This window comes from Aedes albopictus, chromosome 1, assembly GCF_035046485.1.
Source record: "Aedes albopictus strain Foshan chromosome 1, AalbF5, whole genome shotgun sequence".
Classification (NCBI taxonomy): Eukaryota; Metazoa; Arthropoda; class Insecta; order Diptera; family Culicidae; genus Aedes; species Aedes albopictus.
The window spans coordinates 129849910-129987851 of NC_085136.1; the positions used below are offsets into that span (position 1 = coordinate 129849910).

At 41.1% G+C, this 137942-nt stretch overlaps 3 protein-coding genes across 6 annotated transcripts; 1 reads left to right on the forward strand and 2 right to left on the reverse strand.

Moving 5' to 3' along the window:
* Positions 1–886: 886 nt before the first annotated feature.
* On the reverse strand, positions 887–92837 carry LOC109403566 (lysophosphatidylcholine acyltransferase). Of its 3 annotated transcripts, none has more exons than XM_029861565.2 (10): positions 92657–92835; positions 91551–92488; positions 51216–51361; positions 35316–35533; positions 14301–14568; positions 13972–14235; positions 13751–13904; positions 13575–13682; positions 1771–1906; positions 887–1697 (listed from the first exon to the last, which is right to left on the reverse strand). In XM_029861565.2, the coding sequence occupies exons 2-10, from the start codon at positions 91779–91781 to the stop codon at positions 1609–1611; spliced, it is 1614 nt and encodes a 537-aa protein (XP_029717425.1). In that variant the 5' UTR covers positions 91782–92488; positions 92657–92835; the 3' UTR covers positions 887–1608. The 3 variants fall into 3 exon arrangements, with proteins under 3 accessions (XP_029717425.1, XP_029717426.1, XP_029717427.1); XM_029861566.2 differs by having other exon boundaries at positions 92548–92835; XM_029861567.2 differs by lacking the exon at positions 35316–35533 and adding an exon at positions 23238–23443 and having other exon boundaries at positions 91551–92837.
* Positions 92838–103477: 10640 nt separating this feature from the next.
* Positions 103478–107146, forward strand: LOC134285651 (uncharacterized). Of its 2 annotated transcripts, XM_062846842.1 has the most exons (5): positions 103478–104170; positions 104232–104344; positions 104405–104671; positions 104725–104809; positions 105414–105551. In XM_062846842.1, exons 1-5 carry the CDS (start codon positions 104092–104094, stop codon positions 105416–105418), a joined length of 549 nt encoding a protein of 182 aa, XP_062702826.1. In that variant the 5' UTR covers positions 103478–104091; the 3' UTR covers positions 105419–105551. The 2 variants fall into 2 exon arrangements, with proteins under 2 accessions (XP_062702826.1, XP_062702822.1); XM_062846838.1 differs by having other exon boundaries at positions 104725–107146.
* Positions 107147–110776: 3630 nt separating this feature from the next.
* LOC109422970 (head-specific guanylate cyclase) lies at positions 110777–122085 on the reverse strand. Its single transcript, XM_019697870.3, has 6 exons — positions 121928–122085; positions 121524–121702; positions 121264–121337; positions 121055–121137; positions 111450–112789; positions 110777–111394 (listed from the first exon to the last, which is right to left on the reverse strand). The coding sequence occupies exons 2-6, from the start codon at positions 121689–121691 to the stop codon at positions 111014–111016; spliced, it is 2046 nt and encodes a 681-aa protein (XP_019553415.3). The 5' UTR covers positions 121692–121702; positions 121928–122085; the 3' UTR covers positions 110777–111013.
* Positions 122086–137942: the final 15857 nt, after the last annotated feature.

The following is a 137942-nucleotide window of genomic DNA, read 5'->3' on the forward strand; positions in this document are numbered from 1 at the left end:
CTTGTAAGGACTTGGCCAGGTGTGTGGAGCTGAGTGGGTCTATGACATTGTAGATAGTAGCGACATCAGCAATGTCAATGGATATATGCAACGTTGCAACTCCATCCAAAATTTGTGTAAGTATCCTTGCTATAGCATGCTATGCTACGGACCACGCGAATCTCTCAAGAACCGAAAGTGTGAGAACGGGATATTATTTTCGGGGCCTTAAGGAGGTCCCAGATACTTTCGGGGGTTCTCAGGAGGTCCCAAAAGGCCTCAAAGGCGTTCCAGGGAGTCTCCGTGTCATTTCAGGGTTCTCAGGTAGTTCCAGGGGGTCGCATGGTAATTTCTGGAAGTTTCAGAGGATCTCAGGAGCGCTTCAGGCTTTTTTTAGGGAGTTTGAGGGAGATCTTAAGAGGCCTCATGGGCGCTTAACGGCTTAACTTCAAACGCAGAATCACAGACGTCTCACTCTACTCACTTCCCATCGTTTCTCTTTTTAACGGATTATTCAAATATTCCGTAGCTCGCAAATCGCTCGCTCATGGCGCTTGCATCGCTTTTGCTCCTGTTTGACATTTGCGCACTACCGCCATCTACTCAGTGGATTTGCGAACCACAGCATTGGACGATTATGTTTTCGAGACGATGATTTTTATCGCATTTTGTTCCAAGTGATAAATTTGTTTATCTGTGGCAGAATCTAAAAACATTCAAAGCCTGAATACGAATATTCAACACACAAGTGAAATCAGTGTTGCTGTACGTCTGTAAAACCTGGTGTGTATCAATTGAAAACATTAAACGATTGCAGTCCTTCCTATGAACAGCTTTAACACAGCATGAGTATTCTAGTTGTTGGATTTCGGATACGAATGAAGACAAGAACAAAACACTCTCCACACCTGCTTTACTTCTCCATCGACAACATCGCGATCTCTAACCACTTTATTCTGGAACATAAATACACGTCACATAAACCAGTCCAGTCCAGTTTGCTATCCTGAATAGCACTCTTACGCTCTAAGCTGTTGTGTATACTGCTTTGTATTTCATTATAGACATGGATTTATCGTGTCAAAAGCTATTGAAAGACAGTTTACATTAGACACAAATCGATATTCCGAGTTACACAAGTCACACCGCACAGCTTCTCCAATAATTGTTGATACAAATATCAGCGATTCCAAATATCCTTAGTATTCTTTTTATTCTGTGGCTTACTCTCCGTAAAATACATGTCTCGCGTACAGAGATATCTTTAACTAAAAGATCATTTAAGGGTAGCGTTCAGTCATTTTGCCCTAACGTGGTATATGTAATGGATGCATCCACATCGAGAGTAACATAAAATCTAGCAAAATATAACTGGACTTAATACCACATGGCGACTACCATTACGTCTATTGCATGACGAACACAATAAATAATAAATAGCTCTCTATGAGGAGTTAAGTAGACTTCCGACGATCTCCAGTTTCCATATCACTTAATGTGCTTGCTGCTTCTACTGCTACTGCTGCTGCTGTTGCTGGTGTTCAACAAAGGATATGTTAAAATAAAAATAAAGATCTTATCAACGACGGGGGATGGTTCCAGCAATTACAAACTTATCGAGCGCACGGATTAGTTTAGCCTCAGGTTGTTGGGGTCGTTATTTTTCTGGAGCTTCTTCTGGATCGCTGGGTATTTGTCCAGCACTTTGGAGAATTGATCTGGAAAGAAACTCTGAGGATTAGAAACAGAACAACGAGCTTTCTCTGTAGTTCGTATGGAAAATAGTTTTACCGAATGAAATTTCGCCCAAATTTTCACTGTCCGCCGTCACGAAGATGGCGTCGGCTTCCTGCGGACTGATCTTCACTAGGTACTTCAGTGTGTTGAAGAACGCCTGTCGGGAGACCTTACCACGGTCACCGTGAAGCTGGAAAACGGAAGGAATGATATTACGTAAATTAAGTAATCATAGGTAGGTCAGATTGTAAGTTGTTTAGTATTTTGTCGCCAATGGAGATGACTCGATACAATTTCATTCAATTTCACGATACAACATGAATTCAAACTATTTCCATATTGTCGAAAATGATTAAAATATAGAATTGGCAGTCCAGAAATTGGTTCGATGTTTCAACATGCAGAATTGGATGACAAGACTCCCTTTTGAGAGCATCCACAAATACTTTAGTAATTTCACTATTTCGTGCAGCTTTTAATGATATCCAAAGACATAGTGTTGAAAGTACGCTCTATATCTAGAAAACATCGAAGTAAATGAGTATACAACCCTCTTTCAAGCATTGCTGTTTATATGCCCGATGATGAAATCTTCGTGATCCGGATAGTGGACTGATCGACAACACTTCTCTGCAAGGGTCCACTTTTACTTCACACTTTTCTCCAATCTGAGCTGCACATGCATGGAAATAAAGACATTCCATTTGATTGCACTCCAACATGCTAAATCTTCAGATTAAATCTTGCAAGAGCTACTTCTGGCTGATATTCATCACTCTTCCTTCCCCGTCGTTCTACCCCGAACAACCAAGGAAAATCTGCTCATCATCTCCGTTGGTCATTTTGAACTCCGTTGCCAAGTATCTTCAATCTTCAAGAATGTTCCAGCAATAATCGCATCATCCACGTACACGACCAAGTACACGGTGTCTTGCCCAACATTCTTCCAGTACTGGGACTCGCAGACTGACTCAATTTGCTCTCCTAGCGGGAGCCTAAATCGGGAGCCAAACATTGCAGATTGAGGTTATGTTCAACCAATGTGATCGATTAGGAAGTATAGTAATATATTGAAATTAATTAAATAACGTGACCTTTCCGACGGCAACCATTCACGGAACACCGCATTGCAACCCACGTCCACTTATTCTAACAAAAGAAGTCGGTACAAAAGCTGTGTAAATCGTGAATAAGCGAAAAAGCACTGTAGGAAACATCTGAATTATCCTCGAATGTAATCAAACTTTGTCGAAGTCATGTGTACATATTCAGGCTTGAACATGGTTTACCTCTTTTGAGAGAGTGTAGAAAGAAATATTTGGAGAAAAGAGAAACCCGAATGACAGATGTGACCAACGCAACTTAACACATGAAACGTGTTTCAAGATTTGCTTGAAAACAAAAAGGGGTCGAGTCCGCGTCACTCAGTTCCAGTAAAGACATGAGCCATTGACCCTTTGCGTAAAACCTAGTCGTACGATGATGCCGTCGAACCGACCATTCCAAATCTTCGTAGCTTCGTTCGCGAGCAGTTCGTTGTAACCTTGGTCCTGTTTCAGAAAGCTTTTACAGCTGGTGCTTCAGCCCACGGCTCAACAGTATCGTCCTCCCAAAAGGTTCTGTGAACTCTTCTCTGGTGTCGCAGTATGCCGAGTTTTGAAGTTTTTCACTACTCCACAAAGATCCCCTTTCCCCACTTGACGGACTTCGGTTCACCAGAAAAGCTGAAGTCTGAACCGCCTGGCTCCAAAACTACTTACTTGCATTTAACGAAGTCCATGCTGAGGTTGTCCCCCGGCATGGTTTCGATGGCCGTCACCCTCTTTGAAAACGCTGGCCCTAACGCGAGCAATAGGTTGCAAACGATATCCCGTCCTCGAACCGCTGGCGCTTCAGATGCATGCGACTAGCGATGCTTCTCCTCCCGTCAAAATCCCGTCGTACGCTGTCTAAATCCTCCTGGGAGTCTACTTCTCCTGAACGTATTCAAGCTGGCTATCACAGCGCTGATTTTGGAGATTGGCAGCGCTTTTCACTTTTGGTCTTGTCTACTTCGCTTCTCCTGTAACTTTTGTTCCTACTCTTCTGCTACGTGTCCCGGTTTATCATGCACCTCATCTACTTCTTCCATCTTTTACTGCACAATACGAACAGTTCGTTATGTTGGTCATGTGTTGGTCTCTTGGTTGATCTACATGTGTACAGGTGCTGCTGGAACTGGCGTGAGGACCTCCCAGGCCATGTAGTTGCTGTCGTGTCGAACATGTAGACCAACACATGTAGGTATCAAGATACCTCACATTGGCTACAAAATAACTTTACTCCAGCGCCGAGCCGTATTTGGTTTTTGGCGATCGATGTTCCTCTAGTGTAGCAGGGTTCCCAAGTTTTCTTCAACCGCGTCCAACCGGTGCATTTGCGGCCGTCCACGAAGCCGCCGACCTCTACCAGGTTCCTACGTCTACGTCTTGTGATCGGAGTGGGTTACTGACAAAATTAGCGTCTTATACAGAGCGAATTTCGTTGTGCAATTATGGAACCTAAGCTGCTTACGTATTTCTTGAAAGACCCTACCCTCTGCTGTAATATGCCTCACTTTACGGGATACGTCATTGTCATATATCACATTACTTGTGTTCCAAGATAAACAAATCCTTCAACAACTCCTCAACTCAGTACAAACAGCCCCAAGGCCTGCCTGTCTCTACTCGCAATCATGAAATTCATCTTGGTGGAGGTAAGCCTATCCAAGTTCTCTCCGTCTTCAGAGGAGTAAATTCCTCCACTGTGCCACTTCCGATGTCGATGAGATCAATATCGTCCGCAAATCCGAGAAGCAAGTGCGGCGATCATGTGTGCTAACAGTACCAGTCCTCAGCACGCCAGATATCTTACTCGCTTCTTCTAGGTATGAGGTACATGCTTCGTTCTTCTGCTTTAGGGCTCAATGTTCGCATTGGAACTTGGCCTGCCTCTCTTAAACTTAGCGTTCTTTTGAGCACTTCCACAGTTATTAATTGAAGGGCTTTCTTTGCCTGCTATTTGCTTGAATTTGTACAGTGTGTGGCAAATACAATGATACGCTATGCCCAGGGAGTCGAGAAAATTTTCCCGACCGGAACGGGAATCGAACTTGCCGTCTCCGGATTGGCGATCCATAGCCTTAACCACTAGGTTAACTGGATTCCCCAGATAGATGCTTCGTCTGCGATCCGAATACTTGGTTTTGATCCATCCAGCATTGCGCGTATCAGCCCAATTTGTTTCACCGGAAAACCATGTACTGACATTATCTGTCGACTGCCATAGCTCATTTCTTTGAACTTAATCGTATGCTGCTTTAAGATTAATAAACAAATGGTGAGTCTCCAAGTTCCAAGTTTTTTTTTCCTAGACAAAATCAAGCTATGAACTCAGCAAAAAATGCTGTGAACTAAAAGGCAAATTGCCAACTAAAACACAATTTCAGGATGACTAATAAACCCAAACCAATAGGGTAAAAGCTCCCTTAGTGGAGGTAGTACCAATAGTGGTGGTAATGCCAATTTAGCACTATTTCGAACAAAAAGCTTGCAAATGACATTTTTAATAGATGCATCATAACTAATTAATAACATTGATTAAGTTTTGTGTTCAGGATTTGCCGAAAAACCTATTTTAAACAATTATTTTCCTTAAATTTTTTGCTCCTTTGCACCTATAGTGGTGGTAGTGTTCCTATAGTGGTGGATCCCATAAGAACCCAATGGGATGCGCCACTATAGGAACCAATGGTAAATTTTACCTCCATAATAAGAACCGTGTACCTATAGTTGGTGCAAGTGATTTATTAGCAAAAACTTAAATAAACAATGTTTTATACATTTTTCCTAGCAAATTTAAGTGAAAAACTACCGATTAACGTTTTCAGACTTTTTATTTTGTGGTATTATCAATTTTATTCAATTATTTTTCTACAACGAGCTACTAGTAGCACCACTATTGGTACATTTACCCTACATAACCTTGTCATCTTGTTATCGGAAGATGTTATCCATCCGGATAACAGGGCACATTTATGTTACGTGTTGTTTTGCGTCAAGTTGTAATGTCTTTTATTTAAACATTTGTAAGGTTCTATGTGTTGTCCCAAGTAACACAGAAAACATCTTTGAAAAAAATGTTTGAGAAAGATGTTATAGTACAGTACTATAATCGTATTTGAATACATCTTGTGTTGAAATCGTGTTTTATTTATGTTTGGCAAAAACAAGTTTGTACACAGTCTAATCAACCTCATCACAAGTTAGAATGACGTAAATTTAACGTTGATAACACAAGATTTTGTATCAATATCTGCTTCAATTAAAGATGATTTGTAAAACATTAACAGCACATAGTTAAAACCTTTGCTCCCAAATGTGTTACTAAAACGTTATTTTCAAGTATTAATTACGTAATTTCTTTATCTTTTCACAGTCTCTTCTTGAACGTCACTGTCTTGATCATTAAATATCTTTTACACAAAAAATACCCAGAAATTATACTATAATAGCATGCAACATTTACATTTTTTAGCTTTACCATTTACTGAACAGGTAAACAGAAGTATTGAAATACTGTTTACAACGGTTGGCGACTGTGGAAACCACTCTAGGCGAAGAAGAAAGCCACCACTTTTTACTTCACCACAATGTCAGTTCTACTATCACCTGATAATCACTTCAGATACTTACTGGCGGCTCAAAATCACAGAAAAGCCACTAAATTAACCCCACGAAATATTAATAATCAATTTACTGATACTGGCTTCGCAAATTAAACACTGAGTTTGTTATTGTTATACTAATTTCAGGCTGACCATCCGTCCCGTATTTAACGGGACAACAACATTTTCAAACACTCGTCACTTGAGCATAGTTAACGTCTTTGACTCAACTATTCGTTCTTTCTAGCTGAAATAGCATTATTAACAACATGCAGTTCTGTTTTTGGACATTGATTTGCTTTTTGTTGAGTTTCCGAAATGTGTCCCGTATTTAAACGGGACAAATCTGGTCAGCCTAACTAATGTTCAAAATAGGTATCCAAAACTAAAATCGCATCCATGTATACTATATGCAAATGGTTGTTTAAAATACGTTGCAATGATGTTTTTGCCTTTCTCGTACACTAAGTGTACTGGAAAAACTATATGTTCACTCCAAAAATGCCTTTTCGATAGAAGGCCCGGAGGGTCGAGTCACATATACCAATCAACTCAGCTCGACGAATTGAGGTGATGTCTGTGTGTATGTATGTGTGTGTGTATGTGTGTATGTGTGTGTACAAAAAAACTCACATCACTTTTTGGCAGTAAACCTGAACCGATTATAATGACCGACGGTTCATTCGACGGGCAATCTGGTCCCATTGTTTCCTATTGAAAATGGTTTGGATCGGTCCAGCCGTTCCGGTGTTATGGCCATTTAGGTGTTCCATACCGGTACCATAGGAAGGGGCCAGATATGAAAATGCATTTAACACATGCATGCGACACATCAAACCACGGGATTTTCGATAACCTGATGAACGGTAAGCAGGAAAATAGTCTCAGACCATATCTGAACCAGTAGTATTCCGGAACCGGTTCCGGGTGTCCCGCCAAGTGTCCAAATATAAAAGTGAGCCAAACCCATGCATGCGACACATCAAATAGCAGCTTTTTCGATAACCTGATGAACAGTGAGCAGGAAAATAGCCTGTGATCAAGCAGAGATTACTGGTAGTGTTCCGGAACCGGTTCCGGGTGCCCCGCCGGAAGTGGCCAAATATAAAATTGAACCAAACCCATGCATGCGACACATCAAATCGCGGCTCTTTGGATAACCTGATGAACGGTTAGCAATAAAATGAATTCAGACTATATTTATTTAGGAAAACCAGTAGTATTCCGGAACCGGTTCCGTGTGTCCCGCTGGAAGTGGCCAAATGTAGATGGGCACCAAACCCATGCGTGCGACACATTAAATAGCAGCTTTTTCGATAACCTGAAGAACAGTAAGCATGAGAATAGCATTAGATCACAGCAGAGACTACCGGTAGTGTTCCGAAACCGGTTCCGGATGCCCCGCCGGAAATGGCCAAATATAAAAGTGAACCAAACCTTAGACCAAACCAAATGCATGCGACACATCAAATAACGGCTTTTTCGATAACTTGGTGAACGGTAAGCAGGAAAGTAGCCTTAGATCACAGCGAGACTACCGGTAGTGCTCTGGAACCAGTTCCGAATGTCCCTCCAGAACCCATGCATGCGACACATCAAATCGCGGCTCTTTAGATAACCTGATGAACGGATAGCAAGAACATGGTTTTAGACCATATTTGGTACAACCAGCAGTATTCCGGAACCGGTTCCGGTTGTTGCTGGAAATGCATATGAGAGCCAAACCCATGCATGCGACATATTGAATCGCGGCTATTTTGATAACCTAATGAACGGTTTGCAGGAACACAGCCTTTGATCACATCAGAAAATACCGGTAGTGTTCCAGAACCTGTTTTGTATGTTCCGCCAGAATGACCAAAATGTAAAATGAATCAAACCCATGCATGCACATCAATTTTCGGCTTTTCAAAAAACCTGTTGAACAGTTAGCAAGAAACTAGTCTCAGACCATAAGTATTTAAAACAATAGGTACAGTCTTGGAACCGGTTCCAGGTATCTCATAGGAAGTGGTGAAAACAGCGATAAATATCACAGCGTAACAAAAATTACCTTTTGGTCTGTCTCAAGAGCAAACTTATGTGTCTCTGACAGATTTTGGGCCGCTGAATCCGAATCCGGGCTCAGATTTGCTCCAACACGTCACAATTTTGAGCTATACCTCAATTTATAGGGCAAAATACGTGATTTTTGGCTTTTTTGACTGCAAGTTATTAAGCATGGAAATATTTTTCTAATCAATCAAAAGGTTTATTGGTCAAGTTACATCTAAATTAACGACTCATGCAAAATATTGCGTTTTACCAAATCGAATTTGATAGTTTTAAGCGATTTATGTTAGGTACGATATTTCCCATACAAGTCACCCTCCAAAAGTTGCATGCAAGTTTTCATACTAACATAAAATGCTTAAATCTATCGAATTTGATTAAGTAAAACGAAATATTTTGCATGAGTCGTTAATTTAGATGTTAATTGACCAATTAACCTTTTAATTGTTTAAAAAAATATTTCCATGCTTAATGGCTTGCAGTCAAAAAAGCCCAAAATCGCATATTTTGCCCTATAAATTGAGGTATAGCTCAAAATTGTGACGTGTTGGAGCAAATCTGAGCCCGGATTTGGATTCAGCGGCCCAAAATCCTTCGGAGACACATAAGTTTGCTCTTGAGACAAAAAAATGTTGCGCTGTGTATGTGTAAGAGAACACATTTTTCTAATTCCTGTTTAAATCGCATCAACCTCGAACAAAATTTTTCAATCCCCTTTTGCGTCTAAAATTACTGCGCAAAATTTTGATCCGACTGGTTGCTCCTCGCGCTCTGTGATATGGTTTAAATTTGAATTGGATTCAGTATGAAAAATTTCACTTGCTTCAATTTTTTTGGTCAAATTTTATGAATCTAGTAACCAGTAAAGTGTGCAGGAAAAAGTTTATCAAAGACTGTAAAGTGATTTTTTGTTGCGAAATAAACTATATTTTAGCTTGTTATAAAGTCTTAGTATTGATCGGCCTCCAGTAAAAGTAAAGGTGGTCACGCAGTCAACTAAGAGGTCTGATATTTTTCAACTGTCCATACATTTACCATAACGTTGGAAATATAGGGAAATATGTGCCATCAATAAGTTTCCCAACCATGATGGCTTGGATAAAATTCTTGCTTTTATAAATAAAGTATTCACAGGATTCAGGGTGCTTACGTCGACGGAAAGATCATGAGTACATATTCGACGAGAAAGGCACTATCACCACTAGGTGGATTAATCCGGGTTTTTCAATGTATTTTTGAAGGTATTCGAGAAACATGTTATTCAGATGTCCATAAGATGTAATTTGAACGTATTTCTAATATTTTGAAATTTTCTTTATCAGGACAGATGAATTACAGTGCCCGTTAAAAAGTTTCACACTGATACTTCAGCTGTTGATTTATCTACATTTTTTTCTTCCAATAATTATTTATCTGTGACAATGACTATTAAACATTGATTGAAATAATATAATTTCCTTATCATTAATTGATAAAAATTCTACATTCTACAAGTACATCATACTTTTTATGAGCCATGCCCAAATAGCACCATAATAGGTGACATATTTATTCACACAGCGTGAGTTTGGTAAATTATGATTTCTCTGCAAGTAAAAAGTAAGTATTTACGATGTTTGTAGAAAACATATTCAATACTAGTTTTATGTTATAAGAATGTATTGAAAAACATCTTTGGTAACATCGAAGATGTTTTATAAGCCGCTATTTTTTGCGCTTTTTCGGTGATATAAGTGTACGAAAATACGTAGTAATGAAATTTATTCTTCACTGTTAAGTGGAACTGCATGCAGAGCAAGACTCAAGCTAGGATGGTGGCTACCTACATACATACATATAAGTGTACGAAAATACGTTTCCTATATTTGGAACAAAACATTGGTGTTAGTATGGATCATGTATTATTTACATTATTATAACAAGTTGTGTTACTTGGGGTGATATGTTAATCCTTTATAATCATTAATTTTCTTTTATTTTTGTAACAAAGTTCGACTGGAATCTCATGCTTTTCAACAGGCTTGCTGTTAGCTCCTTAAAGACCTTTCTAACTTCATCCACTGTTTCCTTACCGAACATTGCATATAACGGATAAAGGCGCAGTTTTGCGCCGCGCGCCATTTACAGTTGTGTAAAACCTCCGCATATCATTCCTGTCCATGCTTTCTTGCATTTCAGCAATTACACTCTCTTCGTGCTGCTATTTTTTACGGCGGTGGATTCGTTTCTGTTTTGCACTTGCTTCCCTGTACCACTCCTTGTTGAGCCGGATGCCGGCTACTAGCGACTGTTTCGGCTTCGGCTCATATATGTAAACTTTGACTATGTAGCACCCATCCTAACAGAGTTATCGAGTTTCCACAACGGGAAATAACGATTTTATGCACAAACGATACATAGTGTTTATTCAGTTAGACACTGATTGAATGAAATGTCACACACCAAACAGTGCTTAGATGGGGCAATAGGTAACAGTGATGAACTTGAAGAAATCTTACATGGTGGAATCTTTGGAAGAATACCCTGAGAAATTACTGAAAAAATCCGCTGAAGAATTTCTGGAAATATCACCTGTTGAACTCTTTAGCGATTCCCGAAAGAATCCGCTAAGGAACTCGTGGAGGAATTCTGGAAAAGCACACGAGATTCATTATGGATATGAAAGATTGCTTAGAGAAATCCCAAAAAGTATCTCTTGAACGAATTCCTGAAGGCCATCATCGATAAATTCCTGTAAGGATATTTGGCGGGATTTTTAGAGGAACATCATGGAAACATCTATAGGGATGCCTGATATCCATTGTAACCGTTGGTTTCAAGAAAAGGCATTGACTCTGCCAAGTGCAACATTCACGGTTACCTCCTTCTGACGCACCTTGTTCATAAGGGATAACTATGCATTTTTCGAAATTGTTAATTTCGAAAAATGCATGACTCTCGACATGGAATATAGAGGGCTATTTAATCAAGCCAGACTCCGATGCCTACCAGTCATCCTAGCTTTGCCAATTCTTGCTTTCTGGCTGAAGACTTCAAGATAGGTAGAAGTTCGCGGCGCGATTAACTCGCAACTCGAAGTTGTTAGTGGAGATATTCAAAACGTTGAAACGTTAATTTAAAAGAAAGTTTTAAGTGTATCGTATTTGCTAGAGGTTATTGTGTGGAGAAGCATAGAAACACGATTCTCGTGGATTGTGGGACACGGATTACTATGGAAAAAGGCTAACATTGGTCTTTTTCTGTGTATTTGCGATTTTCTGTAAGGAAGACCGATTCTACGCTGGACAAACGTCAAATCGGACCACTCGAAGATCAAAAACACCCCTGAGCCAGCGATCAACCCTGCTTGTACTCCGTTGGGGACAATTGCAGAAGAGGGATTACGCCAATAGTCCAAGTTACAATCGGTACTTCCTGGAGTCGCCACCATCCGGACTGGATCGAATTCTCGGATTCGAAAAATCAGCAAGTGGTCATTGTGGACGTCATTGTCGGACGCCATTGATCGACGCCCGCCCCGGCTAATTGTCGATGGAGGTTCCGCCTATTCCCCGCTTCCACGTTGGGCCGCCGGACCGTGCTTCCGCCGATACCCTAGGTCTACAGTTCCTGAACAGATCCGTGAAGTCCCCATCCCGGAACAGACCGTAAGTCGCGTTGGTTAGTTTTTCTATATTTAAGCATGCCACAGCAGCTGTAAACATATGTGTACATAACGTGATCACGTAGAGGCAGGTTAGTTAGGTCAAAGTTCATGAATAAATTCCCTTTATGTTTGTAGTTGCCTTGTTACCAAAATCTCGCCTTCTCTTTTAGACAAAGAATTAAGTTTTGCTTAATTTACACACTTTCAGGTACATCACGCCCTTTTCCGATTTAAATTTTCCAAAAGCTGAAGTTTCCCACCCCTCCCTCTTGAAATCTTTCCGAGGTTAGAAAAAGTAAGGTTAGTTTGACTGATTGATTTCAGTGGTGGATAAACCCCTTTGCATTCACGCAATTCATTTTGAGTTTTATGCTGCTTTCGATCTTGGAGAATCTGAAGGTTCTGAGATTGTAAACAAGATTGCATAACGATCCTGGGAGCTTTCCTAGTCTCGTTTGGAGCAAGGGAAGCGTTACAAGGAGTTACACCATTGAGGAGCTTTAGAAGGCATTTTTGAAGAGACCAAATCAGAGAAGTCGCTGAATGCATCTCTGATCGATTTCCAGTAATAATCCATGATCAAATTTCCGGAGATTATATCCCAAAGAAAATCCCTCTTAGGAGTATCTTTGGGAATCACTGATGTTCATGGGAGAATTTTTGGTGGAATTCCTGGGGAGCTGCACTCTGGAAAACTCTTCGTAGCAATAGGATTCACTTCATATTCGAGTGATTCAGGTACGATTCACTTCATGAGCAACTTTGCTGAAGACACAAACCTTTGATTTTATCAAGATCGCCACCTAGCGGCAGAATCACGAGCCAAACTTCTTGCCTTCACGATGCCAAAGACCTTCTGAACAACTTTGCTGAACACTTGAACTTTCTCTCTTATCGGGATCGCGAGATAAAGTTGCTTGAAAAGGCTCATTTTTACATGCTCCTAGCGGTATCTAGCGGCAGAATTGCGAATCAAACTGCTTGTGTTTATAATGTCAACGACATTCTGAAAAACTTTGCCGAAGACATGAACATCAACGCCACATCAACATCAACGACCTTCTGGACAACTTATTGTATACTCAATATTGACAATAGTCAACAGTGTTGTATACTCAATTCCTGGATAAAGAATATCCGAAGAAATCACTGAAGGAATCTATGCAAGAGTACCCTGAGATATTCCTGAAAAAAAAAACATCTAAAGAATTCCTGGAAATGTTACCTGAAAAAAATATTGAAGGAATGTGCTCAGGAATTCAGAAAGAATTTTCTAAGGATTTTGTAGGATCATTGTAGATTAAAAATGGATATGAAGGAATACTTAGAGAAATCTTAGGAAGAATCTTTGGAGGAATTCTTAGACGAATTCTCAAAGGCATTCCCGGGAAATTATTGAGGAACCTCTGGGAGAAATACTGGAGGTATCTTTGGAGAATCACACCTAATATTCAACTTATTTTAAGCGCTTACCTGGAACAATGCTCGGACATAGTTCATTTTTGGCGAATATAACGTGATTAGGAACAGGGATAGCAACAGGTACTCTCTGAAATCGATCACGTCCATTCCGCGATCAGGCTAAAATACAAGTTGAAAGATTACATCCGGCAACCACTTCGAGTCGAAACGTTCGAAGAAAAACAAACCTTAACAAATATTCGAAAGAGTTTCTTTGTCGATTCACTGTTCACCGGTACGTTCAAGCGTTTGGAAAACTCCTCTATCGTCAGGAAGCTGTTCTCATCCGTCAATCGGGGCCCTTCTGCCACCAGTTGTTGCTCGATGTTGAATTTGTTCATGCTGAAAATGATTGCTCAACTCACACCAGATCTAATGACCGACATGCTAGAGGTGTTACTTCACTTACCCCAACTCCTTCCGCAGCTTCTCGATATCGGCGCTGAACGACGGATATGGCATGCCGATATTTTTGACGAACGTCATCATCTTGCAGTCGTCGAACGTGTAATCGGAAATGGGAATTCCCAGCTCGCGGGCCATCAGATTGCGTACGTTGCGTGCGTACAGTTTCGGGTCCTTCTTTTCCTCCTCGTTCGGATGGTACACGGGCAGAAATTCGATCTCGCAGTATGTGTGGAACTGCGTCAGCGTTCGCCACAGCAGTTGAAGTCTGTGTAATGGAATGTGATTTAGAGCTATTGTGAGTTACATGCAGAATATAAAGAAGAAACTTACGCATCCGGTCCCTCCCAGGTCCACGTGACGGTGTCGACTTTGTTCGGATATCGCACCAGAACCGGTTGAATCGGAACGCCCGGGTAGAAGGCACCCGGCTTGAATTGAATCAACGACGTCCGGTTGGTGCAGGTTCCCTCCGGGAAGATCAAAATTTGGGGCCAGTCTTCCTTGGAGTTGGCACGTTCGATGATCTCCTTGATGGTGGTTTGTCGCGAGTTGGGGTCCTCACGACACACGTAGATGGGCTGGGCGTAGTCGATCAGCTCTGGGAAGTTTCGGTTTTGGGAGGGTTTTGCAAGGATGAAGTTTAAGAAAGAAATCAATCAGAAAACTAGTCAAAACGTTCAAAAGTCATGAAAATACACAGAATCTAGCGGGCAATTTTAGCGATACTATGAAGACTTCTTTTGTAATACACAACCAATAAGTTTTCTTGAAAACTATGTACCTAAACATAAACTGAATATTTCTCAATTCTCAAGATGAGCCAAACTTTCAACGTAATGACTTTGAGGTAAATCTAGGTTGTACGGTACGACACGCACTTGCCACCCTTAGGCACTTTGGCCTATGCGTACTTTTCGGCTTACTACCCCAGGTCGGGTCCCCATACCTAAGTAATGGCGTGGCGACACTAGCCAGAAGCTTGCGGTTACTGACATCAGTAGGTCAGCTTTGGGCTGCAAAACGGTGAGTCGATAAGGAGAGCGTCCAATATAGCTCTGGTCCTCACAAGTTCCTCATGCTTCCACGGGTCAAGCGATGACAAAGACCGCCAGCTAAGAGTTGTGTGCTTAGCTGGTAGTGCAGCCTGGGCGCTGTTGTCCTTCTGACTTCAGCTAGATTGAGGAGGTACGATCCGAGTGTCTGTTCACCAAGGAGGTGCCGCTCAAACAGCGTCTGTTCTGGCATCCAGCGGCTGAGTAAGAAACGCTGCACCACGCCCAGCTAGATCCAAGGTGATAGCCCCATCAGCGTGGTCGTCCCAGTGTTGGTTGGGATGTTAAACAGAACTGGCACGATGGCCCTCCGGCTAGACAGGAGTGTTGGCGTAGGCCCAATAAGCCACCCGTAAAAATCCCCATTGCGAATAACATAGGAGAAAATACGACTCGATACAATCGGCAAAGACCCACGCGACGAAATAAGGACTACGATTGGAAACTTGAAATATGGAATTGCAAGTCACTAGGTTTCGTAGGATGTGACAGGATAATCTACGACGAACTACATCCCCGCAACTTCGACATCATCGTGGTGTTGCAGGAACTTAGTTGAACAGAAAGTGTGGAATAGTGGGCATCGAGCAGGTACCTGCTACCAGAGCTGTGGCACCATCAATAAACTGGGAACAGGATTTATAGTGTTGGGAAAGATGCGACAACGTAAAGCCTGTATCCGCAATAATCGGGACACAGAAGTATGGCTGTAGCTCTGTAATGAATCGGTAAAATTGGCAAAATAATTGACTGAGAACTCTTTGGTGTATGTTTATTATTTGTGCCAAATTTCATAAAAATCGATGCATTACTTTTAACTGTGGATGAAAAACAAACAGATGTGGTTTTAAGCATTTTGTACAATCATGACCAATTTGCATTCGCATAGTAGATGGTTCTTTTACGTTACAGTTCAAAGTTCTGTGATGATAATTATGAAATTTCGTTAGCAGTTATGATACTTATAGAGACACTTTCTTGCAAAATTTCATAAACTTTTATCGATTGGTTCGAAAGCTACTGGTGTTGATAAGGGTGAGTGTTAGTGAAAATTTTTCGTGTTTTTCATGTGCGATGTTTGCCTATTCATAACTTTTGAATTTCTCTACCAATTTTCATGAAATTTTCACAGAAGGTAGTTGATTATGTGTATATTATGTCGGCAAAATATGATGATTATTGGTAAAGTACTTTCAATAGTACAACCGATACAATAGAGGGTACTGACTAATTGCAGTCTGAGGGGCTAAAATCACGTTCAGTCCCAATACATGTTTCGATAATAAAATAGTTGATAGTGCATCGATTTTTTTGAAATTTTGCCCATGCAACAAATGTAGATTGAAAGGTTTGTGTTGAAAATTTCAGCCATTTCCTTTGACGAATTCAAAAGTTGCAGCGCTGAAGGGGCTGTACAAAATTCAATGGCGCACATTCTACTCTTTCATTGCTACAACAAAAAGTACTGCACCGATTCACATGAAATTTTGTAGGTGAGATGAACACATCTTAAGATTTTATTAGGTCAAAATTGCGCAATTTTAATGTATCTATTACAGAGTTACAGCTGTATTTCTGTGTCCCGATTATTGCGGATACAGGCTTTATGATCGGATGGCAGCCGATCAACGCAAGGATGTGCATGTTGAGAGTTAAGGGCCGTTTCTTCAACTACAGCATCATTAACGTCCCACACGAAGGGAGACCTGATGACGAGAAAGAAGCGTTCTACGCACAGTAGGGCAAACATACGATGGTTGCTCGCCGCGTGACGTGAAAATCGTTGTCGGCGACATGAACGCGCAGGTAGGAAGGAAGGAAATGTACAGACCGGTAAGCGGGCGAAACAGCCTGCACGCCGTATCGAATGATAACGGCCAGCGATGCGTAAACTTTGGAGCCTCCCGTGGTATGGTAGTCCGAAGCACCTTCTTCCCCCGCAAAGATATCCACAAAGCCACCTGGAGATCACCCGACCATCAAACTGAAAACCAAATCGACCGCGTTCTAATCGACGGTAAATTCTTCTCGGATATAACTAATGTCTGCACATACCGCAGTGTGAATATAGATTCGGATCACTACTTAGTCGCTGTATGCATACGCTCAAAACTTTCGACAGTTATCACCACGCGTCGAAGTCAAACGCCGCGGCTCAACATCGAGCTGCGTAACGTAGAAATGGCTCAAGACTACGCGCAGCAGTTAGCAGTGGCCCTACCAACGGAATAGCAGTTTGGCGCAGCTACACTTGAAGATGGCTGGAGGGACATCCGATCCACCATAGGTAGTACCTCGGTTACAGCACTAGGCTTCGCGACTCCGAATCACAGAAATGACAGGTACGACGGCGAATGTGAACAATTGACAAACGAGAAGAATGCAGCATGGGCGAGAATGCTGCAACACCGTACGAGAGCGGATGAGGCACGTTACAGACAGGCGCGGAACAGGCAGAACTCAGTCTTCCGGATGAAGAAGCGCCAGCAGGAAGAACGAGATAGCGAAACGATGGAAGAGCTGTACCGCGCTAAGGACACACGGAAGTTCTACAAGATGTTGAACCGCTCACGTAGAGGCTTTGTGGCACAAGCCAACATGTGCAGAGATAATCAAGGAAATCTTCTCACGAGCGAGCGTGAGGTCTTCGAGGGGTGGCGGCAGCATTACGATGATCACCTCAATGCACTAAGGGCCAGAATCGCAATCTAGTGGAACAAAATTAATTACTCCAAAACGAAGCTTTTCCGACACATGGTATTTCCGACAAAGTTGCTTGACATCAGCAGGGGCATCTATTGCTAAGAACGTAGTAGTTCGCAACTCGTCCGCATAGGTGGCGCCACCATCTAACTTCTTTGTTTTACGTCCTAGAGACTTGGCACCTTCGGCAAAGTTGTTCATTTTGGCAAAATAAACAACACTTTCTCAGACGTCAAAATTCCACAGCCTACTGTTTTCGAGTTATTTTAAAAATAAAATACATTCAATGAAAAACCAGTTTTTAAGCTTATTTTGACATTTTTACTAGAAACCATGTGAGTTTAAATTTTTTCCCAATGCAAATATGTCAAACCAAACACATTCTATGGAAATATATTCAATATTATCATTAAAAAATTTAAATTAAAATACAAATTCGAAAAAATAGTGTGAATTTCAAGCCTTAATATCTCACAAAGCGCAAAAAATCGCAACTTCAAATTTTCAGCAAATACGAAGCAATACTAGGTGAACATACTGTCAAAAATTTGGAGCGGTATTTTTTGGTGTTTTTGAGATAATAGCTTTTTAGTAACACCATAAATATAAGTAGTGCCAGCGTGTAACTTTTTACTGTTACACATTAGAGAGTTTATGTCTTCGAGAAAGTTGTTCATTTTGACTAAATAAACAACTGTTTCTTAAACGTCAAAATTCCACGGCCTACTGTTTTCGAGTTATTGTGTATTAACTAGATTTTATTGATAAAATTTGTCAATAAAACACATTTTGATGCAATAGTATGAACTATTTTTTATTGTTTTTGATTTTACGATACATAGTAGGTCATGAAAATGTCAGTTTCGTGGAGCTCCAGTTTCACAATCTCTAGAGATTGATCATCGCCCTTTCCATCCAGGAACAAATCCACGAGCTCTCAGCAAGATATTTCGCGCTCTAAAATTTAAAATGATTGACAAAAAAGGTTAAGCTTAAAACATTTGGAAAATAACATGCAAAAAATTTAAAGTTACCTTGAGCCATGCTGACAATAGTATACTGACATTTTCATGACCTACTATGTATCGTAAAAATTAAATCAATAAAAAATAGTTGATATTATTGCATCAAAATGTGTTTTATTGAAAAATTTTATCAATAAAATCTAGTTTATATACAATAATTCGAAAACAGTAGGCTGTGGAATTTTGACGTCTAAGAAACAGTTGTTTAGTTAGTCAAAATGAACAACTTTCTCGAAGACATAAACTTTCTAATGTGTAACAGTAAAAAGTTACACGTTGGCACTACTTATATTTATGGTGTTACTAAAAAGCTTTTATCTCAAAAACACCAAAAAATACCTCTCCAAATTTTTGACAGTATGTTCACCTAGTATTGCTTCGTATTTGCTGAAAATTTGAAGTTGCGATTTTTTGCGCTTTGTGAGATATTAAGGCTTGAAATTCACACTATTTTTTCGAATTTGTATTTTAATTTAAATTTTTTATTATCATTGAATATATTTCCATAGAATGTGTTTGGTTTGACATATTTGCATTGAGAAAAAAATTAAACTCACATGGTTTCTAGTAAAAATGTCAAAATAAGCTTAAAAACTGGTTTTTCATTGAATGTATTTTATTTTTAAAATAACTCGAAAACAGTAGGCTGTGGAATTTTGACGTCTGAGAGAGTGTTGTTTATTTTGCCAAAATGAACAACTTTGCCGAAGGTGCCAAGTCTCTAGGACGTAAAACAAAGAAGTTAGATGGTGGCGCCACCTATGCGGACGATTTGCGAACTACTACGTTCTTAGCAATAGATGCCCCTGCTGATGTCAAGCAACTTTGTCGAAGATACCATGTGCCGGAAATGCTTCGTTTTGGAGTAATTAATTTTGTTCCGCTAGATTGCGATTCTGGCCCTTAGTGCAATGGCAACGTTGCAAGCACCGAAAGTGGGGTGGTAACAGAAATACATGCGCATGACAAAAGATTTCCAGCCCCTAACTTTCAAGAGATTGAGGATGGGGTTGGCCGGTTGAAAAACAACAAAGCCGGAAAACCGCAGGAGCAGATCAACCACCAAGCGAGCTTCTAAAATACGGTGGAGAAGCACTGATGAGAGCACTTCACTGAGTCATTGCCAAGATTTGAGAGGAGGATGTATTACCGGAGGAATGGATGAAAGGTTTCGTTGGTCCCATCTACAGAAAGGGCGACAAGTTGGATTGCGGGTACTATCGCGCGATAACATTACTGAGCGCTGCCTACTAGATACTCTCTCATTTTATGCAGCCGTCTACTACCAATTGCAAGAGAGTTCGTGGGGCAATATCAGGCTGGAGTGAACGCGCCACAACGGACCAGATGTTCGCCATCCGCTAGGTGTTGCAGAAATGTCGCGAATACAACGTGCCCACACATCACTTGTTCATCGATTTAAAATCGGCGTATGATACAATCGATAGACACCAGCTATGGCAGATTATGCACGTATACGGAATCCCGGATAAACTGATACGATTGAACAAGGCGATGATGAATAGAGTGATGTGCGTAGTTCGAGTATCAGCGACACTCTCGAGTCCCTTAGAATCTCGCAGAGGGTTACGACAAGGTGATGGTCTTTCGTGCTTGTTGTTCAACATTGATATAGAGGGTGTAATAAGGAGAGCGGGGATAAACAGGAGTGGAACGATTTCACGAAGTCCGTTCAGGTGCTTGGTTTCGCTGATGATATTAATATTATAGTTCGGAAATTTGAGACAATGTGGAACGTACATCCGACTAAAGAGTGAAGCCAGGCGAATTGGATTAGTTGTTAATGTGTCGAAGACAAAGTACATGATGGCAAAGGGCTCCATAGAAGAATCACCGCGCCCGCCACTCCTGATTTCTATCGACGGTGATGAAATCGAGGTGGTTGAAGAATTCGTATACTTGAGCTCACCGGTGACCGCTGACAAGGACACCAGCAGAGAAATTCTGAGACACATTGTGGCAGGAAATCGAGCTTACTTTGGACTCCGCAGAACTATACGATCGAACAAAGTTTGCCTTGACACGAAGTTAACTATCTACAAAACGTTGATTAGACCGGTAGTCTTCTATAGACACGAAGCGTGGACTCTACGTACAGAGGATCAACTCGCCCTTGAAGTTTTCGAACGGAAGGTGTTATAGGAGCTATTACACCTCCTGCCTTGGTCATCTCGATCCTAAAAGCATCACCCTAGGAGTTCGTATAAGCACTCTGACAGATAATCTCTTAGCAGGCCTCTTTGGTTTCCCTTATCTCGGTATTTAGTGCAATTTCGGCAGATCACAACAGCTACAAAAGGTTTCGATGACCTTTTCGATCACGAAGCCCTCGTAGGATGTAGATACTAACTACTGGACTGGGCATTTCACTGTTGTCCATCTCGCTGCCATTTTGGACCCATCCACGAACCATTTGCCGTTATTGGTGGATACTCGGTATGGATCCGATGAGCTAGCGATATCCGTCCCCCACTAGAGACTTCCTGACGCTGTAATTGCTAAGCTGAGTGGTTCAGATTCAGCTGTGTTACTGGCACTGTGACTTGTCAGCTGAGGAGGCTCTTTTGAAGGCTGGGCGTAGGCACTATGAGCCTCCTGCCGGGTGCTTGTTGTTCGTGGATTTTCCGGAACAAATCAAGCACATGGGAGGGTTTGTGCAACCTTGAGCAACCTTATGGCCTTCACCTTTACACCATCTACAGCGCTTGAACCTGTCAGGGCCTTTAAAGTCCCACAATTTGTGTTCCGGTTCAAAACACTTGAAGCAAACCTCCGGTAGCTGAACCGACACACATTTGTAGCAGTGTTGGTAAAAACTCAAATTCTCAGATCTCATGGATGAGTTGTTTCACGCGCGATTCTTGACTCGCCAAATTCACCGCCGAAAAAATCTTGCATGAGTTGACTCGCTATTCCACTCTTGCTTTATTTCTCGGTGTTCGTATTATTTACATTAAAGTTTTTAGGATTATATAATAGAACAAAAACAAATCTAGCGTATAATAACATTGAATGCCGTTCAAATTGATTTGAATTCGTCTTACAAGCGAACTAGATTTCGGCGCTTGACTCGTGAGAGCGAGATTTTGCATTAAAAATTTTAAATATTTAAATTTAATATAATAAAATATAATATTTAATATTGAGCGCGCGAAAATGATTTAGAATCGCGCGCGCACCCTTGAACGAAAGTACACAGCGAATGAGTAACTTGCGAAAAGACAAAGAATTTTTCACTCATATTTGCGTACGACTGGATCAGCACAAAAAAAAGTGCTGATCCGGTGTTACACAAATTTGCGTAAAATTTCACACAAGTTTGCATGAAATCTTTTGTCTTTTCCATCGCTGCGTGAAAGTTACTCCTTGCTCTGTGTACATCGATCTTTCCGTGCGAGTTTGCTGACGCAGGAGCGGTTCATAAGTTTGCTTTGAGAATGATTTTACCAACACTGATTTGTAGGCTACACCCTTGCGGGTTTTGTCGCGTTTGAGCTCGAAGATCATTTCGCTTGTACAAGTACCTACGTTGAATACTGGATACACTGACTCAAAGATCCACGAGCTTCGAATCGTTCCTCATCGCCTTTAGAACTCCTAAGTAATTAGAGTTGTCCTTCTAGATGACGAGCGCGTCACCGCTTGACACCTATCCTTCTGCCGCGCCGTTCAGTGGCTCGCCGACATTACTGCCCCTTACCTGACGGCTGCCTCACACGCTTCTGCGATTGCTTGTCGTAGGCAATCGCGTCTAGCGTACTCTTCAGGCTACCCGCGATTACGAAGGCCTCTGTCTGGGTAGACTTTAGACCTTTCAGCTTCACGGCCTCTACTGTTGCCGCAGTTGCCATATCATGATCCTGCTTGGCCACCATCGTGGACTTACGAAGTCCCAACAAGGCCTGCTTGATATCGTTACCAATGTTCGATTTCGAGCACACAAAGTCCAGGATGAAGTGAAATTCAGTCAAGCTTTTGCGCAGCTACCTCCACTACAGAAAGCCCATCTCTGTTCATGTTGCTGACCCTCATAAAGCACGCTCAATCTATGATCTCTCCCAAAACGAATGGGAGGATATGGGTTTCCTGTGCTGGGACTTCGCGCACTGCTACCTTCCTCAGGGTTTTGCTCTTCTTAGGAGACCGAGACTGTTTTTATAATAGATTTAAGATTAATGATTATGACGCTTCTTACCTATTTAAATTGAAATTAAACAATGTCCCACAATTTTAATCATTAGGAAATCTTCTATTATTTCAACAAACCCATTATGATATATAATTCACATTTTCCTGTAAAATAATGTTACAAACCTAGCATCTCTTCCTAAATGATTTCTACGTACAATATGACATACATACGGCGGAGCAAAACACTCACGTCTACCACAGAGAGGGGATGCGACGACGGCATGGTTCACTACACAGTTCAATCCCAACATTAAACCCCCGACTCGTACACTTACTTCCCAGGTTGGCGTCCGCGTTCCGCACGAGCGGGCTCGTCAGTCCAGTCAGGTAGATGATGACGGCGTCCAGAAAGGAGCTGTGCGGCGATACCACTAGGACCGGGGCCTCCGCCCGGGTGGCCTTCCGGCCCCGTATTCCGATGCCGAGTCCCGCAAAGGAGTACATCGCAATCGCGCACTGGCTCAGCAGTCGTTTCATGTGTCTGTGTGTTTGTTTTTACGTTGTTGAGGTGATGGTTGTTGTCCGTCCAGTCCGGGCGTCCCGTGTGGTCCAGGATGAAGGTTTATGGTTTGTTGGTATGTTTTGTCATTTATTTTACATTTTTTTTGATCGTGATGCATGATTTGGTTTCGAGGTTAATTTCGATTTCGGTAGGATGGAAAATTAGAAAGATAAAAAAGAATAATAAGAATGAAAATGATTGCATATAGAGACGAATGGACAACAGTTGTCATGGTTTGTAGGAAGAAGGCCAATTTTGTCATAGAAAAATGGAAAAAAAATCCGAAGCAGGAGATACGGCAGAAAGCTGCTGCGTAAAACAGCGGGGGTTTATGTACAAGTCGGAATCGCTATACGGGAGAACTGAAACTAGGAAAAATGCCGACAATATTTACGTGACGGAAAAGCGATGCAACGAAATCGGAAGTTTGCAACGGAAGAGTAAAAACATATATGCACCTAGTAATAACATAATAAGGTACACAGAGCACACGTGTATGCCAATCGTAATACGTAGGAGTAACCTGGAATGCACTGAGCGAAACAAAAATAGTACCACTTTGTTATTCTATTTTTTGTTAACTAATGAGTACACCGCAATGACGAATAAGAATGTGGTTTGTTTTGTGGCTCTGAGTTACGGAATTGTTTTAAAATTAAATGTCTCATGCAGACAATATCACACTATTATGTATTTTTCTCCTTAATCTGATGAATTTATTTATATGCTGTTGTATGCTTGAATACAGTTTCACCCAGATGTAGTAAAACTATTACTCATCGAATGACAGTTCACTGAGTCCACAAACTGCCTCAGTTCCATGTTTTACCATTTTTTTTTTCAACAACTTTAACAAAATGACCAGAATATGCAAAACACTAGATGATATTGAAAAAAAAATTCGCACATGGCATAGATTTACTTTACGTTTCAGTCCTAAGTACCCATGGTGCTGAAAACGCCGAATTAAAAGATTTCCATCCTTGGCCCACCATCGCAGGTCCCGACCCCAGGTCAAATTTCTGTCGGCTGCATTTATTTCCTTATTGAGGCTGCGCCGCCATGGGCCTCCAGATCTGTCTCTGTTGCGATGTTCTTCTGGGTTCCAATTTAACGCTTGCTTGCAGATTTCGTTCTCGCCCCTGCGTAGAGTATGGCCGACCCAACTTCACTTGCACCAATTATGCAGACATTTATTAATGAAGACTTGCAGCCATTGATTGTTCTTCTATGATACACACTAGGTTTCACTGGCTTGCAGAACAGATTTCACGTTTGAGTTGAAAATCTGGATTTTTGTGTGTCGAATAATCTGACTGTGTTTCCATACATTTCTTAAACTCGCAAAACCATCCCTTAACTTTCTGATCCGTTAACTTATGCCGGTCTTGGTGCCGCCATTTGGCTATCAAGATATTGGATGCTTTCGATATTCTCTACTGCTTGCCAAGTCACCATAAAACTGGAAAGATTGATCGTGCTTACATCCAACGGTTCAGTCTTGTTGACGTTGATGGTAAGACTTCCCGTCGATGACCGATCGACAAGATCATCGTTTGATCAATCTTACTCTGAAGATTAGAACGCTTAAGCTAAGAGAGCAACGTCATTAGTCAGTTCGAAGTCATTAGATGCTCCATGGCTATAGGCTGTCACAGCAACTCACGGTTCTCGACCATTCGTAACTACCAGGATCTCCTCAATTACGATGAGGAATAGTAGCGGTTGTTCGATAACAGCGGAGATTCAGTGGATGTGGTCTTCACTTTCTTTTCCCGATCTATATGTAAATAGCCCGATAGCTGCCGAGGGTAAATGTGCAGTGACTCTGCAGTATCTTCTCCTACTCATTATAAGCCGATCCAGAACCTCTTGAGATGATATAGCCCGTTGAGTGCATGACGATTTTCTGTACGCTTTCTCGGTTGTTATTGTAGATGGGGTGCTTATACGGCGGATGATTTAATAGCGTTTAGTGACGTCGTTGATGGCAGCGTTCATCAGCCACAACCGCGGAAACACACAAGATTGGCACGAACATCCTGCCCTCCGCAGAAATAACCATTTCTGGACTCCTTTGGATTGATGATGGGGACAACTTGTAGATATCTAAGGCACGGTACACAAATCACGTAACGCTAAAATCGGTTATTTCAGACCCCCTCCCTCCCCTTTGTAACGCTTTCTGTATGGAAATATAAAAACTTTTGTATGGATCGTAACACTAAGCTGGACCCCCCCCTCCCCCTATAGCGTTACGTAATTTGTGTACGATGCCTAAAGAGAAATACCCGGTAGGCTTGTTCTACATGGGAAATGGGAATGGACAAGTCCTCATCTGGGCCCTTTGGATAGAGAGCCTTGTATGAATAAGTGGCCGTCTTCTTCGTCAACCTCGGAGGTGGGAACTTTTGTAGCAATACGTTGGTTGGTGCGTTCCTCGAGGTGTTGATAGGATTCGAACATGAAATGAGTAAGACCCGGAAGCCTGATACGAAAGGGTGATTGAACTTGGAATGGTCCTTACCTGGACCCTTCGGTTTATGGGCCTTGAATTATATTCTTCTACGTAGATCAGCTTTCTGAAAACAAGGTGTCCAGGACGCTTGGTTGAGCAGATTGTGAAGACGTTTCGTTGGTAGAGGAATATTCTTGGCTACGGGGCGGGTAAGCCGGCCGGAGCCGGTCTGCAACGTAACGACGCGGACGACACCGTCTCTTCCGGGATGGAGCTCATGGATTCGAGCTAAAGGCCAACGCATTGGCGGTTGATTTTCATCCACGATGACAACTACTTGATTCTCTTGCAGTTCGGGGAGCAGGATAAACCTATCGATACGCAATTCGTTCAAGCGGGGCAGTTCGGAGCAGTATTCGATCCAGCGGCGTTACATTTCCTCGGGCAGTTCTGTATCCCAATCGTTCAATTTGTTATTCTCGTTCTTCAGACCCCAGAGTGAAAACCTTGACAACGAGTACTACAGGGCCTACCAGACCGAGTAGGTCGAACAACTTAGCGATGCTGGATAGGGAACGGCGTATCGTGACTACAGTGTTTGTATCAACCTTGGTATCAACGGAGGCTTCGGGGACGACTTACTTCAACTGATCCGAGCCGTGCTCCCAATGCAGGCCCAGAGTTTTGATGGACTGGTTCTGGCCAAAGTCCACCGACGGTTCTATGGCTCGGTTGGCTGGAGAAATGCTTGCGAGTACTGCCGGAGAGTTGCTCGCCCATTTTCGGAGTTGCATGCCAGCTGAGTTCAACATGGCATCCATTTGCTCGTGGAGTTCGATGGCTTCGGCGACAGTACTTGCTCTAGATAAAAGATCATCAACGTAAAAATCTTCGCTAGCCGCCTGAGTTGGAGTTGGATAATTCGCGCCCTCGTCAAGAGCGATCTGTTTTAGTACTCTGATAGCAAGATACGGGGCTGAAGCGGTCCCATAGGTTACAGTCTTTAATCTCAAGGTTTGGATCGGATCTGTCTGAAATCGGCGCCAGAAGATAAGATGAAATCGGAGGAATCCACTAGCGCTCTTGCACGAAGCATCGAAGACTACGCGTAACTTGGTGGTGGTGCTATCTTTTTAATCACTGGATGATGCGGAATACAGTAAGCGGGTCCAGACAGTGCTTCCATATTTTCAATTCGCTCCATGTGGCCCAACTCATCGTACTCATCCATAAACTTCGTGTATTCGTCGGCTAAATTCTTATCTCGTCAGGTCTCGTCCTAGTCGGTTCAGTCGATCAAGCGAAAACGATGAAATGCAGTGCAATTATTGCGTTCTACCTTCCTCAGAACGTCTTCCTTGAACGGTACGCGCACCATGCACCGTTTGTCTTTACCGCGAAGAGTTATTTCGGAGAAGAACTTCTCGCAATAGGCTTCTGATGCAGAAGGAACAACTCGAAGCAACTCGATTGCAATGAGCTGATTGCAGAATGATTGCAGTGAGCGGATGTTATCGCCTCATATTCTTGAAAGCAATCGAATACTTGAGTTTTTATGACGGAAAAATCGTCTATAAAGGACACAAGATACCGGATCCATGCCACGCCGGAGGATCTATGGGTCACACACATCCGAGTGTATTCGCGCTTAAGGAGAGCTCGTACGCTCCCGACAGCCATTGAACGAATCTCTGCGCTGCTTACCTTTGACATAAGTTTCACAAAAATCGTTCTTCTTCATCTTCACTTCAATTCCAGTGACCATTTCATACTTCAACAGATTTTCTATGGCTTGACTTGGGTGACCCAGACGACGGTAATACAAGGAAATCACCTCGGTTGCTCACAGGTTGGCTTGGTGTGTATCATCAGCGATCAATTCTAGCTCGTCCAAATTTCAGTTCAGGAATGCCTTTGCAACCACTTGACCGTTGTTATTCATTGCAGCTTTGTTTGCACCATTTAACCTTTTAAACAGTCGCTCAATACCGCATTCGAAAGACCTCTTCACTGACAGCAAGTTCTCACGCAGATCCGGTAGATACACGACATTCTTCATCCCAAAACGCACTCCTTTCTGCGTAAATCCTCGTATCTCAAATTCATATTCTTCGATAAACGATACGCCATCCTTAGCTACGTCCACGACAAACGGTCTTCCCAGTTTCTTGAGGTCTTGAACATGATCCTTGTTGTTGACTAAGTGATCACTGCAACCAGAATCCACTCGTGACACGATCTTGTTGGATTTTTTCACAGGTCTTGGTCTCTTTACCATGAACAAACTTCGCTTCATGCGCCGAGTTGCCTCCACCTTAATCTTTCCGATTTCGACAATCCTTTTACAAGAGTCCAACTGATGGCACTTGTCTGTGAACTTCTTGATCTTCCTGTTCCTCCCTCCGACGAATGTTCAGACGCTTCATTTTTTCGGCCAGCTACCTTCGCTTCACTTTCTCCAGAGTGGGATCTTCTTCGTTCATGTTCTTGAACGTGGTAACGAGAGGATCTGTCTGTCTGAGCTCTCCTGGCAACTGAGCGCCAGCCTTTTTCAACTGCCGAACCAATTCATAAAACGCAAGGAAGTGACTTCTCATCGATGATTCTTCTCGCCAGGGATGGGATCATTCATTTGCAAAGAGTTACATTCACTTGATACTATCTCGGTTCAGAAGCATTCTATCAAAAAACAATGTATGGATGAATTGAACCTTGTAGTTTTATCTGAAAGTTTTCCGAAAAGCATTAGGGTCGCACACGCATACCAAATTCGTGAACGAGCTATAAAGGGGCAACGGCAAAAGGTTATTGAAACCATAACAAATTGCAAATGCTCAATAGAAAATCAAAAAGCGCTCCATAATGAATGAACATATGTTCCATGAAAATGTGCAATGTTACTGGAAAAACTTGTAATTAGAAGGCACGAAATGTTGCTAACTGACAAATTGAGAGATGAAATTTGTGAAAAAAATCGCGTTCTGGTGGGATTCGGACCCACGACTCCGTATTCGCTAGACCGGCGCTTTAACCAACTAAGCCACAGAACAGGTAATAGTTCTGCGGAATAGAAAGCCAAACTGACTCCGAAGCCGCACCGTGAACACTCCTATTTCACAAACTCATCTCTCTTTTCGGCTTAGATGCCAATCCACAACACACTCCTGTTTGTGCCCACTAACGACAAGTGCGAGCGAGTTATTGATATGAAGCCGAGACTTACTCTCGCACTCCGCATACCTAGCCACCAGGCAGTTTGTTTTGCTGGTGTCTAATTAGTATGCGTCGAGAGCTCGGCACGGTCGGACGCTCGGACGACCGAACTGCGCCATGTGACGCAAGCAAGGGTACAATGATACATATTGCCCATTTACTGGCATTTTACCAGGTTTGCTGGTATGTCTTAAACATACTGGAAAATCTTGTAATTAGAAGGCACGAAATGTTGCTAATTGACAAATTGAGAGATGAAATTTGTGAAAAAAATCGCGTTCTGGTGGGATTCGGATCCACGACTCCGTATTCGCTAGGCCGGCGCTTTAAACAGGAGTGTGTTGTGGATTGGCATCTAAGCCGAAAAGAGAGATGAGTTTGTGAAATAGGAGTGTTCACGGTGCGGCTTCGGAGTCAGTTTAGCTTTCTATTCCGCAGAACCATTACCTGTTCTGTGGCTTAGTTGGTTAAAGCGCCGGTCCAGCGAATACGGAGTCGTGGGTCCAAATCCCACCAGAACGCGATTTTTTTCACAAATTTCATCTCTCAATTTGTCAATTAGCAACATTTCGTGCCTTCTAATTACAAGTTTTTCCAGTATGTTTAAGACATACCAGCAAACCTGGTAAAATGCCAGTAAATGGGCAATATGTATCATTGTGCAATGTTACCCATAAATAATTGAAAACGTTTCATACTTTATGAAAAATGAACCGGTAAAACATGAAATTTTCTCATTAAAAGTGAAATTTTGCACCAATAAATAATACTGAAATGTTCCATAATAAAATACAAATGCTCCATAGAAAAATGCAATCGCTCCATAAAAAAAAACAAAATTGTACCCATAGAAAATTGAATATTGCTCCATAGAAAAATTAAATTTCACCATAAAAAAATGAAATTGCACCATAGAAAATAGACAACTGCTCCACAAGTATTATCAAACTGCACCACATAAAATACAATTTACTCCATAACAAATTGAAAATTCTCCATGACTTCAAACATTTACACCACTAAAGCAGTGCAATGTAAAGCAATTCAGCCCTGTCGAACTAAATTATGAGAATATGCTACCTATGGAGGATTTTCAATTTTTCATGGAGCAATTCATATTTTCTATGGTGCAGTTTGATAATACTTATGAAGAATTCATCTATATGGTGCAATTTCATTTTTCATGGAGCAAATTAATTTTTCTATGGAGCAATATTCAATTTTCTATGGGTACATTTTTAATTTTCTATGGAGCATTTGCATTTTTCTATGGAGCATTTGTATTTTATTATGGAGCATTTCAGTATTATTTATTGGTGCAAAATTTTACTTTTAATGAGAAAATTTTATGTTTTACCGGTTCATTTTTCATAAAGTATGGAACGTTTTCAATTATTTATAAGTAGCATTGCACATTTTCATGGAACATATGTTCATTCTTTATGGAGCGCTTTTTGATTTTCTATGGAGCGTTTCTATTTGTTTATGGGTGCAATAAATAGGCTGCCAAAGGCAACTCTCCACGCGGTGAATGTAAATTACATTCACGCCGTGGAGAGTTGCGTTTGCTGCCTTCTGTTGACTTTAGTATTGACGCTACGCTAGTACAATGTTCAACAACAGGTACATCTTTTTCATGCGCTTCCGGTACTTCCGCATCTTCCATGTGCAACTTCATTCTGAACGGCCAGTTCGCGAAATTGTCGATTGTCCGTAATTCTCCTTCAATGAGGTGTCCATAACCTTAACGAACAAGTACTTATCTTACCGATCAGACTAAGGCCTGAGTGAACTCTGCTGTACATAGTAGCCGTCTCCATTCCACTCGGTCCATGGCTGTTTATCTCCAGTTCCGCACTCTGCGTAGGGTCCGCAGATCGTGCGGACGTCTTCTTGTACCGGTCGGATGACTCTCGAGAACCATTTTAATCGGGTTGCTATCCGACATCCTAATGACGTGACCCGCCCACTGTAGCCTCCCGATTTTCACGGTTTGGACAATGGTTGGTCTCTCAGCAGCTGATGCAGTTCGTGGTTCATTCGCCTTCTCTAATTTCCGTCTTCCATCTGCACTCCGCCGTAGATGGTACGCAACACCTTCCGTTCGAAAACTCCAAGGGTCCTCTACACGTAGAGTGCATGCTTCGTGCCAAAAAAGGACTACCGGTCTAATCAGCGTTTTGTGCTAACTTCTTGTGACGGCGATATTTGTTCGTTCGTAGAGTTCTGCGGAGTCCAAAATAAGCTCGATTTCCTGCCACAATGCGTCTCTGAATTTGTCTGCTGGTGTCGTTGTCGGCGGTTACCATCATGTACTTTGTTCGACACATAAATGACTAATCCGATTAGCCTGGCTTCATTCTTTAGTCGGATGTACGTTTCTGCCATCGTCTCAAATTTGCGAGATATAATATAAATATCATCAGCGAAACCAAGCAGCTGAATAGACTTTGCGAAAATCGTTCCACTCGTGTTTATCCTGGCTCTCCTTATTACATATACCCTTTTGAGCAATGTTGAACAGTAAGCACGAAAGACTATGACCTCGCCGTAACTCTTCGCGAGATTTGAAAGGGCTCGATAGTGTCTCGAAGTGATACTCGAACTACGCACATCGATGAACAAGTGATGTGTGGGCACGTTGTATTCGCGGCATTTCTGCAACACCTGGCGGATGGCGAACATCTGGTCCTTTGTAACGAACAAGTAATTAGTCAGTAGGTTTTTTTGGACTATGGGAAAACAGCTTGAAAAAAGAAATCGTCTATACTTGATGAGGACTTGTTTGGGAGTAATCAACAGGTTGCTAACGATCGCCAACTAGGGATACCCACGGGTATCATCGATTACAGTTAATAACTGACCAGATGTGTCTTTCTTGGACATCGTAGTATTCATCTTAGTCCAACGTAGGCGACGTGAGATATTATAGAGAGGACAAGTGTCGCCGGTATTTGCAGCTTTCTCGCCTTCGTCGACTTAAGAGAAGCTTTTCTGTCCTGTCTACATGAGCGTTTAACTTCCCTTACGAGGGCGAATAACGCTGACGGGTTACGGCATTGGCTCCTCGTGTTTTTGCTCGTCTTTGGAGCTTTGGCGTTTCTTCACTTCTATATCATTCTTCAGGTGTCATCTGTGATCCACTGTTTTCTTTAATGCGTAGCACTTAGGCCACTCTTAACTTTTGACGCCTCACAAGATACTCCCAACTAAGAATCTTCTACCGGGATCACGCTACTGTTTACTTTTCGCGTCAAACAACACACTGCACTCCCGGCAAGGAATGTTGTGAGTCTAGTTGCGCTCAGGTCAATGTTTACTTTTAGCATGAAACAGCACACTACATAAATCTTTTGAGTTTAGCCGCGCTCAGGCCAATATTTACTTTTAGCGTCGAACAACATACTCCCAGCAAGAAATCCTTTGAATCTAGCCGCGCTCACGTCACTGTTTCTATTTTGCGTCGAACATTCACTCCCAGAAATGAATCTTGCCACACTCACGCTACTGTTTACTTTTCGCATCGAACAAAACACTACCTGTAATGAATCTTTTGAATCTAGCCGTGCCCACGGCACTGTTTACTTTTACTTTTTCGTATTTCCACGGAAACATAAAAAATACCTATAAAATAATATTTTGGATATTAAATACAGGGTGTTAGGTTCCTGAGTGCAAACTTTTTAAAGGGTGATAGAGGACCATAAATGGTGAAAAAAATTGTTCTACGCATATGGTCAAATCTCAACCGTTACGTAGTTATTGAACTCCCCATGTTTTTGACTCTTATTGCCTTAACTGGTTATAACTTTAAAATGGTCAAACTTATCGCACTTTTTTACCCCTTATTCGAAAGATTAATGAATTTTCTATCAAATGGCATCTTTGAACCGATCGGTTTAGTTAAATAACTAAGTTTTCTAGATCAAATAGCCTAAAAGTTGTGTGTTTTAATTTGTTTTTGTCAATTATCTTTGAGAAATGCGTAATAATTTAAAATTCTTTCTTTGGGAAAGTTGTGATCCTTGTTTCACTCTACAGTTCGTTCTTTGACATCAAACTTCTATCTCTTATCGTTTTCTTGCAATTTCGATTTAAACGTCGCATTTCAGATCAGAAATTTGCAATCGTCATGGTTAGCACTTTTTTGCGCACTGTGCTGCACATTTAAATCAAAATTGCAAGAAAACGATAAGAGTTAGAAGTTTGGCGTCTAAGAACAAATTGTAGAGTGAAACAGGGGCCACAACTTTCCCAAAGAAAGAATTTTAATTTATTACGCATGTTTTAAAGATAATGGACATAAACAAATAAAAACACACTATTTTTAGCTATTTTGCCCTAGAAAACTTAGTTATTTAGCTAAACCAATCGGTTCAAAGATGCCATTTGATAGAAAATTCAATAATCTTTCGAATAAGGGTAAAAAAACTGCGATAAGTTAAACCATTTTAAAGTTATAGCCAGTTAAGGTAATTAGAGTCAAAAACATGGGGAGTCCAATAACTACGTAACGGTTGAGATTTGACCATATGCGTAGAACAATTTTTTACACCATTTATGGTCCTCTATCATTCTTTAAAAAGTTTGCACTCATGAACCTAACACCCTGTATACCTGTGATGTCACACACCCATTCCTGAATTGCCTGTTCAGCACTTTTTTGCCGAAAATAAAACAGCAGAACTATTTCGGTAGCTTCAGTAATCGATTTTACTGAGGCTCAGACACCAACTGTCAAAACCGGGTGCAAAAGGTAAACAATGTATAGTATCGCTGTATTCATTTCGTTAAAAAATACCGAACACGATATTCCAAATTAAGTGTGTAGTATTATTTTTAATGGATCTGTGTTTAAATAATTGTGCTCTTACTTAGAAACAAACCATTTTAGACATAGACCTGTGACATAACTGATTCTAATGCGCACTTCAACTACGGCGAGGTTATGCACAATAAAGTGGTGACATTTTTGTTTCGCTCAATGTCCATAATAATGCTTCGTAATTTGCAACTGAGTTTGCAGGCGAAACGGTAAACTGCCGAAGAGGAATACTGAAGTTAGGTAAGTAAAGAAATAGCAAAACAAAAAGGAAATAAATTACAACGACTGTCGGAATGTTAGTGCAATGCAGGTCCAACTGTAAGGCAGTGGGGTGGTTTGGTCGTTCTGATGAAGAAATATTTCGCGTCGTTTCTCTGAAATGTAGGTATCATATGATGTTATGTTGCAGTGGCACTGCTTCCTCCTGCTCCGATAGTATAAGTAAAAATCATGAGTGTCAGACGAACCAGCCAAGGGCTGAAAGTCTCTTTAATAAAGATATTAATTAATCATGAGTGTCTCCAGTTGGAATTGTTTTTCGTTTTAGTCGTTTAGTGTAACCCTTGTCGCAGTTAGTGTACGTGTACTACATATTACATGCATCGTGTAACTCGTCTCTACTTAAATTTGCCATTCAAAGTCAGTCACCATTAGGTCCGTCCGAAGGTAGTATCAACATAAATAAACGCAACTAAAAAACGTACCACAAAATTAGTAACTCTAACGACCGTTTAAAATCTGTTTGTATGTACACATGATGATCACCGCGATCTAATGATCTCAAATTGCGTGGTCAAACTAGGCAGCCTATCATATACCCTCGTAAAATACATATCATGCACCATGCAATTTTGAAAGTGATTATTTGGAACTGCCAAAATGTTTCCTCAAAATGATGAAGGAGCACATATTTAGGAATAATAATTTGTTCGAAATATTGTTATCATTTTTGTATGAAAGATGTCAAACTTTTCTATGAAACAATTTTTGTGTTCATTTTTTATCAATTCAATGTTTTTACGTTACCATTGTACTAGTTATAGATTCATGAAGCATTTTAAAAGTTGTAAGAAATATTTAGGCCTTGAAAATTTCAAACACTTTCTAATTTGTGATGGTGCATGTTAGTTTTCTACTTGTCGCAAAACTTGAAACGCAATTAAAATATATACAGTTGGTGCGTATACCGTAACGATCAACATGTCCGTATCACTAATACCGCACGATTACACACTCCATTTCGTTTTCGATCAACCTAAAATCGCCCGCAAGATCTCTGCATATTTTTGTGTATGATCTAAATTTCCCACGTCACGACGACATGGATAGAAACCTCCGGTGGATGGGTAACCTACTTCCGAAGAACGGGAGCGACGCGGTTTCGTACTTGGCCACCACCGCCGACGGCCCAAACAGGACCACACAGAGCGAGTCGTAGAAGGCCGTGTGTGGCGCCACGCAGATCACCGGGGCGTCCTTCGGCGAGGCCCGTTCGCCCTTCATCCGGATCAGGTTGAATGAACCGAACAGGAACAGTGCCCGCATCACTATCGCGGTTATGTGGCGTAGCTCTCTAGAAAAAGGAAATATGGCCATAGGCGAGCGGGAGATATAGCGATAACAGTTGTGTGTGTGGGTGGAAGTTTGGGAACTACTGAGAGATGTGATTTGAGTAAAATTAGCCTAAAATTTCAATATTATGAGAAAAATGGGCTTATAATCTATATGGTTCGGGCAATCCTAAAACTACTAACGTGTTTGAAATTATCTATAATTATTGATATCTATTGATTCAATTTATCCAAAAATAAACCGGATTGATTTCTATGCTACTTGGTGTATAGCTTCATTTTATGTGGTCTGATAAAATTCAATAAACTTTTCAATATTCAATTATCTAATCTCAATAAAAATGGTGTTTCAAGATAACTGTGTCATTGGATGCAATCGGTTAAATGATTTGTTTCACTTCAAGTTTTCTGGAAGTATTTCACAGGGTTTGTGTTTAAATCACTCTAAAGATTATTTGTGCAAATTAATGTAATTTTATTTCTTTGGTTATTTTTCCATGTTTTTTTAACTCTACACATTGTGTTTGGGAATTTCTGTATAAAAATCATTTATGATTTTTTACGGATTACTTACTAGAACACTTCCAGCTTTCTAAAATAAATCAATCATATTTTTTTCTTAAAGTTCCCCTAGAAATCCATATTTTTTAAATTTTATTCTATGTTAAGTATGTTTAAGTATGTTAAGTGTGTTCTACTTAAGGTACTTTTGATTGATTAATTCAGGACTTCCTTTCGCGACTTATTTAAAAAATCATTCAGGGATTCCTCCAAGACATCTTGGAAATCTTCCAGCTATTTCTTCTGGGATTCAGAAATTTTTCCAAAAATTCCTTCAAAGAATCTTTTAGGTAGTCCTTTTGAAACACTTATATGTAGGAAACTTCCCTGCAGTTTATTTTATGAGTTCCGTGAATGAACTCCTGAAGAATTCCCAGAAGAATTTCCTGGAGACTCCCAGGGCAAGCATTTGAAAGATCCCAGTAGGGACTACAGGAGCACTGAAGCACTCTTAGAAAAAATTCCAGTTAGATTTCCCCCTGGAAGGAACTCTTGGAGAATCCCTGGATCTCCTCGATGATTCCCTAAAGAAACAACTGGATGATCTCCGAAAAAACTCTTAAGAAATTCCTGGAAGCAACTTTTTGAGGCATCCCGGAAGAGATTTTGGAAGACTCCCAGGAGGATTTTCTAAAATATTCCCAAAAAGATCTCCCAAAGGAACTTCAGAGGGAGCTTCTGACGGATTCGCAGAAAGAACTCCTGGAGTACTCCTACTTAGAAGCAACTCCAAAAAGTTACCCAGAACTGGAGGTTACACAGAATAAGGTTATGACGAATTAAAAAAAATCCATTGGAGGATTCCTGGAAAGAACTATTAGAGCAATCTCTATCTCGGAAGGACCATATGGAAGATTTTCAGGAGGATATCCTGAGAAACTGCTGGAGGACACCTAGAAGGGACTTCTCCCACAGGGATTCCTCGAGGAAATCCCACAGGGATTCCCCGAGGAAATCCCACAGGGATTCCCCGAGGAAATCCCACAGGGATTCCCCGAGGAAATCTCACAGGGATTCCCCGAGGAAATCCCACAGTAATTCCCCGAGGAAATCCTACAGGGATTCCCCGAGGAAATCCTACAGGGATTCCCCGAGGAAATCCTACAGGGATTCCCCGAGGAAATCCTACAGGGATTCCCCGAGGAAATCCTACAGGGATTCCCCGAGAAAATCCCACAGGAATTTCCCCGAGGAAATCCCACAGGAATTTCCCCGAGGAAATCCCACAGGGATTCCCCGGAAAAATCCTACAGGGATTCCCCGAGGAAATCCCACAGGAATTTCCCCGAGGAAATCCCACAGAGATTCCCCGAGGAAATCCCACAGTAATTCCCCGAGGAAATCCTACAGGGATTCCCCGAGGAAATCCTACAGGGATTCCCCGAGGAAATCCTACAGGGATTCCCCGAGGAAATCCTACAGGGATTCCCCGAGGAAATCCCACAGGAATTTCCCCGAGGAAATCCCACAGGAATTTTCCCGAGGAAATCCCACAGGGATTCCCCGGAAAAATCCTACAGGGATTCCCCGAGGAAATCCCACAGGAATTTCCCCGAGGAAATCCCACAGGGATTCCCCGAGGAAATCCCACAGGAATTTCCCCGAGGAAATCCCACAGGGATTCCCCGAGGAAATCCCACAGGGATTCCCCGAGGAAATCCCACAGGGATTCCCCGAGGAAATCCCACAGGGATTCCCCGAGGAAGTCCCACAGGAATTCCCCGAGGAAATCCCACAGGAATTCCCCAAGGAAATCCCGCAGGGATTCCCCAAGGAAATCCCACAGGGATTCCCCAAGGAAATCCCGCAGGGATTCCCCAAGGAAATCCCGCAGGGATTCCCCAAGGAAATCCCGCAGGGATTCCCCTTAGAAAACCCCGCAGGCATTCCCCATAGAAAATCCCACAGGGATTCCCCATAGAAAATCCCGCATGGATTCCCCAAGGAAATCCCGCAGGGATTGCCCAAGGAAATCCCGCAGGGATTCCCCAAGGAAACCCCGCAGGGATTCCCCACGGAAATCCCACAGGGATTCCTCGAGAAAACCCCGCAGGGATTCCCAGAGGAAATCCTGCAAGGATTCCACGAGGAAATCCCACAGGGATTCTCCACGAAAATCCCGTAGGGATTCCCCACGGAAATCCCGTAGGGGTTCCCCACGGAAATCCCGTAGGGATTCCCCACGGAAATCCCGTAGGGATTCCCCACGGAAATCCCGTAGGGATTCCCCACGGAAATCCCGTAGGGATTCCCCACGGAAATTCCGTAGGGATTCCCCACGGAAATCCTGTAAGGATTCGCCACGGAAATCCCGTAGGGATTCGCCACGGAAATCCCATAGGAATTCGCCACGGAAATCTCGTAGGGATTCCCCGAGGATATATCAGAGGGATTCCCCGCCGAAATCCCACAGGGATTCTACGAAGAAATCCCACAGGGATTCCACGAAGAAATCCCGCAGGGATTCCCCGAGGTAACCCCGCAGGGATTCCCCAAGGAAATCCCGCAGGGATTCCCCAAGGAAATCCCGCAGGAATTCCTCAAGGAAATCCGGCAGGGAATCTCCATGGAAATCTTGCAGGGATTCCCCAAGGAAATCCCACAGGGACTCCCCAAGGAAATCCCGCATGGATTCAGCAAGCAAATCCCACAGGGATTCCCCAAAGAAAATTCCTCGAGAAAACCCTGAAACCCTCAAAGAAACTTCCTCAGAGAAATCAGTAAAAAACAAATTTTCTGGTAAATTTTCCAAGCATTTTTAATGAAATCTTCTACGTATTCTTCAAATAAATCTCCCAAAGAAGAAACTTTAGTGATTCCTCGAGGAGCTTCTCTAAGTATTTCCAAAAAAAATCCTCAAGGATTTCATACGGAAATGCTCCATCTAGTATTTACAAGAATCGTCGAAGTCTTGCAGAGATTCCTCAAAGAAATCTACACGAAATTTACCAAGAGAATCTTCAATGGATTCCACAATGAAATCTTTCACTAATCCCTCAAGAAGTTTCTTGCTTGAGGAAGTCTTCTAAAGACTTAACCAAAAATTCGTCTCTGAAATTCTTCAAGTAAATGCCTCGGGGATTCCTTGAGGAATTCTCCGGAAATTCTTCAATAGAATCCTCTGGGAATTATGCAGAGGAGTCCTTCGAAAACTCCTTAAACGAACCCCTTCCCATCATCATGGGTGGAAAAATAATAATGTTCCTTAGCATAAGAAATCTTACATACATACTTCATTTAAATATATGTAATACATCGCACTTCCAATCCAATGACACAGTTATCCTTGTTCTATTATATTCTACCTATCTGAAATGTGAGAACCCTTAACTGCTATAAGTGACTATATTTTGGATATTTATCACTATGGTGTTTCAGACACAGTAATTCATAAAAATTAAAATAAAACAATTGTAAAGTAAGGTGTTTATAAAAAGTAATAAAAATCTACGAGAAAAAGAAGTATACAAAGTAATCACAAAACCAAGCATGACAAAATCAAGTGTTAGTGAACAGGACCCCCTATTAATAAAAACCTATTAGTAGTCGAAACCAAGCGAACAAACCAAAGCATTCCGATTTCAAAGGAATAGGAAATAATAAAGCTTTATCATTTTAGACTATCAACCGAAAGAGAGAGAGAAAGCGTTATAAATTGCATCCAGGAAAAAAGAAGTAACCGCGCAAAGTTATAAAAGCGTAACAAAAGGGCACACCTGATTGATGACTGCAGCTCAAATCTATGTGGTTCGATTGAACGAAAGATACAGATTACTCTTTGTTGAGCGAATTGTCTTCTGTGCTGAAAGATAAAGAAAAATGCATCCAGGAATAGCGTCGATAAGCGGATCTTGGTGTATGCCTGCTGCGTCCTTGCCATCGTCACTTTCGTTATCAACATTGTATGCACAAGCACGGCAATACACGGCGGCGCAGATTAGCCTTACCTATGGTTCAAAAGCACCAATGCACTTGAACGGATTAACCACGGTGTGGTGGTGCCACGGCGAAAGTGTGACCGATTCAGAGCCATGAATGGAGTCAATCACAGCACAAAGCGGGTACCTACAATTAAGGCGCTTATCAGTAGAACTGCCAGCCAGTCTTTCACGGGAAAGCTTATCGCCACATAGATGAATTTACTGCACACCTTGCCTAATCGCGCTAAGTCGGCAGCACACTTTTGCGCTAATCAAATTATGACGTGGCTCTGCGATTTCAGTCAGACCGGTCGTCGACCTTTGGACCGTGGTCGAATCTAATGTGCTGGTGTAGGGTGTCCCAAAATTTGACGTTATCAGAAAGCTTGAGGATTTACCAACAAAAAACATGACTTGAGATTTTGAGAAACATTTAGGGGATGCACTAACACTAGTTTACAAAATAAAACGAAAGTCGTGAACTTCTGTCAACGACCAAAATTTTTGAAACATAACTTCTGATTTAGAAACCGTGCTTCAAAAAATTTAAAGTAGAACAGTTTTTGAGTTTTAGCTCAATATCGAGCTTTACAACTTTTTAAAATATGGAATTTAATAAAATTCAAATATCTTGCGTTTTGTTCAACCAATTTTAAACTTTTTCCATAAATTTAAAGATGAATATAATACCACTCGATCATCTGAATACAGGTTTTGCGTCAGATTGGTAACAATCTCCTTAAATTTTAGCAAAATTTCCAAAAATATATGAAGAAATGTATTTTTTTTCAATAAGAAAAAAAAACAATTTAAAAATTTCTCAAAGTTTTTTTGACATATTTTATCTTTTTTGTTTCAAATTTCTCGACAAAGTCGTCCAAAAACCACTTTTAGAGCTTCCGAAATGAGAATGTTGCTACGTCACTCCGTTCAAAAGATATTCATGATTTTCTAGAAAAAAATAGGCACTTTTCAAGTATTTTTCACTTGAGTTACAAAAATAACACCCCTCTAATTTTTTGATATGTTTTATAACAGCATTTCTTCTTTTGAATGCGGGCAAAAGATATTTTTTATGCTTGCCCCAACCCGTCATAACCCCTTTTTAAAAAACTATGATTTTTTTAAGAAAAATGCCTGTAACTTTTGAACCAAAAGAGATAACGATCTCATCTCAGCACACGAAACGACGCGTCTTCAAATGCTCTACAAGTGTTTCTTGGGCGACTTTGATGAAAAATCTAAAATGAAAAAGTTAACGCCAGAAAACTGGTTTTTCTTGAACCACCCTAAGCTTATTCAGAAAAATACCTCTAGATTGGTCAATTTTAAAGCTATATAAAAAGTGTCTTCAGCAAACTCACTCAAAATTGATAGATCTACAACTTTTCCGAAGAATGTATATAGTTATTCTTGCAAATAAAAAAGTTTTGTTCCCAATTTCTTTGAAAATATGGACCACTCTAATTTTCATGTATATTGAAAAGAGGGCCATATTTTTAGAAACAACTTTGTAGAAGACCAAATTTATCTAGAAAATCATTTGAAGGCGCTGAATACACCTTTTCTCGTAAATCTGGTTCGTGGACCATTGTGCAGCGTGAAACGCTGATTAACCCTAAAAGGGATACCTTCATGGCCTCAGTTTCGTCACCTCGCTGAGTGTGTTCCATCAAAGACGAGCTCTGAAAGGCGCCTGGGGTCCAATGGACCCCAGGTATCCCTTTTAGGGTTAAATATGTATTATCTTGATTAAACTTCGCGATCACCAAGGCAATCTTTGATAATTTCATTCAAAATTTCAAAGTTGTTTATTCTGTTTGGTGAGTCCCCTTATTATTTTCTATGACGGCTACATTTGAAATTGACTTTCAGAGGTAGTCCCGGCGTAATTTGGAGAAACTTCGATTGCAAGTACGCGTCTTCTGCTACGCCTTGCCAACTGCTAACCACTCAGCCTAAATTCTTGGTCGTCCTCCAACCAATTGGGTTTAAAATTTTGGATTTTTTTTTGATTTTATACGAAAGAGCACCTTTTTCTGAGCCACCATGATTTTTTTTTTCATATTTTTGAACTTTATTTTGGTACCTAAAATCAATTTCAAAGAGATTTTTTGAACTTACCTGTTGACAGCTGGTCAACTGCTTTACAGTTTCGCCCAGTACAAAATGTGACGAGGGGTGATTCGACAAATCGCTCCCATACAAACTTCAAACTGATTTTTAAGTATGTTCCCGGGCACCAAAATTCATAAAAAATGGATTTGATTTGATCATTGGTATTTCGTCTAGTTTTCAAATTAGGTTGTTGTCCTCAGCATTAGTGGTAGCAACTATACCCATACGAAATAATCTATAAAATTCAGATTGGGTGAAGTACGGACTCATTTTATTTTGATCTTTAAAATTGCTGAAATTGCCGCTGTACCTGTTTTAATGATTTGTGTTTTGTCAAAAAGCAAGGCTGCGTTATATCTCAGTTTAATCTATCATTATCTTTTCCAAAACTTGATTATATCCCTATTGTGGAAAATTTTAACCAAAATTGGCTTTATATAATTATTATTATTGGCTCTTTATTATGGGGATTTTCAGCCCGAGGCTGGTTCATCCCCGACGGGCTTTATATAATGTATTAATGCCTTTTTCATAGATTTAAGCACATTTTGACTAAACTTAAAAGTCAACGTTTTAGACTTCTGTAGCTTGAGCAACTTATCGAAAATTATTCCAGCGTGCCGGAACTAACAAACTTTAGATACATCTAAGGCTTATAAAAAAAAGTAGCAAAAGACTTTATTCAAAACCATATGCTATATTTGATCAGTGTTATATGACCTTTCAACAAATACATTTACTTTGAAAATTTGAATTACAGATGTGAAATTAATTCACGTTATATGGTGTATCCGAACTTATTGAACACCCTGTAGAAAGTAATCACGGAAGAAATCTTTCGAAATGCTCCGGGAGAAATCTCTAATCTCGGAAGAAGCATTTGTAGGAATCCCGGAACGATTACATGATGGAACGCCTAACGGAATTTCTGAAAGAAACCATAAGGAATCCAAGCACATATCCCTAAAGGAATCCCAGGAACCATTCCATGACAGAATACTGGAGCAGTCCCTGAAGGAAACTCAAGAGAAGCCCTTGAGAGAATCTTGGAAGAATCCTTGAACAAATACCAGAAAAATCTACATTGGAATTTAGAATAAAATTTACAAAAAAACTCCCGAAAGATTTTTTGGAAAAATCACTATAGGAATCTCAAAAGGGTTCCAAAAAAACCTCGAGAGAAATCCCAAGAGAAATCCGTAAAGAATAAATAAAGAATTCACGAGAGAAATATCTGAAGGAATCTCTGGAGGAAATTTATGAAAAAGTCTGGGAAAAAACTCCAAAAAATGTTGAGTAAACCCGGAGAGGATCTCAGAAGAAATCCCTTTGAATGTCCAGGAAGAATTCCGGAAGAAAGCTCTAAAAGAATTATGGACCAGAAAAATTCCCTGAAGGAATCATTGAGGGAATCTTCATTGTAATATCGAGAAGAACGCCTGAAAGAGTACCGAGAGAAAACCCGGGGGAAATATTGAAGAAAATGCTGAGTAAACCCTGGAGTATCCTGGAAGGGTCCCGGGAGAGATCTTTAAAAGAATTCTGGAGGAATCCCTGAAGGAATGCCAGAGAAGTTCCATGAATCCTTAAATAAACTGATGTAAGAATCCCGGAACAAATCTACAAAAGAATATTTAAAGAAAATCAGAAGCATCAATGAAGAAATATTGGATAGAGTTCCAAGAAGAATCCCGGGGTAAATTGCTGCAGGAATTTCGGGAAACAATGTTGGATCTAAATAAACAAATGAAAATCCCGGAAGGAATCTTTGATGGAATCTGTAGAGTAATCTCTGCGAAAATCCTGGAATAATCCCCAAAGGATTCTTTGAAAGAATGTCGGTAGGAATCCCGGTAGAAATCCTCAAAGGGATCCCGGGAGAAATCAATGACAGAATGTCGGAAGGAATCCCGGGAAAAATCTCTAAGGAAATCCCGGAAAGAGTCCTTGAAAGATTCCCTATGAGAAACCCGGGAAATTCAATTTAGGATTCCCAAGAGGAATTCCTGAAGAAGGAATTCCGCGAGAAATCAATGGAGTTATCCCGTAAAGAATCCCTGAAGAAATCTTTGAAACAATCCGTGAAAAAAAAACAGAAGAAATCCCGAGAGGAATTAAACAAAAATTCCCGGAAGGAATACCCAATGAAATTCCAGGATAAAATCCTGAATGAATCCTTGACGGAAACCTGTAAATATTGCTGAAGGAATCCCGGAAAGAATCCCTAAATAAATCTAGTGGAGAATCTTTTACGGAATTCCGGTAAAAATGCAAAAAAAATCCTTTAAAAATCCTGAGCAAAATGAAGAAATCCCTGGAGGAATTTTTGATGGAAACCCGGTAGATATTTTTAATGAAATCTCGGGAGAAATACCTGGAATCCCTGGGTGAAGCCCGGTAGTGATTAGGGTGGCCCACACTTATATGAAAAACAAAAAAATCGAAAAATGCCAAGTCTTACCTCCTAATTCAGTTGTTTCAGACTCCCAGAAGCTACGTTCAAAATTTGAGCAAAATCGGTTGAGCCTAAGGGGGCGCTCAAAACGCTTGAATATGGGAAGGATGAGATGTGTGTGGTCGTGGTGTACGTTCAGATATAAGCAAATTTCTTGCGATTTCGCAAAACCAGTTACCTAGTTCAGGCATTAAGGGGACGATATAACATGCTGGATTCTCGAAGATGTCGGCCTCGCACCCTGGTGAAGCTAACGAACTCCAAAGAAAGCAAACAGTTGCGTGAAAAAAGCTGTGTGTAAAGAGATTTGAACTTCTATCTAGAAATTTAAGATTCGGGTATCTGGTATAAATCTGGTACACCTTCAAGAAGAATCTTACAATTTCTAAAACGGTATTGAAAATAAAGTAAAGAATGGGCATTTTAATACATCAGAAAACGCAAAAAAGATGCCTTAAAATTGGGTGAGCCGAGAACGAAGTTTCTTATTCCAGCTTTAAGGCAACTCCAGCGGTTTTTCTTTCAAGAATAATGTAGCAACTTCTGATCAGATAGTATAAATACAGGGGTTTAGTTTTTTTTAATAACTTCAAGAATTCGTCATAGAATAATTCCCATATTTCTACGTGTTTCTTCGGAAAACGTCCCGGCCAAGATGTTTATAAGGAAGGTGTTAGCGTATAAGCAGTAAGTGGATGCGGGGAGTACGGCACACTGCGGGGGGATGGAGGTGACAGCCGGCCAGTTTGTTTATGCTGCAGAACGCTACAGAAGCGTTGCTGCGCCGCATCGGCAACAACATTCTCAACACGGATAACCAATGTTAACATATTTCCATGGCACTCATAAAATGAGTAATACTCCCCCAGGTTTAAAATTTGCTCGTGCTCCCGCATTTTTGTTAATTATGAATACGGTGATTTCTTAACCAAAAGAGATTGCTTTGCCGAAAATATTGCAAAATATTTGCTTGAGTGGGTGTACGAGCTAATTTGCAATCCGTGTAAGTAGGAAACACTCGATGAGTGTCATGGAGTTTGTCCGATTTTAGTGCTGAGAAAGTTAAGCGTGCATGGTTTTTGTGGGGTTGCTACGTTGCTAGGGCTGAAAGTTTTTGTTCGTCATCTCACTAGTGAAAAAAATTGAATACAAACTTGCCAGCTGTCGTTAGGTTTTCCAATATGGCGGATGGTGGAATCTGACATATTGGATTACCTTCCTTTTACTTACCTTGGTCCCGGCAGTTGCTTATTGGTGTTCCACCGGACGTTCATTCAAAAACTGTCCCAGAATTTCTTCCAAAGTTTCTGCAGGACTTCCTTTGCTATTTTCTCCAAGAGCTCAAACGATAAATCTTCTACGATTAGATACAGAAGCTTCTTTAAATTTGTTGTTTAATTTCTTCGAATTTCTCCAAAAGTTCTGTTTGGTATTTTTCTACAAGTTCTTCAAGGTATTTCTCAGGGAATTTATCCAATTGTTACTTCTGATATACCTTCCATTGGAAATTCTACTGAAAATGCTTTTGGAATTCCATTTATCTAGAAACTCCTGCGGTTTTTTCTCCAACAATATCAGTATCTAAGAATTCCTCCAGAAGTTCCAAAACAAATACATATTAATTAAAAGCTGCTCAAAAAATTTCCTCTGGAAAATCCTTTGGGAATACCACCTTAAGGCTCAATTGAGAATTGCAAATGTTCCAGAAATAAGAAGCACTTTTTCACAGAATGATCCACAAATCGAAGAAAACAAGAATGTCCGACTGTTTATTTAGTCAATTGACAATCGGACACGCTGGTTTTGTTCGCTTTTTCGTCACTCTGGAGAAAAGTGCTTTTTCAGTTTTGGATACTATGCGATTCTCATTTGAGCCTTAAGAAGGGACATTTAGATTAACCGTTATGTGTCCGACAAATTTTTTGCCTTTTTCTACACCGTGCTTTTCAAATGGGCGCTGGATACCTGTCGGCCACATAAGGGTTAATATGTATCGCATTGTCTCAAAGGGATGCCACATAATTTTTTTCTAATCTGTATCACTTTTTAAGAAAATCTGTATCCCTTTCATAATGCGGGTGAAAATAATGTATCGTAATGTTGGAATTAATAGAATAATTTTCCATAAGGCATAAATGTGATAAGCCATGGCATAAATATAACGCGTCAGAATCTCGTTTCAAATTTGTGCAAAATTAGAACGGGGTCGTATGTCAGTTTTTAAACTTGAAAGGAACGTTGTTCGAATTTGAGTAATAAGTGGTGCATTCTCGATCCAGCTTTCGTTCCCCGAAAAATGTAAATCCAAAAAAAAAGTGACTTCCACCGTCCATTAACCAGAGATATACAATGTTTTCGTTAGATGTTTTTTGTGATTCAAAATAAAGGTTCGAAGCTGTGCTATTCCAGGAGAGGACACCGCCAGAGACTTAAGTTGCATGGTTTCCATGGCTAGCCCGAAAACAGATGAAATCGTTTCTTGTTTTATTATGTTACTCTCAGCAATGAGTATTTTGTATGCTCGGGAAAGGGATCGTCATATTTTTTCTTCTCATTTCAGAGAGCGAGCACTGACGCTTAAACTTAGACTTTTGAGCCAGGACACAAGGCGGAAATTCTTATGTCCCATACAAGCATACAAAGCTTCAATGGAGTGACATGAACTTTCTTAGCAACGTCACTCCTAACGTTTTTGCTTCACATCCATAACACATACTATACGGAGCGGTTAAAGAGACTTCGCCCTTCTACGGTTTTGTTATGAAATTAATATTAAATGGCGCTGCATAGTAAGCCTGGCCGCTTCAATGCTTGTACTACATCTCTGATGTGCTGCAAGCAGTGATTATGACAAGTAAATTGATAGAAGTAGTCGAAATGGAATATTCTGCAACATAATTGCTCGAGATGTCCTAAAAGTAATAATTCAAAGTTGAAGTCATAGTAAGTTTGTTTCTAGCACTCTCAAGGTCATCCCAAGAGAATTGTAAAATGTATGTTAAAAAAACTAGATCTGAAACATCTCTTCTGGAGATGCCCTTAGTTATCATTTAGAGCGCAAAAGTCCAAGCATAACTCTAGTTGTGCATTGGGGTCATTATTACCCCCAAACATGCACTATGTCAGCGGGGTGAACTTCAGCTAATGCTCGAAGAGGGTTAATTCAAATGTACATTTTCGGGACACCCTAATGCGGTGTCAACCAAAACTTGGGAATCCTAAAACTGGCAGAACAAGTTTGTGGACCTTGAAATTGGCGAAATAAAATTTTATCAGATCGCCACCCAACTAATACCTCTGCTCTACCTATGACATAATCGAAAATCGCCACCCAGTATGTTAATAGACGGCTCCTCCTAATTTCCAAGTCAAATGAGGAAAGAGAATCGAAAGAAGCAAAAAAAAACGTTTTATTGACTGCTATGTCACACACCCAGCGCTAGCGATGGTGGTGACGATGAACGAAACGCTAATCGAAAAAGAGTTGTGTCAAGTTCAACCTTTGGTCAACGATCTGACGACCACGCACGCTTTTCTGTTTATATTAAAGCCACCCCCGGGAGGAGCGCGACGGGTAACGACGCGAAATTTGCACCAACCAAACGACGCTGCTTTACTTATCGTTGTTATCATCGTGTTCGTATTTAGCATTTTTTGACTAGCTCAGTGTTAGTTTCAGAGAGTTTGTTGAGCAGCGCACCGCACACTAATTCTCTTAAAATTCTAACATTTGCGCTCACAAGGTGGATTAGAGAAGAGAGAAGCGTTGATAAAATAAAAAGCTTTAATATAAAAAAAACTAAAGAAATTTTGAATAAGTTTTTCACGTTGGAAAGTTTGAGAATATCATCCGTTAAAAATCGAAAGAACAAACTTTTTGAGTAATTGAGATCAAGACACACGTGGTGTAGTGGTAACACTCCTGTCTAGTGAGTAGGAGTCGTGAGTTCGAGGATCACCGAGAATAAGAGGAGCTTTTTTCGCAAATTCCCTTTTAATTAGTTGTTTTTTCACTCACGCCAGTTTTTTTTATAAAGTCTAGTTATAGTTATAGTCTAGTCTAGTTGTTCATTTTAGTGACAAAGTATCTTAGCGTGTTAGCTTACTGTGTATTCAACTCGCGAACGAGCCCATCTTCCACCATACACGAGCCGAGCGAGATCACGCCACGCCACGCCACACATGGCATGCAGTGTCAATTACGTTGCTTTGCTGTGCTATGTATGTACAGTGTACACATAGAGAGGTATGTTTATAGCTTCTGCTAGTAGCTTGAACTAAGTTGCTTACGCTGCCGCCGCCGCAGCCGTTCGTAATAGCCGCACAGCAGTAGACGGAACGGTTCAAAAGGATTGTTATGCGCATTTTCTAATTTCTTTCATTTGCAAATCAGCGGCGAATGCTCGCGATGATGAGGATGAGTCATATCTAGAAAGAGCTTAGCGCTTGATGCATGCTTTCAGGAAGAGTTTACTTAGCATTTGCGAGTTACAAGAGGGTATCCAAATTATTATTCTACATCAACTTTAGATTTTTTCTACAGATTGTAGAATTCTTGAAGGCATCCTTCTGAAATATCACAAAGAAAGCTTTATGCGTTTGTTTTGAAATTCTTCCAGGCATTTCTCAAGATTTTCCTCCAGATATTCTTCTAGAATTCTAAATTTTTCTAGAATTTCTTCCGGTTTTTCCTTCTGGAATTTCTCTAAGAATTCTTCCAGGATTCTCTCCAGAAATTCTTCCATGAAATCATCCGAAAGTTCATCTAGGAACACCTGTGGGATTCCTGTAGGAGTTCCTTCGGAGATTTATCTAGGAACTCTTCGGAGATTTCTGTAAGAACTCCTCTGGAGATTCCTCTAGAAACTTCTCCGGGGATTCCTCTATGATCTTCTTCAGAGATTCTTCTAGGAACTCCTCGGAGGTTCCTCAATGGATTTCTCCGGAGATTCCTCTGGGATCTCTTCCAGAGATTCATCTGGGAACTCTTCCGGAGATTCCTGTAGGAATCCTGCGAAGATTCCTGTAGAAACTCCTCCGGAGATTTGTCTTGGAACTCTTCGGAGATTTCTCTAGGAATCCCTCCGGAGATTTCTCTAGGAATCCCTCCGGAGATACCTCTAGGAATTTCTCCAGAGATTCCTCTAGAAATTCCTCCGGAGATTTCTCTACGCATTCCAGAGGTTCCTCTAGGAATTCGTCCGAAGATTTCTCTAGGAATTCCTCTGGAGATTTCTCTAGGATGTCCTCCGGAGTTTCCTCTAGATTTTTTTTCCCGGAGATTTCTCTAGGAATCCCTCCGTAGATTCCTCTAGGAATCCTTCTGGAGATTCCTCTGGGAATCCCTCCGGAAATTCCTCTAGGAATCCCTCTGGAAATTCCTCTAGGAATCCCTCCGGAGATTCCTCTAGGAATCCCTCCGTAGATTCCTCTGGGAATCCTTCCGGAGATTTCTCTAGGATGTCCTCCAGAGTTTCCTCTAGAATTGTTTTTCCGGAGATTCCTCTAGGAATCCCTCCGTAGATTCCTTTAGGAATCCCTCCGAAGATTCCTCTAGAAATCCCTCCGGAAATTCGTCTAGGAATCTCTCCGGAAATTTCTCTAGGAATCCCTCTGGAGATTCCTCTAGGAATCCCTCCGGAGATTCCTCTAGGAATCCCTCCGGAGATTCCTCTAGGAATCCCTTCGGAGATTCCTCTAGGAATTCCTCCGGGATTCGTCTAGGAATTCCTCCGGGATTCGTCTAGGAATTCCTCCGGGATTCGTCTAGAAATTCCTCCTCGATTCCTCCGGGGACCTCTATAGTATTAGAAAGCACATAATGCACTTTCAAGAATAACAAGAACCATTTACCTCAAAATAAGCACTTAACCTGCTCCGTTTCACGGTTCTGATCTTGACATTGACTTTGCATCCATCCAATTGCAATGCTTCAGAAGAATGTACCTCACCGCACGATAACCAACCGGCACAATGCCAAGCAATTAGGCAGACGAGCCGCAACATTGCAATGCAGTGCAGTGGGTCAATATGGCAAACCATATCAATCCACATATGTATGCCGGATTGCAGTCCAGGTTCCGCATCGAACCGCTTTGAAAACGTGAAGAACCACAATGTTCAGCTTGTGGAGTCGTTATTGTTGGTCGGTTGATTGGAGCTTGTTAGTAAACATACGAAAGGACGCGTGGCGTCGCGTCGAAGCAGCAATTGACACGCGATAACATACAACTGGTACAACTCGGGAGTGTTGGATGCAACGCAACGTTTGTGTGAATGTTGTTGATGTTGATATGTAATCTAATCGACTCTTATTGAATGGTGCAACCGAAGCGGGTGTCGAATGACCCGGAGGTTCAGCTCCAGAAGACTAATTGTTTTTGCAACAATCCATTTGAAAAAATAAAGATTCGAACAATGTTTTCGAAGAGAATTTGAGCTGCAGTCATTATCATTATTAAGAAGCGAAGGTTAAGTAGATTAAATACAAGATAGAATACTAGTCAGTTATAATGTTAGTAATAAAAAGAAAGAACAATAAATAAGAAGACTACTGTCAAACTGAAAGGTAAAAAGGTATGTTGGTTCACGCTAATCTAAATGGCTCTCAGTGTGCAACCAGTCACTCACCGCCTCCATCCGGAGAGAGGTTTTGTCCTTAGCTCTTCGCGGGTTAATCCATAAAGTCCTATAGTTGCTAACGTCCACGCTATCACCAGGCAGACTAGAATGAGTATCACCCGAAATGGCAATAGGAATACTGTCAGGAATGCAGTCTGCGGAAGAGAAGGAAAAATATCTTGTTATACTAGTTTCTTTTGGATTTACAAAACAATAAAATAAATAAACATTTGAAAAATATGGGACTTTAGTGCTTTGCAAAATTTTAATAAAGATTCGCTAATAGATAGTACAATGCCTATGTCCGTATAATAGTCCCATATTTGATGGGTTTCCTATTAATATTTTTTTTTGCTAGGTTTCTAGCTGCACTCTGAATAGAGTTGAAACCTCTACACTAGACCCGAAGATAGAAAAGAGTACGTAATCTTTCAGAAGCAGTTTGCCAGCCGTACGCGGAAAATGATATCCATTAAGACACTGTTGCCTACTGACTCAGAAAGTTACGATAGAAGGTTGGAAAATTTTCAATTGGTCTGTCAGTCAGTCAGGATTTGCCTATGTAGTGTTATGGTCACACGGTTTGTGTTTGTCGTCTTGTTCGATTTTGTAGTATGGTTCAATGTGTTTTTCTTCTCGTTAAGTCAGTTGTCGTATGTTTGTTTTTTTTTTCATCGTATCAATCAAACCCTGTATGTTAAAATATAGTCGATCCTGTGACAAATTGTTTTCTTGATTTCGCTAATCGTTTTCTGCTTCTCTGTGTTCATCTCTTGTGTCCTTAAATTGTCATCGGTCCAAAACCCACAGAAACATGCAACTGAGCTTCTGATATTTTTCTGTTGGTGTCAAAATACCATCTAAGAGATAAACAAAAATACGTCAAGTTGGTCAGTTGATTGCAATAAAATTTTAAAATAATAAAGGTTGCTTGTCAACTATTATGTATTCGTCTCCCTACAAATACTATGAAAAATGTTCAATTTCGTTCAATTGTTCTATCGGTCCTACCTAGATAAACCATGTCATTTTCTCAAGCGTAGCTGGAAATGTCAACCTAGTCATACACAAGTAACGTTGTTCAGTTAATAAAAAGCAGTCAGTTTTTGTCCAAAATGTCACGTCGAACGCATTGACGTCAACAATGCGTTTAAGTGTTCGCACGTTAGCTTCGAATCTATCAGCACAATTAAGTGCTGCAAATCTCCTTCCCACTATTGATTCTTCGGTCGATTTTAATTGCTTTATTTAAAGAAAATATGACCAACTAACATTGTTTGTGCGCGCGCGGGAAACGGATCGTTTCGGACACCGTAGAAAAAAGTTCTGTTTCACTCCGAACTTCACTTTATTCCGGTACTTAACTTTAACACGAACGTACTCAGTACAATTGCACTCAACTAAAACACTTTATTGCGGACTATAACGAGTGACGACTCTATTTCCCGGCGGTTCAATAGTAACTAACTTGTATTTGCCTATATACAGTATCATCTGCCTGATGAGACACTCTGATTCTCCTAACAGGCCTTTTCTCTCCTACCACATCTCTTATCAAGCTCATAGCGAAATAGGTGTACAAAACTCATACGGTAGATAAGGAACACTACAGTTTGTGGATCACGTTTGATCTTCGCTTCGCTCACCAATGCTCTCTTCATTAACCCTCGCTTGACCATGCCGGCCGCCTTGAAATCTTAGAGATTTCAAAAACTACCTACTCCTGCTCTGATTACTGCATATTATATACTATATTGGTTTGTTTTGTATACGAATTCAATTGTTTCTTCTCTGATCACTGCCAGTCGCCGTGTTGACCGTGTTATATACTTCTGCTGCTGCTACTGCTGCTGTCGGGCGTATTGTTCTGTTGCTGCTTCGGCGATTGGAAATGGATTGACCTTGACCCTTATTCGTTGGTAAACATTGGACTGCTGCTGTTGATGCTGTTCGACGTGGATGGGAACTGGACTTCATGATGGACTTGGGATGGATTTGCTCTGGACCTGGATGCTGGATCTTTCTCGCTGCTGTGCTTCATCTGGCTTAACTGGGATCTTCTTCGTTCCAGGGCTGTGGACTTCACGACTGCGGGCTTCGACTCGATGCAGATACGATTACAGTTGGACTTCTGGCTGGTTTTCATACTCGGTTTCTCTCCTTGGTGGTGGTTCGTCTTCGTTGATGAATAGACGAGGCCCCTGTGGCCGCCGTCGATGGTGCTATAAATCAAATGAACGGGTGCTTTTTCAAACTGAATTACTGTACAAAACAAGGACTTGCCTGGAACGGAGGCCAGTTGGCCTCCGCGGCGCCACCAGGCGCTGATGATACCCCTACACGTCACGATGGTGATTGTCGATACTTGCTGGCGAGTTACTCATGTGCTGACGGAACATCAAAGTGCCGAGACCGCTGTTCGAGTTGGCCATACTCGTTGACGATCTCTTCGTTGGTTCCTGGAGGATGAATAGCGCTCTTCTACCTCCGCTGCGGGCTCGCGTACTTGTACCTCAAATAGCCAAGCGTGGAATAGTGTTTAGCAGGGTTTCTGATAGTGCAGTCTAGGACTGCCACGGTAACTGACTTCACGGACAAATTCTGACAATGCTGAACCTGGTTCAGACCGACTGCTACATGCACCGTTCATGCAAAACCACCACCAGAACAAAACAGATTACCTCGATAATTGGAGAGACCGGATCGAATAGTGACTGACTTCCATCGTTTCTTGGACTGGAAACGAGGACGGAATGTGGCTACGAATGAAAAATGAGCCGATTAACTTTTTGAAAATCAATAAAATACTTAACTTAACTGGTCTGCGGAGGTCTTTCGACCTCCGCCGGTGGAGGAGTCCTAGTTCTCCCCTGCTGACGATTGGAAATTGTCGCTGATTGGAAGGATGCAGACCTTCGATATTGCTCGTTTGAAGCTGCCATCCTTCGTTCGGACAGTCACTACCCGAATGTTTCCGTCTGCTCCAGTGTGTACCTCGGTTATTCGACCCAGAAGCCAACTCAACGGTGGCTGATTCTCGTCCTTCAGCACCACCATCGTTCCGACCTTCACGTTGTCTCGCTTCTTGGTCCACTTCGTGCGGTTATGCAGGTTCGACAAATATTGAGTGGACCATTTCCTCCACAAAAGTTGCACAAAATGCTGCACGGTTTGCCATGCAGACAATCGGTTTTCCGGTAAGCCATCAAGGTTCGGCTCCGGAATCGCTGCCAACGGACGTTGGATGAGGAAATGACCCGGTGTTAGAGCCTCGTAGTCACTGGGGTCGTTGCTAACCGGAGTGAGCGGGCGAGAGTTTAGAACTGCCTCAATCTGCGTGAGCAGTGTCTGGAACTCGTCGTACTGCAGGGTTCTTGCCCCGATGGTTCGTTTCAACAGTGTTTTGAAGGACTTCACTGCGCTCTCCCACAATCCTCCGAAGTTTGGGGAGCGGGCGGGGATGAAACGAAACTCTATATTGTCGTTCGCTGTTTCTCTGACCACGGTGTTCTGGAACTGCTGGTCGATGAAGAGCTTCTTCAGTTCTGCCAACTCTCGATTGGCCCCGATGAAATTTCTGCCGTTGTCACACATGATGAGAGACGGTCTTCCGCGTCGTGACGTGAAACGTCTGAGGGAAGCTAGGAATGCCTGAGACGTTTGATCAGCTACCAATTCCAGGTGGGCTGCCTTCGTTACCAGGCAGACGAAAACGACGACAAAGCATTTCACGGGACGGGCAGAACGCTGAGGATATTTCATTTGGAATGGTCCACACAGATCAATGCCGACGCGTTGGAAGGGACTACAAGGTGTAACCCTCTCTGACGGAAGATCCGCCATCAGTTGCTCGTGAATCTTCGGTTTGACACGGAAGCAGCGAACACAGTCGTGGATAACCTTTCGAGCTACATTGCGAGCATTTGTCGGCCAGTATTTTCCACGAACAGACGACACTAGTAGTTGTTGGCCCGCGTGGAACAGATTCTGATGGTATTCAGCCATGACGAGCGTGGTGAACGGATGACGATGATCAATGACATATGGGTGTTTCCGGCCTGCAGGAACCTTGGCGTTCCGCAACCGGCCGCCGACGCAAATAATGCCATCTACCATCTCGGGATTCAGTGAAGCGATACGGGAGGAATCTTGAACCGTTCGACCACGTGACAATTCGACGTATTCTTGCGGAAAGGATTCTTTCTGGGCGAGGCAAACTAGCAAACGAAGCGCTGCGTCACGTTCGGCGAGAGTAAGATGACCTTGCTTGCGACGCTCCCGATTTGTGGCTCTCGCATTGAAGCAGAACCGTTGCAGGAAGGCTACCAGCGTCACAAGATCTGTTAGTGATGACCGACGACTGAAGATTTCGCTAGGCTCCGCGCTGGGCAACAGTGCCGAAACAGCTCCCTTTTCCTCCAGAATCGACGGCTGAAGTTGACTTGTGTCCGGTTCAGAATTTGGCCAGTTTGCTCGGTCTTGGAGTAGCCAGTGAGGTCCATGCCACCAGAGGGACTCGTACTGTAGCTGTGGGGGTGCCATGCCCCGAGAAATGATGTCTGCTGGGTTCTCTGTTCCGGGAACGTGATTCCAGGTCCCGGCCTTGGTGACGTGCTGGATCTCCGATACACGGTTGCTGACGAATTCTTTCCATCTGGAGGGAACTGATGCCAGCCAGTATTTCACAATCGTCGAATCTGTCCAGAAATGCGATTCCACGGTCATGTGGATGCTGTCGATAACCTTCTCGTAGAGATGTGCGAGTAACAGTGCCGAGGAAAGCTCGAGTCGTGGAGTGGAGAGTGACTTCTTCTTCTTCTTGAGATTCTCTAGTGGAGCAACTCGAGATTTCGCTGTAAGCAACCGTACGTCTACGGTACCATCATTTGCAACGGTTCGGATATAAATGCACGCGCCGTATGCCTTTCGTGAAGCATCACAGAACCCATGTAGTTCTATGGATTCCAGTGACTTTGTGACTCCAATCCAACGTGGAACCGTGATTCCGTCCAAGCCGATCATGTTTCTGCGGTACTCTAGCCATCTTTCCTTCAACTCTTCGCTTAATGGAGTGTCCCAGCTGCATTCACGCTCCCAGAGCTCCTGTACGAACAGCTTTGCTTGAACGATGGCTGGACCGATCAATCCCAACGGATCGAACAAGCGGGAGATATCCGACAAAACTGTCCGCTTGGTTACAGCATCTGACTCGTTCCACTTCGGAGTGCTGAAGCGGTAAGCATCTGTTCGTGGTTCCCACTGTAGTCCTAGCGTTTTCACAGTGGAATCACTTGAATCTAGCGTGAGAATGGTTCGATCATCGCGAAGATGCTCCGGAACGTGGCGTAATATTTCCTCGCTGTTGGAATTCCACTTCCTTAACGTAAAACCGCCAGACTGCATCAAATCCACCATTTCTTCGACAAACTGCTTTCCTTCATCTATCTCGTCGACTCCTGACAGCATGTCATCGACGTAGAAGTCTTCCTTCAGAACGGCTGCTGCCATGGGATGGGATTCCTTTTCCTCCTCTGCTAATTGCACCAGACACCTAGTAGCGAGATATGGTGCGGACGCTGTTCCATACGTCACTGTCGCCAACTCGAACGTTCGAATTTCTTGGTCGGTGTTGCCCTTCCACACGATCCTCTGCAGCTTTCGATCGGGACCAGAAACAGCTATCATGCGATACATTTTCGCCACATCCGCAACGACAGCAAAACGATGAAGACGGAATCGGAGATTTATGTTGATTAGCTCATCCTGCACTACCGGGCCGACCATCAATGCCTCGTTGAGCGATACTCCTGTTGAGGTCTTGCACGAAGCGTCAAACACCACTCGTAGTTTGGTTGTTGTGCTCTCTGGCTTCAGCACCGCATGATGAGGCATGTAGTATACAACTCCTTCACAGTCCTCAGAAACCTCCACCATGTGACCCATATCCAGGTATTCTTGGATGAAGTCGGAGTATTGAGTTCGCAATTCCGGGTTCACAGACAAACGCCGCTCCAAGCAGTTCAGTCGTCGAATGGCAATGGATCTTGATTCGCCTAGTCTCTCGACGAGATAATCTTTCTTCGGTAGTGTAACGATGATTCGCCCAGTTTCGTCGCGCACTGTCGTCTTCGCAAAAATCTCCTCGCAAGCAGATTCTTCCACGGAATGATTGCTGACCGTACGACAGGTTTCAATCTCCCAGAATCTAGTTAGCTGGTCTTGCAACTCCGTTGTAGAACAAACGTTGACTACGGAAAGTGGTTCGTTGATTGGGATATCCGGAACTCGGCCAGAAACGATCCAGCCGAAAACAGTGTTCTGCAGAGTAGGTCCATTCTCCGTCGCTTTCAGCCGTCCATCGGCCAACAAGTCCAGGTAGTACTCCGCCCCGATTATCACATCCACCGGCCCAGATTCGTAGAAGTCTGGATCCGCCATGAACGTCGACTCAGGAAGTTTCCATTCCGATGGGTTGAAACTGGAGGTCGGCAGCGAAACAGTCAGTTTCGGCAAGACGAAAAACTGCATCTCTTCTTCGAACGGAGAAATCATTCGCGACCTTGGAGAAACTTCTGCGCTCACTCGCTTAGTAGACACACTCTGTGCAGACCCAATGCCTTGCACTGATAAGAATGTGGGGGAGACTCGAAACTTGAGCTTGTTCGAGAACTCCCTAGTCATGAGACAATGTTGGGAGCAAGAATCCAACAAAGCTCGAGCAAGCATAATGTTTCCAAAACGGTCTTTGACTCGTACGAGTGCCGTTGACAAAAGAATGTTGTGGGTAGGTGTTTTGGGTAGTGCAACGTAGTTGTGGCTTGTGTTGGGTTGACTTGTGCTTGGCTGTGGTCTATTGATTTGTGAGTTGGCAGTGTGTGTGGGTGCATTGTTTGACTGAGTGTGTGCTTGTTGGTTCGGTTGCTGTGGGTTTGATTGTGGTTGACGTTGTTGTGGGCTGGCTTCTTGATTTCTCGTCTGAGCGGGTGGAACGGAGGATCTTACCGGGGTGAAGTGCAGCATGGTGTGGTGTTTCTGCCGGCAGTGGTGACAGACACCTTTGTCGCACGTCCTAGAGAAATGACCAGGATGCAGGCAGTTCCGACACAGCTTGCTCTTCATCACCGCTTCGTTGCGCTCCGTGACCTTCATTTTCTGGAACTTGGTACAGTGAAATGGAGAATGCCAAGACTCGCCACAAAATGGACATTTGTTGGACATCTTCACCACAGCGTGGCACACAGCAATCTTCGACTGGCGTTGATCGGAACTGGTAGACTTCGACGGAGTTATTGACTGCAGGACGGAACACTGATTGCGAAGGAAAGTTACCAAATCCTGGTATTTCGGCACGTTTTTGGAATTATGGTGCGCTTCCCATAAACGCAACGTCGCTGTATCCATCCGGGCGCAAAGCATGTAGGCGAGAATAGTACTCCACTGGGCTGTTTGCTCGCCTACCTTGTCCAACATCTGCAAGTTCTTTTCGAACTCGCTGACGAGGTGATTCAATCCGTCGTACGACTCCTTCTTGAGTGGCTCCAGTGAAAACAGTGCATCCAAATACGCCTTAACAATCAGCTTCTTGTTTTCATAGCGTTCCTGGAGAACCTTCCATGCAACCTCATAGTTGGCAGCCGAGAGCTCGATGGTGTTGATTTCCTTTAGAGCATCTCCCGTAAGCGACGTCCTCAGGTAGGTAAATTTATCCATCGGATTCAACTGCCCGTTTTGATGGATTAGGCTGCGGAAAGTATCACGGAACATCACCCACTCTCCTAGTTTTCCACTAAACACAGGTAAACTGATTTCCGGCAACTTCACCTTGGAATGAGTAGTGGCTTGCTCAGCTGGGGTCCCACCGCTGCGCTGGGGTGGATCCTTCGGTGGAAGCAGTTTCAACAGGGCAACTTTCAACTTGCAGTAGCGGTTTTCGAAGTTTTCGGCGGCAAGAAAATTCTGTTGTTCACGGTTAGTTGCATCCTTCTCAGCAGGATCGATGTCGTCTCCATCGTCCTCTTCATCTTCCATCAGCAACTCAATCTTCTCGCGTAGCACGAAAAACTCCACATACACTTCTTCTAGGCCCTTAAGTCGCACTTCTACTTCACACTCGTCACGATCCTTGTCAAATGCTATCACAAACTTCTCCACGATAGACACCTTTTGCTGAAGCAAGCGTTCACGCTTCAACAAAGTTCGCAAATCACTGGCCATCACTGCACTGGTCAAATCTAATCAAATTCAATCACGCACTGATCACCAATCACCGGTATAATCTCACTGTGACAGATCTACTCGACGTTCCACGATCGCGAATCAAACAGACAGATTTAGGACTGTGCAACCCAATAACAGCAGCGAGGGGAAATCAACCACAGAGAACAACAGCCGACAGACCCAAGCGGAACTTCGAGACCAACAGGAAAGCGGACACAACTCATGCACCTTGCCAAAGAAAAGACTCACATGCATTTACAAAATTTATTTTCAGCCTTGTCTCGGTTGGCCACATGCAACAAGCCACCGTAAAACTACATGCAAAACACTTCCCCGTATTCGATTTGCAGCTCCGTTGATGGCGCCGACCTCCGCTGCTCCGCTGCTATTCAATCCTGCTTCGATGGCGCCCGGTCAGGGGTTCCTTTGTCGCCCTTGATGGCGCTCGAACTGCACCAGCGATGGCGATTGACCGCGTCCAAAATGGCACTTTCTTCACGGCCGGCCTTTCTTCACAGGCGGTAGGCCACTTTCTTCCTCAGGAACGCAAATTCACAAATTTTCGTGGCCTTCCGTGGCCGATACAGTTCACTACACAGTTCAATTGTTTCTCGCGACTGTTTCAATTGCACTGTCGCGCTCCGCAGGAGTCCACCCATACACTTTCACTAAAGTTCACGGGTCCCGTGTCCGAAAACCGATCCTGGCCGTCCTCGATCCGGCTCGAAGGACCAAAATGTTTGTGCGCGCGCGGGAAACGGATCGTTTCGGACACCGTAGAAAAAAGTTCTGTTTCACTCCGAACTTCACTTTATTCCGGTACTTAACTTTAACACGAACGTACTCAGTACAATTGCACTCAACTAAAACACTTTATTGCGGACTATAACGAGTGACGACTCTATTTCCCGGCGGTTCAATAGTAACTAACTTGTATTTGCCTATATACAGTATCATCTGCCTGATGAGACACTCTGATTCTCCTAACAGGCCTTTTCTCTCCTACCACATCTCTTATCAAGCTCATAGCGAAATAGGTGTACAAAACTCATACGGTAGATAAGGAACACTACAGTTTGTGGATCACGTTTGATCTTCGCTTCGCTCACCAATGCTCTCTTCATTAACCCTCGCTTGACCAAACATTGTAAAAATTCGAAAAAGCGACTATGACATTAATAAATTACTAATCAAAATCAACCGAGAAACGTGGGAAATAGTGCCCAAACAACATTTTGAAGTCAGCTGGCTGTAAAAGGTTCCAAAACCTGTCACAAATCCTACAATACTTTTATTAGGATTTGTAACGATCATCAAAACCTTCTTAAATCCAACCGACTTGGAACTATTGCTTGGGAATAGACTCTAATGAGCCCTGGCGGATCCTCCATGTTTATCGAGCATGTCTGATGCATATGATCAGCCATACTCCATCTGCAGCAGCCGGTTCGTGGGGAACCGTTGGAGGCGCATTAAAGTGTTAAAAAGGTGATATGTTTCACTAAAGAACACTACATTACAATAATCAAAATGAAACTCCTTCACTTTAATACCGTCAACCCCTGCGAACTTGGCCAGGGTGCGAACTTGGCCAGGGATGGGTTTCCTATTCATATTGAACAGTTATGCGATCATAGGCAGCATACCATTCTTCTTCTGCTTGGCAGCATGTTCCTTTCGGTACAGTACCAAAGTCTAAGTTCAGTGCTATACAAGGACTAGCACAGCAGATATTAAATGTGAACTATCCGTTTTAACGACTATTTCGAAAACATGATGACGAATCGAATGTTACAAGAATATCTCCATCATTTAGGGCCTAGTCTAGTCTACACTTACAAAGGCATCTCTTGGAAGAATCCTTGAAAATAAGAAATTAACTACTTTAATCATTTTCTTGTCATTATCAATACTTGCAAGCCATCGGAGATGCATTAAAAGTATAGATGTCGCCAGGCCTACTGAGCAGCGAATGTTATAGACGTAAAATAAAAAAAAAACGTTGGGAGTGACGTTGCTAAGAAATGTTATGTCACTCCATTGAAGGTCTTCTTTCTGGGATGGGACATAGGAATTGTTGCCTAATATCCTAGCTTCAAAGCATAGGCTTAAGTGCCATTATTGTTCGTTCTCTGAAATGAGCATAAGATTATTACGATCCTCTCGACTTCATTACTATACACCCCAAAGCAAGAAAGTGACTAGTACCAGGGAATCATTTATGTGGACAGTATATTCTAAATGAATACAGTGCACAGTGCGGAGGCTGACAAAGTCGGGTCCCCATGGGGACCCGACTTTGTCAGCCCTCGATTTTGTCAGTCCTTTTTGAAGTACAAAAATGAATGTGTTTTTCATTCAGCATTTCAATTTTATAATCAATATTAATGCAGTTGATGTCTTTAGGCGTCATAGAAAAAATACGCAATGAAGAACTTTTGTAACTTTTGAAAGCTGTCAAACTTCTTTGCCAACTAACACATTTATGCCATTTTAGCACCCAACCCTAGCCAATGTTTCAAACCAATATTGTTTTAAATTGCTAAAAGATTCCAACTCTCTCTCTTTCTTCTTGGCATAACGTTACAACTGGGACCCAGCCTGCTCCTCAGCTTGGTATTTTATGAGAACAATTTTTAACTGATATCCTCCACAGCCAATGTTTGTTTTTCATATGTATATCGTGTGGTAGTCATAAAGATATTTTATACACAAGGTAGTTAAGGAAATGTCGAATATGAAACGGATTCTGGGCTAACCGGGAATCAAACTCGCACCCTCAGCATGGTTTTGCTGATTGCACGTGCACTTAGCACATCGGCTATATGGGCTTAAAGACTATTCTTCTTAATTTCCTCTGGAACAGAGCAAACAATAAACGCTGCCTGTTGTTGTGATTACAAGTCAACCAATTCACTTCTTCTACCAGAAAATCTCTGGGATTCCTCCAGGCTTACTTGTAAGGATTGCTCCAGATATTTATTATGAGATTTGTGTTGTAGATTTCCTGCTTGGATTGCTTTAAGAATTGCTGTCGGAATTCTTCTAGGGATTTATCCATTAGAAACCCTTAAGGAGTTCGAGGTGGGATTTCCCCAGAAATTCTTGCTGCGATTCCTTCAAGAATTTTTGCTTGGTTTCTTGTTAATATTTTTGCTGATCTTTCTCCAAGAATTCCGCTGGAAATTTTTAAAGGAATTCTTTCGGGGATTTCATAACGATTCATTCAGATGTGTCTCTTTATGATTTTTCCAGGCATTCCTTCTGTGATTTCTCCAGAAGATTTTCTATAGATTCGTTCAGGAACTCCTGCTAGGATTTCTCCGAAAAAATTTGCTGGTATTCCTGCAGGACTTTTTCTTCGAAAACAATCCTACATGAACTCCTACCCGAGCAGAAGAAAATAACAAATGAACAACATATCAAGGTATTTATCTGAAATACTATCATACCTTGATATGCCCTCCATTAGGTGGTAATAAGAGGAAAAATAACAAAAACTAATACCAAAATTTTGTATAAATATCACCTAGAAAATAACAAGTCTTGTTATTTCAATAATTAATGCATACCTAAAATTTCAAGTGCTGTATTTGTTATCCCAAGGTTATTAAATAACAAACTAATAACATTTCTTGTTATTGAATGTTTCATTTGTTCGACTACTTCATGATGCAATAGCAAATCTTGTTCCTCGGTTATTTTCACTGCTAAACCAACAAATACTACATCAATAACAAACTATACTCAAATACCCCCAACTGTTATTGTGATGTTTTCATTACATTTCGTAGAATAACGCAGCAATAACAATTTAAGGTATTAGAGCACATGTTGCTCTTCGTATGGTATTTGCAAGGTATGCCCTTCTGCTCGGGTACAGAGATGTTTCCAGGGGTTATTCCAAGGATTTCGCCAAGAATTCCTCCTTCAATTGCTACGTGGCTTTATCCAGGGATTTTCCTATGCGATTCTTTCAAGACATCCTGCTGAGATTTCTCCATACATATCTGCTTTGATAATCCAAGAATTTCTATAAGAACCCTTTCAGATATTTCCCTAAGAATTGTTCATGCATTCTTCCTATGATACCACCCCCCGAAGGATTCCTTCAGAAACTCCTGCTGAGATTCCTCCAGAAATTCTTGCTGGTATTCCTGTAGGGCTTTATCCAGTAATTTCTACAGTAACTCCTGTTGTGTTGTATTCAGAGAGTTCTGTAGATATTTCTGCACAAATTTCTATATAAATTACTCCGTGCATTACTCCGTGAATAAATCTACGGAAGCCACAAATTTTCCAAATGGAGGAGAACGTGCCCCTGGAGCTAACCCATTGATGAATAAATCTAGCGATTTTCCAAGGGGTTTTTCCAAGAATTTCTCTTCTAAGAATTTCTAAAAATGTTCCTGTATTAATGCCTTCAGTTATAACTCATATAAGAATTCTTCTAGAGTTTTCACTCTGTTAGATTTCTTAATTGGGCATCTTCTATGGATTTCTCGGGGATCCCTCTTGAGATATTTCCAGGGTTACCTCTTTGTATTCCTATACGAAAATCTATTGGTATTGCTTCTGAAATTTCTTTAGAAAATCGTGTTGGAAATTCTCCTGGAATTCATGCTAGAGTTTATCAACCCATTTCTGCTGTGATTTCTACTTAAACTGCTCCAGATATTTCCCCAGTGCTTTTTTCAGGAATTCCTTCATGGATTTCACAGGGAGATTTCTTCAAAGTTTGCAATAGGGATTCCTTCAACAATTTTTCAGAAATGTTCCAGGAATTCCTTCAGGGATGCTTCTAGAGATTTCTACGGAGATTGCAGTAAGTATTATTTCAGAAATTACTTAAGGGATTTATTCGGAGCTCCTGTAAAAGTTTTTGCAGAAACTACATACGGGATACCTTCGAGAATGTCTTGAGGGTTACGTTCCGTAATTCCTCGGGTAATTTCTCCAGAAATTCCCCCAAACATTTCTTCAAAGATTTCTCCAGAGATTTTTCAGAGATAGGCCCTTGAAATTAAAGTGGAAAGGCAGCGGAAACGTAGCCAATTCGGGCAGTATGAGTCAACTTGTCAATCAGATGTTGTTTCATTTTCATTCGTTGGCACTTAAAGCTACTTCTGTAGACCGCAGATGCAATAAGATAGGAGAAGGCTGGGTTCCAGTAGGGATGTTATGACAAGAAGAAAAAGAAGTAAAAGTTTTGTTGTAAAAGTAGAAAGCAAAAGAGTGTAGAATTAGCATATAAGTTAAAATACACGTTAGTAAAAATTTAAAAAAAAGCAGAAAGCAAATACTTTTTTTCTGTGCCCTGAACACCTATTAGATTTTTTTACCACAAAAGGTCCGTTCAAATATTACGTAACGCAAAATTTGGCAATTTTAGACCCAATCCACTATCCCTCCCTGCGTAACTATTTTTGTAGGAGAAATTTAAAAAACTTTGTATGAAGCGTAACACAGCGCTTGACCTCCCTCCCTCATTGGCGTTACGTAATATTTGAACCAGGGGCTAACAAAATCGGGTCCTTACTGTATTAGACAGACAGACTTAGAGTTCCGATAGCAAATTTATTTTATGCAATTCAGTATCATAATTTACATTTTATATAACTCATTTTGGTATCATAATGACCAATTTTTCCGAACTTGCTCATTATGCAACTGAAATGAGTTGCATAATGAACATTATGCAACTCAAATGGGTTGCATTATGAAAAAATTATTGCATAAAATTTTGTATGAAACTTGTTGCAAAACTTGATTTTTTCAGCACTCTTCGTATTTATCCACTACGACTCGTGTTGAAAAAATCAACTTTTTGCAACTCGTTACATAAATAACTATAGCGATTCCGAAAATCACACGACACATGTTTTAGCAACGGTGATAAACTTCTCGCGTTGTGTTATTTTCGTGAGCAACAGTTTTCAGAATACATATCGACTAACACAAATCTTCCACAGCTAGGTGGTCAAGCACATTTCATTCATACTGGTCTGCATTCAAGCTGATTCCGATATTCGATGTTCTGAGTAAAGATGACGAGAACTCGCTGAGCTGTTAACTTAAAAACCAAACATTATTCATTGTGTTTTTGCATTTCGATTCCATTCTACTGTCGTGGTCGAGTGAGTCGCATGTGGGTATTTTGCATCGTATAATTCCACCCCGAAAATAACCTACACACGTCAGTCAGTCAGTCAGTATTCAGTGAATGTATTCCTTCATCATTGTGGTCTTTTCATTCCGTCGTTTCAATAAGCGTTTTGATTCGGGAGTAGAGAATGGTCCGATGGGTTTTAGGATGGTTCGATGACTGCATAATGATGTTTCAATTGTAATGTTCTTCTGTTGAATTGATGCATTTCCGTCATAAACATATGATCCATTTATTTTATGCTTTGGTTAATAATGAATATTCAAAATAAACTCTGTACAGTACACAAACTGTAATAAACGGTAATTAGCCGTTGTTCAAAGACTTAAACAAGCAACATGAGAGATTAACCTTCACCGCTGCTACTGCTGCTTGCGCTTCCGTCCAAGAGAAAGTGAGTTTTTATCCTCCACTACCAAAGGCAGACTTGTATACTTTGCATACCGTAATTTTTGGCGTCTGTGTTTTGCGTAATACAAGCATTTGGTCGCACTTGCACCACCATTTAATGGAACCACCCAGCAGCGAATTGTTATTCAGTTGGCTTGATAGTTTTGTTGTCGTACAGAGCATAATAGTAGTCAACTTACTGACTGTTGACAGTCAGTGCTGAGTGAGCGCTTATAATAATGTTTTTCATATTATTACCACACTTGCCATATGTGTATAAGGGGGGTAGTGTGTCTGCTTGGAAAGAGTGCGCAATTTAGCAGACTTGTCGTGATATCGTTTCGAACTGTAACAAAATAATTCTTTTAACCTAGTGGATATTCTTCATTGCTCTCTTAAATATTTATTTAATTTATTTATTGCTGCAAAAATACGTAACGTCAGACATTTATCTTTTTTATGTAACAATATCAATATTGGTTTAAAACATAACGAAGCTTAGAGAAAGAACAGTTCTGAAAACAACAGCCAACATTTTAGAATAGCTCTATCCACAAGCTAATTGAATTTCTAATTACCTTTGTCCTGATAAACAAATATATTTGAAAGAATTTGTAAGTTTTGAGAAACTAAAAATAAGAGACATATGGATAATTCACTATCCAAATAGATAACGGGTTTGGTCTTAATTCGGTTTTGAAAATAATTTTTATTCAAATCTTACAGGATTGATGTCAAGGAAACAAAAAAAACACAAAACATTAGAGAATGTAATGCCGTTTAAGAATATCCAACTTAATATTTATAAAAGGATGCTCCAAAATAAATTCTATCAAAAATTCAACTTTGGTTTTTCGGATTACATAAGTGATAATTATATATGTTTCCTTTAATTTAATTAGCAAACGATGTTCAAGTAACTTGTAGCAGGTATCAGGTATCAGAAGGCCGGCTCCAGAGGCACGTTATCCTCCATTTGGGACATTTGTGCCATCGCCAAAATAACAGCCTATTTCATCATCTACCTGATGGAAAAGGAAGGAAAAAGGATTTGGATGGGGATAGGGACAGGTAGGGAAATAGGAAAAATACCCTGGAAGAGGGTACTAACGCACAAGCGTACCACAATGGGTGCAAACAGCGCCCTGAAAAGGGCACTGTAATAACGCATAAAGCGAAAGACAGCCTATAGCTCTTTACCACAGCGGGTTAAGAACAACAGAATATCCTGAAGATTCAGGTTTCTGAAGTCAGTTTCACTTAATAAGTGTTTCCCGAATACGCAGTTGCGCGAAAACTGGACAATTACATATCAAATGATACGAAGTTCCATAATCGGATTCACAGCTATCACAGGCAAATGAATCAGCTTGCTGAATATTCGCCATGTGATAGCTGAGTCGGCAGTGGCCAGTCAATGCTTTGACCAGCATGCTGCAATTCTGCTTAGACAGATTAGTTAGATACTTCGCCACCCGTAGAGATGGCTCAGCACTATACAATTTGGTTTGACGACATGACTCCAAACTATTCCAATATTGTCTGTGTTGAGTGACAGCCCAGGTGTGAATCTGAAGCTTTACCCAACACTTGGATACCGGAATAGCTGGCTCAGGGCCAATGAAGTCATGTGATGCTCCAGTGCGAGCTAACTCATCAGCCAATTCATTTCCAGCAATGGAAGAATGGCCAGGTACCCATACAAGGTGAACAGCGTTTGCTGAATTCAGCTCCTCGATTTGAGTTCGACAAGCGATAACTATCTTCGACCTGAATTGGCCGAAGCAAGTGCTTTAATAGCAGCCTGGCTATTTGAACAGAAGTATATTACTTTGCCCATTACGTGCTGCTGAAGTGCTGATTGCACTCCACACATAAGAGCAAAGATTTCGGCCTGAAAAACGGTGCAGTGTCTACCAAGTGAATAAGACTGATACAGCCTTAGCTCACGAGAATAAACACCAGCACCTGCTCGACCTTCGAGAAGGGAGCCATCAGTGTAACATACGATGCCGTCTGAAATACTTCTTTCCAGATAACCAGATGTCCACTCTTCCCGGGAAGGGAATTTCGTGGAAAATGTCCTATATGGAAAATTACAACCAATTGTAAGATCACTTGGAGCAGGGACAATTTTGTCCCAATTCACTAAAAGTGGAAACAACGAGGTGTGTGTTGATGTGCGGTTCACAGGAGTTTCCTCTAGTAGACCGAGTACCCGTAACCGGTAAGTGCAAGAAAGGGCTTCTTGTTTGAGATGAATGTGTAGTGGGGCAACGTCAAAGAGAACTTCGAGCGCTGCCGTAGGAGTTAAAGAGAACGCTCCAGACATCGCCATTAAGCACATTCTTTGGAGATGGCCTAATTTTGATTGGACCGTTCTCACTTCACCCTTTTGCCACCACACAAGACATCCATAAGCCAATATTGGCCGAACCACAGTTGTGTAAATCCATTTGATATACTTGGGTTTTAGACCCCAAGTTGTACCAAAAGTACGCCGGCATTGCCCGAAGGCCATACAAGCTTTCTTGATTCTGAACTCAATGTGGGTGTCCAGGAAAGCTTGGAATCAAGAATGACTCCAACGTACTTTACCTGTTCAGTCACATCGATTTCAGAATCAAAGAGACGGAAAGGTCGAACGCCATTACGGTTTCGCCTTTCCGTGAAAAGAACAATAGATGTTTTACTCGGATTAACCGAAAGGCCATATTGGCCTCAAATACCTGAAGGGCGTTTTGCATCAGGTCGAAAAGGGTGCTGATGCACATACCAACTAACAATGTTAGGTAGTCGTCGGCAAAACCATAAGTAGGAAAACCGCTATTATTGAGTTGCCTCAATAGCGTATCTGCTACGAGATTCCACAAAAGCGGTGATAAGACTCCCCCTTGGGGGCATCCACAAACACTCAATTTCCTAATCCCTGCTAGACGCAATGTTGAGAAGAGATATTGGTTTTTGAGCATTTGGTGAATCCAATTGGAAATCATTGGAGATATACCATGACTCCGTGCGGCTTCCAATACGGCATCGAAAGGCACGTTGTTAAAGGCACCCTCGATATCTAAGAAAACACCCAAACAAGATTGCTTTTGAGCGAATGCTTTCTCGATATCGTAAACAACCTTGTGTAAAAGAGTCACAGTGGACTTACCAGATTGGTAGGCATGTTGGTTCACATGAAGAGGCACGTTGGCCAGATGAACATCACGGATGTGATGATCCACAATGCGTTCTAAGCATTTCAGAAGAAAAGAGGTCAAACTGATAGGTCTGAAACTCGTATGAAGAACGACGCACGACCCACTTTCGGAATAAATTTTACAGTAATATCCCTCCAGGATTTGAGAATATACCCTGTAGCAAAACTGCAAACAAGTAGTTTTTTCAAAACATGTTTGAAATAATCAAATCCCTTCTGAAGCAAAATAGGATAAATCCCATCTGCCCCAGGAGATTTGAAAGGAGCAAAGCTATTAAGAGCCCACTCAATCGATTCTATAGTTACAATACTTCGAGCCGAAGCTAAAGAATCATAACTACAAGAAAAGACATCAGGATCATCCGAAGATGTAATATCTACACATCCAGGGAAGTGTGTGCTGAATAAGCATTCCAGAACTTCCTCATCAGAGGAAGTCAGATCGCCATTTGGCAAACGAAGTTCGTTCACCCGGAAATCCTTAGATTTCGCAAGGATTTTGTTTAACCGACTGACTTCACTCAAGCTGGAAACATTTGTACAAAGGTTTTTCCAGCAGGATCGTTCAGCAGACCGGAAAGCTTTCCTGTAGGCCTTGCGAGCCGACCTGAAAGCCTCCGAACCAGCCGAACGTCGTCTGTTCCAACTCTTTCTACATTGTTTCCTGAGTTTCGCCATATCAGTGTTCCACCAAGGGGTTCCTCTTGTGATCTTCACAGACCGTAGAGGGCATGCTTCTTCAAAAGCTTCCATGATGAAGGTCGTTGTAGTATCAACGGCATCATCTAAATCACTTGGAGTGTCAATGGATGGTGAATATCCATGAAATTTGGCTGCAACCAAATCAGTATAAAGATCCCAGTTTGTTGACCGAGGGTTCATGAAACGCAATGTTTGCGAAGTAACATTTAAATGTTCAAAAAAGATGTAGCGATGGTCAGATAAAGATTCTTCATCTGACACATGCCAATTGGTCAGCTCGTGACTAATTCTGCTAGAGCAAAGCGTTACATCTAACACTTCCTCTCTAGCAGATACCATGAAGGTTGGGCGGTTGCCTATGTTAAGTAATGCAAGATCTGTACTACTTAAGTACTCCATCAAACTGGAGCCTCTCAAGTTAATGTCTGAGCTTCCCCAGATGATATGGTGAGCATTAGCATCACTGCCAACAATTAGCGGAAGGCCTTTTGAAGTGCAGTATGCGATGACTTGTTTGAAAGCATCCGTAGGGGATGGTTCATCATGCGGTAAATACACAGAACAATAGACGTATTTCCTGTCGAGGTTTCCAACAGATACATCAATTGTGATAGCACATACATCCCTGGTGGTTAGTTCAGAGATGAGTGTAGCAACTATTGCGTTGTTGACAAGCACACAGGCTCGAGGCATGACACGCGAGTTTGCCATTTCATGTTTACTGAAAGTGGCAAACACCGGGTTCACAAGGTTTCCTAGATAGAAATTTCCCTTACGAAAGTAAGGTTCTTGTACCAAGGCCACTTGGGCTGTACCATTTTGCATAAGTCTGCAAAGGTTGATCGTTGCTGTTCTTTTATGCTGAAGATTGATCTGAGCTATCTTAACCGTAGCCACTACCCAAACTAGGTAAGATTAAACTCTTCGCAACAACAGCACAACAAAGAACAGCAACAATAAAACCAAATCGGTATCGATTGGAAAACGCCAAAGGCGAGGATACACAGAATACACTGTGTAAATCGCATAATGCGAAACCATATAGGTGAAAATTTAAACTAATTAACCCGGGAGCGGTCGCGTCGTGTACTGAGTACACGCATCATGAAAAATACACGCTTGTGGTACACAGCGTGAGCGTGGCGCCGTTGCAGGTAGTCAAAGACGCGACTGCTCGAGGGTTAACAACATCTTCATAATCCCGTTCTTATTTAGCCTCAAGTGAGACTAAAGAAGGGCAGCTGATTGTCTCGGAGAAACACAAGGTCCACTGCACCATTGCTCCGGTTAGCGCAGTAAGGGCTACATACTGTGGAGGGCGCCCTGGTACTCCACAGGCTCCGTTAGCGGTTAGGTTTTTATTGGACCCCCCTAGCCATTTATTCCTAGGCACGGTAAGCATAAAGCCGCATCACACCATGAATTAGGGGCCACCTGTTGGTGGATTCTTACCACCGGAACAGGCGGTCCGTAGTGTTATTCTTAGCCAATTGAGACAATCGCTACCGAGACCACACAGCTATCTAGGCTGATCGAGAAAATAAGTTAATATTGATGATCAACTTCATACGGACTCGAACAGCCGTAAATAGACAAGTATATCTTACAATTTGTGTTAAAAAATAAATGTTCGAAAAATTTAAGTGTAGTTATGATTTTTTAAAGTTCGAAAATAGCAGGAAAACACCAAATTGATTTGATGCAGCTCTTGATTTTTTTGCGTTTGACTGAAATTTTGACCAGTTACTTTTTTTTTGGATACCATTAAAAACATGGTGGTGGACTTGGAAATCAGAGAACATTTTTAATCAATTTCTGCTGGAAACCCTCCAGGAATTCCTGAAGGATTCCTTAGAGCAGTAACTGCTGAAATACCATGTGGAAATGCTTGAGAGATCTCAGAAAGAATACTTGGAGAAATCCTGGCAGGAATTCATGAAAAAAAAATCCGGTAAGAATTTCTGGAGGTATTCCGATCAGACATCCTGGAGGATTGCTTGAAGATACCTCTGAAGGAATTTCTGAAGAAATCTATAGAGGTATCCCCTCGAGTATGTCAGCCGAAATTTCTAGCAGAAATCCATCAGGCATTCCTGGATGAAATTCAAGAGGATTTCTCAAAAGATTTCTACATCAATTCTTCTAGGGATGCCTGGTGAGATTCCTCCGAAAATTACTCCTAGGATTCCTCCAGGATTTCCTCTTGAGATCGCGCAAGGGAGTCCTTTTGAAACTTCTCTAGGAATTCTTTCTATTATTCCTCAACTTTTTTTTAAGAATTCTTCTAGGAATTCTTCATTGTATTTTAGTAATTATTGACGGTTTCCCCCCTTATCGAACGCGACGATTTGAATCCGTCGCGGATGAAACCGTCGCCAGAGTCGTCGCAGCCAATCAGCAGGCGGGAGTCTGACGTTTCTCCGATCTCACTAACACAAACAGCAGCAGAGGTGGTGCTTGATTCGTTGCGATGATTCAGAAATGCCGACTGGAAGTTGGCAGCGCGTTTTGTTATGAAAGCAACATTCAATACTGCTGGAATTCCTTCAAACTGCGCTTCACAAACTCTGTTTTCGCGGCGCCCCAACGTGTTGCAGGCTCGCTTTTTCGACTCGTTTAAGCGAACTCGCAAGAGGCTGGTATGCCGTGGAAACTGAGTTTGGGAAGCGCGGCCTTCAGGGAATCCTACTAATTTGTCCTGGAACTCTTGCTGAGATTTCTCAAAGATTCTCAGTAGCAGTATCTCCAATTATTACTCTCGAGATTCCTCCAGGAATTCCTGAAGGATTCCCTGCTGGTTTTGCATGGAAAGCTCAGCAAAAAACCATGGAGGATTCCCGGCAGAAATGTCTACATGAATTCCAGTAGCAGTCCTGAACCAATCTCAGCAGTAGTTTCCAGGATAATCTCAAAAGAATTCCCAGCAATACAACATTTCTTGAGAAAACCATGAATAAATTACAGCAGGAATTTATAGCAGAGTTACAGAAAGAATTTCTAGTGGCAATGCCAGAAGAGTCCTTAGAAAAATCCTTGCAGAAATGTATGTAGGAATCAAAAGAGAAATTCCTGGGTGATGCCTTGAAAAAATCTCTTAACATCTGAAAGTATCACTGGAAAGCATCAGCGGGTATTTTTGGAAAAAAATCCCTGGAAGAATTCATGAAGAAATCCATGGAAATATCACATGAGGAATTTCAAGTGGACTCGCTGGAGGAATCCCAGAAAAAAACCTGAGGGAATCTCATTTCTCAGCAATCACAGCAGGTTTTCGATATTCTTGGAATGAATCCAGAAGAGATCTTTAAAGAAAACCTCTTGGAGAAATACTTGATGGGGTTCCTCTAAAGTATAAACATTCTTCTTGGGGTTGCTCCAGAGGTTTCTGTAAGGATTCCTTTACATATTTTTGCAGTGATTCCTCCAATGATTTCTCTAAGGATTTGTTTTTTTTTTCAGAAATTGATCGGTTAAATCGGAATCTCGCTTATTTTACGATTATCGCGACGCGTATTTTTAGTGGTGTGAATCATATTACCTACCATAGGTGACTCCCAGACCTTACCCTACTAACAAATACTCCTTCCCGAGACAACTGTGTGGATGTTGTGGATTCCACGGTTTCTAGTAACAAATCGACAAGGAATGTTGTCGAACTAACATTCCTTGCCTCTCCCGATGACCGTAAGGACGTGGCCAGCGCCGTTATTGACTTTCAAATATTGAACTCTCAAATTGTGCACATTGAGAATGTGTAGCTATAATGGAGCTTGATTCAATGTTTCTCTGTGCAACATCGATTGTTCTGGTCAATCACGGAGTAGCAACTACGATGTGTACGGTTATCTTTGCTTTGCATTGCTCCTTACTAACGAGAATTCCTTCCTGTGACCATCGTGGAGATGCAGATGTGATCTCACTCGATGTCTAGTAACAACGAACGTCACAATAATATTACTTATCTTTTCCGATGATTGTAACGTCGTAGAAAATACGAACTGGCATATCGTTCTTTTTTTGCATTTATTCCAGTTCATGAACAACTGTGAAAAAATTGAGGACAATCTATTATGTTTATGATTTACGCGTCGTGATTGAGAATTTCATGGGAATTTTTATGGGAAAACACACTTTTTGGCCTCTTCTCGTGAGGGGCAAAAATCCATCAAGGAGAGTATAAAACCACTCCTCTGATATCTCATGATGATTTCATCGTACTTTTAAACAAACGAAAACATCAATGGTTGTTGAGCATGATAACACAACGCGCAAATGTTAAACGGCGCATTTTAAATCGTGTGAACTCAAAACTTGTTCCCTCTTGAAGCATATATGAATAACAACCCGGTTAGTCGACAGTGGCTCTGTTTATATTTTTGTATACAATCAATCAGCTAACAATCCACAATTCAAAAATGTTGCAGAAACACTACACAGTAGAGCCCATCTCAAAGTGCACCAAGTATGTATATCACATAGTAATACATACATCAACAACCGGAATAAAAACCGCTTGTTCAGTTTGATCTCTAAACAAACCAGACACCGCTGCGTATTATAAACCAACCTACCAAACATACACACATCAAGCAGCTGTTTTGCGCGTTTTGCGTACTTCCATTCCACATATCGCAACGGAGCAAAACTGTATTGGTGCTTCCGTCAAAACAAAAAGAGAATTCTATTTCAAACCATGCGCATCATCAACTCTACTGACTGGGGTTTGTCGCTCTTGAGAGTTCTGCTATATAGATGGTAGAGGTTCAAGATGTTCTCAAGACTCTCCCAAATTATGTGTTCGTCTTTGCCGTGACGCCCAGTCAAGCATCACATTCTACTACGAAGCAAGTTAGGAACGGCAGAGACCAGGAGATCTCAATGAAGAGAAGAGAGCAACACGCTCCATTGGATTGAAGTCCATCCATCGAACGGGGCGAACGGACGACGGGGAATAGTCATCCATGTCAAGGTCTACTTTTCGCCAAAATAAAAGGTGGACAGCGAAATACATCCGCCAGCGCAAAAACGGATCAAATCACGTACGGTGTGAACAAGGTCTGTCTCTTGAGGTCTCTTGAGATTTTTTGAGAATATTTTTAAGTATACACATTCTAGTTTAAACAACAGTTGATCGATCATATTTTTTTTTTCATTTTCAGCTATCTCTCAGTTGTTTTTCTCTATTTAAAACAATAATGAAGGAGATAATCTTTTTATCTGTAAATAAAAAAAAAACTTAACGACAAAAGGTCTTGTACTTTTGAAGGTCGAAAAGGAAAACATCCATAAAAAATAGGAATGCCAATATGCAAAAGAGCATTTTTTCCACGATGCAATTTATTTTTAACCTGTTGTACTTTCGACTTTTCCGTGTTTGGTCTTACTGTCCTTAAGATGTTTTGTCTTTCGACCTCTTGTCCTTAAATCACTCAGCATGATCTTGTTAAATAGTGATCATTTTCATAAAAAAAAAAATAAAAAAAGAATCGAACACCTTTCTCAAGCTTAAGAAATATAAAGCCGTCCAAACCGTACCGGTGCATGTGTACCGAAAGTTTTTAAATGGCTACACACTCTCGCAGCTCTTAGTCTGCTCCAGTAGGTATAGTGCAAGCAAGCAAGCAAGCCAAGAGGCCTGGCCGCGCGCAAGTGGCCTTTTTCCAAGTGTTTGCAGATGGTCTGTGCTGTGTGCTGTGCATGTGTTTTGTACAGTTGTACCTACATTGTGTGCGGGACGGAAATAGCGATGCCATAAAGAGTAAAACTCGGAAGAGGAGCACCAATCGAATGGGAAGAAAAAGGCCGTTTAAGAGTCATCTGAACTCGATATACACAGCTCCAAGATACAGCGACACAAGCCACAAGGAGAGATGAGTGGTTTTCATCCAACTTGGGGAGGGATTGTGAATAAAGATCTCTGTTTATTTTTATGATGCAGAGGGAGGCATCATCAGGGGGAAACAAAGTATGGCTATGCATCACGAAACAGAAACGAAACAGTGTAGATTCTGGAAACTACTAGTAGAAACGCGATATCTTATTCGTTATACAGGGATGAAAGTTTACAATCAATGCGGCGTGAATCAAACAAAACTTGAACAAGAACTGAAAATACACAGAAAACAAATGCAATGCAAACAATGCGACTGTATTGCTAGTTACAGATAACATTTTTAGCTCAACGCACGAATTGCGTAGACGCGGCCTTTTTGAATTCAAATGAAATTTTGCCCATGAATGAGCTTTTACCTGAAAATGTTTTCCATGTTTTGCAATATGCTTCGCCTAACTTTTGAAAAGAGCGTATGAAAAAATCCTTATTTTCTTCTTAAAAATAATATAATACCAAAACGGTTTGTTGGATTGAAATAATGTCTTCGAAGATCTTTGAGGATATTTGAAGGACTTATAGAAAAAATAATATTCATCGTGAATATATTTGAGGATTCATATAATTTCAATTTCCAAAATACCTCACACGGAACCGCCAAACTACCCAAAATTGAGTTCTTTTGACGCAATTCCATAGATCGGCCCAATAAGCCAAAATTTGAGTAAATCGATTAAACTCACGCTAGGTAGATTGCCTTTACCCCCAGCTAAAAAATATACTCAAGAGTAAATAAATTCAACCTAAGACCCCCCTCATTCAACTCAATTTTGAGTAAACCGAAATTTACCCAAAATTAGCTTATTGGGGTCAAGGACCCCCTTTGGGTAGATGCATCTTTGTTTGTTTTTGCCAACATCGGTGAAGCAGAGAGGGAAAACAACCTAATTTTGAGTAGCGAGTTTATTCAATATACTCAATTTCGAGTAAAATCGACCCAAATATTAGGTAGTTTGAATTTTCCGTGTACCTTTCGATTTTTTAGTTATTTTTCAGTCGGAAGCTGACTTCCAGCCTTAAAATTTGCACAGACACGAATGCCACATAAGTGGTAAAGTGTCTTTAATAAATATTACTAATCCTAATAATAATAATAATCAAAATGTGCTAAATTGCTCAGGATAGCCAAATGCTTCCAACTATTTTTTCTCAAAATTTGATTTTTCATCGATGTCTAAAACAGTCAAATGGTAACAATTTTTGAGATGATGATTAACCTGGGCTTGTTAGGGGAATATCTGTAAATAAAAAGAAAATCGGGTTAAGTACGGTTCCTTTGAATTCCACTAAGAATTTGCATCCTTTGACAGATACGTATTTCGACCTCAACTGTAAGGTCGTCTTCAGTGTCTTGTACTTAAGTCGAGTCAAGTACAAGACACTGAAGACGACCTTACAGTTGAGGTCGAAATACGTATCTGTCAAAGGATGCAAATTCTTAGTGGAATTCAAAGGAACCGTACTTAACCCGATTTTCTTTTTATTTAATTTTTGAGATTTTTTATATCTTTTTTTTATATTTTCTTCCTACAGCCAAGCACACCAAAGTTACAGCGAATCCAAAAAAGTCAGAAAAAAATGGACCTTCTTGAATGTTATTCGAGAGGGTCTGAAATTTCGAATACCGGAGAAATAATGAATCCTTTTTTGATAAAAACTGTAGAATAGTAAAAAAATCTCGAATAACATTTCACAAGGTCCATGTTCCTTAGTTTTTTTTTATTTTTCAAATTCACAGTAACTTAAGTATAGTTTGATGTAGGACAGTGCTTCCCAAACTGTGCGCCGCGGCGCCCTGGTGCGTCGCGAACATCCCTCAGGTGCGCCGCAGGCTCTTGGGCCAAAACACAAAGAACAAACTCTTATTATTGAAGGCAGAATTTTTAGCTGTTTTTGTATTGTTTTGTAAAACTAGTTTCAAATCAAACCCTTTTTTGTATTCGATACCAATGTTTTGGCATTTTTGTGGAAGACTTCAAAAGAAAGTCATTCAAAGGGTGTTTCCCTCTTCAAAAATTTTCAATTAAATAGTAAATATTCCAGTCTACGAATGTTTTCCGGAATTTATTATGTCCTCATGAAACATTTAGATTTTTACAAAATTTTTATATATCCGAAATTTTGAAAATTTTCGTAGGTCTCTCAAATTGTTGGACTTTTTATGATTCGGCTTAGTTTTCGATTTTATCAATAGCTTGTAATTCAAAGTAGGTATTTCCAGAAACTGTTTTGAAGTTCTTTCCATAATACTATCATCTATAAGTACTGTCAATCTCCAGGTCTTCGTGCTTTGTCAAACATTTCGGGACGATATTTTTACTTACATCACTATCATAACTTGTTAGTTTGTCTCTATGATTAAGATTTCCTCCTATAGACTGGTTTAGCCCCTTATCGTGAAAAATCTGCGATAATTTATGTGTCGATTTCATGCATGATTCTGAAATCGCTTTTTTTGAGTTGTTGAGTTGAGTTTTTTAAGTACCAAATACAAAAACTTGACCCTTCACCGTCACTGTCAGCCGTTCTGACAGGTTCTGAACAATTCATTTTTATATCTATTTTCCCTTAAATTTGGTAATCTAGGTACTTTATTTAAAAATTAAAAGTTTTTCAATGCAATCCTTCAGAAATCTAAAATTTGTGTTAAGTTCTGCGAATCTTTAAGCAATTTTTCTTTTTTTTTATTATAAAAAAGCATGACATTGAAGGCTTTTTTGCGATTTATATTTGTAATGTTGAACTGAAGGTGTTCAAATTATTAAAATTCTTTGTAAAAAATTGTTGGTGCACCGCGAAAATTTTGAAAATTTCAGCAAAAAGTTTGGGAACCTCTGATGCAGGAAAAAAAGAGATGTTAATTTTTTATTTGGATCTTGCACGTAGAATACCAAAAAATCAAAAATCATTTTTTTCCTTTTGTTTGTTTTAAAAATCTATGAAAAAAATTGAGAACAAACAGTTAGAATTATTTAACTATCCCGAGTTACTTGGCAAATTTTGAGGCTGGAAGTCAGCTTTCTTCAGAAAAATACTAAGAAAAATCGAAGGGTAATTTCTTTGGAAACTTGAAATTACAATGACATCAAACGTAGATCCGCGATGAATATTACTCTTAGTGTACTTTTTAAAGTCTTTGTAACATCCTCAAACATATTCGAAGATATCATTTCAATCCAACAAAAAAACCTCTTTCGAGTTATAATTTTTTGAAGAAGATATTAAGGTTTGTTTGTTTCAAACGCCCATTTGAAATGTTGGGTGAGAAAAATGGATACAGGTATGTTCCGTTTTTGTCACTATTCGCTTTTATCACTATCCGTTTTTGTCAACACTCAAAGTTTTGTCAAAATGTTCTACTTAGCTTGATGATTTTGTGGCTATATCGGTCTCTTTCTACTCATAGTATAAGGGAGTAGAGATCAAAGTGGATAATGAAATGATAGATATGATAGAATTCGCTAGGTAGCGAACAATTGTGAAAATTTTATAGAAGGTGAAATTAGGCAAGTAGGCCATGTATTGAACGAATACATCGAATGCGTGAAACTTCTGCCGTGCGACCTGTGCTTTTAAACAGATCGGCTTGGTTGGTAGTTCATACCACCTTACCAAGACTGGCAAAAGTTTCAGGCACCCGACTGCCTATGTATTGTTCTGTTTTCATCACAAATTCTATCGATCGGTAGCTTTTTCGGAATTCGCACTCCGTTCATAGGAGTATGCCTATATCGCGGCGTGTTCTTCCTATTAACTGCAGAATGTTCTAATTGAATACTAGTCGGCTAAAATATAAACGACTCATAAAAAAGTGATAATTTTCCATAACAAAATCAGAAATTGCCAATAAAGAAGTAGAGGTGGAAGCAATAATAAACTACATACCTTTTTAAAGTTCGACGAGCGTTATCTAGTTTGGACAACAAACGATTGCCCGTTAAATTGTACAAATAGTTTTTGTCTATTCAGTCTTCCTATCATAGTTCTATAATGTAGTATGTTCGATTTTTTTTTGGAAAAAATATAGTTTTTTATTGCAATTGTTGATAAACATTTTAAATCCACTCCGGATCATCGAGCTATTTTTTTTTTATTTCATTAGTATATTGTGGAAGCTCCTTCATTGGTGTGTCTTCTGGGTATTCATCTAGGAATTTCTTCTTCTTTATTTGTTATTGGCAAACAACTTCTTCTTTATGGCTCTATGTTCCAACTAGAACTTGGACTGCCTCTTTTCAGTTTGATGTTCTTTGAGCGTTTCGACAGTTATTGATTGGAGAGCTTTCTTTGCCTACCATTGCATGAATGTGTATAATGCGAGACAAGCACAATATATTACACTATGCCCAGTAAGTCGATACAATTTTTCCGACCCAAACCCTGCAGCTCTAAAGGAATTCCATCAATTCTGAAGGTTTCCCACAAGGAACTCTTTGAGGATTTCTTTAAAGAACTTGTGAAAAATTCTTAGAAGAAACTTCTGAAGGATTCCCACAAAGAATTTCTGAATGATTTCTACAAGGAATTTCTTAAGGATTTTCAGGAGGACACTCCTGGAGAATTGGCGAAAGCAACTCTTGCAGGACTACCACAAGCAACTCCTAGAATGAACTCCTGAAGGGAAAAAGACGGAATATCAGAAAGAATTTCTGGAGCAATTTCAGAAAATTATCTTGGAAGAAATCTTATAGGAAATTATGTAGAGTAGGAGGAACTCCTGTGGCGATTTCGGAAGAAAAATTTGCTGAATCTCAAAAGCAACTCTTAGGTAAATTCCAAGAGGATGTCTTGGTTAAAACCTGGTTGAAGTCCTGGTGAAGTTTCTGAGAGATTCTCCGATGAAAATCCAGTAGAAATTTAAAAAGGAACTTCTGAGTTAATCCGAGAAAGACTCCTGAGGAAATCCCAGAGGTTAGAATCTCTTTCCTTGAAAAATTCTTATCGAATTCCAAGGGATAATCATGGGAATGGTACGAGATAGCCTAGAGGAATCCTAGAAGGAACATCTTGTGGAATTGTGGAATTTTAAGTTCTGGATTGCATGCAAAAAATCATTGAAATTTCCTATAAGTATCCCCGAAGAAACTTCTACAGGAATCTGTGGTGATCCATTAGATACAGAAATGCCTTCCGGAAGTTTCTTCTTTGTTAAGATAACGAATTCACGTTGCGGGAGATCGATCATCCCAGGAAGTGTGTCATTTTTGAAAACGTTGATCATAACTGTACAACAGATAAATAAGCTGATCTTAAGCTTGATTTTAAAAAATTTGGCTGGATAAGCTGTTATTTAGCTGTGTCCTAAGTAAAATTTCCATGCTCAATTCCCAGAATCTGATATTATCTGATGTAACTAGCCAAGCGCTCTAGTGAACGATTTTGTATCCTATCCAAAATAATCCAGAAAAGAGCCGGAGTGCCATCGTATGCAAATGTGGAGATCTGTTTTCCGGAAAAGTTACATAGCGTTCCGCATGGATCGATACTAAGGTGTTCAGAATCAATAGATATGGGAAAAACTGATGCAGTACATTCGAATTAATCACGAAATCGTTTTGAAAGTATGTTTCAAAAATGATTTCCTTTCTTCAGGTTTATAACAGTTAAGAAAATGCTTCCAGATGTTCCCATAGGGATTTCTACGGAAATTTCATTAGATTTTTACAGGAACTCCTCCATGGATTCCGCCGGAGATTCTTGCGGGACTTTCTCCAGGATTATTTCAAATTTCCCCTATAAATTTCTTTGGGAATTTTTTAAGCGATTCATTAGAAAATTAACCTAGATAGGGTCTGCAACCAGTTGGGCAGGGGGATCTTATTCGGGCACTTGCTGCCAAAACTAAGCCAATTCCAATTCGATTGACTCGAATTTTTGATCATGGCTAGATACTTACGTATCTGATCGTGTTATAAAAATTAAGTCAATTGGATTAAAATTTACTTAGTTATGGCAGCAAGTGCCCAAAACAGGCACCCTGCCCAAATGGTCCCAGACCTTATTTCTGAATGGATTCCTTGGGGAATTTCGACGAGATTTGCTTGCGCATTTTTCAAAACTCTTTTGGTTTTCTTCAATACATACTCCGGTTATTTCTCCATCCATGGCTTCCTTCGGAAATTCCTCCACATGTTTTTCAGAAATTTCTCCAGGAATTCCATTTTGAATTTGTCTATGGTTCTTACAGAAATGACTGCAGATATTTCTGCAGGAGTTCCTACATGGATTCCTGCAGGAATACTCCTTAGGATTTCTTCTGGAACTCCTCCAGAGGTTTCCCAAGAAACAGGAGTAGCTGAAAAAATGTTAAAGGGTAAACCGCCCTTGTATAAAGAAAATGTTTTCGTTGGGTTCTTCTGTTTCATTCAAAAATTTCTTCAGGGATTCCTTAGTGAATGCCTTCAGGGGTGCCAGGTCCTCCATAAATTCCATAAACTTGGTCGTATAATTCAGCATGGTTGGGAGAGATTTGAGGCCTACCTTGAGTTCTACAGGTTTCAAAAACACCTCATGAAGAAGAGAAAAAAACGGTCGAAACTACGTAAGTTCGCTATTACTAAAATAATTCATGAAGGAATTCGTGGAGAAATTCCTTGATGGAAACTAGGGTTCTTACAGAAATTGGTGCAGGAATTCTTCATGCAATCACAGCTGAGATTCCTCAAAAAAAAAAAAAAAAACTCTGATTCCGTGCAGCATTTATACGAGGATTTCTTTGAAAATTTCCCTGAAATTCCTGTTGTAATTGAACTTCAGCTTCTTTCTAGTTGAGCTTGTTCCATGAATCTCTCCAGGAATTTTCGAAGGACTTCGAAGAGCAATCACTGGAGAAATTCTTGCTGAGATTGTTTGAGAAATCTAGAGTTCCAAGGAGTTCCAAGAGGAATTTCAAAAGCCCCTAGAGAAATTCTTGTAGAAATCTTCTTGAAATTGCTCCAGGAATGCCTATTAGGATTCCGCTAGCAATTCATGCTGGGAGTCCTTTATGGAGTTCTTCAAGAATTTTCCAATAAATTGCTTCGTAATTCCTCCACTGATTCAATGATTCCTCTAAGAATTCCTTTTGGAATACCTCCAGGAATTCATGCTGGGATTCCTTCAGGATGTTCTACCAGGGTTTCTCTAAGCTTTGTTACTAGGGTTTCTCAAGTGTTTGCAGATGGTATTTCCAGGGTTGTTACGAGAAGGGTGAAAAAAAAATCCGCGCCAAATCCGCGCGAGCTAAATTTGAATCCGCACCAAATCCGCGCGATACTGGAAATAAATTCGCGCCAAATCCGCGAGAGCGTGAAGGTATTTTTTTTCTTTCTTCACGTTATTGAAGAAATCCATTAAATCCATTAAACTGGAATGGACTGCTGGAAGAAGAATAAACTTTTGACTCGTAAATCAACGCAACTCATGCTTTCTGAAAGTTAGTTTGAAGACGTTCCGGCAAAACTTTCGTTTTTTTTTCCAAAAACATTTCTTAAAGATCCATTGGGCGATTTTTGAAAAGAATTTTCTAGACAAAATCTCAGGAGAAACATCCCAAAAACTAGGTAGTGTATTCGTAAGAAAAATATTTAAAAAAAAACTGAAGAAATTTTATAAGAAACTGAAAAAAAAATCTTTGAAATAAACAGAATGGAACTTTCTTGGCTTTATTTAAGTATTACTGAATATTTTTAGAGACAGTAACCCGAACATTTTTTTTAAATAATTTTTTGAAACCAGTATGAATTTGAGAAGGATACTCATGAAAAATTCTCATAAGATCACTTCGAACATTTTTTGAGTAATGTCTTAGTAGTTCTTGAATCAAGGATGGGAAAAAATCATTAATTTATTGCGTATCCCTCACTCACACCCACGCACAATCTGATGCGAGTGTGCTTCTCCCCCAGCCAAGCAAAACCTTTCCACTTTCATTGCCTATTCCAGTGGTTCCCAATCTTTTTGCTATCGCGGCGCCCTTTGACATTTCCAAAAATGTCGCGGCGCACCAAAGTTTTTAACAAAGTTTTTTTTTTTAATTTTAGGCAACTTTCACTTTACAGTGTGCAAGACTAAATCGTGAAACACTTCTCTAATACCTTATTCTCTAATTGAACTTATTTTCATAAATTTTAACTTAACCCTTTGCGCCTGGATTGGCCATATTTAACCCCATAGATGAAACAGAGCATATCAAACTTATTCGAGTTCAACGAGGTTGCGGCAGTACTGATGTAACAGTCCGGTTCAAAAAGGTCAAAGCTAGCTCTTCACACTACCAGATCGGTAAACCTGCATGCCGCTAAGCTGTTCCGAAGATCTTGTAATTATTGTAAAAAGAACGTAAATAATGTTCTTGAAATTAAAAACTTTGGACAAGTTATTTTAAAATCAAAAGCTAAGCTAAAGCTTAAGAATTCCAAAAACAATTTCAAAAACTTGAAATTTTAAAATGTGGTTTCAATTGACATGTTTTAAAAGGATACCAGATATCCTATGGAACAATCGAAGAGTCAGGAAAGATTAAAAAATAAATGTGAACGACACTAGTTTTATTAAAAAGATAAAAATAAAGGTGCTCCGCAATACAAATGAAAAGTTTGTTATTTTTTGTTTCGTCACAAAAGCCTGCGGCGCACCTGGGAAGTGTTCGCGGCGCACCAGGGCTCCGCGGCGCACAGTTTGGGAAGCACTGGCCTATTCTTTCCAATCGCCGAGCACCGAGCGACGCAAGCAACGACGGCCGAATGAATCGCTACGGAATCTGAGTGCCGAAGGCGAACGAACCAAGATTGAACGAATGTTTGCGTTCTGAGACGAGTGCGAGAGCATTCATTTTGGAACGTTCATTTGGCGTTCAGTGGAAGCATTCAGTACTGGGAATTGAATCAGTGAGTGCGTTTTGATTCAATCAGCTGAATGCCTCTCGGTAGTTGAGAGAGCGAACGTTCTTGTCGTATACACCGATGCAAGCTGATTTATTTCGCACTCTATTTGTTTCTCTCCTGATTCGCTTCGGTGGCGTCGGTAGCGAGCCGTTCGTGTTGCGTTCGTTCCTAGTGCGCCATGCTCTCACTCAGCATTGGGTTGTTGGCGTTCTTTTTGCTATTTTGCATCGCCGGCATTCGGGTGAGCGAATGAGTTTTCCCATGCTTGTCTTGAATGAATCTTCGGTGAGGAATTTTTCAAGGAGAATACTTGGCAAAACCTCGGCGAAGACTGGCGCTCGAGCCTAGCTATTTAGCACTGTAGTTGGAGGAAATGCCAATGCAGAACCCGTAGCTTCCGGGAAGGTAAGCCCAGCTCCCTGGGTTAGTGGGTTGGTGTCAGGCCCTGCGAGCCAGCCGTAAAAAAGACTAGCACCGGAAAATCAACAAGAGAAGAATGCGAACCGATACCAATGGCGACGACCACAGCGACGAAAAGGGACTTGCGATTGGAAGCTCGGTACGTGGAACTGCAGATCTCTCAACTTCATCGGGAGCACCCGCATACTCGCCGATATACTGAAGGACCGCGGGTTCGGAATCGTAGCGCTGCAGGAGGTGTGTTGGACAGGATCTATGGTGCGAACGTTTAGAGGTAATCATACCATCTACCAGAGTTGCGGCAACACACGTGAGCTGGGAACAGCTTTTATAGTGATGGGCGACATGCAGAGGCGCGTGATCGGTTGGTGGCCGATCGACGAAAGAATGTGCAGGTTGAGGATCAAGGGCCGATTCTTCAACATTAGCATAATAAACGTGCACAGCCCTCACTCCGGAAGCACTGATGATGACAAAGACGCATTTTACGCGCAGCTCGAACGCGAGTACGACCGCTGCCCAAACCACGACGTCAAGATCATCATAGGGGATCTAAACGCTCAGGTAGGCCAGGAGGAGGAATTCAGACCGACGATTGGAAAGTTCAGCGCCCACCAGCTGACGAACGAAAATGGCCTACGCCTCATCGATTTCGCCGCCTCCAAGAACATGGCCATTCGTAGCACCTTCTTCCGGCACAGCCTCCCTTATCGTTACACCTGGAGATCACCACAACAAACGGAATCGCAAATCGACCACGTTCTGATTGATGGACGGCACTTCTCCGACATTATCGACGTCAGGACCTATCGTGGCGCTAATATCGACTCCGATCACTACCTGGTGATGGTTAAACTGCGCCCAAAACTCTCCGTTATTAACAACGTACATTACCGGCGGCCGCCGGTACGATCTAGAGCGACTGAAGCAACCGAATGTCGCCACCGCATACGCGCAGAATCTCGAGGCAGCGTTGCCGGACGAGGGTGTGCTCGATGTGGCCCCTCTAGAGGACTGCTGGAGTACAATCAAAGCAGCCATCAACAACGCAACTGAGAGCACTATCGGGTACGTAGAACGGAGTCGACGAAACGATTGGTTCGACGAGGAGTGCAGAGCGGTTCTGGAGGAGAAGGATGCAGCGCGGGCGGTAATGCTGCAGCATGGAACCCGACAGAATGTGGAGCGATACAGACAGAAGCGGAAGCAGCAGACCCGTCTCTTCCGGGAGAAAAAGCGCCGCCTGGAAGAAGCGGAGTGCGAGGAAATGGAACTGCTGTGCCGTTCACAGGAAACACGCAAGTTCTACCAGAAGCTCAACGCATCCCGCAAAGGCTACGTGCCGCAAGCCGAAATCTGCAGGGATAAGGACGGGAGCCTTCTGACGGACAAACGTGAGGTGATCGAAAGGTGGAAGCAGCACTTCGACGAGCACCTGAATGGCGAAGAGAATGTAGGCACGGAGGACCAAGGCAGCGGAGGAAATGACTATGTTGGTGCAGCAGAGGACGGGAACGAACCAACTCCCACGCTGAGGGAAGTTAAGGATGCCATCCACCAGCTCAAAAACAACAAAGCGGCTGGTAAGGACGGTATCGCAGCGGAACTCATCAAGATGGGCCCGGAAAAGTTGGCCACCTGTCTGCACCAGTTAGTTGTCAAGATCTGGGAAACCGAACAGCTACCGGAGGAGTGGAAGGAAGGGATAATCTGTCCCATCCACAAGAAAGGCGACAAGTTAATGTGTGAGAACTTTCGAGCGATCACCATTTTGAATGCCGCCTACAAAGTGCTATCCCAGATCATCTTCCGTCGTCTTTCACCTAAAGTAAATGAGTTCGTGGGAAGTTACCAAGCCGGTTTCATCGACGGCCGGTCGACAACGGACCAGATCTTCACCGTACGGCAAATCCTCCAGAAATGCCGTGAATACCAGGTCCCAACGCATCACTTGTTCATCGACTTCAAAGCGGCATACGACAGTATCGACCGCACAGAGCTATGGAAAATTATGGACGAGAACAGCTTTCCCGGGAAGCTGACTAGACTGATAAGAGCAACGATGGACGGTGTGCAGAACAGCGTAAGGATTTCGGGTGAACTATCCAGTTCATTCGTATCTCGCCGGGGACTGCGACAAGGTGACGGACTCTCATGTCTACTCTTCAACATCGCGCTGGAAGGTGTGATGCGACGAGCCGGGCTCAACAGCCGGGGTACGATCTTCACGAAATCCAGCCAATTTGTATGTTTTGCGGATGACATGGATATTATTGCTAGGACATTTGGAACGGTGGCAGAACAGTACACCCGCCTGAAACGTGAAGCAGCAAAGGTCGGACTGGTGGTGAATGCGGCTAAGACAAAGTACATGCTGGTAGGTGGGACTGAGCGAGACAGGACAAGCCTTGGCAGCAATGTTACGATAGACGGGGATACTTTCGAGGTGGTAGAAGAATTCGTCTACCTAGGTTCCTTGCTAACGGCTGACAATAACGTGAGCCGTGAAATACGAAGGCGCATCATCAGTGGAAGTCGTGCCTATTATGGGCTCCAGAAGAAACTGCGGTCAAAAAAGATTCACCCCCGCACCAAATGTACCATGTACAAGACGTTAATAAGACCGGTGGTTCTCTACGGGCACGAGACGTGGACGATGCTCGAGGAGGACATGCAAGCACTCGGATTTTTCGAGCGACGGGTGCTAAGGACGATCTTCGGCGGCGTGCAGGAGAACGGTGTGTGGCGGAGAAGGATGAACCACGAGCTCGCTGCACTTTATGGCGAACCCAGCATCCAGAAGGTAGCCAAAGCCGGAAGGATACGGTGGGCAGGGCATGTTGCAAGAATGCCGGACAACAACCCTGCAAAGTTGGTGTTTGCTAACCATCCGGTTGGTACAAGAAGGCGTGGAGCGCAGAGAGCACGATGGGCGGACCAGGTGGAGCGTGATCTGGCGAGTGTTGGGCGTGACCGACGTTGGAGAGCTGCAGCTGCAAATCGAGTATTATGGCGGCAAATTGTTGATTCAGTATTATCATGAATTTGATGTTAACTAAATAAATGAAACTTGGCAAAACCTGAGAAAACGTCCCTTAAAATGAGTAATCTTATTTTATTTTATTGATGCACAAGGGGATCATGGGGCCAAGTCTCCAATGCAAGTCCAAGAACTCACATCGTCCATAATACACCGTGGAATTTGGGAGTAGGTATTGCAACCTCTTTAGCCATGTGGCTTTAAAGTTTTGCATGGCCTTAAGGATGACGAAAGGTGGGAGATTGATTTTGCGAATTGAGCTGTAAAAGAATGTATTGTTAATTAAATTGTCAACGTTATTTACCTTTGCGTATTTTCACACAAAATGAACAAATTTGACGATCAAGCACCATGTTCGGTGAACTAGCATAAACAGCTCTTCTTGTGATTCTTGATCTTGTGTCTTCAATATTGGAAGCTTGGTTAATAATAATTTAAAAAATAGAAGGATAAATTGTGTAACAACCTCCTTCCTTATGGAAATAGAAATCAAATATATCAAAAACAACAAAAAAGTGCCGTGATGCTTCTTCGTTCTTTTTGGCACCACAAGTGTGCTACATTTAAGCCCCGAGACCTGACAGCAATCAAGCTGATCACAAGGTTGTGCCTCTGCCTAGAGGAAAACGTCCCTTAAAATGGATAATTACTGGTAAAATCCTAGAAAGACAATGTTGACAATTTTCAAGATTTACTTGCTGGAGTCCTTTGAAATTCCTACAGGGTTTTCTTGGATTTTTTAGGAGTTTCTCCAAGAATTCCTGCAGTAATATACCCAGAAATGCCGACAGAGATCCCCCAGAGTTTTTCGCCAAAGTTTTTACTAGCAGTTTCCTCTAGGATACCCTTCAAAAGATTTTTTCCCGAAATAATCTAGGGATTTATCTAGAAATCTCTTCAAAATATATAGCTGGTCCCTTTCAAAATTGTACCAGTAACTCGGGCAGATTACTATTACCCTTTCGGCTTCCAATAAACGGATATCTTTCGGATATTACATTCAAAGGAACACCGCCGCCGGCGGCGGACGATGCGTTACGTCTGGGACGAATGTGGACTATGCAGCGGGCTCATACTTACGATAAAACGGAGCATAGTTAATTCTCAGAAAAGGCGCAATATAGCGACCAAAACGTCGGATGAAAGCTTAAGAATCCATTTTTTGAGTTATTCCTCCAAAGACTGAACGCCATACCTCCCAACATAACCAACAGTCGAAATTCGAAGGAATTGCTAGAAACAAATTTGATTTTTTTTTTTTGAGAAACGAGAACTCGAAAGTTGAATAAAGATGCACATCATACCCCCAATGGAATTGGAAGAATCGTTGCACAATTTCTTCAAAGAAATATTTTGAAGAGCTGATGAAATTCGAAAACGATTGCCGTAAACCAAAACGAAAACTTGCTCCAAATTCTTCACTAGTAGGATGTTAAGGTCAACATGACCCAGTCAGGCACGCTGAACGTACACTACGCTACCGTGGTGCAAAATTTCTAACATCTTAGGAGGGTTGAACAAATATTTACTTTTAATAATTTCTAATTCAAGTGCCGATAATCATTCAAATATTTCGCTGTACACACTACAAAAATCATTTCCGCGCCAAATCCGCGCGAGGGCCAAATTCCATGGGTAAATCCGCGCCAAATCCGCGAAAATCGCGAAATCCGCGCTGTTGTAACAACCCTGTATTTCTGCTCTTGGGAATCCGCCAGAAATTTCTGGATAATTTTCAGCAAAACTTGAGGAATTCCAGCAAGATTTCCTGAATGATTCCCACTACGAATTTCTGGATAAATTCTAGCAGCATTCCTGTTGCAATTCCAAAAGAGTATCTCAAAGGAAGGGAACTTCCAGTAATATTATTAATTGCGGGAATAATCTCTAGGGAATTCCTGAGGAGAAAATCTTTAGATAAATTCCTGGAGATGCAACAGCAGCAGCTGCTAGATAAATCCCATCAAAATTACTTGGAGGAATCCCAGCAAGAATTTCTGGTTAAGATGCAGTTTCTGTTTTAGCTGAAACGTTATTCTAATAAGAAGAAAAAAGAGCAAGAACATAGAACAACTTTGTAGAATTTTTTTTAAAGAGGCCGTTCACAAAAAAATACACGTTACTCTTTAAATGGAGCGAAAAAACTATTGGTAAACTTCCTAATATAGCTACTTGATATATTATTGTCGCCACTATCACAATGCTGGAGCACATTTGAGCCCGTATTCGGAATCAGCAACCCAACATTTGCCAGAGACACATAAAGTTTGCTTTTGAGATAGACCAAAAGCTGATTTTTGTTTCGCTGTTTGATCTGATTTGAAGCGAAATTAAGCAATTGGGTTTTTAAATTTTGAAAAATGTCTTGTTTTTTCAATTTCATACGAAAGAGCATCCTTTTCTGAGCAACTATGATTTTTTTCAGATTTTTAGAACTTTATTTTGGTGCCTAAAATTAATTTCAAGAAGATTTTTTGAAATCACCTTTTGACAGCTGGGCAATTGTTTGACAGCTTCGCCCAGTACAAAATGCGACGAGGGGTGATTCGACAAATCGCTCCCATACAAACTTAAAATTGATTTTTAAATAGGTTCCCGGGCACCAAAATTCATGAAAATTTGGATTTCGGCTCATTATGACATGCAGATTCCGAATATGGAATTATCTCAACACCGCTAAAGAAGCCAATTGAGCGCTGGTTATACTATAATATTATGAAACTCACAAAACTACCATGCGCCTCCACCCTTGCCGTGACTGTTGTTAAATGGGGCCCTCTGGTATTTCATTACAAGCCGAAGCGGGAAATGCAAGCAGACATTTTCATCCACCTCAAGAATCGTTTTGCCCACAACAACGTTCCACTACCGAAAAGTTAATATTTTTAAATTTGTTCATTTGTTTCGGTAAATTTGGTAAAAGTTGGCGTTTCTTAGTTAAGGTAGTAAACTATCCTCAAAAACGCAAGACACCCATAAAAATCATCACAATCCTCTTTCCCCTTTCCCTACACAAGCTTATTTTAGAACGTTCATCATTTCGTGTTCCTTGTTATTTATTCTTCATGTATGTATTCGTTGAACGAAAAATTCGGAAAAGCAAAAACCGTAACTTGTTTCTTGCAGCAAAGCTTACAGCATAAAGAATATGAAAAGCAACTCTGGGAAAATGGGACATCAATAAAAGCAAATCCGGCTTACATCCCTTCACAACAAGAATTTGAAATGTTAACTATCTATTTCCTGTGGAAGGTAACACTCAAAATGCAACTCGCCACTCGATTTGACCTCTAAATGATACGACATTATAAATGAACTGAACGTTCCCGTACCATCCATTGAAAGTATAACTGCTAGTTCAATGGATTTACATATATCTTTAATCTATAAGGCATCAAAAGTAAGCCATTCACTCTATACATAGAAGCATTAAAATGCAACACTTACCTTCACTTTATCAATGGGATCGTCCCAGATCAGTTTGTGCACAAACGGATTAACATAGTGAATTTCCTTCGGTTGCTTCTGCATTTGGTTTTTCTTCACGGGCGTCGCCGACCTATTAACTACATCCGGTTCTTGCTTCTGAACGCCATTTCCCGTAACTACCGTAGGCGTCGCGGCGTTTGTCGGCACCGGAGTCGTCGTTGCCATGTTGTTTATCTTCGCGTCGATCATTCAACGCGCCCCAATTGGGTGTTTTTTCTTCTGCTTCTCTATCACACCCCAATCTCAACACTGACTGCCTGACTGTTGTACACACACGCGGCACTTCTAACGGTATCTTACTGCCGCGTGTTGCGCGACGTAATACCCGTCTGCGGTGTTATGATATGTGCGGATCGCGCAGACCCGGAGATTGCGCGAAATTCCTCTGCACCCAAGAGACGTGCTATTTACCAACTCCCTTTTGTTATGACGTCGATGCACTTGACAAAGCTAGAGTGCAGGCAGCAGTAACTTTCACCTGACCCGGAGAGGAGCCTCCACTACTGATCTCCCAACACCGTTTATTGCACTCACAGTTGCACTGGAACTGAGCGAAACAATTTTTGCAGCCGGACCCGAAGGGTAGGATTATGTAGGTATTTCTTGCACTTATTTCTTGCTCGATCAGCGGGAATTGTATTTTCACTTGCGTTTCATTTCGCACTTCGAGTTCGAACGAACGGGCACAGCAAAAGCACACCACCAAACCAACAAGAAAAGATCCACCGCAGCGCAAAGTCGCTGCTGTGCTAGGCAGGCAGATGAGGAAGAAAAATTTGCGAAAAAAAGACCTCTCTTCCTTCTTTTTTATTCAACTGACGACCATCAACCGCGCAGCCAGCTCCGCACAAAAACGATAAATTTCACAAACACCATCGCACTCCGGAACACTCGACCTATGAAGAAGACGAATTTTATTGAACAGACTTCATATTTTTTGCACAATTTGCATTACTTCACTGTGTAGTGCTTTTAGTGCAATTTTGTCATTCGATTGCAGTATTCACCACCTTAAAAAATTAGCACCAATCTCTTCTTCGACTTTTTTCCACTCTACAACTCACCAATGGAAAACTATTTCCACTCAATTTCCACACCCGCAATGATTCGAATTGATTTTTCACTTTTTCTTCCTGCGGGAAGAAAAACAACTCCCCTCTTCTCTGGACTCGCAAAAATAATCCTCCTTCGCAATCGGAACTTTTCCACGTCTGCAAGACGCAACCGCTCGATGACAACTGAACACTGACCATCGCTCGCAAAAAGGACGAACGCACGCAGAACTCGATGTACACAGCGCAACGAGTAACTTTCACGCAGCGACCGAAAAGACAAAAGAATTTTCACGCAGATTTGTGTAACACCGGATCAACACAAAAAATGTGCTGATCCGGTGTTACACAAATCTGCGTGAAAATTCTTTTGTCTTTTTGCTCGCTGCGTGAAAGTTACTCGTGCGCTGTGTTGTTTCATTTAAGGGTGCGGGGAGACGGAACGCGAATCACACCACCGTCGCTCTCTCCGCAGCACCACTCACCGCATCGCTAGCGTACGACGAGAGAGGCGTCTCTCACTACCACATTCACAAGTTTACGTGGAAAACTCTCTCAGCGCTTTCCAAAAAGCGTCCACCCAGCAGCGATGTGGGAGTTGAATGGGTGTGTGGGTGCGCGCCGTCTAGCAGCGAGCGAGATGTTCCGTTGTTTACAGTTTTACGCTGTGGCTAGGCAGTGTTGCCGAGTTGATGTTATTGCCTTTACAGCGATTTTTTTTCGTCGAGTTCAGGGAAAGAGGGGCATAAGTGGTCATAGCTCAAACCTTGGCTCAAACTATGCTCAATCATATGTTGCTGATTTGAAGGGTGTATTTTCAGGGGACTGTTATGGTCTTCTTGTTTTCTTACCCCGCATTAAAATTATGCTGCTGTGTTGAAAGATAGGTTGTCAGCTTGAGCCCTACGCTTGAGCCGCTGTTATGCTGGCTACGAAAACATTGCATTGGTGGAATAGGGATGCCAATTCCTTGTGTATTTTGCCTTGGAGTTTAGTTTACTCTCCGTAGTCTGAAGGCCTTTAACTTTTTGCTCACGCTCCCAGAATTAAAATTCATAAGCGAAACTTTTATTAACGTGATCCTTTTCTTTACAATAGAGGATTTTAATCCTAAAATAACTCTAAAAGTACATAACTTGTAGTAAGTATTTGGGAAATATGTTCTCGAAACCAGAGACCACGAATTTAGTAAGTAAGGGTGCTTTTAAGACAAACGAGCATTACTGTTCACCTAGGTCAGGCCTGCCCAACTTTTCGTGGCCGCGGGCCACAGGTAACGCTCCTTATCAGTCGTCGGGCCAAAAATTAAAATTCGACGATAAAACACTTTTTTTTTAAATTTTTCTGAACTTTGCTTGTCGAGATTATGGCTTCAAACCAAAAAAAAAAAAAAAAAGAATTCTAAAAATAAAAACAAAATTTTTGTTTCAAAACTTTTCAGAATTTTCATATATTCAATCAGCATCGACATTTCATTAGATTAGATTAGATCTTAGATTAGAAAATTCTAGCAGGATATTGAAGTTCGATTTAGTATTAAGAAAGATGCAATGGCGTTCATAAACAGAATTCTATATTGAATCCTAAAAATGTTGTTATGTTATACCAGAGCTTGCTGAAATTTAACATCAAAAATCGAATTACCGAATGCTCATAGATCTTTAATTAATTTGTTTTTATTTATTTCAAAAGGTACTCAAAGTTTTTTTTTACCTGTATTAACGAGATTTTTAACCCTAGGCTAGTTCATCTCGGGACCCACGCTTTACTTCCCTTCCGAAGGAAGAACTCAAAGTTGTTGTTGAAATGTTCTTATTAATTTGTTTATCTTAATTCTCAAAATTTCACATAAACTTTCACACGGAAGCAATCTGATGATCCTTGAAATTTGCAAACTCAAAGCAGTGTTCAATATTTCTATAAAATATACAGGGTGTTACGTGCAAGCCCCATCGTATGGTAATAGGCCACTTTTAAAACCTATCGCTGTCAGATGGAAGTGACGGACGACTGACATTGTTTACACTGATAGACAAAAGACATCGAATAGCAAGAGGTCAGAATTAGATTTGTTGAACTCGTTTATATTTGAAGATATTTCTATTGTAAGTTAACATGCATAATTTTGTTCTTATTGTACTTAACTAATTGAACTTACAGGCTAATTTGTACTTAAAACCTAATTAGAATAATTTTGTTCACGATTGCTTAACTGAGGAGACTAAATTGTGAGTATAAAACAATTCCCTAAAAGTACCATGCAATAATAAAATAATATTTCAGCTTGAGCTTTATCATACCGCGAAAACGAGTTTTGCTTCAAAAACTTCGAAGAACGTTAACACAGGAGAAAGACAAAATGATCGGGACAGGCAAAATTCTCACTTTTCAAAAAATGTTCAACTAGCTGTAACTTTTCGAAAAGTGCATTAAATGTTCTCAAATTTTTACTGCATGTTCATCAACTAGTTGTGTATTAGTGGTCCAAATTTGGAAAAGGGCCATTCTCTACGAAGTTATAAAGATTCTTGAAAAAGGAAAATTTATCCGATTGCCAACTTTGAGCTGATATCTCCGGATTCAATAAACCGAATGCAATGAAATTTTGATCATTTATGACTTATATAATGAGCTATGAAAAACCTTTGACTTAACTTGAATTTTTTAACACGGAAAAAAATTATAACTATTAGATTATTTTTCTTATAAAACACGTAATTATCCAAAACTTCATCATCGTTTCAAAATTCAAGATGCAAATCATAGTTCATTTAATTTCCCTCTAATTGACTTATATATAAATGTGTTTTGAAGGAAAGTAACAACAAAGCCGTCAATAAATGTTTAAAAATCGTGAGAAAAATGAAATCGCTATAACTTTTTCTCTTGTTAAAAATTTCAAGTTAAGTCAAATGTTTTTCAGCGTTCATTATATAGTCATGAATGGTCAAAATTTCATTGCAATTGGTTCATTGAGTCCGGAGATATAACAGCTCAAAGTTGGATATCGAAAAATTATGCTTTTTCAAGAATCTTCCTAACTTCGTGCAGAATAGCCGGATAATTTCCAAATTTGGACCACTAATACACAACTAGTTGATGAACATACAGTAAAAAATTGAGAATATTTGATGCACTTTTCAAAAAGTTACAGCTAGTTGAACATTTTTTGAAAAGTGAAAACTTTGCCTGTCCCGATCATTTTGTCTATCCTCCGTACTCTTATCAATCAAAGTGCACTATCCACTTATCCGCGAGCGGTAATGGCGGCGGCGGGCATATTCAACCGGTTCAGATTTTGACGTTTCATGGGGGAAAGTCAAAACAGTTTCATTCTCCTCCTCACCCCTTCACCCACCGTTTAGTGGCGCCAACCGATTGTGATCCCCAAGAAACGTCAAAATTCGAATCGGTTAATTGTGCCCGCCGCCGCCATTACCGCTCGCGGATAAGTGGATAAAATATAAAATTGGAATTTTTAATTACATTTCACTGGAAAATATGAAACAAAAATAAATATTATTCCTCGGGCCAAATTCTATTATTTTTCTTCATTCGTGCCGCGGGCCGCACGAAATGTCCGCGGGCCCCCAGATAAAAACTAACCATAGGGTATTTGGTGAGAACCATTCCTGTACCATACAGTGTACCAGCTACAATAAAGTGTATTGTAATGGAATGGTTCACTTAAAGCTGTGCACATTGTAGCTACTAAACATTTACATCTGTTCTTTATGTAACAATATATCATACTGTTTTTCTTACGTTTGAACCATTCACTATTTCGAAATATTATTTTTCCGTGCATTTTTAATTATTTATTCAGGGCTTTGTTTTGTTAATGTTCGTGACTTTTTTGTTGCAAAGGAAAGGAAAGAGAAAAAATGGATAAGTTGAAACATCTATTTAAAGTCAATAAAATGTTTAAATAAGTGGTAAACCAGGTGTCCTAAGGACTGCAGATCCAAGAGATATATACGAACACGAATACGAATGGAGGTCAACCCGGAAAGACGCAAGTCAGATTACCGTAAACCAGTGAATGAGTTCAACACTATTCTTTTTGTATTTGCATTTAGGGGAGTTTTCTCCCTTTCTTTCATGTGAACTTGCCTTCTACCACAACCAAATCAAATGCGATTTATCTTTGACGTAGAGCCATCTTTAACATATGGACTGGACTGGACCGAAGACTACTTTATCAAGAAGACTTGCAACTCTGCTATTTTCCTATACTAACGGCAAGCGTCATCGACGGCACCGCCACCTAGTGAGCTAAGGTGGTACCTTTGTGTAAAAGTGTAAGAGTGTATTGGTGCGAGTATGAAAATTTACACACACTATCATAAATAGTGCCACCTTCATCCGGGGTGGCGCTGCTAGTGGAGACTCCCGATTTTCAGCAGTGCTGCAAGTCTTCTTGATAATGTGGTCTTCGACTGGACACTATAACGACTTCTGATATAAGTTCGTCTGCGAATTCGCTTTTTAACCTAACTTATATTTAAATCGAACTTGACAGTTTTCTCATGAGTTGTTATGTATTTAAAACTCTAGTCAAACTGGAGCCTCAATATTGCAATAACGGTTAAGCACGCTGTAATGATACTTATATACTTCGTCACCCACTTCATGCAACTACATTAGTGGTCTAATAACACTTAGCGCGCTCGGCATAGTTCCATCATGCCGCTCAAAGTGTTGCCACAAATAATGCTTAGTTTGCAAAACCCAGTTATCTCGCTGGTGGGGCATGGGAGCCTAAGCTTCAACTGTTGATACAATCAGAGACTACACTGAAGTACGGCTTGCGACTGAAATTACTATTCTGAGGGTCAATTCAAATACACAACGCCACTAAATTTGTTCAGACTGAGTTTCATTTCAATTCAACAGATTAATGTTTTTAATTTTACCATGGACCCGATTTACAGTTAAACAAAGTTTCTGTTGACAACTCGACTCGAACCAAGAACCTTGAGATCACCAGGCTCGCACGCTACCACTCGGTTATTGAACCGGTTGATATGAGAAGATACAAAACGCACACAAGAAGCATTTGTAGGTCGATCATCACGTTTTTCCATGGTAAAATCGAAAACATTTGTATGCTGGTCATTAGCGCCAGCCGTCTTTCAGTGTACTCAGACTTAGACGTGGGTGATCCTATATATGAAGAGTTGTCCAAGACGTTCTGGAGAATTCCCGAAGCGCATTCTAATAATGTTGAACTTGATAGATTCTAGTCCGCACTATCAAAGATAGTTCTATTCAACATTATTTTCAGGTTAGTTTGGCTAGAAAGCCTGAGATGCCATTAACAAGAGGAAAATGTCAAGATAATATAACATGCTATGGTTAATGTAATGTAAATCAATACAACATAACAAAAAAGAACCATTCCAAAACCATTTGATAAAATGTATAGCCAGTAGTGAAATTACAATTAAAAACAATATATTTACGGTACTTTTTATTGTTTGAAACCATACATGTACCATACAATGTACGGTATATTAAAACCCACGTATCAGGGGATTCAGATAGGTTTCATTTGGTTTTCGGGGTTTTCTCAAGCGTTTCAGGACAATTCTAGGGGTCGCGTTGGTACGCCTTGGACGCTGAATAATCCCTGAAACCTACTTGAAAGCTCCCTGAAACCTCCTGAATACACTTTCAACTGATCAGTATGGATTTATGCCTGGAAGATCTGTCGCTACGAATTTGCTCATCTTTACCAACACCTGCTTAACTGCTATGAAGGACCACGCTCAGGTTGATGTTATATACACTGATCTGAAGGCGGTCTTTGACAGAATTGATCACAACATTCTACTGGCCAAGCTCACTCGTTTGGGAGCATCCAACAAGCTTTTATCGTGGCTCGCCTCTTATCTGACCGGGAGACAACTTCGTGTTAAAATTGATTCCTACGTGTCGTCGACATTCTGCAACGCTTCGGGTGTTCCCCAAGGAAGTAATTTGGGCCCTTTGCTGTTTGTTTTGTTCTTCAACGATGTTACTTCGAAATTAGGCGTAAACTGCAGGCTCATATATGCTGATGATCTGAAAATTTATTTGGTAATCCGATCGTTAGAAGACAGCTCTGGGTGGCAGCATCATTGTCCGGTGTAAACACGTATATCTGCATCGTATATTTTCCGCCTGACCGCATCAACGATGTTAACCTTATCGAAAAGCACATCGAGTCGTTGAACTGGATTATTAGTCAGATGCTTCCTAATGACAACATCATTATTGTCGATGATTTTAACCTTCGGTTTATCAACTGGAATTGGAATACCCACGGCTTCTACTATCCCGATGTTGCTCGCTCTAGCAGTAGCGTTCCGTCTGGATTTTTGCTGGATGGTTACAGCACTGCTTGTCTAAAACAGCTGAATGGAGTTAAGAACGACAATAACCGCCTTCTGGATCTTTGTTTTACGAGTGAAGACATAAGTTCATACTGCAACATCCCGGGTAGACGTGAATATCATAATCATATCTTGAAACGATCAAATTTTGATGTCATATCTTAATATGATATTGATGAGATATTCAAAAAGTTGCCAAATATCTACTCAATATCTCATCGTGATATGATTTCAAAATTAGTACTTAATTTGATTTTTGGCAAGCCTAGTGCAACCTGCTGTATAAATGTCGAAATTTCCCAATATGCGCATAAAAACTATTTTAAGTTTTCAACTTTCATTATGCTCCGTCCCCAAATAACGTAACGCTTCAGGAGATAGGGGTTCAATAAATTCCGTAACGCTCCAGGGGAATAGGGAATACAGCCTAGCGTTACGACCCATACAAAAAAGTTGGAGTTATCATACAAAAGCACATTATGGATTCCGCCAGTTCCTAATGAACCAACCACCGAGTTCAAAGATATCGAATTTAGTGTTACACAAGGGAGAATATGGGAACATATGTACACCACAAATTTTACAAACGAGCACTGGGACAAAAAGGAAGTAGAAGAGGCCTTCATTTTCAATAAGCGGGTGCGGCAATTGAACAAAAAAAAACAGAGTATGTGCCTATTACTCTGCTTATAATCGATATTTGCTTTTCTTTAAAAAAAGGCTTAAAAATATATACTGATTTAATCTGATACATTTCTTAATTATTTCTTAATTTCTTAAATATTTTATTTCACTGTGAGTAAACCAGCAGAGGCTTTCCAATTGAGTCCGATGACAACATGAGCTGGATCTCGATGTCGAGCTTGCATTTGTGGTACGAATCCAATAAATGAATCACCGGACAATTTGGGAACTTTATCAGCCCGCTAAGCGAAATACGTCTATTTCGAAAAACGGATCGTTTAATTCTAGATTCAACAAAACATACCGCTGCAGACGACAAGCTTTTTGAGTTTCAACCAACAAATTGCGTAGCGATTCTGCATGGGGTATACGAACAGACGACAGTCGTGACGACTACGATCTACTAAATGTTTCCAAAGCTTTTCTGGGCGACAGTTCACAATAGAGCACGTTCAGTGAAGTACATACTTGATTCACCTTCTCACCATACAAAAATTCAGCTCATTACTACAATCTAGTACTTCACTGATTGCGTCCTATTGGTGGAAATTCGTCCTGTTTTAGGCGCAAAATAAACCAACCATGTTTCTACGCATGTCGTTTTTAAAGTTTGGATCACCAGCTTTGTTAACAATTCAGAGATAGAGCATGATATGTGAAATCATGTAGAGAAAAGTGCTCTCTTAGTTTAGGAAAATATGCAAAATAGCCTTAATTCGTTTTTACTTTCCATACCATCACGTCAGTTTGGCAGCATCCATTTATTACGTAACGCTAAAATCGAAATTTTTCGACCCCCCTCCCCCCTCCGTAACGCTTTTTTGTATGAAAATCCGAAACTTTTTGTATGGGCCGTAACGCTTGGCCATACTCCCCCCTCCCCCTAGAGCGTTACGTAATTCGTGGATGGCGCCTTTGCAAATTTTGGGTGGAAACTGTATTAATATTCTGCAAAAGAACATTTATCATTAAGAAATCTGAAAAATACTGCTCAAGATCAAAATTAGCTCTTCACATTTCCATCTGCAACATCCAGAATTCGAAAGATCTGAAAATTACTGCTCAAGATCAAAATCAGTTCTTCGACACATTCATCTAAAACATCCGAAAATTGTAAGATCTGAAAACTACTATTCAAGATCATAACACTAGTTTACAACATTTTTGAACTCGGTAAGCTGATGATCGTTTTTGGTGTAGAATCATGCCCTGAGTTCGAAAACGCGAAGGAAAAAAATTACAGTAGAGCGGAAAATTTTTCGACTTTCCATACAAGGTTGATGATTTGAATATGATTTTTGTTCTATTTTTGAGCAATGTCGCTTACTTCACACATCTAATTCTCCGTAATCAATGCTCCGATTGAGCTGATTTTTTTACTGTAACTCGCCTACATATGATATGTCAAATAAACGTTTAGAAAGAATTTTTAATTTTTTTTTCTTATTGAAAAAAATACATTTCTTCATATATTTTTGGAAATTTAGTTAAAATTTAAGGAGATCGTCCCTAAAACTCGCCAATATCTTGAATTTCATCAATATTACGCAAAACCTGCATTCAGATGATCGAATGGTATTGTATTCAGCTTTTAATTTATGAAAAAAGATTTGAAATTGGCAGAACAAAACGCAAGATATTTTAATTTTAGTAAATTCCATATTTTTAAAAGTTGAAAAACTCGATATTGAGCTAAAACTCAAAAACTGCTCTACTTAAAATTTTTTGAAGCACGGTTTCGAAATCAGTGCCAAATTGTGCTCAAAAAATTTTGGTCGTTGACAGAAGTTCACGACTTTTGTTTTATTTTGTAAACTAGTGTAATTAGTTCTTCCACACACTCATCTACAACATAGCGGGACCAAACCAACACAACTACCATGACTCGCAAACATCTTGGAAAACGTAGAACTTGATGCTCTTGTTACCTTCTATTTTCAGATATGAGTCGTAGTGCAGTGGTAATGTCACTGCTTATAAATCACAAGGTCATAAGTTCGATTCTGGTTGCGGCCATTTTTCTTTTTTTTTACTCCAATCCATCTGTCAGATCATTTTATGATATTGGTTAGATGGGCTACAGCCCAGATCTCCCCAGATATTAATCTGATCTTATAGCATCAAAATGAGATATTATTATGTTCTTCCACATGCTAATTTTTGATCTTATTTTTGATCTTTTATCTCTTATGTCAAACAAACCAATAGCTAATAATGATCTTGAGTACTTCACTGAGGAATATCAAATGATGATATTGTTCTGATTTTTACTTCTACTCGGGATTATCCGCGCTCCATCTACTCTGGTAAAAATATGCAGGCATCATCCCCCTCTTCAAACCTCGTTGAGAATACGAGCCCAAAACACGTTCAAGGATGTAGAAGCGAACACGTTGTTCTACGACTTTGGTAACGCTGACTACTTCAACATGAACTCATTTCTTCTGGGTGTGGATTGGAACTCCGCACTTCGTGATGCTGATGCTGACCGAGCTGCTTCTACCGTTGGCTGTATTCTACTGTATGCTATGGACCAGTTCGTTCCGAAAAAGCTTCATCGGAAACAAGCTCATCCGGTTTGGTCAAACGCTCGTCTAAACTACTAAACTAGACGACTAAAAAGGGAAAAACGAAAAGCACTGAGAAAATTCAGCAAAAACAAATCTGCTTTTTCGAGGGCTAGATACCTAGGGTAATTGTTCCCTTCGTTGTGGTAGTACCTAATGTTGCGGTAATGGCATTTGAGCACTTTTTCGACTGAAATGTTACCAAAAGGCATTTTTAATAGATGTATTATGCTTAATTTATAAGATTGCATTTTTTGTGTGCTTAAGTTTTGCCCAAAAACGTAGTTTTAAAAAATATTTTCCTTAATATTTCTGCTGCTGTGTTCCTATTGTTGCGGTAGTGTTCCTAATGTTGCGGTATCCCATATGATTTCAATGGAATACCGCAACATTAGGAACCGAAATTAAATTTTACCTCCATAATAGGAACAGTGTGCCTATTGTTGTGGTATGCGATTATTGATCGAAAACAGAGAGAAACGATAGTTTTCATATTTTTCCCAGCAAATTTGGATAGAAAACTACCGACTAACGTTTTGAAACCGTTCATTAGATGGTACGATCATATTTTTTTGAATTAATTTACCTTATTACCACAACGATCGGCACACTTACCCTACGTGCCAATCAACGATATAAGCGCCTAAATGAGCGATTGTTTCGACTCCATCAAAATCGTTTGCAACGTCGTTTGAAGTCGGATCCAAAAAGTTTTTGGCGATATGTGGGTGACCAACGTAAGGAAACCGGACTGCCATGTTCTATGACCAACGGAATCTCAGAGGCCTCGTCAACAGAAGAAATTACCATTCATTTTCGGGAACAGTTTAGCAGCGTTTTCTCCAATCAACCGACTAGCAACCAAGATGTTATCGCTGCAGCATCCAACAGGCCCATTCCACCGTCCATCGGCCCGCATCATGTGATAACCGACGAAATGATTTACGCAGCTGCGAAGCGTCTGAAGCGATCAACCGGCTTCGGTCCTGACGGCATTCCATCCGTGGTCCTAAAGCAGTGTATCCATACAATTGCATCTCCCTTGGCGCTGATTTTCAACTTTTCGTTGGCAACTGGGGTATTTCCCACATGTTGGAAGGAATTGTATGTTTTTCCATTACACAAGCGTGGCTGCAAACGCACCATATCAAACTATCGAGGAATTGCCGCCCTGTGTGCAACTTTAAAGCTGTTTAAGTTGATTATTAGACCGATGCAAATTTTGAAGTTCTTGCTCCCCTATGCTTAATCGATGCCTTTTGGGGTCCTTATAATGCCCTAAAAAATTGAACTAATTTGGTTTGAATTTGAATGAGCACACGCCATTTGAATTTTGTATGAAAATTAATATGGGAAATGTAAATCTTGCTTTTCGGCCCTAATATTGTTTTGTAATAATACCTAAAAAATAAGACTCCCACGGATTCCCATTGCCCAAATTGGACACTATCAAACTTCCGAAGACATCATAGCCGTAAAACCTATGGAAAAATTGTTATTCAATTTAATTCAAACTGAATACTTTGAAAAGGATGAGTAATTTTAATTTCTGGTAACACTGCTGGAGGAAAATTATTCCAAGCAGGCTTAGCGGAAAAGCTTGTTTTGAATTGTGACAAGATGGAAAGCGCTATGGAAATCGATAGTCCAAAACCCCTTCGATCCCGTTTACAAGTTTTTCTGGTTGGACCGGTGAAAATTGACTTTTTGTCTTCCCGAATCCCAACTAGAAAGGAAGTTTTGCAGGTGTTTTTTTTATTTCTTTAAAGTTGATAAATGTTCAATAAACGAGAGCATAAAAAGAACGGCGGAAAAAGTCATGAGCCTTAATTTTGATAATAAAAAACGGATTGATCACATAAAAGTGGAAATCAAAAAGCTTCACGGATACTGGCGAGGTAGTATTTGGTAGAGGGTTGGCCATTAAGTTGAATATTAAAAAAAATATATCTGTTCTAGATATCAATTCCAACAGAAAACGAAAAACTGAAGCCAAACGACAGTCGAAATTTATTCATGCTATGGAAAAGCCATTTAATTGTACATTGACAGTTTTCAAGGATGATGGAACGGTATGCTATAGTGTAGTATTAATAGCTTTTAACTAATTTTTAATTTGTGATCCATTCAAGGCCTCTCCTGACGAATGCATTAACGACGAACATACGGTGGAATCTAATGATAATGAAAAATCAAATCCGGTTCCTGTACGATCAAATTTACTAACCACAAATGTAACAGCCGCCCTGGATAGAGTAGGAGTTACAGATCGGAAAGCCGAAATCATACTTGACGCTCTATTAAAGGATAATCATTTAGACGCTTCGAAACAATACAATACAAATTACAGTTCCATACGCAGACACCGAATGAAAAACCGTGAAATGCTGTCGGACGAGGTATTTTTTATTTCTTTTACTCAAATTTGTGCTAATATCGAAACTTTCACCAGATTCGAGCACGTTTCGACCCTGAAATTCCGCTAACGGTCCACTGGGATGGGAAATTACTCCCTGACCAAAACGGGAAGAAGGTGGATCGTCTTCCAATCTTAGTGACAGGCGAAAACATATCTAAGATTTTGGCTGTTCCAGCGCTGCCCAAAGGTACCGCTAGTATTGAGGCCAATTCAATCAAGGAAACGTTGGAAGACTGGGGAATTACGGATCGAATATCGGCCATGTGCTTTGATACAACGGCAGTCAATTCAGGACAGCGCATGGGCGTCATCAATCAACTACCGAGAATGATTGGGAAGAAGATGCTACCGCTGGCATGCCATCACCACGTAGCGGAAGTAGTACTTAAGCATGTCTTCGAAGTAGTGGGAGATGAGTCAAGATCCGGCACATTTGACGAGTTCAGATCATTCCAATCGAAATTGAATGATGGCATAATCGATGTGAAGAAGTACCGAACCGCAATGACCTATTCCGCTTTGCGCCGTCAAGTAATGCCGTGGAAAGATTCAGTTATTGCCTTTTGTCTAGAGCAACTGCAAATCAGGCAACCACGAGGAGACTATAAAGAACTTTTGGAGCTCGTTGTGATGTTTCTTGGTGCGAATCCTCCTCAAGGGCCTCGGTTTCGTAAGGCTGGGGCAATAAGCCGGGCAAGATGGATGGCACGCGCAATTTATACATTGAAGATTTGGATGCTTGGCGGACAATTAAAGGAAATCGGTACTACCCTAATGAACCATTATAAAACGATTTGTGTATTCATTGCGCAGTGCTACGTGAAGTTTTGGTTCCGATTAACACTTGCTGCTGCTGCTCCCAGAGTAGATTTGGAGTTTGTTAAAGCAGCCTTCGATTTTCAAGAAAAGAAGTACTCGCAAATCGCCATACGGGCATTTTCCAACCATCTCTGGTATTTCAGCGGCTCAACTATCGCTCTTTCTTTTTTTGACAACAAAGTGGAAACAGAAGAAAAGCGAGAAATGGTCAAGGCACTAACCAAATCAAAAATCCAAACCGTAGATGAGCAGAACCAGTACAAACCACCATGCAAGCCAACCGAAATACACAAAAATTCCTGTTTAAGTGATTTCATTACTGCGCAGTCCTATGATTTTTTCGAAATATTGAATATTGACAAAGATTTTTTGACCAAGGACCCCGAAGAATGGCCGCAAATGAAGGAGTACATTGTTGCACAGAACCGGGTTCAAGCGTTGCAGGTAGTCAATGATATTGCTGAAAGGGCAGTTAAATTGGCTAGCGACTTCAATGGAAAATTAACCAAAGATCCTGATCAAGAACAGTTTTTGCTACAAGTTGTGGAATATCATCGTTCATTGAACAAATAGAATAGTAAATAAATGGTTAAACTCATCATTTAGTTTTATTTAATTTTTTATAAGTAAAAATATTAATAATCTTTCGCATAAGTTGCTAAGCGAGGTTTAACTGATGCTGATGATGAGAAACAAACCCATGCTCAAGGTACCTAGTTATTTTGGGAGTCAAACCCTTTCCACTACCGGTGTTCGATATACTGGGCGCCCCTCTGCCTTTCGCCAAATTTGGAAAAAAAAAACTTCCTTGTCACCTTTTCTGCGTACGAATGCTCCAAGACCAAACGAATAAAAAAAACTTGAGCGAGCAACCTTTAAATAAAATCCATTATCTATTATTGTTATGAGGATATTCAAGCCAGAAAATCATTTTCAATTAGTGCTGTATAGGGTCAGTTTATTGTTCGAATTAGTTCAAGTTTGCTGAAATTAGTTCAAAATTTTTACAAAAACGAGTATTTCAGTTTTGTGGGTATCTTGCCGGGATTACAGGCAATAAAAAAAATACGTCGGCTCCCTCATGGTATCAGTAGGACGGCTAAAGGGGCACTCCTCCCTCCTAATAATTGTACTATAGAAATACGGTCTTTTTCGCCAACCCAAAAACAAACACTAGGGATCGTCTTTTGAACTGTAGATTTCCATTGCACTTGTCATGTTGACATAATTCAAAACAAGCTTTTCCGATAAGCCTGCTAGGAATAATTTTCCTCTAGCAGTGTTACCAGAAATTAAAATTAAGCATCATTTTAAAAGTATTCAGTTTGAATTAAATTGAATAACATTTTTTCTATAGGTTTTACGGGTATGATGTCTTCGGAAGTTTGATAGTGTCCAATTTGGGCAATGGGAATCCGTGGGAGTCTTATTTTTTAGGTATTATTACAAAACAATATTAGGGCCGAAAAGCAAGATTTACATTTCCCATACTAATTTTCATACAAAATTCAAATGGCGTGTGCTCATTCAAATTCAAACCAAATTAGTTCAATTTTTTAGGGCATTATAAGGACCCCAAAAGGCATCGATTAAGCATAGGGGAGCAAGAACTTCAAAATTTGCATCGGTCTATTGATTATCCTAGAGTTCCTATCACAGAAATGTTCGCACTACGTTTCGCCTGATCAACACGGATTTGTTCCAAAGCGTTCAACAAGTACGAATCTCGTTTCATACACTTCATTCATAACCCGTCATATGGAAAAGGGCCTCCAGGTTGATGCCATTTCCACGGATCTGTCTGCGGCCTTCGACAAAATGGACCACGAAATTGCTTTAGCTTGACCGATTGGGAATTTGCGGTAATCTTCTTGTTTGGCTACGCTCTTACCTAACCGGACGGTCTATGCAAGTGAGGATTGGAGACCACCTTTCGTCATTGTTTCGTGTAACCTCCGGAGTACCGCAAGGTAGTCACCTTGGGCCATTTCTCTTCTTGCTATACATGAACGACTTGAACTTCATTTTAAAATGCGAGAAAAAGTCTTTCGCAGACGACCTCAAACTGTTTTACGTTATCACTAAGCCTAAAGATGCTGAACATCTGCAACAGCAATTGGAAGTATTTGCAGCGTGGTGTGACCGCAATCGAATGGTTCTAAACCCTTCGAAATGCTCTGTCATCTCCTTCGGTCGGAAACGATCAATATATATTCACGATTATGTCTCGGCCGGCGCCTCAGTTCAGCGCGAAAACTCAGTTAAGGATCTAGGAGTTATCCTAGATTCTAAATTGGCATACAAGGAACAAGTATCGTATATAATATCGAAGGCATCATCGCAATTGGGATTCATTTTTCGATTTGGCAAAAATTTTCGAGATATCTACTGTCTGAAAGCATTGTACTGCGCCTTAGTACGTTCGACCTTGGAGTACTCAGCTGTAGTTTGGGCCCCGTTTTACCAGAATGGAATACGGAGAATAGAAAGTGTCCAGCGAAAATTTATTCGGTATGCTCTACGTAAGCTCCAGTGGAACGACCCCGTCAATCTTCCGAGTTACGTGGATCGCTGCAAGCTCATCCATCTTGACCTTTTGAGTGTTCGCCGAGATGCTGCGAAGGCCTGTTTTGTAAGTGATCTACTTACATCGAACATTGATTGTCCGGAGCTGCTGAATCAACTGAACGTGGACATCAGAAGGCGCGCTCTTCGTTCTAGTGGTTTTCTGCGCATTATTAGATCTTCGACAAACTATGGGATGAACGAACCTGTTAGGAGTATGTGTCGGGTATTTGTTATTTGTTTTTCTAGTTTTGATTTCCATTTAAGTAGAGCTAAGATACGAGACAATTTTTTGCGTGCACTATCTGTTTAATGTAAAATGATTGTTCTTTTTTTTGTAGTTTATTAAGATTTGTCATTGGGGTGTTTTAACCTGTTGACATTGTAACAATTAAATAAATAAATAAATAAATAAGACTGTCATCGTTTGCGAAATTTTCTCGATCAGTTCGTTGAGTGGTGCCACCTGAATAAATTAACTGTTACCATTCCGAAATGCTCCGTTATGTCATTCCATCGTTTGAAACATCCGTTTCGGTTTGATTACCATATCAATGGAACCACTCTTCAACGGGTGGAAGAAGTGACGGATTTAGGAGTGACCCTGGATCCCAAATTGACGTTCAACAAGCACTATTCATCGATAATAGCTAAGGCTAATCGTCAGTTGGGCTTCATTGCTAAAATCGCCAAGGACTTCACTGATCCTCACTGCTTGAAGTCATTGTACTGTGCGCTGGTACGACCGATTCTCGAAACCGCATCTGTTGTTTGGACGCCAAATGATGTTACTTGGACTTTGAGGATTGAACGAGTTCAGCGAAGATTCATCCGATTGGCTCTTCGACATTTACCTTGGCGTGATCCACTTAACCTTCCAGCATATCCAGCTAGATGCAGACTGCTTAGCATGGACACCCTTGCGAAAAGGCGGAAAATACAACAAGCGATGTTTGTAGCTAAACTGCTGATGAATGGCATTGATTCATCTCGTTTGCTGTCAATGCTGGACATTCGTGCTCCACAACGATCTCTACGGAATTGGTCATTACTACAGTGCAGGTTCCACCAAACTACGTACGGTTATAATGAACCGATGACATCAATGGTTTGAACGTTTACGTTGGTAGAGAGCTTTTTTGACTTTGGAGAGACATTAGGGCGTTTCAAAAATAAGATAAGTCGATCGTCTGTTTTTTAATTTGTTCTTGTGTTAATGTTAGGATTTTTATTCATTAAGACTTTGTAGTCAGATGGATTATAACAAATAAATAAATAAATAAATAAATAAATAAATAATCTCCAGGCCCCTGAAACCACCTGAAATCCCCTAAATCGCTGGTGGGCTTTGTGGCCGTGCGGTTGGCGGCACCAGCCGTTTGGGCGTATTGTAAGCCACGGAGTGTGGGTTCGACTCTTGGGTGTCGTATGTGCTGTCCGTTGTAAGTAATGTTCAGTTTATACATCCTCTTGCCTGTAGAGACTGAACATAACTTAAAGACGGCGAAGACGGTGTGAAATGCCTTTAGTAATGCCTGTAACCTCTTCTGAAAAAAAAAACCATTATAAAGGCCTAGAAAACATCCTGCAATCGCCATAGACACCTTCCAAATCCTCCAGGAATTTCCCTAGAATCACCCGAAGTTCCCAAAGTGCCTTGAAACTCATCTGAAACCCCCATAAAACTTCCTGGAAAGCCTGATAAAATCCCATTAAAACACCTTGGAACTTGAAACACCTTGAACTCCTCTGAAAACCTCCTGAAACATCCTTGCCAGCTTAATTAACTGAGAACTGTGTATATCGTGTGGTAGGCACGAAGATACTATACCCAAAGAATTCAAGGAATTTTCCTTTGCGAAAAGTTCCTGGACCAACCAGAAATCAAACCCGTTAGCCTCCCAAGTAACACATTTGTCACAGAAGAGTCACGGCAGCGCAGGTTTTTGTTGCGCAGGAGTCACTGTGACCTACTTCTGACAAATAAATACTTACTTGCTAGAAATAAGTCACAGTGACTTCGGCGCAACAAAAACCTGCGCTGCCGTGAATCTTTTGTGACAAGTGTAGCATGGTCAATGGTCATGCTAAATACTCATGCCTTTACATCTGTAGCTATATGAGCCCAATCCAGCTCCCTACACTTCCCCTCAATCCAACGGAAATTTCTAAGAAACCCCCTAAATTTCCCTAAAGCCTTGATACGTCTTTAAAACATACTTAAAACCTTTCTTGGGAGCTACCTGGAACTCCCAAAAATCTCTCCAAAACCCTTCTGAAACTTCTATGAAACATATATATCAATTAAATTAAAATATTTCAACTACCTACACCAAAATCTATTCAGCGATGAGACTATAAAGAACAGTCTTTAAAAAAGGAAAACAACATATCAGAAAATTTTACTCCAAAGAGTAAGGAAAAATGGTAGAATTACCTGTATATGCCATACACTACGAAAGCTATGAAAATATAAAGAACAATCTATGTATACAAGAGGAAATACATCATTTTTAAATCAGAAAACAGAAACAAGAACAGAAGTACAGTGATTAGTTGACCCAACGACATTTCTGCCTAATGACTTTCGGCCTTATGACCATTCGGCAACCCACAAATATTACTGAAGCGATACCGTATTTCAAACTTTGCTAAGATGGGAGTGATACAGTCCAGTTAGTCAGATATTATTACTTCGTTCTTACTTTGATAAATTGGTTCATCAACGACATATCGAGAAAATAACATTTATTGTATTGTTCAATTTCCTAAGCGTTACATCCGATATTATAACATCATTTTAAGTAGAAATATACTAGTAAGATTTGACACATAAAGACAGTCTAAATTTGCTACAACATTTTGACAACTTGGTGCTACACAGACCAGTATTCAATCGATAGTCACACACTTAACACTGATTGGTTCCCTTAGTGGTTTATTTACTCTCTTCAACAATTATGGTCTCACTGCCATCCAGCAGCGTTTGCTTCATAGCCGCCTCAATGTGCTCCTGAATGGTTGCATCGTCGTTTACCGTCGGATGCTTGTACCCCTCGAGGAAGTAGCAAGGCAATCCCTTGGCCTCCGCAAACTCTTTCGGCATGCAAGAAGCATCTCTCGGCTGCAACTGGAAGTTGTATCCCGGGTGCTTGATGAGCCACTCCTTGGTCGTAGGGCTGCAATTGATCTTGCATGCTTCACTTCCCGATTCGAACTTGTTGGCAATGGTAACGTTGTGTCCAAACAGGCAGTAACGAGGCATCTTCCGACCGACAACTCCGGTCAGAACCGTCCCGGTATGAATGCCGATACGCATCTGAAATTGAGAATGTTTGTAAAATGTATTGGAAGAATGGAGACCCGTGACTCACTCTAATATGTTGGCCATCGTGTGTATTGTACAAGGAACAAGTCTCGATCATCCTCAAAGCCATCCATGCCACCTTGTGTGCATCGTAGATACTGGCCCGGTGTAAACCACTTGCAACGCAATACGCATCCCCAATTGTTTCCACTTTGTAAACGTCGAAGAATCCGCAAAGCTCATCAAAGTGCTTGTACAAGCACTCCAGCATGTTGATTACCATAAACGGAGTTGCCCTAGAGCAGATACTAGTGAATCCAACAATGTCACTGAACAGCATTGTTACGTCCGAGTACGTCTTAGCATCGATCTGTGCTCCAAGCCAAAGCTTCTCCGCGATATCTTCCGGGAACATCAACTGCAGCAAGTTCACATTCTTCTTACGTTCCTTGGTAACCGCCGCGTTCGCTTCCTCGATGGAACTTTTAAGCTTATCCATACGACGACGGAGCCCATCTTGAGCTCGAGCCTGTTCTCCAACCAAAATCACCTCTCTGGTGGCATCATGCAGTGGAATATCAGATATGAAGAGTCCATTGCAGGTCAGGCCCTCCAACCCGTCCAAGAAAGGAGACCCAACAAATAGAAGCGAGTTGGACTCCGGGCAGAACACCATCTGTCCTTTGATCTCCAAACCTTTGGCGAAGAAGTCGGGACGACCTGGAGGGGCACGCAGCGAGATCATGAAGGGTGTATTCGTACGGCGGACTATCTCTCTGAATCTCAACGACAGCCCACGGGGTCGTTTGAAGCGGAAATACGTGCACGCCGACAGACCACTTGTCGCCATGTAGTTTTTGAACAACCGGCTGAAGCCTTGCCCAACCTGTACCAAGTTTAAATTCTCATCCATTATAAAATGCCAAGGAAACGCCTTGCAGAAGAAATCATTGTCCATTTTGAGATCTTTCGTGTCGGATGACACGCTCTCCCGCAACGTTCCATGGACCCGATTGTCAGCCACGATTGGAACGACCTGTTCCTCGAAATCATCCAACTTGAACAGGTAACGATAACGCGGTACGTCTCCATCCAACGGTTCCATCTCAATTGGCGGTTCGTAGTGGAACAGCAGTCGGCTCAACGCTTGTAGACATCCAAGAAGCAACCATGCCAAAACCGGTCGTTCCGATGTAAAGATCAGCTCACCTTCTCCGGCACAAACGAACCCGGTGTCGGAGATGTCCTCTTCCTGCAGTTTGAGGACATCGTATACGCCGTCCAGAGATCCGAGAAACTCCTGCAGATTGGATCCCAAACACTTGAATGCCCGTTCGATGATGCCGACACAAGCCGTGTGGATGAGCTCGTTGCCCAACAGAACCAGGATTTCGCTGGCCGATGATTCTGTGGAAGAGATAATGGTCACAAGTAAACTCCGACAGCAAAATACTAGCAAATCGAATGCATAACAAATTGATATTACATTTTGATATCAGTTTGTTTTGATTAATTTCGATGTAATTTTAAATTATTACAAATGCTTAAATAATTTCCGGAGGTTTAGAGATGCATGGAGCTCCAGGATCGTACCTGAAGCACCTTTAAATCCCCCTGGGACCCCATGAGACACCCCTGGGACCAGTGTCTGAAAAGTGAAGCGTTTTTTCCCGTACGAAGCAAAATTTGTCCCTTTTTGACCGGCACTTATCAATCCAGAGCGGTAGCTATATGCCTCATTAGCCCACATGCTTCTGAAGCAAGGGAAAACAAGAGCAATGAAAATTATGCCTGATGGTTCAGTTACGTGTGTGTGAAAAGTGAAGAACGATGGTTCAGTTGAGTGTGGCTCTCTAAATCTTTTTCTTCGCCGGTGTATACGGCAATGAATATATGAGGGTTCGATGCTGTTATTACAATGATACATTTGAGGCTCCGTGAAACGTCTTTGAGACCCTCTGGAACCCCTTTAGCCCTCCTGAAGCACCACAGAGACCCCTCAAACACTCCTAAGACCTTTTGGCACCCTCCTGAGACTTCCTAAAATGCCCCTGAGACACCCTGAAGCGCCCAAAGACCACCAGAGACCACATGAGATTCCCCCTGAAGCCCTATGGGACCCAATAAAACACACCTGATACCCCCTTACCTTACCGGCTAGGCTAAGGCCTGAGTGAGCTCTGCTGTACTTAGTAGCCGTCTTCATTCTACTCGGTCCATGAGTGTATGTCTCCCAGTTTCGTACTCTGCGAAGGGTACGACCCACCTAGCTCGCTGCTTACCACGTCTTCTTGTACCTGACTTGTAGGATGACTTTCGAGAATCATTTTAGTCGGGTTGCTATCCGACATCCTGATGACCCATGCACCGTAGCCTCCCGATTTTCACGGTGTGAACGATGGTTGGCTCTTTCAGCAGCTGATGCAGTTCGTGGTTCATTCGCCTTCTCCAATTCCCGTCTTCCATGTGCACTCCGATACCCCCTACTGAAACCCCCTGGGACCCCAAGAAACGCCCCTGAGACCCCCTTATCTATAGAATGAGAAAATGTGCTGATCAGAAACCCAAGATGTGGGTGCTTGGGTTATATGGAGATTGATCCACTAAAAACTCATTCTCTCTCTTCCTTACCTTCGCGATGCGCCCGTTACTCTATTGGTAAGCGTTCCACCAGCTACCGTTTAACCTTTCAGGACGTGCGCCATCAAGCAACCGAAATTGCACCACGCTCGCGCTGTATATGACGAGGGAGGTTTTTTGGTAGTGTTGTACTTTTTACAACAACGCGCGTCCTGAAGGGTTAAGTTGTCCTCTCTCCCCTGGATGCTTGGATCCAGGCTAGAACTAGACTACCCGTTGGACTCAAGCTCCTGGAAGATCGGCCCGCCATTTTCTCTGTTGTTCTTGTACGATTTGGGAGACCGTGGAAGTAACGGAATTCCATCCCGTACACATCCTTTCAACAATGTTGTCTGGAGTGACATATCTACCGCATATCTCCTGCATACTCTACCTTTGCTTTACAAAGCGTGGGCATTAGAAGAGCACATATTCCACGGTCTCATCGCAGTCTGCGCATTCCCGCATCCCGCAGCGGGAGAGCCTGCATGTCGAATCTGTGTAGATACCGCCCACGTGTCTCGATCTCATCCAATCCTCCACTATGCCAATTGCGTGCGTTGCTGTCAGCTCCACTTCCTCTATTGACTCGCCGTATACCACGAGGGTAATATCATCGGCAAAGCCGACCTTCTCCACGCTCATTGGAAGTATGTATGAGCCTCAATACGCCATCATTTGTCGCGTTCCATAGTACCGGGTCCTGAGGTGATGTTGTAGCTATATTCACCTTCTTCGGTGTCATAGATTAGCACTCTTAGACTAACCGGGACTCCTAGGTCGTGTATGGCACACTTGATGGTGGCGATGGCTGACGCCGTTGAACGCATTCTTCTCGTCCATCGTAACGACCGCGCAGTAGCGGATTCTCGTTCGCTTATTTTGAAGCGCTATCTCGACCATTTCGGTTACAGCCTTAATAGCGTCACCCATCCATCGAGCCTTCCGGAAGCCAAACTGGTTATCAGGGAGCCCAGGGTCATCTGGTTTTTCGGTATAGGCCGTCAGCCTCGCCAGAATGATTCGTTCCAACAGTTTCCCGGCGGTGTTCAGTAGACTGATTGGTCTATATGCCGACGGGTCGCCAGGTGGTTTTTCGCACACAAAAGCCCGCGTGGATGCGACGTTTGAAGAACCGGATCGCTACATTGCGGACCAAGATTGGTCGATTAACACAGTACAAGCAGGGGAATCGATCAACGAGGCTATTTCGTTATGCTGCTGAAATTGTGAAGCCCGCAGAACTCCGAGATCTCACAGAAGTCAACATTATGGAGATCCTCAACACCCATGTACAGCGGTTGAGTGCTCTTGCAAAACGATTGTGGCGTTATGGAGAATGTTCGAAGCGGAAAGGACAAAACCGGATGTTCAACATTAACAGTACCGATCAGTATATAAACAAAAGGGAGTTCTACAACTGCATCCGAAACGAAAAGCCTGATTATGAACAGGGCCTTCCGGAGATTGGCGACGTCACACAGTTCTGGGCCAATCTATGGGAGAGCCCTGTCCAGCACAGCGACGACGGGATGTAGTTAGCAGAAGAAGAGCGACAGTGTACTGAAGTTGGAGACATGACCGCGGTCGTAGTAACCGCCCAGGATATACTCGAGGCTACCCGGTATACCAGGGGCTGCACCAAGACCCGATTTCGTGCACAATTTTTGGTATAAAAAAAAAACTCACGACGATTCACGGGCGGATGGCGGAATGGTTCAACATGGTGCTAGAAGACCCCACGCAGCTACCAGAGTTCATTACCAGGGGAATCACTTATCTTCTGACGAAGGACCAAAACACAGCTGACCCAGCAAAGTACAGACCAATAACGTGCCTTTCAAGTCTGCACAAAGTGCTGTCGTCGGTAATAGCGAGGAGGATACAAGCCTACTTCGATGCCAACAACGTGATGACCGAGGAACAAAAAGGCTGTTTCAAAAACACTCAAGGCTGCAACCAGGTCATCATAGACGCAGTCGTTGTGGGTCAAGCCACCGAAAAGCAGAGGAACCTGAGCATGGCGTACATCGACTACAAGAAGGCGTACGACTCAGTACCATAGGGGACTGCATGAAATTCTCTCCTTCTCTTTCACTCTTACAGAAAATTTGTAAACAACAAGGCCAAGAAACGTCAAAATCCCATACAAAATCAAAACAATGCAGTGCCCTATACTCGTACCTACTTAAGGTACTGCAGTTGTACAAGGTAGGCGAGAACGTCATCAGGCTGATGCAACACGATAAAGACCGGTCCAGAAAGTATGGACGCATAAAGAAAATACTGGCATTTCAAAACTATTGATGACTAGTTCTTTTTAAAAGCTATATCCTGTTGGTCAACCTATTTTCTCAGCATTTGTATAGCAGTTTTTGCGATTCCGACAGTTTGTTTCAAAATACATGAACTTTCAGCGGAACATCTTCGCAAAAATGTTCACAAACGATGAACAGAGCTTGAAAGATCACTAAGGAAATGGGCAAACTATGGTGGCAGTGAGTAAGAAAACCGTGCAAGCAGCAATCAGCAAACACTGTAGGGATAACACGTTTAAGCATAGGCAAAAATTGGATTAAAATTAAAGATCCTGCCAACCCTAGTTTGGAAAAACAAATAATGAAGGTATTTGAGCACACGAAAAAAAAATCTTCTAACTGACACAGAGTGGGGTATGACCAAAAAAGTTACCATTTCGAATTCCAATGTTCATCGTGGCAAAGAACGTTTGATTGTTCGATTCTATTGTAAGCAGAAACAGCCAAAACGAAGCCCGAAATTAGAACCATCGATCAGGCCCAGTCAACTGAAGACTAGGTGCGTCCATACTTTCTGGGGCAGTCTTTATGGGGATGTGGAGCACGTCCCTACAAATTACCGACGGAACAGCTGTGTTGCGGTCCAGAACTCTCAGCATCAGGAGGGGGATATTTCAAGGCGATACCTTTTGTCCGCTTTGGTTCTGCCTTGCGATGAACCCCCTCAGCAGAGCACTCAACCAATGCAACTATGGCTACCAACTGAAAAGTGGGGGAAGGAGTACAAGAATAACCCACACCTTCTTTATGGGTGACCTGAAGCTGTTTGCGGAATCAATACAGAGGCTGCATCAACTGTTGCAGCTTGTGACGGTGTTCAGCAACGACATCCGGATGGAGTTTGGAATTGACAAATGTCGGTCAGTCCATCTTCACCGGGGTCAAGTAGTGGATGTCAGCTGTTTCCGCGTCAACGAACAGGAGGAGATTCGGAATATGGTTGAAGGCGAAGCGTACAAATACCTCGGCTTCCTGCAACTGAGGGGTATTCGCCACACAGCGATCAAGAAGGAACTGCAGTACAAGTTCTTGCATCGTGTCAACTGTGTTCTGAGGAGCTTTCTATCAGCCGGCAACAAGGTGAAGGCGATCAACATGTTTGCTGTTCCCCTGTTGACCTACAGCTTTGGGGTGGTAAAGTGGACCAAGATTGACCTCGAGGCGTTAGAACGAGCAGTACGAGTGGCGTTCACCAAGCACCGCATGCGCCATCCAAAGTCGTCCATTGAGAGAGTCACCCTGCCACGCGCAGTAGGAGGAAGAGGCGTCACCAGTATCCAGGCACTATGTGTCTCCCAGATCCAGCAGTTGCGGGCATATTTCATAGAAAGCCAGAACCGTCATGAAATGATCGCACAGTATGTGAAGCTGACCACGGTTACAGCGCCCTGCATCTGGCGCAGGAGGATTACCAGCTGAACTGCGACATCAAGACCGTTAACGAGATGATCGTAGCGTGGAAGCAGAAGGAGTTGCATGGGATGCACCCCCATCAACTGGAGCTCGAGCACATTGATAAGGCGGCGCCGAAAGCGTGGCTGGTGCGGGGTGACCTCTTCTCGGAAACAGAAGGTTTCATGGTAGCCATCCAGGACCGGGTAATTGCGACGAAGAACTATCCGCGGTACATATTGCACGAGCACGTGGAGCACCGCTGCAGGAAGTGCAATTCAGTAGGAGAAACGATCGAGCATGACGTTGCAGGCTGTTCAGTGTTAGCTGGATCTGCCTACCTCGATCGTCATAACGAAGTTGCCAAGATTGTTCACCAGAAGCTTGCTTTAAGGCACAACTTGGTCGACAGATAATAATAACTGTATCTGCCAGCAATAACCGGTCGCCACGACTACGGCTAGTGCTTTACAATACAGCTGAAAAAACTAGAGCAACACCTGGCCACCATATTGCATGGAGCACTAAGGCGGACCAAAAGGCTAGATGAGGAATTCCCCACCAATAAAGTTTTCCATGAAAAAAAAAAAATAAAAATAAAAATATTTTAACAAGAGTCATTAATTTTCAAAATGTTTTCGTCTATAAAAATCGGTATCCAAATTAAGCTTCCAGGAAAAACATAAAAGTGTAGGGATGTTCAGAAATAAAAAAAAATCAAAAACCACACACTTAATTTGGAATACCGTGTTCGGTAAATTTTTGACGAAAATAGAACAGCTGAATACAGCTATCCTGCATTGTTTACGTTTTGCACCCGGTTTTGACAGATGGTGTACTGAGCCTCAGTTAAATCGATAATCGAAGCTACCGAAATAGTTCTGCTGCTCTATCTTCGTCAAAAAAGTGCTGAATAGGCAAATTCAGGATTGAGTGTGCAGTATTTAAAAAAAATAACCTTTTAAAACATGTGTTAATCGATTTTAGATTACAAAAAATGACATTGGATCATTAGACATAGATCAAAATCAAAAACTTGGAAAGGGTTAAGCAAACGTTACACGTTTATTTTTTAAATCAAATACAGGCCCTCTGGGTATATGTATTTTAGAGTGATGAAGTATTTTGAAACTTTAAAATGCCTTTCCAACTCTTTGGAGTCGGAAGGGTCAATATAATCCCGGCGATGGAACAGAGCATAAGAAACGTGTTCGAGACCAGCGAGATTGCGGCAGCGAAGGCGAAACAATCCTGCTCCAAAGGGTTAAACAAATTTAAGCATTCCAAAATATTGTTTCAATGTACTTAACACATACCCAGAGACCAGTACTTGTTTTAAAAATAGAAAACATTTAAAGCCTGTATCCGCAATAATCGGGACACAAAAACACAGCTTTAACTCTGCAATTTTTACATTAAAATTGCTCAAATTTTGCCTAATAACATCTTAGGATGTGTTCATTTCACCTAAAAAATTTCATGTGAATCGGTGCAGTACTTTTTGTTGTAGCAATGGAAGAGTAGAATGTGCGCCATTGAATTTTGTACAGCCCCTTGTTTTGCTTGTCAGCGCTGTAACTTTTGGATTTGGCAAAGGACATGGCTGCAATTTTGAACACAAACCTTCAATTTACATTTGTTGCACAGGCAAAATTTAAAAAAAAAACAAAATCGATGCACTATCAACAATTTTATAGTCATAACATGTATTGGAGCTGATCGTGATTTTAGCCCCTCAAACAGCAATTAGTCAGCACTCTTTATTGTTTTGATTGTACTATTAAAAGAACTATATCAATAATCATGAAATTTTGCAGGCATAGTATACACATAATCAACACTACCTTCTGTGAAAATTTCATGAAAACTGGTAGAGAAGTTCAAAAGTTATGAATAGGCAAACATCGCACATGTAATATGTACACGAAAAATTTTCACTAAAACTCACCTCTATTAACCCACTAGTAACTTTCAAATCAACTGATCAAAGTTGATGAAATTTTGCAAGAAAGTGTCTCTATAAGTATCATAACTTAAATTTCATAACTATCACCACAGAACTTTCATAAAAGAACCATCTATCATGCGAATGAAAATTTTTCATGATTGTACAAAATGCTTAAAACCATGTCTGTTTGTTTTTCATTCACAGCTAAAAATAATAACTTGATGATTTTGTGGCTATATCGCTACCTAGCGAATTCTATCATATCTATCATTTCATTATCCACTTTGATCTCTTCTCCCTTATACTATGAGTAGAAAGAGACCGATATAGCCACAAAATCATCAAGTTAATAATAGAATACGGTCGATAAACAAGAATATGAGCTAAAAATAATGCATCGATTTTTATGAAATTTGGTACAAATAATAAAAATACAATGATTTGACCAATTTTACCGATTCCACAGCGTAACAAAAATTAACTTTTGGTCTGTCTCAAGAGCAAACTTATGTGTCTCTGACAGATTTTGGGCCGCTGAATCCGAATCCGGGCTCAGATTTGCTCCAGCACGTCACAATTTTGTAGAATTAGCAACTAGTTAAAATACACAAGAATAAAAACAAAAAAAAACGTCACAATTTTAAGCTATACCTCAATTTATAGGACAAAATATGCGATTTTGGGCTTTTTTGACTGCAAGCTTTTAAGCATGGAAATATTTGTTTTAATCAATCAAAGGATAACTTGGTCAATTAACATCTAAATGACCGACTCATGCAAAAAGTTTCGTTTTACCAAATCGAATTTGATAGTTTTAAGCGATTTATGTTAGGTACGATATTTCCCATACAAGCCACTCTCCAAAAGTTGCATGCAAGTTTACATACTGACATAAAATGCTTAAATCTAGGCTTAAATCTACCAAATTTGACTTGGTAACACGAAATATTTTGCATGAGTCATTAATTTAGATGTTAGTTTACCAATTTATCCTTTGAATACTTAAAAAATATACTTCCATTATACTTCCATGCTTAATGGCTTGCACTCAAAAAAGCCCAAAATCGCATATTTTGGCCTATAAATTGAGGTATAGCTCAAAATTGTAACGTATTGGAGCAAATCTGAGCCCAGATTCGGATTCAGCGGCCCAAAATCTGTCAGAGACACATAAGTTTGCTCTTGAGACAAAAAAATGTTGCGCTGTGTTCTTTGCAGAGTCCCAATTATTGCGGATACAGGTTTTAATCGGTTATTTTTTATTTTGTTGATTTGGGGTATCATTTATCATCCCAGTAGTGAATGATGTTCGTTTTTGATGAAAACACTTTTATTTGCTATGTATCACAACATATCATAAGGATTCACCCTAATATTATAACTAAAATAGCTTACCATCGATTCGATTCAAATTGTCCTGGACGTCCGCCAGATAATCATAATGAGGGTAAATGTGCAGCGCATTGCGGTCTGTTCTCCTACAAATACACGAAAAAGGAAAACATGTTTCTGTTTACTAACATGCCCCAACCTCCATGAAAAACCACCCACCGAGTTCAAAACATAAACAACCCCCGTTTTTCCGAGCACCACTACACACTTACAATTTCTCCAGAGCGGGCCACCTGTTGCGGTGCTTGTCAATCAGCGACATGAGCGCCTCGTACACGTCCTCATTCTTGACAGCAGCCGAAGTAAGCACGAATCCGGACGGAAGCACCGAGGGGGGAAAGTCAAAAGAAAAAAAAAAAGCCAACTCCATCGATTAGCAGTGTGCAGGAAAAATTGGGGAAAAAATGGCGGCCACAATGTTACTGGAAAGGACATTCCGATGCTCTTTTTGGGCTCGCACTTGGATGCCTACCGAAGGTGCCGTTAGCAGCTGGATGGCCGCATTGAGATGGGTCAGGGTCAGTGCGTCGTCCGGAATTTCACTCAAATCCTCGTCGAGGTTCCATCCGGCTCCCTCGGCAATCGAATGCTGCCGGTGGAGCATTTCCGAAGGGGGATGACGCGAAAATGGACAGGCCATGGTTTTTGGTGCTGAAATATTTGAGATCTGATAAAATTCGCACTTTTTTCATAGTTCAGCAGTCAATATAGGTAAGAGTATCTTCAGGAAAAGCTACTGGAATACTTGAAATAAATTCTTTATAGGATTTCCCGTGTCCAGTGAATTTTCCAACTCATTTCAAAATAGTGGAAGTCCTTCAAATTAATTGACGCTACATGTACAAGAGTAAATAAATTTTGTTCCAAACTACTTACCTTGAATAGGTTGAAAATTCCAACGTGTAAAGAATGCAAATGGTATTTTTATTCAACAATTTCCTTCATTTGTAAAAATATCCTCCGTAGTCACCGCACAATATGAGGAACTGGTTGAATAACTATAGAGTAATCCACTTTGCAGGATTTTTATCTTGTGACGGAATAATATGAATACTGACTAATAGGCAGTGCTGAAAATTTCATTTCGTCATAATCTAAATTCAACCACCTACGGCTCATTTTAGAAGCTGAATTTGAGGATACGGTATATGAAAAACTTGTGCGGCTAGACCAGTTCTGCAAGAAAGTCACGGAAAAACCGCTATTTTTCGAATATTTAAGGTAAATGTCACGGACTACCTTTGAAAAATGCCAAATGATATTCACCGTGGATATCATTGGGATTTTCCGAAGGTAGTTCGTGACATTTACCTTGAATATTCCAAAAATAGCGGTTTTTTCGTGACTTTCTTGCAAAACTGGTCTAGCCGCACAAGTTTTCCATATACCATGTTCTCAGGTTCGGCGTCTTAAATGAGCTGTAGGTGATTGAATTTAGGTATGACTAAATGAATTTTTCAGCACTGCTAATAGGGTATTAGTTTCCTCATTACGCATGTGGCTTCCATTTCATCCAAAGCAAAGCAAAGCAAAGCAAAGCAAAGCAAAGATAACCGTACACATCGTAGTTGCTACTCCGTGATTGACCAGAACAATCGAAGTTGCACAGAGAGCCAATGAATGTGAAAGCTTGGGACTAGCTAACCATTCTCAATGTGCACAATTCGAGAGTTCAGCTATTTAAAGTCAATAACGGCGGTGGCCACGTCCTTACGGTCATCAGGAAAGGGAAGGAATGTTAGTTCGACAACCGTTGCTACTAGAAACCGTGGAATCCACAGCATCCCCACAGTTGTCACGGGAAGGAATGGTGGTTAGTAGGGTAGGGTAAGGTGTGGATCTAGGAGCCACCTCTGTTAGGTGATATGATCCACTAGTTATATGGAAATACACGTCGCGGTCTTTATCACGATTATGATTTATTTGATCACGATGACCACTGATCCCGGATTTCGTGCTCGCGTTTCCATCGCCCTACCGTGGAAACCGACTGATCTACGATTATTGTAGCGCGATTCTGAACCCGGATTTTTCACTCGCACTTCCATCGCCCTACCGAGAAAACCGACTGACCAACGAATATTGTAGCGCGATTCTGATCCCGGATTTTTCACTCGCACCCCCATCACTCTTACCTGAAAATTGTCAGCCATTCGAAAATTCTCAAGCTAATCTGATTCCGCATTCCACACTATCGCTTGCATGGCTCTACCGAGAAAACCGACTGACCAACGAATATTGTAGCGCGATTCTGATCACGCATGTGGCTTCCATTTCATCCTACGAAAAACAAAGGATTCAAGCGTTGTTTCTTATTTTTGTATTTTTTGTTAGAAGTGAGCACACATGAAACAAAAAGAACGGAATCAATCGATGCTGAAATCGCTTGTTCTCAAATAGGATGAATATGGGAGCGTGAGATTACTGATGGCACACATACCCTACCATGAAAATTTAGAATGCGCTATATTAAAAAAAAAAACTTTATTTTGTAAATGGAGTGAACGACACAGTTTGACGATTAGTTACTCACCAACTCAACTTAGGATAGGGGACTTCAGGCCAACAACCTACTGTATCAGAAACCCAAAAACCGCTTTCAGGTCCTCCTCGAGCATGGTCCATTTCTCGTGCCCGTAGAGGACCACCGGTCTTATTAGCGTTTTGTACATGGTGCATCTGGTGCGCTCACGTCGTTGTCAACCGTCAGTAAGGATCCGAGGTAGACGAATTCCTCTACCACCTCGAAGGTATTCCCGTCTATCGTAACATTATTACCCAGACGAATCCAGTCATGTTTGGTTCCGCCTACCAGCATGTACTTTGTTTTTTAAGGCATTCACCACCAGTCCGACCTTTGCTGCTTCGCGTTTCAGGCGGGTGTACAGCTCTGCCACCGTTCCAAATGTTCTAGCGATAATGTCCATGTCGTCCGCAAAGCACACAAATTGACCAGATTTTGTGAAAATCGTTCCACGGCTGTTGAGCCCGGCTCGTCTCGTCGCATCACACCTTCCAGAGCGATGTTGAAGAGTAGGCATGAGAGTCCGTCACCTTGTCACAGTCCCCGACGAGATTCGAATGAACTGAATAGTTCACCCGAAACCCTTACGCAGTTTTGCTGCACACCGTCCATCGTTGCTTTAAGGTGAATATATAACGAATCTGAAGAACCAAATGATGGGTTGTGCTGAAAAGTTGATCGATTGATCACCACCAGCGGGTGACCAATCGATCAACTGTTCTGCGTGGTGAGACATTTGGTTCTTCAGATTTGTGCTCTTGAAGATCAAGATCAAGATGATTCACCTTAATCAGTCTAGTCAGCTTCCCAGGAAAGCCGTTTTCGTCCATGATTCTCCATAGCTCTGCGCGGTCGATACTGCCGTATGCCGCTTTGAAGTCGATGAACAGGTGATGCGTTGGGACCTGGAATTCACGACATTTCTGGAGGATTTGCAGTGATGAATACATTAATTATGAAAGAAAGCGGAAACGAGAACTCAGAGGGCGAGGCGATCAACCCGTTCGCGAGAGGCGGACACTGGTTAGATCAGCAATTCGCGACGACTGAGGACACGCAGATGAGTAGAGCTCTCGGCGTTGGGCGCGGATGTCAAAAGCATCCGGCGCACTAGAACCGGTGAGATGATGCTGGTGCTAAAGAAGGATGCGACCTCATATAAAGCACTAGCACAGGAAGTACTGAGAGAGAATGTACAGGCTAGGGCTCTGAGGCGACCCTCCAGTGTGAGAACACGGTTACAGAAGTTACACAGATTTGTGTACTACTAGATCAGCCTCACCGCTGTGTCAAATGTACACAGTTACTTTTCCGGCTCTAGCGCTGGCATGAGAACAAAATTAACAATTATTTTTGCACTGATCGATTCCTGATAATGCATGTCATCGTTCAGAGAAAAATAATTATGAACTTTGCTCCCATACCAGCGCTAGAGCCAGAAAAGTCACTGTGTACATTTGACACAGGGGTGGAGGCTGATCTAGTAGTACACAAATCTGTGTACATTGTACACAAGCCTGTGTTGTTTCGTTTTAGGGTGAACCGGAATGAGATCACCAACGAGAAAGAGATCTCTGTCGTCCTTTAGCAACAGTGCATGGTACAGGGGATAGACAAAATGATCGGGACAGGCAAAATTTTCACTTCTCAAAAAATGTGTAACTAGCTGTAACTTTTTAAAAAGTGCATCAAATATTCTCAAATTTTTATTGTAAGTTCATCAACTAGTTGTGTACCAGTGGTCCAAATTTGGGAAAGATCGGGCCATTTTCCACGAAGTTATAAATATTCTTGGAAATGGTAAAATTATCCGATAGTCAACTTTGAGCTGTTATATCTCCGGATTCAATGAACCGAATGCAATTAAATTTTGACCATTTATGACTTATATAATGATCTATTTAAAACCGTTGACTTAACTTAAAATTCTTAACACGAAAGAAAATTATAACGATTAGATTATTTTTCTAATAAAACACCAAATTATCCAAAACTTTAACATTGTTTCAAAATTCAAGATGCAAATTATTGTTCATTTAATTTCCCTCTAATTGACTTACATATAAATGTGTTTTGAAGGAAAATAACAACATAGCCGCCAGCAAATTGTAAAAGTAATGGAACACATATTAAAAATAGACCAATTTGCTAAAAAATCGTGAGAAAAATAAAATCGCTATAACTTTTGCTCTTGTTAAACATTTCAAGTAAAGTCAAATGTTTTCAAGAGTTCATTATATAAGTCATGAATGGTCAAAATTTCATTGCAATCGGTTTATTAAATCCGGAGATATAATAGCTCAAAGTTGGCTATCGGATAATTTTACCTTTTTTAAGAATCTTTATAACTTCGTGGAAAATGGCCAGATTTTTCCCAAATTTGGACCACTGATACACAACTAGTTGATGAACTTACAGTAAAAATTTGAGAATATTGGATACACTTTTTAAAAAGTTACATCTAGTTGAACATTTTTTGAGAAGTGAAAATTTTACCTGTCCAGATCATTTTGTCTATTCCCTGTAGATGTGCCGAGTGCATCGATCCACTTATGGAGGGGCCCAGCAGGCACGCAGATCGCTATGAGCAAGCTTCCAGTTGGGGAGTTTTTTGTCCACCTGGCAGTAGGGTGGGGCTAATTTCAAAAAATCTCTCCGATATATGATTTCCCAAGTGGAAAATGATCTACTAGTCGAAATAGGTCAGCTGTACAAAAATTAGCGATTTCGGTTGATATTTAGGGGTGGCGCAAAGGGTTCAAGTGAAATTTTTGCTAGAACAAACTTTCAAAAATCATTTCAAATTTAATTTTCAAACTTATTTTTTCTAGACTAAATCGGTGATTCTAGAGCCCAATTGGGCCAAATTTGTACTCAAAATTGCGATATCTCTACTGGTTTCTGAGATATTTGAAAAAAAATGTCGTTTTTCAGTATTTTTGGGTTTGGTACCAAAATATGACATTTTTCTCAAATATCTCGGAAACCAGTGGAGATATCGCAATTTTGAGCACAAATTTGGTCCAATTGGGTTCTGGAATCACCGATTTAGTCTAGAAAAAATAAGTTTGAAAATTAAATTTGAAATGATTTTTGAAAGTTTGTTCTAGCAAAAATTTCACTTGAACCCTTTGCGCCACCCCTAAATATCAACCGAAATCGCTCATTTTTGTACAGCTGACTTATATCGACTAGTAGATCACTTTCCACTTGAGAAATCATATATCGGAGAGATTTTTTGAAATTAGCCCCACCCTAACCTGGCAGCTGCGTTGGGCATGGTCGAAGTCGACTGATCAGAGTGTCCGCTCAGCATCTACGAGCCACCAGAAGTGTAGTTTAAGTGCTTTGAGCGAGAACATAAGTCGTGGGCATGCAAAGGTGTCTCTGCAGAAGGTGCGGAGTAGAAGGCCACTTCGCCAGGGAGTGCAATTCGGCTCCAAAGTGTCTGATTTGCACGGCAAAAAAGGCCATGTGACATGTGGGCTTAAGTGCCCAAACATGAACAGAGGACAGAATCGCCGAAAATGACGCAGGTCACACAGTTGAACTTAAATCACTGTAAAGCCACGCAGCAGTGATCAATACGACCGGTTGGTACCCGGTTTAGGAGATAATCTCTACGACGAGCGTGGGCTTTGCAATTACGAAGATCAACGGGGGCTAGTACTGCAGTAGCTATGCCCCCAGGTGGCCGATAGACCAGTTTTCGTCCATCCTAGACTCGCTAATAAGCGAGGATTTAGTCTCTTGGTCATTGGTGGGGACTTAAACGCGTGGGCGGTCGAGTGGGGCAGTCGCTCGACGAACGAGAGATGTTGGGCTCTACTCGAGGCTATGGCGGGGTTAAACGCCGAGGTTGCGAATGTAGGCGGTTCAAGTACCTATAGTAGGAACTGTGCGGAGTCCATCATTTATGTGACCTTCTGGAGCCCAGGTCTTAACCCTAGCCCAGACTGGAGAGTTGATAGCGGGTACACCCTGACTATCTATACCCAGAAATGGACCAGTTTACTGGTGGTGCCAGGAAATCTCGGAGCTCCGCGCATCCTGTCCTAGAGCAGGGAGAAGGATGCAAAGAGCTCGGACCGATGAGTTGAAAGCGGAGCGAGAGGGGGCATACAGGGTGGCAAAATTGGCAAAGAACCAAGAGAATAAGGCGCGTAAGCGGGCATGCTTCATTAATCTCTGTCAAATTGCCAACACAACCCCCTGGAGAGATGCCTACAGGGTAATCGTGTGCAAAACGAAGAGTACATCTGCACCACCGGATCGCTCTTCCCAAATGCTGCAGAGGATAGTGGAAACGTTGTTGCCACATCACGAGGTAGGACCATGGGCACCCACGCTACAAGGCCACTTTGGTCTGAGCGACGTTCCCCCAGTGACAAATGAGGAGCTAATCGCAATTGCGAAATCACTTAAGTTATACAAGGCGCCGGGCCCTGATGGCTATCAAAGTGACCATCGAGACTAGCCCTGACATGGTCGAACTGGCTATGCAGAGGTGCCTGGATAGAGGCGAGTTTCCGGACAGGTGATTCTATCAGATAGCCAGATTGGCTTTCGCAAGGGTAGATCGACGGTCGATGCCATTAGATCAGTGACCGGAATGGTCGAGGTAGCGCTGGAGAAAAATCTAAGAGGCATCCGCTACTGCGTGATCGTCACGCTAGACGTTAAAAGTGCCTTTAATAGTGTTAGCTGGGCCACCATAGAGAACGCCATACTTTGCTTAGAATAAGTCCCGGCTAGCCTAAGGCGGATTCTGGAAAGCTACTTCCAGAACAGGGTATTGATTTACGACATAGAGGACCCAAGTAACACACATGTTATATAAAAGTTACGACAGCGCAAGTTTTGGTTGTATAGAAGTTTATTTTACGTTATTTCAACACAATGTTTGAATTACGTAAAATAAACTTCTATACAACCAAAACTTGCGCTGTCGTAACTCTGTTATAACATGTGTGTTGCTTGGGGAGGGCGAAAAATAGTACAACGTCACCGCGGGGGTACCACAAGGATCAATCTTGGGCCCGGTACTATGGAACGCGGCATATGACGGCGTATTGAGACTAGCATAACCACCGGGAGTAAAGTTGGTCGGCTTTGCTGAGGACATTGTGGTATACGGTGAGTCGATAAAAGAGGTAGAGCTGACGACAGCGCATGCGATCGACAAGGACTGGATGAGGTCGAGGCAGCTGACACTCGCACGCCACAAAACGGAGGTGGTGGTGGTGAACAACCGCAAGTTTGTACAACAGGTAGTGGTCACCACTACCTGATCTACGACAAGTTGAACCTCAGTAGTCATGTCGAGTATGCATGCATGAGAGCGAGCGTGGCGGTTACGGATGATGTCAAACAGTTTGGCCGTTGTCTCGAGCTAGCGAATGCTGCTCGCGTCAGTAGCGGTGTCTATTTATACTACAGTATGGCACTGCTGCATGGTCGAATGCGCTCAAGGTGAAGCGGAATGTGGAGCGACTAGAAAGCATGCTAATTTGCCTTAGAGTGGCCAGTGCATACCGGACGGTCTCGAAAGACGCGGTATGCGCGCTAGCGGGCATGATGCCCATAGCACTAGTGCTGGCCAAGGATGTCCCCAAGCAACACACATGTTATATAAAAGTTACGGCAGCGCAAGTTTTGGTTGTATAGAAGATTATTTCAGGTTATTTAAACACAATGTTAAAATTACGTCACATAAACTTCTATACAACCAAAACTTGCGCTGTCATAACTTTATTATAACATGTGTGTTGCTTGGGTCGAGTGCTACGATGGAAGAGGGACAAGAGGAGCGAGACGAATCGTCAGAATTTCATCCATGACGAAATGGCAGAGAGACTGGGACTCCTCGGCCAAGGGTAGGTGAACATACAGGCTCATACCAAGCGTGTCCCGGTGGACGTGCAGGCCTTTGTGAACTTGCACCTGACACAATTCCTGTCCGGCCATGGATGCTATAGGTGGTAAAAAAACACCGAAGCTCCATAATTGTAGAAGATAGAAACAGCCATCCGTAGCATGAAATCGAACAGGGCCCGGGGGGTCGATCGCATATTAGCCGAGAGGCTCAAAGCTGACCCTGTAGTATCCGCACAACTGCTGCATAAATTATTCTGCGACATATGGGAAGCCGCGACAATTCCGGCCGACTGAGTGCAAGGCGTCTGATTGAAGGTACCCAAAAAGGGTGACCTGACTGTACACAACACAATGATTCGCGGGGCATCATGTTACTGTGTGTTGTTCTCAAAGTCCTCTGCAAAGTGATGCTCAACCGGATACAGGGGAAGATTTACGCAACTGTCCAACAACAGCAAGCAGGATTCCGTGCCGAATGATCCTGTGTGGACCACATTATCACGCTCCGTATCATCCTGAGTCGTTGCTGGAGCGAGGCAAGCATGTATTCCATCACCGCTACTGTTCCTCGTCGTAATCAACAAGATCCAGGTAGGTGCAATTGTACGTGATCGTACCAAATCTCCCAAATGGAGGAGAACGTGTCGCTGGAGCCGACCTACTGATACCCTCGATGATCTTATCGATCGCTCCTCGGCGGAAGGCCATATCATCAACCACGGATGGAAAAACAATCAGATTAGTCGACGTACCAAAATCCGAATTTTCAACTCGAACGCGAAATCTGTGCTGCTGCAGTGAAACTTGGTGTGTATCAGTGGAGAACACTCAACGGCTGCGGGTCTTCACCAATAGGTGCCTGTGGTATATAATTCGGACATCGCAGCAGACGCAGGCCCAGAGGCTCATGGCGACACAGCCTCAACAAGGAAATAAAGGAAGACGACAGAAATTTGACCTGGCCACAGGTGAAGGCGACATGGCGAGAATCGCCCAGGACGGAGATTGTTAGACCTATTTGAAGGACAGATATTGCGGTAAAATAGAAAAAAATCCAACGGGGTTGCGGTGGTTTCGACCGCCGCAATCGTTCCGCAAACGTCAAAAGTGCTCGGTTCACGCTAAAAAGCGCTCACACACTTGGTTGCCATAAAATTCAAAAATAATGAAAATTGTTCCATTTATGGTTTATGTAATCACAATTGCTGCCACAATATGTAACTTATTTTTAAACTATATTAGGTGTAGTTTCAGCATTTGTGTATGCAGCTGAACGCCAATAAACATAATTTAAATTTTCGACAATTTATTTTTATCGCGAGGGTAGTGTGCATACTTTTTATAGTGTGCAGCAGTTTGACGTTTGCGGAATAGGTCTTCTTTGTCTTCTTCACTCCGCCAGGTTGGATGATTTCTCTGGATAAGCAATACTACTACAGTCCCGATTCATCCGTTGGCGGCTCGTTAGATGGGCTATCTCGATGGTTGAATATTCACTGGTTGGGGCAAACCCAACTAAAAAGCACTGTCAATGTCAAAATCGATGTCAAAACGAGTTTGACGTCTGACCACCGTCGCATCGCAGTTCCTATATACAGAACATTTGTGTAAGTATGCGAGTGTTACGTTCGTTAAGTATTTCGCGTCAGTTGCGTGTGTCTACAGCATCTGGATCAGTTGTAAGTTGCCCCAACAAGCGAACACGATTCGCTAATCGGGGCGCAGTCGTGATCCAACCAGCGAATCCGGACTGTATATTAAATATTTTGAGAACTCGAAGAAAAATGCCCAATACGACACGGGATTTGTTTTTATTCTTCAATCATTTAACCTAATTTACAGCTCTTTTGTCCACTAGGGAACTGCGTGAGCGATTCCAATTCGCAGCTGCACTTACACTTTGTACAGCACCTAAATGTATTCTATTTTAATTCTTCTATATCGAACTGGTTGCCATTGCGCTGCTTTTACTTTCTACCCTATCATGGTAGAATGATGAGCACGAGGCAGTGGCGTAGCAGGGGGGGGGGGGGGGGGGGTGGAGGGTGCGGTCCGCACCGGGCCCCTGAATTCAGGGGGCCTCCAAATCAGGGCAGGTCTATTGTTATGAACTATCCCAGTTTGAAAGATTTCTATAAGTATAAGTTCAACACTTGCCGATCTGGTGATAGTTATATAGCGGCCTCTTTGTTATTATCAAGAGATTTTGGAATGGGGAACACAGATGGCTATTTTGAAGTTCTATTATTAACAATTCAAAATGTACACACTTTATTCGTGTAGTATTGTTAGTTTTGTTTATATTAGTTTGATGACTACTCTTTGCACCTGCAGGAGCCCCAAAATACAATTAAAAAAATGAGCTCGAGATCAAAATTTAATTTTACGACATTTAATATCGAAATGGAAGTAAAATTCATGAGCATTATGAAAACATCCATGATATCCTAACCACAGAACCAAACATAGCTGTTGATTTAGCTTAAGATAGCAGCTGAAATTCAGGGGCCCCATTTATCAAAATTTAGAACTGAACGCATTCAACGTCCTTGACTTGAAGACTTTCTGTGGGAATTCCTTCGGGCAAGAATATCTTTTTCGATTTATCAGGCAGTTACTCCAAAGATTTCTACAAAAATTCCTCTAAGATTTACTTCAGAACATTTTTTAGGGATTGCTTAAAAAAAAATTCTAAGCATTGGTGTACGAATACTTACAATGATTCCTAAAGGAACTCCTCCTAACATTTTTTCAGGATTTTTTTCAAAAAATTATCAAGAAATCCTTCAGGAATTCCTTTGAGATTTTTTAATGTAGGGATTTCTTCTAGCAGTCGTTCAGAAATACCTCTTCGGAAACGGTCATAAAGCCATTCAAGGATTATGTCATGAAGCCCTTCAAGAAATCTTTTAGATGGACCATAAGAAATCTCTCCAAGAATGATTTTAGAGACTTCTTCGAGAAGGAATCTTGCAGCAGTTCCTCACGGAAAATATCATTGAGATCATGATTGGAGCCATACCTGAATGGATTCTTGGGAGATTTTCTAAAGAAATTTGAATGAATTCCCGAAGGAATCCTTGTAGAAATGTCTGTAGCATTTTTTGTAGAAATTAAAAAAAAAAAACCTTGAAAAACCGCCTGAATGAATTCCAAGATGTGTTAGGAAAGAATCATTGGGTTGATTTTGAAGGTATATTTGATGATATTCTGGAAGGAATTTTACCGAATTAGTGAAGAATTAAAAATTCTTTGGTGCAAATAAATAAAAACAATCTTCAAAAGAATTCCTACATATTTCCTAGGAGGAATTTCTGCAGGGGGCCTTGGGTGAATTTCTGCAAGATTCCCTGAGGAAAGTTGTGCAAGAATACTTTGGGGATGAATATATTCATCCTTGTAGGGTTATCTGAAGAAAAACTGAATAATCCATGAACGAATCTTTATTCGTATCTTGAAAAAAAAAATCCTTGGAGAAAAGATTAAATCTTGACTGGAATTTCTTAAAAGATTCTTGACCGAATTGTAAAAGAGGACTTGAAAACAATGCCTAAGTAATCTTTGGATGATTTCCAACAGCAATTATTAGAGAAATTTCTGAGGAAATCACTGCAGGTATGACTAAAGAAATGCTTGAACAAATTCTCAAGAAATCCTTGGAAGGGCTTCAAAATCATATGAGGCAGTGCAAAATGAACCCTTGAAGAAGTTTCTAAAAAAATCTTGAAGGAATTCCTAAAGTATTCCTCTTTATAAAATGCTGAAGAAAACATGTGGGGTAGCTCTAAAGGAATCGTTTGTGGATATACTCTTTGTGGAGTTCTTGGGATTACATAATACTGAAGAAATTTCTTCAGAAATGAAGGAGGAATTTCCTAAGGAATCGCTGTAGCAACTTTCGCAGGAAATCTTGGAGGGATTTGTAAAGAAGTCCTTGAAGTATTTTCCAGATGAATTGTAAAAGATATCCCAGAAAAAGTTCTTGGAGCTCCGCACATGGAAAAAAATATGCTTAATGAAATCGTTAGAAGCTTTCCTTAGAAGTTTCGTGAAGGAAATCCGGACGAAACTGGTGTTATCGCTAAAGAAATTCTTTAGGGTATCAATAGAAAAAAATCTAATAAAAACCTTGGAAGAATTCCTAAATGATTCATTGAGGAATTCCAGTAGAATTTCTTGGAGCAATTCCTGTAAGAACTTTTACATTATTTATTAGAATTTCCAGAATTATTTTTTTTTATTTTTTTTCAGTAACTAATTTGGCAACCCGTGTACAAATTCATTAAGGATTATCTTTAAACATTAATTAGGAAATCCATTCGGCAATTGCTCTGAAAATTTCCTTTGGCGAAACTTTTGATTTATTGTTAGGCAATTCCTTTGGAAACTTCTTCAACTAATTCTCGGCAATGCTACAAAAATGGCTTCTGATTTTTATTTCTACGAACTTCTTCAGATTTTTATTTCAACGGAAATTTCGTTGGGAATTCCGTCTGCAACTTTTCACTGATTTTTTTTTTGACAATGCGTTTGAGAAAGCCTCTGGTAATTACTTTCGGAACAACTTCAACACTTTTCTGGAATCTTCTGTGCCAATCCCTACGGGAATTGATTGGGTAATTCACATGGCATTTTTTTGGTAATTTATTTGGCAAGTTTTCTGTGAGTTACCTGAAAAAAAAAATTCGAATATCTTTTGACGGAGTTTTTTTTTGGCAAATTATTGGGAAATGCTTTGATTGGATTTAATCCGAAAATTCCTATAAAATTATTCTTGGGGTTTTCTTTGGAAATATTTTTGAAAACTATTTCGGCACTTCCTTCGAAATCTTCGATAACTCTTTTGGAAATTTCTCAGCAATAATACTCGAAGTTGAATTAGATTATTATTTTTGAAAATTTCTTTAACGTCACTTTTTGAAACTCTTAGAGCAACTGCTTTGGAAATTTATCACGGGATTTCAGCAATTTCTTTGAAAGTTCCACCAGCAGTCCCTATGCAAATATACCTGACAATATACATTACAATTCTCTCAATAGTTCAATGTTGAAATTCATTCGATAGGTACTTTGAAAATTAATAAGTCAATTCATTTGTAAATTTAAGTGACAACTTTTAAAAGCTTGTTTGTTATTACTTTTGAAGTTCCATGAGATACACTTTTGCAAATTAAAAAAAAAATCCAAGAATTTACAACGGAACGACCGAGAAAAATCTCAAGAGAATTACTTAAAAAAATTCCAAAAAATTAAGATTATTACCAGAAGAGATCACAAACAATTTCCTAAAAATGTATGAAGAAATTCCATTAGAATTTCTTGGGGCAATTTCTGTTAGAATTGAAAGAATTCTTATATTTTTTAATTTGAGTTTCTTAAGTATTCATTGGAGGAATTTATGAATCCTTGAATAGGCTTATTAATCCTTCAGCGCGTGCGCTGTTGTAAAAAGTACAACACTACCAAAAAACCTCGCTTTTCGTATATAGCGCGATCGCGGTGCAGTTTCGGTTGCATGATGGCACGCGTCCTGGAAGGTTAAAGGAATTTCTAAAAAAAAATCTAGCAAAACATTCAATGCCTCCTCTGGAGCATTTCCTATAGAATTTCTTGGAGGAATTTGTGTAAGAATCTCCGGAAAACTTTGCAGGAGTAATTAAATTAATACAATAAGAAATCTTTGCATGAAAGGATCCCAAAAGATTTCTTGTACAAAATTATTTGTTAAATACCTGGGAAAATCAGTTTAAGAATGAATGAATAAAATTAATTGAAGAAATTCTAAGAGAATACTTACTTGAATAAAATCTGAAGTAATCTTCGGAGAAATTGCAAGAGAACTTATTGGATGAGCTACTAAAGAAATCTTGAAAAATTCCTGAAGGAAATTTGGGAGCAATTTCTAAAGGCTTCTTTGAAGGAATTCCTTTAGAATATTGAATAACCTTAAAAAATCGATTCATGGAAAAATCCCAAAAGTAATGGTGGAAGCTTTGGAGATGTTATTAAAAAAAATAAGCAGAATGCTTTATACGATTAATGAAACCTTCGCAGGAGTTTCTAACAAGATTCTTGAATAATTCTGACAGACTCTTGTGATCATTCCCAGGAGATTTTTTTGTAGAAATATTTAAGAAATCCTTGGAAAAATATTCGTATGAATTCTTGAAGCGATTCCTGAAAAATTCCCGATGAATATCCTCTATGAAATCTTAGCCTTGCATTAATTAAGGATGCTCCTAGTTATTCTTAAAGAACTCCTGCACAAAGTGGTAAAATAGTCTTAGGAGGAATCCTTTGAGAGACTTCTGGAGAAGTTATTTGTTTTGACACGATTGGGTATCTGTTCTTTTACTATTTAAGCATATATGCTCCCATTTTCATACCACTCAGATCAAAGGAATGAAGCGCTTTTTGTTCTGCTTCTTATTTTTGTATATTTGTTAGAAGTGAGCACGGATAATATAAAAAATAACGTAATAATTCTGGAGGAATCAATCACAAATTCTGGAGAAATTCCTGACTGAGATGCGTGATGGAAACTTAGAATTATTTTTCCTTGGAAGAATTTTTAAGGAGTTTTGAGTCTTATCAAAAATCGGAATAGAAGTTTTTTGAAAAGTGCCCAGAGGAATACTAGCAAAAATTGCTGAAGGAACTTTTGAGAAAACTCCTAGAGTTGATGGATATTGAAAAGTTCGTTAGAAGAAGTCCAGAAGGATTTTTCGAAAGAATTCTTACAGAACTCCTACAGAAGTCCATCTAAAAGTTTAATTTAACTAATTTAATTAATAATTAATAATTAATTTATTTAATTCAATTTCTTCTATAGGAATCCTTGGAGATTTTGTTTTATTATTATCCAATTGATTCTTTGGATATTTCTAGGAGGAATTCTAGGATGAATCTCTTAGTAAAACCTTTAGAGAAACTTCTTGAAGAATACTTTTGGAAAAAGGAATCTTTGGTGGGATTTCTGAAGTAATCCTAGGGAATAATTCTTAAGAAATCTTAAAAAGGACGCCAAGAAAAGTTATTAATGCTTGAGGAAATAACAAGTTTAATTATTGTAGAAATATCTGAAAAAGTTATTTGAGGGAATAATTGAGAAATGCTTGAAGAATTTATGGAGAAATATTTGACTTTCGTGGAGAATCACCAAAGGAATATTAAGAGGATTCCCTGGAAGAAACGGAAGAATTTTTAATTAAATTCTAGAAGGGCTTCTCTTCCTCTGAGAGGATCGCGATGTAATTTCTTGGAAGAATATCTGGTTCTGAATAAATCATTGGTGGTTTTTTTGTAGTATTTTTCTTGGAATTTTTCAAGAATTCTTTAGATGATCGTCTAGATAAATCCTCAGAGATATAATTGATAGATTCCTGAACTAATGTGTCTATACTCGATGAAGCCTTTGCAAGAATCTTTTGAATTACTCTGTAGTACTTTTGAAAACATTGCTGAATGTCTGAGGTGAATCAGCCAAGGGGCTGAAAGCCTCATTAATAAAGCTAATAATAATACCATTCCTGAAGGAGCGCTTTTAGAGGAATACTGAATGACATCCTTGTATTAGCAACTTAAAAGATTCTTGAAGACAAATTATTCTTCAAGAAAGATTTCCCAAAGAAAAAGGTAAAGCAATCTTTGAAAGCGTTTATAAAGGATTATTTTGTGCAATTTCTAAATCATTTGTTAAAAACTTTTTCAGCGGAGCGGATCTGGTGTGATAGTTAGAACACTTGACTATCATGCCGAGGACCTGGGATCGAATCCCACTCCCGACAAACTCGCAAAATGTGAGTTCTTCCTTCGGAAGGGAAGTAAATTGTGGGTTCCGAGATGAACTAGCCTAGAAAATTCGACCCATGCATTGTTACCTGGGTACATGCTATGCTAGCTAATCGAAAAATCTCCTCTGAGCTTAGCGGTTCATACATTACTGTTAAAGCAACAAGGGGATGTCCGCAAGGCGGAGTGCTTTCTCCTTTGTTGTGGTCACTGGTGGTGGATGAGCTTCTAGACAGCTTAGAGAGAAGAGGCTTCGAAGTGGTTGGATATGCTGATGACGTTGTCATTATTGTACGAGGCAAATTCTAAAGTGTTATCGTGGAAAGAATGCAATCTGCCCTAAATCACACTTTTTCCTGGTGTCATAAGGAACAACTAGGCATAAATCCTACAAAAACTTCCATTATCCCTTTCACCAAACGGAGGAAGGTCCAACTGAAACCCCTTTTCTTGAATCATACACAACTAGTTTATTCAAGCGAAGTAAAATATCTAGGTGTCATACTCGACGCAAAACTGAATTGGAACTCTCATCTCCAATCAGTTGTGCAGAAAGGTCTCAATACACTTTGGGTTTGTTCAAAAACCCTGGGTAAAAGATGGGGCCTAAAACCAAGTATGATCATGTGGATATATAAAACCATTGTTCGTCCCAGGACAACTTACGCTTCCCTTGTCTGGTGGCCTAAAACTAATGAG

Coding starts and splice junctions, on each gene's coding strand:
- LOC109403566 (XM_029861565.2), bottom strand. CDS start 91,781: ATGATCGACGCGAAGATAAACAACATGGCAACGACGACTCCGGTGCCG. Junction 51,362..91,550: donor ATCCCATTGATAAAGTGAAG/GTAAGTGTTGCA, acceptor TCTCTTCCGCAG/ACTGCATTCCTGACAGTATT. Junction 14,236..14,300: donor ACCTGGGAGGGACCGGATGC/GTAAGTTTCTTC, acceptor TCCATTACACAG/ACTTCAACTGCTGTGGCGAA.
- LOC134285651 (XM_062846838.1), top strand. CDS start 104,092: ATGAGCCTTAATTTTGATAATAAAAAACGGATTGATCACATAAAAGTG. Junction 104,171..104,231: donor GCTTCACGGATACTGGCGAG/GTAGTATTTGGT, acceptor TATCTGTTCTAG/ATATCAATTCCAACAGAAAA. Junction 104,345..104,404: donor TTTTCAAGGATGATGGAACG/GTATGCTATAGT, acceptor GATCCATTCAAG/GCCTCTCCTGACGAATGCAT.
- LOC109422970 (XM_019697870.3), bottom strand. CDS start 121,691: ATGGCCTGTCCATTTTCGCGTCATCCCCCTTCGGAAATGCTCCACCGG. Junction 112,790..121,054: donor CAATTTGAATCGAATCGATG/GTAAGCTATTTT, acceptor TCTCTTCCACAG/AATCATCGGCCAGCGAAATC. Junction 111,395..111,449: donor ACGATGGCCAACATATTAGA/GTGAGTCACGGG, acceptor TCTCAATTTCAG/ATGCGTATCGGCATTCATAC.